Genomic DNA, 144,179 nt, shown 5'->3' on the forward strand with positions numbered 1-144,179 from the left:
GCAATGAGAGATCTGAAAGGGAAACAATTCCATTTGCAATAATATCTAAGAGAATAAAATACCCAGGAATAAAATTATCCAGATACTTGAAGGACTTATACAATGAATATTATAACACACTGCAGAAGGAGATTAAAGAAGACAAATAAGTGGAAAGATGTTTCATGTTCATGAATTGGAAGACTTAATATTGTTGAGATCTCAATACCACCCAAAGTGATCTATAGATACAATGTAATTCCAATCAAAATTCCAACAGCCTTCTTTACAGAAATAGAAAAACCAATCCTCAACTTTATACAGAAAGGCAGAAAAAAAACCCAAAAACCCATTGGCATCAAGTCAATTCCGACACATAGTGACCCTATAGGACAGTGTAGAACTGCCCCATAGGGTTTCCAAGGAGCAGCTGGTGGATTTGAACTTCGAACTTTTTGGTTAGCAGCATTAGCTCTCCACCACTGAGTCACCATGGCTCCTATGGAAAAGCGAGAGACACTGAATATCTAAAACAATGCTGAAAGAGTAGAACAAAATAGGAGGGCTCATACTTCCTGATTTTGAAACATAATATAGAGCTACAGTTATGATAACAGCCTGGTACTGGTATAACAATAGAAACATAGAACAGTGGAATAGAATTGACAGTCCAGAAATAACTCACACATCTATTAATTGTTGTTGTTATGTGCCATCCAATCGATTCTGACACATAGGGTCTCTACACAACAGAACAAAACACTGCCCAGTTCTGAGCCATTCTCACAATTGTTATGCTCGAGCCTACTGTTACAGCCACTGTGTCAATCTGTCTCCTTGAGTGTCTTCCTCTTTTTAGCTGACCTTCTACTTTATCAAGTATGATGTCCTTCTACAGGGACTGGTCCCTCCTGATAACATGTCTGAAGTACTTGAGACAAAGTCTCCCCATCCTTGCTTCTAATGAGCATTCAGGCTGTACTTGTTCCAAGACAATTTTTTTTTTCATTTTGGAAGTCTGTGGTATATTCAATATTCTTTGTCAACACCATAATTCAAAGGTATCAATTCTTCTTCGGTCTTTCTTATTCATTGTCCAGCTTTTGCATGCATATGAGGTGAACGACACCATCATTGCTTGGATCAGGTGCACCTTAGTTCTTAAAGTGATCTCTTTGCTTTTTAATACCTCTAAAGAGGCCTTTTGCAGCAGATCTGCCCAGTGCAATAAAAAAGTTGTTCAATTTCTTGACTGCTGCTTCCATGGGCATTGATTGTGGACCCAAGTAAAATGAAATCTTTCACAACTTCAATCTTTTCTGCATTTATCATGATGTTGCTTATGGGTCCAGTTGTGAGGACTTTTGTTTTCTTTATGTTGAGGTGTAATCCATACGGAAGGCTGTGATCTTTGATCTTCATCAGTAAGTACCTCAATTCCTCTTCACTTTCAGCAAGCAAGGTTGTGTCATCTGCATAACACAGGTTGTTAATGAGTCTTCCTCCAATCCTGATGCCCCATTTTTCTTCATAGAGTCCAGGTTCTTGGATTATTTGTTAAGCATACAGATTGAATAAGTATGGTGAAGGATACGACCCTGATGCACACCTTTCTTGACTTTAAATCACACAATATCCTCTTGTTCTCTTTGAACAACTGCCTCTTGATCCATGTACAGGTCCCTCAAGAGCACAATAAAGTGTTCTGGAACTCCTGTTCTTTGCAATGTTATCCATAATTTGTTATGATCCACACAGTCGAATGTCTTTGAACAGTCAGTAAAAACCAGATAAACATCTTTCTGATATTTTCTTCTTTTAGTCAATATCCATCTGATATCTGCAATGATATTCCTCATTACACATTCTTTTCTGAATCTGGCTGGAATTTCTGGCAGTTCCTTGTCCATGTACTGTTACAAGTGCTTTTGGATAATCTTCACCAAAATTTTATTTGTGTGTGATATTAATGATATTATTCGATAATTTCCACATTCTGTTGAATCATCTTTCTTTGGAATGGGCACAAATATGAACCCCTTCTAGGTGGCTTGCCGGGCAGCCATCCTAAAAATATCTTGGGAGAGATGAGTGAGCACTTTCAGCACTGCTTCTGCTTATTGAAACATCTCAAATGGTATTCTGTCAATTCCTGGAGGCTTGCTTTTCACCAATGTCTTTAGCGCAACTCAGGCTTCTTCCTTCAGTACCAGTGGTCTTGATCATACGCTACCTTCTGAAATGGTTGAACACTGAACAGTTCTTTTTGGTACAGTGACTCTGTGTATTTCTTCCATCTTCTTTTGATGCTTCCCTCATCATTTAATATTTTCTCTGTAGAATTCTTCAATGTTGCATCTCAAGACTTGAATTTTTCCTAAGTTCTTTCAGCTTGAGAAATCCCAATGTCTACCCTTTTGGTTTTCTAACTCCAGGTCTTTGCACATTTCATTATAATACTTTACTTTTTTTTTTTTCTTGGGCCACTGTTTGAAATCTTCTGTCCAGCTCTTTTACTTCATTTCCTCCTTTCTCTTTAGCTACTCTATGTTCAAGAGCAAGTTTCAGACATCCTTTTCTGGCACCTATTTTGGTCTTTTCTTTATTTTCTGTTTTTTTATTGACCTCTTGCTTTCTTTGTGTATGAAGCATGGGTAGTGGGCCATTGGTGTTATTCCACAACTCGTCTGATCTTCTGTCATTAGTGTTCAATGCATCAAATCTATTTTTGAGGTGGTCTCTAAATTCAGGCAGGAGATACTTAAGGTTGTATTTTGGCTCTCGTGGACTTTGTCTAATATTCTTCAGCTTCCCCTTGAACCTGCATATGAACAATTGAGGGTCTGACTGATTTTTGACAAGGGTGCTAAGTCCATTTGATGGGGAAAGAAGAGTGTCTTCAATAAGCTGTACTGTGAAAATTAGATTTCCACATACAGAAAAGTGAAACAGGATCCTTGTGTCATGCAATACACAAAACCCGATTCAAAATGGATTAAGGACTTACATGTGAAAACTAAAACCATACGATTCTTGGAGGAACAAGCAGGGGTATCACTGTCAGGCCTAGCTTTAAACAGTGGATTATCTAATATAACAACAAAAGCACTAAGAGCAAAATACAAAATAAATAAACTGGACCTCATAAAAATTAAAAACTTTTGTTCTTCGAAAGACTTTCCCCCCAAAATGAAAAGAGAAGCTAATAACGTGAAGAATATCTTTGGAAAGTATATATCCAGCAAGAATCTAATAACCAAAATATATATAAAACTTTGATAACTTAACTAGAAAAGGGCAAACAACTCAATCATAAAGTGAGGAAAGTACTTGAATAGACATTTCACCAGAAAGGACATTCAAATGGCCACCAAACGCATGAAAAGATGTTCATATCATTAGCCATCAGAGAGATGCAATCAAAATCTCAATGCGATACCATTACACTTGTACTAGGATGGCTGAGAAAAAAGAAAAAAAAAAAGCAAATACCAATTTTGGTGAGGATACGGGGAAATTGAGAATTTTATCCATTGCTGGTGGGGATGCAAAATGGCATAGCCACTGTGGAAAATAGTATGGCAGTTCCTCAAAAAAATAAATAAATAAATAAAACTACCATATGATCCAGCAATTCCACTTCTAGGTTATATCCAAAATACTAGGAAGCAGAGACTCTGCTTGTACACAGTGTTCATTGCAGCATTGTTCACAGTAACCAAAAGGTGGAAACAACCTAATTGCCTATGAACAGATGAATGGATAAACAAAACATGGTACATACATACAATGGAATACTACTCAGTCAGTAGGAGAAATGAAGTTTTGGTACATGCTACAACCTGGGCGGAGCTTGAAGACAATATGGTGAATGAAATAAATCAATCACAAAAGAACAAATATTTCATGACCTCACTTATATAAAGACAAGAACAGGAAAATGCATGGAGACCAAAGAGTATAAACTTTGATCTCTATACATTAGTGGTTACCAGGAGTGGGAGTGAAGGACAAACGGAGTGTTACTGCTTATAGAGTACTATTGCTTTACACACACACACACAAAAAAACTATTGGTTTACAGGAATGGAAAATTGCATTCTTCAAGGGTAGGGTTGCATAGCCAATTAATGTAATTGCTGTAAATAAGTTGTACACCTTTAAAAAGTTGAATTGACAAAAGTTGTGTGATACATACATTTACAACCATGACAAAAGAGTAGCTGCTTATGTAAAACCAAACTTAAAACTCAACGGTAGTTTAGGTGAACTTGTAAAAAAAAAAAAAGCTCTGCCTTGAGCATTTACATGATCAAATTGATAGCAGCAACTCAAAAGATTAGATGGGAATCTTAGGGGGCAGTGTGTTTATGTTGATGAGAGAGGAAGAACTCAGAAAAGGAGGGTGGGAATGGTAGCAAAACTCGAAGAACGTAATCAAGGTCATGAGATTTTACATGTAGAACCTGACGAATTGGAGTGTGTTTTCCTGTGTATACTCTCAACCAAAAAAAAAGCCACCAGTTGCCATTGAGTTGATTCTGACTCATAGTGACCACATGAGACAGAGTAAAACTGCCCCACAGGGTTTCCAAGGAGTGGCTGCTAGATTCAAGCTTCCAATCTTTTGCTTAGCAGCCAAGCTCTTAGTCACTGGTCCACCAGGGCTGCATATTCTTAACAACAGTAAAACAAATAAAATTGGAAGAAAAAAAACCTGAATACACTAAATGCAGTGCCATTAATTATATTTTACTCCAAGAAGTAATGTGGTAGAGGCTATGGGGAAAAAAAAGGAAGGGGGGAAGAAAGGAAAGTCTCCAGGCTAATTGGTCCCACTGTTCTGCAGGCTTTCCAGTCAGGGTCCCTAGGGGACAGGGTTCCAAATGAACAGTAAAGACTCTTATTCTCTCTTGAGGAGTCGATTGCTGCTCCTTCACTCAGGGGCCAGGAGCACTGCTGGGTCTACATTTTTCTGGCCTGAGTGACGGAGTGAAGCAAAGATGAGTGTTCAACTATGGCCTCAGAGATTGGTCCTCCTGTTCCAGAGCATCGAAGGGCAAAGGAGACAATGAAGGGGTGGAAGTGGGGTACGGCTCTCAGCCTGTGTCAGCCATGTCTCCACTCTGTAAGCAACTTTTCTCTAGAGCACTTTCTTCTTATCTTCCCTTTGTCTTTGGACAGGTTGTATGCACTGGAGGAGAGTGGGAAGAATATGAGAATTAGATCTAATTGAGTTTGGCCTGATGCTATCTTACTTGACTCATGATATTTTCTTAAGATACTTCCTGGTTAATGAAGCCTAACCTCAAAAACCTTAATGATGATTGCGTGTTTTCGGAAACATTGCAGACATAATTGCTATTGAGAAACTGAATTTTGTATTGAAACAACATGGTTGTTTTTAATATTGATACTTGCCTGTCACTTTTTTTCTCCAATGAATATTATTTTTCCATTTTGTTTTATTATATGTTCACTACAGAAATCATAATTACCAGTTTTTCCAGCTGGTAAGGAAGAAAGCAGGTTTGCAGATTATTTGAGTCAATAAGTTACCTCAGACACTATGAAGGCATTCACCTCAGTGAGGTCATTCTTTAATCTTCCAGGACTGATTGGCCATGAAGATGAGGAATTGCACTGCAGTTACTGAGTTCCTCCTGATGGGAATCCCTCATACAGAAGGGATGGAAAATGTGCTCTTTGTCTTTTTCCTGGGCTTGTACCTTCTCACTCTGGTGGGGAACCTGCTCATTCTGCTGGCCATCCTCACTTCCTCTAACCTCCACACCCCCATGTATTTCTTCCTGGGAAACCTGTCAGTGTTTGACATATTTTTTCCTTCAGTGAGTTCTCCCAAAATGATGCTCTGCCTAATGGGGCACAGACACACCATCTCTTACCAGGGCTGTGCAACTCAGCTCTTCTTTTACCATTTCTTGGGCTGTACTGAGTGTTTCCTGTACACTGTGATGGCCTATGACCGCTTTGCAGCCATCTGCCACCCCTTGCGATACACGGTCATCATGAGCCATCGGGTGTGCACCATCTTGACTCTAAGCACCTGGATGGGGAGCTGTGCGCATGCTTCTGTCCTCACATTCCTTGTCTTTAAGTTACCCTACTGTGGCCCCAATGAGGTGGACAACTTCTCCTGTGATATCCCTGTGATGCTGTCCCTGGCCTGTGCTGACACCTCTCTGGCTCAGACGGTGAGTTTCACCAATGTAGGTGTTGTTGCTCTCATGTGTTTCCTTCTTATCCTCACTTCTTATATTCACATTGTTACCTCAATATTGAGAATCAGCTCATCAGAAGGCAGGCACAGAGCCTTCTCAACCTGCAGTGCCCACCTGACCTCCATCCTGCTCTTCTATGGTCCTGTGGTGCTCATTTATCTCCGGCCTGCTTCCAGCCCATGGCTGGATACTGTGGTTCAGGTGTTGAGTAATATTGTTACCCCTTCCCTTAATCCTTTGATTTACACCTTGAGAAACAAGGATGTGAAGCTGGCTCTGAAAAAAGTGCTAATCCCAAGAGGACATACTTGTTGAGAGTAAGCTTTTAGCTTTTATATTATTATCTGGCAGTTCAAATCCGCCAGGCGCTCCTTGGAAACTCTACGGGGCAGTTCTACTCTGTCCTGTAGGGTCGCTATGCGTCAGAATCGACTCGACAGCAGTGGGTTTTGTTTTGTTTTGTTTTGTTTTGTTTTATTTTACCTTTCCAATGCTACCTTGCATTTATCTGGGGCAATTAGACATCCTTTATTTGTGATTGCTAGGTGGGTTTGACACTCAAAATATGAAGCTGAATAAGTTCTGGTGTGAATTTTGTTTTTATATTTACATAATTTTTTATTCAAAAAAAATCTCTCATAGTGCTTGCTACATGCCTGACATTATTCCATGCACTTTACAAATCCTGGCATATAGAATTACCACAACAATCCTAGGAAGTAAATAATACCATTATCCCAATTTTTCTGAGGAAGAAATTAAGGCACTGAAAAGTTAAGAAACTTTCCCATAGTCACAGAGTTAGAAAGTTGCCAGGCTGGGATGTGAACCTTAGGTCTTACCCTTGTACACATGCTGCCTCTGCGTTACAGAAATTGTAACATAAATACTCCTTCCAGGAACTTCTTTTCTATTTATATGGAGTGTTCTTCAACTTGCTTAAAAAAAAAAAGTACTTAACTAAATTTGTTCCATTTATTTCTTTCATTTTGTAGTCTGTACCTTGATAGAGGAAATGTTTTAGAGTCTGATATAAAGAAAATCCCTTACATTTTAAAATCCAGGTGATAATTCCTATATCTACCAACATGTACTTAGTATAGAGGTGATATTCTAGATGACTTGAGTTCTTTCTTTATGACAATGGTATGAATTCTTTAAGAAGGATTGCAAAATTCCATTCATTAAGTCAAGGGCTAAATTTGAATTCCAAAATTCAAGTCCTTTAAAAACCATAATGATGTTTTATAATATAAATAAATAGCTTTGAAGAAATTTAGGAAACTGCAAAAATGTAAAGTGAGTAAAAATCACTCATTAATCCTGTCACCCAAAGATAAACATTATTAATATTTTAATTAATAATTAAATTATTAATATTTAAAATTTATTTTGTTGCCCTTGTTGAGAATATACACATCAAAACATATGCCTTTTCAACCATTTCTGCTTCTTCAATTCAGAGACATTGTTTACATTCTTTGAGTTGTGTAACCATTCTCACCCTCGTTTTCTGAGTTGTGCCTCCATCATTGACATAGACTCACTGTCTTCTAAAGTTCCTATCTAATCTGTCAAGATGCATTATCACTTCTAGCCCATGTGGATAGTTCTTAAATGAGTTTAGTGTTCAAGGTAAACTTTTTATTAGTTAATCTAAATTATTGTTTGGTTTTAAGAAAACTTCAGGGGACATGTTTGGTTTAAGGTTTAAAGGTTATCTCAAGGCAATAGTTTCAGGGGTTCATCCAGCCTCCATGGCTGCAGAAAGTCCAGAGTACATAAGAATGTGAAATTCTGTTCTAAGTTTCTCCCCTTTTGATCAGGATTCTTCTGTAGAATCTTTGATCAAACGTTCAGTCCTGGTAGCAAGGCACCATCTTGTTCTTCTGGTCTCATGGCCAAAGACGCAGTTGTTCATGGAGGCAATTAACTGCACATTCCATTTTCTCCACCTATTCCTGACTATTCTTTCTCTGTTGTTCCAGGTAAATAGAGACCAATTATTGTGACTTCGATGGCTACTTGCAAACTGTTAAGACCCCAAGTACTATGCAAAAAACTAGGACGTAGAACAGAGCACTAAACCTGCTAATAGGCCAGTTAACTGGGATGTCCCATGAAACCATGACCCCAAATCTCCAAACCAAAACCCATGAGGGAGGCCACTGAAAACACCATGGCTTGGGTGAGGCACATGTTAGTCTTCAAAGAGACATCTTTGCTTTTCAACACTTCACGGAGGTCTTTTGCAACAGATTTGCCCAATGCAATGTGTTTTTTGATTTCTTGACTGCTGCTTCCATGGGTGTAGTTTGTGGATCAAAGTAAAATGAAATCTTTGATAACTTCAGTCATTTCCTTGTTTATCATGAAGTTGCTTATTGGTCAAGTTGTGAAGATTTTTGTTTTATGTTGAGGAATAATCCATACTGAAGGCTTTCGTCATTGATCTTTGTCAGTAAGTTCTTCAAGTTCTCTTCATTTTCAGCAAGCAAGGTTGTGTCATCTGCATATCACAGGTTGTTCATGAGTCTTCTTCCAATCGTGATGCCCTGTTCTTCTTCACTTAGTCCAGCTTCTTGGATTATTTGTTAAGCATACAGATTGAATAGGTATGGTGAAAGGGTACAGCCCTGATGCACACCTTTACTGACTTTAAAGTATTCTGTATCCCCTTTTCCTGTTCGAACAACTGCCTCTTGATCTACGGACAGGTTCATCAGGAGCACAATTAAGTCTTCTGGAATTCCCATTCTTTGCAATGTTATGCATGATTTGTTATGATCCACATAGTTGAATGCCTTTGCATAGTCAATAAAACAGAGGAAAACATCTTTCTAGTATTCTCTGCTTTCAGCTAGGATCCATCTAACATCAGCAATGATTTCCCTGGTACTGAGTCCTCTTCTGAATCTGGCTTGAATTTCTGGCATGTTCTGGTTGCAGCTACTTTTGAATGATCTTCAGCAAAATTTTACTTTCCTGTTATATTAGTGATATGGTTCAACAATTTCCCCATTCAGTTGGATCACCTTTCTTGGGAATAGGCATAAATATGGATCTCTTCCAGTACGTTGGCCAGGTAGCTGTCTTCCAAATTTCTTTGCATAGACAAGTACTTCCAGCGCTGCATCCATTTCTCGAAACATCTCAATTGATATTCTGTCAATTTTGGAGCCTTGTTTTTCACCACTGCCTTCAATGTAGCTTGGACCACTTCCTTCAGTACCACTGGTTTCTGATAATATGGTATCTCCTCAAATGTTTGAACATCAACCAATTTTTTTGGTATAGTGACTGTATGTATTCCTTCATCTTCTTTTGATGCTTCCTGAGTCATTTAATATTTTCCCCATAGACTCCTTCAGTATTGCACCTCGAGGCTTGATTTTTTTCTTCACTTCTTTCAGCTTAAGAAATGCAGAGCGTGTTCTTCCCTTTTGGTTTTCCATCCCCAGGTCTTTGCACATGTCATTATAATACTTTGTCTTTTCTAGCCACCCTTTGAAATCTTCTGTTCAAATCTTTTAGTTCATCTTTTCTTCCTTCTGCTTTAGCTACTTCATGTTCAAGAGCAGGTTTCAGAGTCTCTTCTGACATCTGTTCTGGTCTTTTTTTCTTTCCTGTCTTTTTAATGGCGTCTTGCTTTCTTCATGTATGATATCCTTGATGTCATTCCACAACTTATCTGGTCTTCAATCATTAGTGTTCAACCTGTCAAATCCATTCTTGAGACGGTCTCTAAATTCAGGTGGGATATACTCAAGTTTGTGCTTTGGCTCTCGTCGACTTGTTCTAATTTCCTTCAGTTTCAACCTGAACTTACATAGAGCAATTGATGGTCTGTTCCACAGTCGGCCCGTGGCCTTGTTCTCATTGATGGTGTTGAGCTTTCCCATCATCTGTTTTCATAGATGTTGTTAACTTGATTCCTGTGTATTCCACCTGGTGAGGTCCATATGTATAGTCACCATCTATGTTGGTGAAAAAAGGTATTTGTAATGAAGAAGTCATTGACCTTGCAAAATTCTATCATGTGATCTCTGGCATCGTTTCTATCACCAAGGCCATGTTTTCCAATACCAATATTTCTTCATTTCCAACTTTTGCGTTCCAATCTCCAGTAATTATCAATGCATCCTGATTGAATGTTCAATCAATTTCAGACTGCTGAAGTTGGTAAAAATTTTTAATTTCTTCATCTTTTGCCTTAGTGGTTGTTGAGTAAATTTGAATTATAGTCGTATTAACCGGTCTTCCTCGTAGGCGTATGAATCTTTTCCTATCACTGACAGCATTGCACTTCGGGATAGATCTTGAAATATTCCTTTTGACGATGAATGCAACTCCATTCCTATTCAAGTTGTCATTCCTGGAATAGTAGGCTATGTGATTGTCTAATTCAAAATGGCCAATGCCAGTCGATTTCAGTTCACTAATGCCTAGGATATCAATGTTTATGTGTTCCATTTCATTTTTGACAACTTCCAATTTTCCTAGATTCATACTTCCTACACTCCACTTTTTGACTATTAATGGATGTTTCAGCAATTTCTTCTCATTTTGACTTATGCCACGTCAGCAAATGAAGGTTCCAAAAGCTTTACTCCATCTATATCATTAAGGTCAACTCTACTTTGAGGAGGCCGTTCTTCCCCAGTCATCTTTTGAGTGCCTCACAACCTGAGGGTTTCATCTACTGGCACTGTGTCAAACAATGTTCCACTGCTATTCATAAGGTTTTTGCTGGTTAAGTCTTTTCAGAAATAGACTTCCGGGTCCTTCTTCCTAATCTGTCTTAGTCTGGAAGCACAGCTGAAATCTGTTCTCCATGGGTGACACTGCTGGTATTTGAATACCGGTGGCATAGCTTCCAGTATCACAGCAACACGACAAACTGATGGACACGTAGGGACATAAAGCCTTAGGCTTCCTTAATCCCACCATGCATCCCATCCTGGCTTTTATCAATCATAACCATAAATACAAGTCCTCACCTAACTCCATCCCTAAGTTCTCTACTTTCTTACATGTTCAAACTGTCCTGTGCTTCGTTCATAGTGGCCTCCCTCCTTGTCCTTCATATTTGTCTTCTGCAAGATCTCTTGGGGCAGAGACAATGCTACAGGTATACCATATCCATTTTTAATTTTCTTTCCTAGGCACAGAATAAGACAGTGTTTCCCAGATTTCATGTTAATAGTGCCAGAATCATGTCAGTGTGTTGTGACTAACGGAATGTGGGCTGAAGTGATGCAAACTCTCTGAAGGGAGCTACCTCAGGGATAGCTCATAATATCATCCCAAGTGTCCTCGTCTTACTCTCTCTGACATCGAGACTTTGGAAGCCATTGAAACAGCCTGTATTTTCTAATATTCACCTGAAATACGCTGCCCTGAAGAATTTTCCATCTTCTTTAGGACTGTTCATGACTATGAATAAATATTTGTTGTCCTTCCCATTTAAATTTTGTGTTTAGTTGTTATGGCACAGCCTATCATACACTAATTAATGTAACTCTCTTACATTTTTTTGTAAATAAGATGTTTACATACTTACTTTCTTTAGAATGTTACCTACAATTTCTTGTCTTAACTGAAAGGATGCTAATCCTTTTAGAAAATTTGCATTTGCTTCAGCCGAAAGTCCTTTATATAGAAAAAGACCAGGGGTGTGAGTGGCTATATTCTGCCTATGATGTCTCAAATAATGAAGATTTATAGATGTTTGCATAAAGGTTCCCAATTTTTAAATGTTGCAACTAATTGCATAGAAAATGTAAATCTATAATCCAAAGACTACCTACGAAGTGTCAAGTTTGAATCTTCTGCAGAACCGTTTCTTAACTTGGAAGTCCATCAAGCTCATCTATCCTCTTCCTTTAGCATCGGCTATTCCCATACCAAAAAACAAACAAACAAACAAACAAACCCAGTGCCATCGAGTCGATTCTGAATCATAGCAACCCTATAGGACAGAGTAGAACTGGCCCATAGAGTTTCCAAGGAGTGCCTGGCAGATTTGAACTGCCGACCCTTTGGTTAGCAGCCATAGCACTTAACCACTACGCCACCAGGGTTTCCACTATTCCCATAGCCATCCCTAAACATGCACTAAAGTCTTTGGTTGAAAAAGAAAATTCTTCCTCCAAACCAAGCTCCACTCCAATGTTAAGTGATTTAAAGTCTTCAGTGACGACCTATACATCACCCTAGTCTCAAACCTCTATCTTTTTTTTACTGCCACTTAATTTCAAGATCCCAACCCTGGCTACTGCTGTCATGTTTACCATCACTCTATTTGGCCCACTCCTGAAATATCAAACATGAATAACCCCACTCTGAATATAACCTCTTAGTGTTCCACATATCTATTTCCATTTTCCCACTAGACTTTGTCTTCTACCTCAATGGAATCTACTGTCCTTAAGTTTTTCTTTGTCCCTCTGTTTTTTCCTAATTCTACCTTCTTCTCTATTCAACTTTGAATTTATAACTCTTCTGGTTCTGCTTTCCTCTACATTCTGCATAGGCTTATTTGTGCCTATTCCTATCACTTTCAATGCTCTCTAAGACCTGATTCATGTATTGGAATTGTTGAATAGACACCTGGCTAAAGAAATTTAGAAAGACAAAAATGTGGGAAAAGAAGTCCAAGGCAAACCTAAAATATAAATAAATTCTAAGGTCTTTATTTTACAAGTCAGCTGCAACACAGCACTGATTGTGGGAACAAGTTTCATGTCAGGTTTTAAGGGTTAGGTATAGATTGTGCCCGAAGCTCTTTCACCTTTCAATTTTTCCCAAACACCAATTATGTTCAAAAACTCCTTGGAAACGAAAGATTCTAATTTCAAAATTACACTGTAAAAGGCATACTTCTGGAATTAGTACCCGATAGATAAAGTTGAAGAAAATACATACTATTTTTATCTTATCTTTATTCCGACACTTACTGGATGTGGGTCTTGAGTAAGAAATGTAACATTATGTTCCCCACTTTTAGTGTGACATGGTCTCTGGAAAATTGCATTTGTCAGCCAATGACTTTTTTTCATTGTGGTAAATATATGTGTAACAAGGCTTTTGCCATTTCAACATTCTTCATGTGTTCAATTCAGTATTCATCATGTTGTGCAGCCATCACCACTATCAATTTCCAGTTTTCCAGTACCCTTAACAGAAGCTCACTGTCCTAAGAGAGGAATCCCCCTTTCCTCCTCGCTCCTTCCTGTCTCCGATAACCACTAATAAACATAGGCCTGTGAGTCGGAATTGACTCGATGACAGTGGGTTTAGTTTTATACACTTGCCTATTCTAGATATTTCAGATAAACCAAACCCTGTGCCGTTGAGTCGAGTACGACTAAATGGGATCATAAAATATTTGTCCTTTTGTGACTGACTCATTTCCCTCAACATAAGGTTTTCAAGGTTCATTCATGTTGTAGCATGTATCAAGACTTCATTATTCCTTATGGCTGAGTAATGTTTCAATGTATGTATATGCTACATTTTTTTAATCCATTCTCATCTATTGATGGACATGAGGCTGTTTCCACTTTTAGACGACTGTGACTAGTACTGCAATGAGCATTGTTGTAAAAATATCTCTTTGTGTTCCCGCTTTCAAAGCTTTTGAGTGTCAGCCACTGATACTGATTCACATGTTAGCTCTGTAAGTTTTAATAATTAGGAAACATTCTCCAAAACTAGTTGTCACTAGCATATATTAGTGTTCCCAGGTATTGTCTGATTTCTTTTTTCATAAATATTATATGGGAAATCAAAAAAGGCTGTTTTGGAGACTGCTATCCAAATATCATTTTAAATTTCAAAGACATAATTAGCACAAGGAACAATAATCTATAGGATATGTTTTGTAGTCGTGTTAGTAGATCCAGAGAGAAGGTGAGAGGGAAGGAATATTTCCCCAGTGGAACAGGATGACTATACCTCCATGGTTTTGACTAAGAGGAAAAGAGAAACAAATTATTGTTCTGATGAAAATATTGCAGAAATGTCATCAAATATTTCAGGGCATAAAAACAATTCTGGTATTTCCTTCTACCTATTGTTAGCTTCTCATACAGCGCTCTTTCTTCAGCTCCTGCCTTCCCACTTAATGAACTGCTTTAAATCATATCCAAAGTTGAATGTTCACCATACAGCAAAATTGATTAAGATAGTTGGCATTAAAAGGTTATTAAAGGCTGTCTAGAACATACTGCCTCCCAATTGAAAAACCCACTCTACTTCACTCTGCTATCTATTTAACTCCTTCAGAGAAACTGGCATCCTTGAGCACCAGCCAGATTGTGCCAAAGTTTGCATATTCACTAAAAATCTCCATTTATTTTGGAAAAAAATGGAGTTATAAATGAATTGGGGAGAAGGAGGAGAGAAAGGAAAGCCTCCATTCTAATTGGTCCCTCTGTTCTGGAGACTTTCTAGTCATGGCCACTAAAGGAGAGGGTCCCAAAGGAATAGTCAGGATACTCTTTCTCTCTTAAGGAGTCGATTGCTACTCCTTCACTCAGTGGCCAGAGGCACAGCTGGGTCTACATTTTCCAGGCCTGAGTAACTGAATCTAGCAAAGATGAATGTTCAGCTATAAGGGCCCCAGAGACTGGTCTTCCTGTTCCACAACATCTAAAGTCAAAGGAGGCAGCGATGGGGTGGATGCGGGTACTGGCTTTCAGCCTGTGTCAGCCATGCTTCCACTCTGTAAGCACCTTTTCTCTAGACCACTTTCTTCTCATCTTTGGACAGGTTGTATGCACTAGAGGAGAGTGGGAAGAATGTGAGAATTAGATCTATTTGAGTTTGGGCTGGTACTATCTTAGTTGACTTCATGATGTTTTCTTAAGATTTTCCCGGTTAAGGAAGCCTAACCTCAAAAACCATAATGATGATTGCATCTATTTAGAAACATTGCAAGCATAATTGCTGTTGAGAGACTACATTTTGTATTGAAAGAACATGGGCGTTTTAATATTGGTACTTGTCTGTTGCTTTTTCCTACATTGAATAATATTTTTCCATTTTTTTTTTTTAATTATATGCCCACTCCTATAAACCCTGGTGGCATAGTGGTTAAGTGCTACGGTTGCTAACCAAAGGGTCAGCAGTTCAAATCTGCCAGGTGCTCCTTGGAAAATCTATGGGGCAGTTCTACTCAGTCCTATAGGGGTCGCTATGAGTCAGAATCGACTCAACGGCACTGGGTTTGGTTTTTTTTGTTTACTATATACACTTTGTCAGTTGTTCCAGCTAGTGAGTAAGAAAGGTTTGCAGATTACTGGATTCAATAGGTTATCCCGGACACAATGAAACTATACCAACCCAAACTAAGAGAAATATGTGGAATAAAGGCCCATTAAAATCAGAATAATATCTTGGAAGAATTTTTAACAAGTGTAGGTATGAGCAGACATTACATAAGGCATTTTATATGTATTAAAAAATTAATCTTCACAAGAATCATGAGACATGTTATCATTATTTAGACAGGTACAGAGGAGATTTAGAGATTTTGTTAGAATTATCTGAAGCCACAGGGTAAGGGACAGATACTGGATTTAAACTTGGATGTTTCTGATGTATAGTTTATTCTCTGCCTGCTATTCTATATTGCCTAGAGTATTATCTCCTTATTTTACTTATGAAGAAACAAACACAACACAAATATATGGCTTACCTAATGCCACTCGTGAATTAACAGCTGAATTGGATGGACTCTTGTAATTTTCTTCACAGCACAGAGGTATGATCAGTTTCAATGGGTTCTACGAAGGTACTCACCTCAGTGAGGTCATTCTTTGATCTTCCAGGACTAAGTGACCATGATGATGAGGAATCACATTCCAGTAACTGAGTTCCTCCTGATGGGAATCCCTCATACAGAAGAGATGGAAAATGTGCTCTTTGTCTTATTCCTGGGCTTGTACTTTCTCACTCTGGTGGGGAACCAGCTCATTCTTCTGGCCATCCTCACTTCACCTAACCTCCATACCCCCATGTATTTCTTCCTGGGAAACCTGTCAGTGTTTGACATATTTTTCCCTTCAGTGAGTTCTCCCAAAATGATGCTCTGCCTAACGGGGCACAGCCACACCATCTCCTACCAGGACTGTGCAACCCAGCTCTTCTTTTACCATTTCCTGGGCTGCACTGAGTGTTTTCCATACACTGTGACAGCCTATGACCACTTTGCAGCCATCTGCCACCCTTTGCAATACACGATCATCATGAGCCATCAGGTATGCACCATCTTGACTCTGGGCACCTAGATAGGGAGCTGTGTGTATGCCTCTGTCCTCATGTTTCTCATCTTTAAGTTACCCTACTGTGGCCCCAATGAGGTGGACAATTTCTTCTGTGATATCCCTGTGATGCTGTCCTTAGCCTGTGCTGACACCTCTCTGGCTCAGAGGGTGAGTTTCGCCAATGTAGGTGTTGTTGCTCTCAACCTGCAGTGCCCACCTGACCTCAATCCTGTTCTTCTATGACCCTGCGGTACTCATATATCTCTGGCCTCCTTCCAGCCTGTGACTGGATACTGTGGTTCAGGTGTTGAGTAATATCATTACCCCGTCCCTTAATCCTTTGACTTACACTTTCAGAAACAAGGATGTGAAGTTGGCTCTGAGAAAAGTGCTAATCCCAGAAGGACCTACTTGTTGAGAGTAAGCTGTTATATCATTATCTGCCTTTCCAATGTTGTCTTGTATTTCTGTGGGGCAATTAGACATTCTTTTTTTCTGATTACTAAATGGGTTTAACACTCAAAATACGAAGTCAAAGAAGTTCCAGTGTAAATTTTGTTTTTGTATTTACGTAATTTTTTATTCAACAAAATCTCTCACAGTAGTTACTAAATCCCTGGCACTATTCTATGCACTTTGCAAATCCTGACGTATGTAATTACCGCAACAATCCTATGAAGTAGATAATACCATTATCACAATTTTTTCTGAGGAGGAAATTAAGGCACTGAAAAGTTAAGAAACTTTACTAGAGTCACATAGTTAGAAAGTTGCCAGGCTGGGATTCTTTGTGCCTATTCAACCATTTCTGCCTGTACAATTCAGAGACATTGATTACATTCTTTGAGTTGCGTAACCATAATCACCCTCCTTTTCTGAGTTGTTCCTCCATCATTGACATAATCTTGCTGTCTTCTAAAGTTCCTATCTAATCTTTCAATTTGCTGTTGTCGCTTCTGCCCCATATAGATAGTTCTTCAATGAGTCTAATGATCAAGGGAGACAATTTTTCCTAGTTAATCTAAAATACTGTTTGGTTTTCAGAAGCCTTCAGGGGATATTTTTGGTTTAAGGTTTAAAGATCATCTCAAAGCAATAGTTTTAAGGGTTCATCCAGCCTCCATGGCTCCAGGAAGTCTGGAATCCATGAGAATGTGAAATTCTGTTCTACATTTTTCCCCTTTCGATCGGGATTCTTCTGTATGATCTTTGATCAAATGTTCAGTCCTGGTAGCCGGGCACCATCTAGTTCTTCTGGTTTCATGGCCAAGGAGGCAGTTTTTCATGGGGGCAATTAGCCACGCATTCCATTTCCTCCTCCTATTCCTGACTCTTCTTTCTCTGTGGCTCCAGGCAAATAGAGACCAATTGCCCTGCCTTAGGTGGTGACTTGCAAGCTTTCTATGCAACAAACTAGAAGGTAGAACAGAACACTAATCACATTATTAGGCCCGTTAACTGGGATGTCCCATGAAACCATAACCCTAAACCTCTAAACCAAGGAACCAAATCCCATGAGGTGTTTGGTTGTACATAAGCAGCCTCAGCAGCTACTCTTTTTTTGTTGCTGTAAATATATGTATCACACAACTTTTGCCAGTTCAACTTTTTGTGAATGTAGAACTTACTGACAGCAATTACAATAATCAGCTGTGCAACCCTACCCTTAATCAATGTGATGTTTCCATCACTGTTAACCCCTCCTTCCTCCCCCCCACCCCCACCCCTGGTAACCACTGATAAACTTTAGTGTCTATACGTTCTCTTTTTGTGTCTTTTTATATAAGTGAGGTCATACAATATTTGTCATTTTGTGATTGACTTATTTCACTCAGCATAATTTCTTCAAGCTCTGTCCATATGTAGCATGTATCAAGACTTTGTTTCTCCTCCTGGATGAGCAGTATTCCATTGTATGTATGTACCACATTTTGTTTATTCATTCACCTGTTGATGAGCATTTAGGTTATTTCTACCTTTTGGCTCTCTTCTAATGGCTAAATTGGAACTAGACTCCAGGGTCTGCCTGTTTAGAATTTTTTCATCTATGTCTATAACCACATCTTATCTCTATCATATATCTATGAGGTTGTAGATAGATCGATGGATCGATGGATTGATGGATCGATGATAGATCGATAGATCGATGATAGATCAATAGATCGATAGGTTGATGATAGATCGATAGGTCAATGGATTGATAGGTCGATGGATCGATAGATCAAGACATAAATCTCATCTATCTACATGTATATATGTTAAGAAGAATTATATAGTATGATCATATTTTGAATATATGTTATCTTGTTTTAACATTCTTTGAAGTATTTCAGTTGCTGAATTTTTTGAAAACAGCTCTGTAATTCATGTAACATAAAATTGATCTATTTACAATATAAAATTAAATGTTTTTAGTATATTCACAAATACGTGCATATATCACCACGGTCAATTTTTGAATATTTTCATCATTGCAAAGAGAAACCACATGCCCTAAAGCTATCACCCCTCTATGTTCCCATACCCCAGCCCTATAATAACACTAATCTGCTGTCTGTCTCTATAGATTTGCCTACTTTGGACATTTCATGTAAATACATATACATGTACATACATACAAAGATTGTAAGGATGGCGCAGGACCAGTCAGTGTTTCTTTCCGTTGTGCATGGGGTTGCTATGAGTCGGAACTGAATCGAGGACACCTAACAACAATATACATACATGTATATATATGTATGTATATGTATTTAAATGAAATTTATGTATATAGTCTTTAACTCAGCATAATGTTTTCAAGGTTCATTCATTTTATAGCATGCATCAGTACTTTGGAAACCCTGGTGGTGTAGTGGTTAAGTGCTGTGGCTGCTAACCCAAGTGTGGGCGGTTCGAATCCGCCAGGCGCTCCTTGGAAACTCTATGGGGTAGTTCTATTCTGTCGTATAGGGTCGCTATGAGTCGGACTTTACTCGATGGCACTGGGTTTGGTTTTGGTTTTTATCAATACTTTATTCATTGTTTATATCCATATAACATTCTGTTGTATGAGCATACCACATTTTGTTTATCCAATCATCCATTGATAGATGTTTGGGTTGTTTCTACCTTTTGGCTATTGAGAATACCGCTGCACTGAACATTTGTGATACTACTGGGTCAAGGAATATGAGTTTTGTGTTTTTTAACCTTTTTTATACATATTGTCAAAATACTTTACAGTATTGTCTATAATCACTCCTAGTAATATAGTTTATTTTACCCTTTGCAGTGTAAAGCACTGACCTAAAAGTTGTTAAATTAATAACTCCTGTTTGAATGCACATTTTTATTTCAAAAGAGACAGGATATGTTTTACATATTTATTTGAATATCTTCTTTAATATGAATCAGTCATTGCTCTTTGTCCATGTTTAATGGGATCTTAGGTATTTTGTTATTATTTTGTGTTCTTCACAGATTTAGAGTATTAACTTCTCATATGTGTGCATTTTCCTTCAATTTTTAATCTGTCCTTTTGTGTCCTTCATGATGTTTTTACAGAAGTCTTTACTTTTTATGTAGCCAAATTTATCAATCTTTTCTTTCTGTTTTCCCCCCATTGCTTATAAACTTAGAAATCGCTATAATTCCTCTCTGATAAATATTTAATAATTATTCTAGTTTTTTTTTTTTTTTTAATAGACTCATTGATATACCTGAACTTTGTTTGATTCCAAGGTGGGAGCTTAATTTCTGTTTAACTCTGCAGTAGTCAACTTCTCATCTTATTTTAATGCCTTCCTGGTATTAAACTATCTGTGAATTCCTAGGATAAACTAGTCATTGAGATGAGGCTTGTTAATACTTGGCTAGATTGCATTTTCTTGGACTCAATTTAGTGGTTCACATAAAGTTTAATTATGGTTTGGTGGCATATTTTGGATTAATTTTTAGTCTTAAATTTATTCTCTTAAGAAAACGAATAACATAAATACACTGTTTAAACTTAGTATACTTTAGAAAAGAACACAGAACTCTCTGTGTCTTGAAATAGTCTGTAAAGCCATCTGACTCTAAGTGGTTTTTTCTAAGTGTTTCTTGGAAAATGATTTTCAGTTTTTTTCATGACCATTAATCTATTTGGATCTTTTATTTATTTATTTTTTCCTTGAGTTCCTCTTGCTGATTAATACTTTTCTAGTGAAATTTCTATTTTCCCTAAATCAGTAAATCTCACATTTTAGTGTACACAAAATCATCTTAGGTCCTGGGAATTAGAGGTTGCAAATTAAAAATGTGGTTACACATGTATAATCATCCAGAGGTCCTGACTGACAAAGTCTGAAGAAAGAACCAGAAATCCATATTTTTAACAAGCCTATTCGGGAGATTAGGCTTTCAGGTTTATTAGGATAAGTACATTAATTTTTTCTTTGTATCTATGTCATAATCCCGTTCTCACTATACACTTCATTTTGAGTTTTGGCTGTTCTTACATAATTAGATATACTGAATGTGTAACTTTTATTCAGATCTTTCCTGAAAGAAAAACTTCTGAATTTATTTATCAATTTTTTTGATATTTTTCAGTGAAAGTTTTCTGGTTGTATTTTTGCTACTCATTCTTTCCAACAATATCCTTGATATTTATTTGTTTACTTCTTCTTGGGTCTTCTCTCTTGTTTTGAATCAACTAGTAAGTGCATTTATACTTTCTTCATTCAAGCGGTTAATTATAAGGAATTGTACATTTAAAAACACTTTTAAAATTATTACCTTATTCCTTGATTGTTAGAAAATACAGATAATGTGTTTTACATTTTAGAGTTTGAAATTTGTGGGGGGTGTGGGTGGGTATGTGTGTGTCTCCTGATATATGATCAAGTTGTATCATTGTACTTAACAGAATTGAAGAGATTTATAATATATCAAATTTAAACAATCACTTTAGGTTTCTTAATTAGAATTTTTTAGACTTCACCACTTGTTTCTTGGTTACTGTTCCATCATTTATCAGAGAACAACAGTTTTAGCCACCTAAAATTTGATAATATGTAATTTGGAGCATAGAGATTATTGACACATATAAGCTCATTGAGGAGAAAAGAAGTCTTTAAATTTTACTATTGGATTTCTAGATGTGCATTCTTTTTCACCTCAACCAACTCCTTTTTCCTCCACACCTATTCTCTCTAAACCAAAAAACCAAACCCACTGCCATCAAGTCGATTCTGACTCATAGTGACCCTATAGAACAGAGTACAACTGCCCCAAAGAGTATCCAAAGAGTGCCTGGTGGATTCAAAATGCCAATCTCTTGGTTAGCAGCCATAGTATTTAACCATTATGCCACCAGGGTTTCTGCCTAGTCTTTCTAGTGACTCCTTTTTCCTGTTACTAGGGACCCTGGCTTTCTGCTCTTTCTCACCTACGGTACATTATTTACAGATGTTTTCTCTCCTTTCTCCCTTTATCTCCAGCTATCCAGCTGTGTTGCATATTAAGAGCTGTCTCCAAGGAGTTGTAGAAAGGCACATTGATGGAAAAGTGTGTGTACAGGAGGATGCATAGTATTGGAGGGCAATTGGGGATAGACAATAATGGGGAGAGATGACCTTATACTTCCTCACTCTTCCTTCTTCAACCTGAATTTTTGATCACAGATCAATTTATGCTTAGGCCATGCTTTCTTTTTTTCTCTGTCTCTTAAATAATCCTCATCTGCATGCACAATTATTGAAGTTTTTACAAAATTATAACATTTTATTAAAATTTATTTTCAAATTATTGGATTCTGTTGTGATGACAGGTTTTGAATATCCTACGGACATTTTTATTAGGAAAGATTGTATAAAGTATGACTAGTATGACACCAGATCAACTCAATTTTAATATAACCTCCATATATAGAATGGTATTATTAGAAAATTTACTTCCTCCTCATGGAGTCTCAAATGTGGATGTATTTAATCTTAGTTTTGAGCGGTAACTTGCCCATTTTCACTACCAGGGTGTAGGAAGCTTACTATTGGTCATATTTAGAGAGTTCCTTTCTGACATACCACCATATCCCTTATGTACATGTATATGTACATATATATACACATAAAAAAAAAACAAAACCCAGTGCCGTCGAGTCAATTCCAACTCATAGCGATGTATGTATATATACGTATACATTGGGGCCCTGGGGGCCCAGTGGTTAAGAGCTTGGCTGCTCACCAAAAGGTCAGCAGTTTGTATTCACCAACCAGTGATTAGAAACCCTGTGGGGCAATTCTACTCTGTCCTATAGGGTCATTAGAAATTGGAATTAGTTTGATGGTAATGGATTTGGTTTTGGTTATGTGTATACATTATCCATTTAAAGAAAATGAAAAACAATCTATTTTTTTCTGCTTTTTTAATAATTTTTTTTTTACTTTTTTAAAATAAAAGTAAAAAAATTAATAAAATATCTCCATATTTTTCATGTTTAGGTTGAATTTCAACATATTAATGAATTAAGTGCAATAAATGAAATTAAGCTCACTATAAAAGGTCTGTCATTGATTAAAATGACATTGAAAGAGCTGTATAACGTAAGCTAGATTAGTTACCCTCTCTCAATCTGTGAGTCTCGATTTGTAAGATAAGTAAGAATCTCTGCCATTTATCACTTATAAAAAGTTTTCGCTTATTTTCTTCCTTTTTCAATAATAATAAGCAAAAAGTTTCTGCATATAAAAGCAAATATATTTCCTTCACCCAATAGTATTTAAAACCTCGACCGTTTTCAGGACTATACACTTCACTGTAAATAATGTTGGAGTTAAACTGATACGTTTAGCAACATACATACAATTATTCTGCAAGATGTCTATGCATGAAAGGAAAGATTTCTATATTTCAGAATCTCCTAGTCTTTGACACATTCTAAGGAATTCAGCTTCTGTTAACTTTAATATTTCACAGGCCAAGCTGTTTTAGTCTTATTAGACTCTAAAACCATCTGTTTGTGGGCTACATAAAGCCTAAGGTTTCCTTAATCCTACTATGCTTCTCATCCTGGCTATTCTCAATCATGACCATAAACCAAAGCCTTCCCCTTACTCTATCTCTAAGTTCTGTACTACCTCACATATTCATACTGTCCTATGCTTTCTTCAAAATAGCCTCCCTCCTAGTCCTTCTTATTTGTCTCCTGTAAAAACTCTTGGAGCAGAGACAATGTTATATGTATACCATATCCTGTATTATTTTTCTTTCCTAGGCACAGAATAATAGAGCATCTCTCAGATTCATATCAGTTGTGTCAGAACCATGATATTGTGTTATGGCTAATAGAATGTGGGCAGACATGATGCAAACTCTCCTTTGTATTGAAGTGAGTTATCTCGGATATCGCTTATAACACCATCGTGAGTGACCTTCCTCTTCTCACTCCCTCTGACATGGAGATTTTGGAAACCATTTGATGTAGCCTGGATTTCTTAATATCCACCTGTAGTAGAGCTGCCCTGTAGAATTTCCATCCCATTTAGTACTCATCATGACTAAGAATAAGGGTTTGTTGTGTTTAACAATTGAAAGTTTGGATTCAGTTGTTATTGTGACATAGCCTATTTTCTTAGTTATCTAGTGCTGCTGTAACGGAAATACCACAAGTGGATGGTTTAACAAAGAGAAATTTGTTTTCTCACAGTCTAGGAGGCTAGAAGTCAAATTCAGGGTGCCAACTCCAGGGGAAGTCTTTCTCTCTCTATTGGCGCTAGGGGAAAATCCTTGTCTGCAATCTTCTCTTGGTCTAGGAGCTTCTTAGTGCAGGGACCTCGGATCCAAAGGGCATGCTCCCCTCCTCGTTCTTTATTCTTGGTACTAGGAGGTCCCTCTCCTTTCTGATGGATTCTCTCTTTTATATCTCAAAAGAGATTGACTCAAGATAAAATCTAATCCTGTAGATTTTGCCCTGCCTCATTAACATAACTGCTTCTAATCATGTCTCATTAACAACATATAGGTAGAATTTACAACACCTAGGAAAATCACACCAGATAACAAAATGGTGGACAATCGCACAATATTGGGAATCATGGCCTAGCCAAATTGTCACATATTTTGGGGGGACATAATTCAATCTCTGACACCTATCCTATACTAATTAAAATAACTCTTTTTATATTTTATTGTAAATAAGACTTGTACATACTTACTCTCTTAAGAATGTTACCTACCTTTCCTGTCTCAACTGAAGGCATACTATTCCTTTCAGCAGATTTGTATTTGCTTCATCTGAAAGCTCTTTATATAGCAAAAGTCTAGGTCTGTGCATTGTTATTTTGAAAGGCAAATGAATTGTTGATCATGCCTTTGAAATTTCAAATAACCAAGATATGTAGATGTTTATGTAAAGTTTCCCAATTTTTTAATGTTTTAAGGAATTTAATAGAAAAAGTAAATCTATAATTGAAAGGCTACGTACAGAATGTCAAGTTTGAATCTTTTGCAGAACCTTTTCTTGCTTAGAAGTTCATCCAGCTCTTCTATCTTCTTCCCTTATCATCAGCTTTGTTTTTTTTAGTCATGCTTAAATATTCACTAAAGTCTTTGGTAGAAACAGAACATTCTTCCTCCAAACCGAGGTCCATTCCAATGTTAGGTGATATAAAATTCTTCAAAAATGACCTATACATCACCCTAGGCTCAAAGCTCTATCTCAGGTGCCCTTACCTCCACTTAATTTTAAGATCCCAACCAAGGGTTTTTCCCTGTATCCTGCCATCACCTGTACCATCACTCTATTTGGCCACTCCTGAAATATCAGACATGAATAATCCCACTCTGAATATAGACTCCTTGTCTTCCACTTTCGTCATTCTGTTTTCCCACTAGACTTTGTCTTCTACCTCAATGGAATTGACAGTGCATGTTTTTCTTTGTCACTCTATTTTCTCCTGGTTCTACTCAACTCTGAATATTTAATTCTTCCGGTTCTCCTTTCCTCACATTCAGCATAGGCTTATTGATGCCTATTCTCATCACCCTCAATGCCCTCTAAAACCTGATTCACTCATTGGAACTGTTCAAAAGACACCCGGCTAAGGAAGTTTAAAAGACAAGAACATGGGAACAGAGGCAATCCTAAACCATAAATAAATTGTAGGGTCTTTATTTTACAAGTCAGCTATGCCATAATACTGATTGTGGGAACAAGTTTTTATGTAAGCTTTTAGGGACTCAATATAGATTGTGCCCAAGGAGATAGCTCTTGCACCTTTCAAAAATTTTGAAACACTAATTATGTTCAGAAATTCCTTGAAGACCAGACAAAGATCCTCATTTCAAAATTACATTATAAAATGCATTTTTTCTGGGGTTAGTAACAAATAGATAAATTCTAGTCAAAGAAAATACATGCTATTTTCCATTATCTTTATTCCAACACTTAGTGGATGTGGGCCTTGAGTAAGAAATATAACATCATGATTCCCACTTTTGGTGTGATATGATCTCTGGAAAATTGCCTTTGCCATCCAGTGATTTTTTTTTTTTCATTGTGGTAAAGATATATTTAACAAGGCCTTTGCCATTTCAACATTCTTCACATGTACTATTCAGTGATACTGTGTTCACTGATATTAATTATATTCATCATATTGTGTAACTATCACCACTGCTTGTTTTCACATCTGTTGATGAACTTGAAGTTGTTTCCACCTTTTGGCTACTGTGAATAGTACTGCAGGAACATTGTTGTAAATGTAGCTGTTTCTGTTTTCTGCTTTCAGTTCTTTTGAGCATCACCCACTGATGTTGACTCACAGTTTAGCTCCGTAAGTTTTGTAATCAGGGAACACTTTTCCGTACTCTGGCAATAATTGAGATGTCACAAGCATATATATATATATGTGTTCCTAGGTATTGTCTGAATTCTGACTTTTCATAAATATTTTATGGGAAATCAGAAAAGGCTAATTCAGAGACTGCTATACAAATATGATTTTAAATCACAAAGCCATCCTTATAATTAACACAAAGAAGAATAATCTATGGGATGTGTTTTGTAGTCCTGTAAAAAAAAAAAAAATTTTTTTTTATGATAGATCCAGAGAGAAGGAGAGAAGGAAGGGATATTTCCCCAGTGAAACAGATTGACTATACCTCCATGGTTTTGAATAAGAGGAAAAAAAAAAAAAAAGAGGAAAAGAGAAATAAATTATTGTACTGATGAAAATCTTGCAGAAATGTCATCAAATATATCAGGGCATAAAAACAATTATAGCATCATTTTTTTCTACCTATTGTTGATTCTCATATAGCACTCTTTCATCAGCTCCTTCCTCCCCACTTAATGAACTGCTTTAAATCATATCCAAAGATGAGTGTTCACCATACAGGAAAACTGATTAAGATACTTTGCATTAAAAGGTTGTTAAAAGCTGTCTAGTGCATATTGCCTGCCAGTTGAGAAACCCATTCTGCTTCATCTCTGATATGTATTTAACTCCTTCAGAGAAGCAGGCATCCTTGACCACCAGCTAACGTGTGCCACAGTTTGCATATTCACTAAAAAGTTGCATTTATTTTGGAACAAAATGGAGTTACAGATTGCATTGGGAAGAAGGAGGGAAGAAAGGAAAGTCTCCGCTCTAATTGCTCCCTCTGTTCTGCAGACTTTCCAGTCAGGGCCCCTAGGGGAGAGCGTCTCAAAGGAACAGTAAAGATACTTATTCTCTCCTAAGGAGTTCATTGCAACTCCTTCACTCAGGGGCCAGAAGCTCTGCTGGGTCTACATTTTCCAGGCCTGAGTAACTGAGTCTAGCAAAGATGAGTGTTCAGCTATTATGGCCTCAAAGACTGGCTTTCCTGTTCCACAGCATCTGAAGGCAATGCAGTCAGTGATGGGGTGGAAGTGGGGTCTGGATCTCAGCCTCTGTCAGCCATGTTTCCATTCTGTAAACAGCTTTTCTCTAGAGCACTTTCTTCTCATCTTCCCTTCATCTTTGGACAGGTTGCATACACTAGAGGAGAGTGGAAGGAATGTGAGAATTGGATCTATTGGAGTGTAGGCTGATACTATCTTAGTTGACTTCATGATGTTTTCTTAAGATATGCCCTGTTAAGGAAGCCTAACCTCAAAAACCTTAATGATGATTGCATCTATTCTGAAACATTGCAAGCATAATTGCTCTTGAGAGACTAAATTTGGTATTGAAAGAACACGGTTCTTTTCAGTATTGGTACTTGTCTGTTCCTTTTTCCTACACTGAATGTTATTTTTCCATTTTGTTTTATTATGACTGCTATTTTTTTTTCTTTTTTTACAGAAATCTCCATTGTCAGTTGTTTCAGCTGGTGAAGAAGAAAGCAGGTTTGTAGAATATTTGGTTCAGTAGCTCATTCCAGACACAATGAAAATATACCAAGCCAAACTAAGTGAAATATGTGGAATAAAGGCCCTTTAAAATCAGAATGGAAGAAGTACAACCAGAATGCTCCTTAGAAGCAAGGATGGCGAGACTGCATCTTACATACTTTGGACATGTTGTCAGGAGGGATCAGTCTCTGGAGAAGGACATCATGCTTGGCAAAGTACAGGGTCAGTGGAAAACAGGAAGACCCTCAAAGAGGTGGATTGACACAGTGGCTGCAACAATGAGCTCAAGGTTAACAACGATTGTAAGGATGGTGCAGGACCGAGCAGCGTTTGTTCTATTGTGCATGGGGTCGCTATGAGTTGGAACTGACTCAACAGCACCTAATGACAACAACAACAATAGAATTAGAATAATATCTTGAATGAATTTTTAACAAGTGTAGGTAGGTGCAGGTATTACGTTAGGTATTCCTACATATTAAATCATTAACCTTCACAAGAATCGTGAGAGATATTATGAACATTATCTATGCAGGTAGAGGAGATTTAGAGATTTTGTTAAAATTATCTGAAATCACAGAGTCAGGGGGGCAGATACGGCATGTAAACTCAGATATATTTGACTGTGTAGTTTATTCTCTGCCCTCTATTCTATACTGCCTTTAGTGTTTTCCCTTCATTTTACTTATGAGGAAACAAATGAAAAACAACTGTATGGCTTACCTGATGTCACCCATGAAGTGACAACAGAATAGGACTGATTCTTATTTAAATTTCTTCACATTACAGAGGTATCATCAGTTTCAATGGGTCCTATGAAGGCATTCACCTCAGCGAGGCCATTCTTTGATCTTCTAGGACTAAGTGGCCATGACGACGAGGAATCACACTCCAGTTACTGAATTCCTCCTGATGGTAATCCCTCACACAGAAGGGATGGAAAATGTGCTCTTTGTCTTTTTCCTGGGCTTATACCTTCTCACTCTGGTGGAGAACCAGCTCATTCTTCTGGCCATCCTCACTTCTTCTAATCTCCATTAAAAAAAAAAAAAAAAAATCTCCATACCCCCATGTATTTCTTCCTGGGAAACCTGTCAGTGTTTGACATATTTTTCCCTTCAGTGAGTTCTCCCAAAATGATGCTCTGCCTAATGGGGCACAGCCACACCATCTCCTACCAGGACTGTGCAACCCAGCTCTTCTTTTATCACTTCCTGGGCTGCACTGAGTGTTTCCTGTACACTGTGATGGTCTATGACCACTTTGCAGCCATCTGCCACCCTTTGTGATACACGGTCATCATGAGCCACCGGCTATGCACCATCTTGACTCTGGGCACCTAGATAGGGAGCTGTGTGCATGCTTCTGTCCTCACATTCCTTGTCTTTAAGTTACCCTACTGTGACCCCAATGAGGTGGACAATTCCTCCTGTGATATCCCCATGATGCTGTCCCTAGGCTGTGCTGATATCTCTCTGGCTCAGACGGTGAGTTTCACCAACATAGGTGTTCTTGCTCTCCTGTGCTTCCTTCTTGTCCTCACTTCTTATACTCGCATTTTTATCTCAGTATCGAGAATCAGCTCATCAGAAGGCAGGGGCAGAGCCTTCTCAACCTGCAGTGCCCACCTGACCTCCATCCTGCTCTTCTATGGTCCTGTGGTGCTCATTTATCTCCGGCCTGCTTCCAGCCTGTGACTGGATACTGTGGTTCAGGGGTTGAATAATATTGTTACCCCTTCCCTTAATCCTTTGATTTACACCTTGAGAAACAAGGATGTAAAGTTGGCTCTGAGAAAAGTGCAAATCCCAGGAGGACATACTTTTTGGGAGTAAGCTTTTATATCACACTGTTGCCTTTGTTTATCTGGGGCAATTAGGCTTATACTATTTTGTGATTGCTAAGTGGGTATAACACTCAAAATACTAGGGTGAATAAGGTCTAGTGTGAATTTTGTTTTTATATGTATACAATTTTTTTTCAGCAAAACCCCTCACATTGCTTACCACACGTCTGGCACTATTCTGTGCTCTTTACAAATCCTGACATATGTAATTACAACAACAATCCTATGAAATAAATAATACTATTATCCCAATCTTTTTTGATGTGAAAACCAAGGCACTGAAAAGTTAAGAAACTTTCCCGGTGTCACAGAGTTAGAAAGTTGCCTAGCTGGGATGTGAACCTTGGGTCTTACCCTTGTACTAATGCTGCCTGTGTATTACAGGAATTGCAACAAATATTTATCTCAGGAACTTCTTTTGTATTTACATGGAATGTTCTCCAACTTGCTAAAAAGAAAAAAAAATCTGGAGCTATATGACGTAAACTAGATTAGGTCTCTTCTCAATCTGCGAGTCTCAATTTGCAAGATAAGTAAGAATCTCAGTCATTTGTCACTCTTTATCAGCAGTACTAAAAGTTTTCTCTTATTTTCTTCCTTTTTCAATAATCTTAAGCAAATATTTGCAAAAACAAATGTTTTCATAACCTAATAGTATTCAAAACTTCAACAGTTTTCATGACTATATTTTCTATAAATAATGCTAGAGTTAAATTGATACTTTTAGCGACATGCATAAAATTACTCTGCATGATATCAATGCATGAAAGGGAAGGTTTCTATCTTTCAGAGTCACCTAGTCTTTGACACATTCCAGAGATTTCAGCTTCTGTTAACCTCAGCAAAATGGAGTTATAAATAAATTTATTTATACAAAAAATGAGGCTTAGTTACTCTTTGTTTTTAACTCTATTTAGTTTTGAGATATTTATTCACTGAAGGCGATAGAGAGTTCTTGTTAGAATAGAAAAAGTTTGAAGTAAAGATGATAATTATTGTTTAATAATTTTTTTCATAGGTTCTCCAATTTTTAGAGTATTTCATTTGTTTCGGGAAGGTTTCTGATTTAAGAACACTCTTTTGTGACAATGTGCATGTGTGTGTCTGTGTGACTTTACTGCTCCTAAGGCAGAAGGGTGTATCCTATTTTTATGCAAATAAGGCAGGCCTTCTACATTTGTTTGCCAGCCTCTCCCTCTACCCCCAGCAAGTATTTTTGCAAGTGTACTATCCTAATATTTTACAGCAACATATAAAAAAGTTACCATGGCAGCACTTATGCAAATGAGAGGAGGAAGCATTTAGCAAGCAAACATAGAAGACATGTGCTATTTGCATAAAATATGGTAATAGTAACAGTGATCTTTTATAGTGGTCTCAGATGAGAAAGTGAGAAAGAGTAGAAATGTCTTTTCCCATAAATAATTAAGAATCAGTTTTACCTTCTGAGCCAGCAGTAGAATGGGTACTTAATTGATATTATCTAAGCCTATCCACAGGAAACCCTGGTGGTGTAGTGGTTAAGTTCTACCGCTGCTAACCTAAAGGTCGGCAGTTCGAATCCTCCAGGCGCTCCTTGGAAATTCTATGGGGCTGTTCTATTCTGTCCTATAGGGTCGCTATGAGTCAGAATCGACTCGACAGCAACGGGTTTTTTTTTTTTTTAAGCCTGTCCACATCCAGATGAGGGGGTGCTATTACTCAGAACTGAAGAGGAGAAAACTGAGGCCCAGGATGTAATAAGCTCAATTTCCCAAAGCCAGTAAGTAGTGTCTCTGGGAACTAAATGCAGGTCTGTATTTCTCACTATCTTTAGAGTATGCTGCTGAAGGAAGACCGTCAATAACAATGTATACGGGCTAGACAGACTCAGAGGAGAAGTCGCTTCTCCAGTATCAAGATCATGGAAAAAGTGCCATTCAAGAAGAGTCTGAATTGGAGAATTTATGCTGGTTTATCAAACCTTCTGAGACCCAGAGCACACACAGGATGTTCCAGGAAACACAACTCAGCTTCATGCCTTTGAAGTCAAGAGGATGAAGAGTGAAGTAGCAGGGATGTGAATAGTAAGGGTTGCAGGGGTTAGGCCATGAAGGCCTTAAAGGATTTGCTGTCAAGTTTGCACTTCATACTGAAGGCAGTAGAGAGCCATTGTTGAGCAGCATGATCAGATGGTGTTCTAAAAGGTAATATGAATCAGCGTGGACAGAGGCTGGAGTTGGAAGAGAGCGTGGTAGGGATTCCATTCAGGGACCATCGTGTGATGAGGGTGTGATATCTAGGGAAGCAAGTGATAGTTAAGAAAAAATAGTTTAAGAAATAGTTTGTTGTGTTTGTTAGTTGCTCTTGAGCCAGCTCCAACTCATGGGAACTCAGTTTCATGCCTTTGAAGTCAGGAATATGAGGAGAGAAGTGGCAGGGATGTGAATAGAAAGGTCTGCAGGGATTGGGCAATGAAGGGCATTACAGAGTGTGCTATCAAGTTTGCACTTCATACTGAAGGCAGTGGCGAGCCATTGGTGAGCAGCATAATCAGATGGTTTTTGTTCAAAAAGGTAATATGAATCAGTGTGGACAGATGGCTGAGTTGGATGAGACTGTGGTTCCATTTAGGGGACCACTGATGTGTGATAAGGGTGTAAAATCTAGGAAGGGCAAGCGATAATTAAGAACAAATAATTAAAAAATAGAGTTTGTTGTTTTTTTAGTTACCGTTGATCCACCTCCAACCCATGGCAACCATATGTATAACAGAATGAAAAGTTGTCCAGTCCTGCCCCATCTCCATGATTTTTGATATCGAGCCCACTGTTGCATCTATTGTGTCAATACTTCTCAGTGAGGATTTCTTTCATTTTTGCTGATCCTGTACTTTACTAATGATGATTTCTTTTTCTAGCTGTTGGTCTTTCCTGCTAATGTGTCTAGATGGGACTTAATGGATGACCTGCTAAGTGGAAGAGTGAAAAACTTAAGGCAGGTCCTTAGTCCCTATCTGAGCATGTTGTAATGGAATTACTCAAAAGGTGGAAGAGAGGAGGAAAGATGCTCATTTCTCATGGGCAATAGCTTCTATCACTTAAAGAGGCTCTGATGATTGATGGAGAATTACTCTCTGTTGTTAGGTGTTCAGTATACAGCTTAGCTTGATGTGTACTACGGGAGTATTTGTGATGTCTCTTTATACATATTAGGCTGAGGTTAGGAAAAGTTTTAAGTAAAGTTTTTGAATTGTGCTTCATAAATCCTTCCATTTGCTTGTAAATAACTTTGCCTGGTGTGAAATATCATAACAACGTGAGGATAGAATGATATAATAATGTATACTGAGGAAACCTTATCACTTCCTGTCCATTTCCTCATCTCTGAGTACTAACAATTGATAAGCAAATATAAGGATCCTACTGAGGATCAGGAAACTCTGGTAGCGTAGTGGTTAAGTGCTACAGCTGCTAACCAAAGGGTCGGCAGTTCGAATCCACCAGGTGCTCCTTGGAAACTCTACGGGGCAGTTCTACTTTGTCCTATAGGGTCGCTATGGGTCAGAATCGACTCGACGGCACTAGGTTATTGAGGATCAAAATATGATATTAGTTTTATTACTAATAAAACTGGGTTAAGAATGCAAGAGTATATCCTGTTTCTTTCCCTCTAAAATCCTAGAACCAGTAACATCTTGACTTGCCCTCCCCTCTTCTGCTGGGGGAGAGTGAGAAACCAACTGCCGCCAGCTTGTTGCCAAGCAACTCAGAGACAGCTGAGTAGATTTGAGATCATTGAAGAGAAGCAGACAGTCCTGCATGGCTCTTCTTAGAAAAGAATGTGCATTGACTTAATGTAAAGGTCATGCTGCGCCCTCAGTCAAAAATGCGCTCTCTAATCTATTTCTCATCACATTTTGTCTAGCCATGGTATTCAGTATAGCTCAACAGAACAAGCTATAAAATGAGTACTCACAACACTGTTAAAATATGCCAAATATAAGGCTAACAACAGTAGACTGCATATGACTATCAACTCTGAATATGATTTTTATTATTAAATTTTCAGAAAAAATTAAAATGCAAATATGAAATACCCTTTTGTTGTACATTAAAGTATAAAGAAATTAAGAGCCCCAAATCCTGCCCGCATAATCTCATAGTCATCTTTTTCTAAGATAGAGTCACTTTTTTCAGAATCATGGGCACGTTCTTTTTCTGTGGCTAAATTCTGAGCTCTCCATGATGGAATGGGTGAGTCTCCTTTGTTATTGTTGTTAGGTGCCAGCAAGTCTATTTTTGACTCATAGTGACCGCATGTGTCAAAGTAGACTACCTCCTAGGGTTTTCTAAACTGTAATCTTTACGGGAGTAGATTGCCAAGTCTTTCTCCTGTAGAGCTCCGCAGGGGTTTGAACTGTTACCTGGTAGAAACCCTAGGTTCTTGCCCGTCATGGCTCTTATTGACCAATAAATGAGAGACATAGGTGGGAGAACAGGAAAGGCACCTTTATTTATTTGTATAAGGACAAGGATTCAGTGGGAGCTGCTGCTTCCAAGACTGCTCCCCAAGGGTGGGCAGGCAAGTTACTTTTAAAGGGATTACAGGTAGGGAGTTCATAAAGTTATGGCAGAAACATTCTTAATTATACTATGAAGACACAATGGGGTTACATGTAACCTCCAAGGGAAAGCAGGATTCAAATGCAAAGCTATGGGGTGGGGGGCGGCAGGGAGGGAGGGAACCAGTCAGTGAAGGAAATAGGGTTTTTAATATAACACTGTAGGGGTGAAAGCCAAGCAAAGAAAATAGGGTTTTTAATACAGCACTGTGAAGGCTCTGCCTCAGAACAGCCAACCTTTAGGTTAGCAGCCGAGTGCTTAACTCTTGCTCCACCACGTCTCCTTGAGGCTCACAGAGGCTTTTAATTAATTTCCACTTTCCCAAGTGGACGTACGCCAGTTTCAAAATACCAGTTCGGTATCTTAAAAAAAGAAAAAACTCCTTCTTGTTGAATCTATTCCAACTCATAGCAACCCTATAGGACAGAGTAAAACTGCCCCAGAGGGTTTCCAAGGCTGTAATCTTTATGGAAGCAGACTGCCCCATCTTTCTCCCCTGGAGCAGCTGACATTAATTTAGTAGCCAAGTGCTTAACCAGTGTGTTACCAGGGCTCCTTGTTCTGTATCTAAAGCATTAAAAACAAAGGCAAATTCTTAGCCATATAGCAACATCCTAAAGAAAATAGTATTTTCAGGATCCAGTAGGACCCTTTAGGGCAGAGTAGACCTACTCCATACGGTTTCCAAGGGGCAGCTGGTGGATTCAAACACTTAACCACTATGTCATCAGGGGTCTGACCCAGTATATGGCACTATTTCAACCCAGTTGTTGGGGCAACCAAAAACTATGTGAAACACATATATGTTTGAGAAAGGAGAAAATTTTTTATGTCAACCTATAAAGAGTCCAGTCAATCTCTGAAGTTTCCATGGAGCCCATACACTGTGAATTTGAAATTAAAATCCAACTGGGAGAAATATCCACTAAGAGATGTATCATGGTATTAGGCTACCAATACTCTGGGGAAGAATCCACCTATAGGTCTTTCTGTTTTGGGGAGGGGAATGTCAGATTCCTATATATTGCAAAATTTGGGAATTTGCAGTGGTGGCAACCTTCCCTTAGACTAAGAGCTTCTCTGAGGAGGAACCCCGGGTCCAAAGGACATGCTTTGTTGCTAGTTCTGCTTTCTTGGTGATATGAGGCCCCCCTTCTCTCTGCTCGTTTCTCTCTTTTATATCTCAAAAGAATTGGCTACAGACACAATCCATTCTTACAGACAGAGTCCTGCCTCATTAACACAACTGACCTCTATGTAACTGCATTAACATCATAGAGGTAAGGTTTACAACACATGGGAAAATCACATCAGATGACAAAATGGTAGACAATCACACAATATGGGGAATCATGACCTAGCCAAATTGATACATATTTTGGGGGGACACAATTCAATCCATGACACTCCTTCCCTAGTGAAAAATGATGTCCGAGTACGGTCATCTTATTCTATGATTCTAACTGACAGCCTGCCTCAGGGCAGGTATCACATGCTTTATTCAGTTTATTTGTTAGAATACCATTTTAAATGTAGATCAATAAATAAACAAATAAATAAACAGGTGAGGAGGAGAAGCTCCTCCTTAGAGTGAAAGTCAGTTAATAAATACAGAAGGAATGATGAAATTGGAAAACCACCATTTGGCAACTATCATAATAATAATGAATTCAGGTAAGAATCATTCATGGACGCTAAAAACTAAAAAAAAAAAAAAAAACTAGCAGGTAAAAATTCAAGGAGTAACAGAATATTTATTTAATATCAAAATACCTCCCCACGAAAAAGATTATTATTAATTAAAAAAAAAACAAAGGGTAAAATAGTAGCTTTGTGGTTGAGAAACTTGGCAGATCTCACCTTAACTAAAAGAATGAAGTAACCTCACTAGTAAGGGGGCTGATCTACAGAAAGTACCTCCTAATATGATGTACTGAGAAAAACAGCATCATTTCTGAGTTAATCCTGGAAAAAAATAACCATAACCCGAATCTAATCAGGAGGAAACATCAGATGAACTCAAACTGAGGGATTTTCCACAAAAAGAAAAAAAAATCTCATTGCTCTTGAGTTGATTTCAGAGTAAAACTGCCCTACAGAGTTTCCAAGGATCAGCTGGTGGATCAAACTGCTGACCTTTTGGTTAACAGGCATAACTTTTAACCACTGTGCCACCAGGGCTCCATTCTACAAAATACCAGGAGTAAACTCCTCAAAAACGTCAATAACATGGAATATAAAGGATGAAACAGGAATTATTGTACATGAAAGGAAATCAAAGAGAAAGGACAACATTATTGCAATGTATAATCCTTGAATTTCTTTTACCATAAAGGGCACTATAAGGAAAACTGGTAAAATCTGAAGAAAGTCTATAAGTTAGATAAGAGTATGGTATCAGTGTTAATTTTCTATTTTGACATTTGTAAGGGTGCCCTTATTTTTTAGGAAACACACTCTAAGTAAAGTATGTAAGGAAAACCAGCATTATGTTTGCAACTCATCATGTCTACAATTTACTCTAGTTCAGAAAAAAAAAAAAAAAAAATGAGAGGGAATAACCCTATATAATATAATGTTAACATTTTAGGAATCTGAGTAAAGGGTACTGTCATGGATTGAATTCTGCCCCCCACCCCCCAAAAATGTGTGTATCAACTTGGTTAGGCCATGCTTTCCAGTATTGAGTAGTTGTCCTCCATTTTGTGGTTGTAATTTTATGTTAAAAGGATTAAGGTGGGATTGTAACACCACCCTTACTCAGGTCACCTCCCTGATCTAGTGTAAAGAGAGTTTCCCTGGGGTGTGGCCTGCGCCACCTTAGGGAAGTAAGCAGAGAGTTGGGGACCTCATACCACCAAGAATGCAGCACCAGGAGCAGAGCGTGTCCTTTGGATCTGGGGTCCCTGTGCCTGAGGAGCTCCTTGACCAGGGAAAGATTGATGACAAGGAAAATTCCTCTAGAGCTGATGGAGAGAGAAAGCCTTCCCCCTTGAGCTGACACCCTGAATTTGGACTTGTAGCCTACTGGACTGTGAGAGAATAAATTTTCTTTGTTATGGCCATCCACTTGTGGTATTCCTGTTACAGCAGCACTAGATGATTAAGACAGAATTTGGTACCCAGAGAGTGGGGTGCTGCTTAACAGATACAAAACATGGAAGCAGTTTTGAAACTGTGAATGGATAGAATTGCAACAGCAGCAGAGGACCAACACAGCAGAGAACCCACAGTGGCAGAGAAGCAGCAACAGCAGGGAACCAGCAACAGCAGAACCAGGAGACCAGTGCAAGACAGTGCTGGAGCCAACCCACAGAGTGAGAGCTGAGTGCCTGTGCACAGGAGGCTTCCTGGTAGAGTGGGGTGCCTTCAGGCACTTATCAGTGGAGCTACAGAGTTTTGGAACACTTGCCCCAGCAGGGCAGATGTGAGCATGAGGCCTGAGGAGTTTAGAGGCCAAGAAACCAGGAAGCAGAAGCTAAAGAGACAATACAAGAAGCCAAGCTGCCTCAGTTTCAAAAGGTATGGCAATGGCCTCAGAGGTTTCAAAGGGTAGAGCCATGGCCTCTGGTGTTTCTAAGGGTGGAGTTGCCACTCAGATGGACTAGGAGGATGGTGCACCTAAAGTCAAGGGAGCTGAGTAGCTGTCCCAGTGGGCCTGGAAGGCAGAGCTGAAGCCCACGGCCAAGGGGCCTCCACTCAGAATCTGGAGAGTGTGGCCAATACCTAGAGTCTGGAGGGCAGGGCCATTGCATAAATTGACTCAGAGAACAGAGGATTATTTTCAAAGCATTGAGGGCTAATGTAATGTTCTGCTGACTTGCTTGGTGCCTGTTATCCCCTTTCCCTCCAGTTTCTCCTGTTTGTATTGGAAATGTCTAGCTTGTGCCTGTTCTGCCATTGTACCTTTGGAAGCAGGTAACTTGTATTCTAGATTTCACAGATAAAGAGGAATTTTTGGATTCTGGACTTGGAGTTAAGACTTTTGCTATGATATGATGGGATGAATATATTTTGCATATTGCAAGGATGTGATTTTTGTTGGGGCAAAGGGTGAAATGTCATGGATGAATTATGTCCCCCCCAAAATATGTGTATCAATTTGGTTAGGCCATGATTCTCAGTATTGAGTGGTTGTCCTCCATTTTGTGGTTGTAGTTTTATGTTAAAAAGATTAGGATGGGATTGTAACACCATCCTTACTCTGGTCATCTCCCTGATCCAATGTAAAGAGAATTTCCCCAGGGTGTGGCCCGCAACACCTTTTATCTCTCAAGAGATAAAAGAAAAGGGAAGCAAGTAGAGAGTTGGGGACCTCACACCACCAAGAAAGCAGCACCAAGAGCAGAGTGCTTCCTATGGACCTGGGGTCCCTGTGCCTGAGGAGCTCTTTGACCAGGAGATGATTGATGACAAGGAAACTTCTTCTGAAGCTGATGGAGAGAGAAAGCCTTCCTCTTGGAGCTGACACCCTGAATTTGGACTTGTAGCCTATTGGACTGTGAGAGAATAAACTTTTCTTTGTTAAAGCCATCCTCTTGTGGTATTTCTATTATAGCAGCACTAGATGACTTAGATAGGTACACATAGATTTTTTTTAACTACTTTGGAGCTTTTAGGTCTGAATTTATGTCCAAATTAAAAGAAAACACGATTTGATGAATTTTCAAGGATGCTTCATCAGAAAAAAAAAGTAGCCATTATTAATATAATTATTCCTTTGTAGTATGTATATTTTGACATATAAAAGCTTTTGCATATTAAATGTGAGAAGCAATAAAACTGTTTCAATAAACACGACACTTCTGCCACGAAATTATGTTTATTTATTTATTTAATACTTTTATTTTTATGATGACTTGTCTGGAGAATAACCAGTTTGTAGCAGAAAGTTCATCAATAATTTTCTCACTTGGCAATGTAAGTGTGTGGAGAAGAAAGAGAACTAAAATTCAAACCAGAAGACTTGAATTCTAGTTTGGTTTCTGCCATTACTAATTAAATAAATTTCTGGGTCCAAGGTAAACCTAACCCTTGGATGGAAGGTGCAGACTTTGGAAGAGATGAGGAAGTCAGGACCAGATGGAGCTGCATTTTAATACATATCATAGAAAAATTATTAGGGTAAGATTTGGAGCGATTTTTCTAAACCATTGTAATTTTATGAGTATTTATTATTCTTTAGTATCACCATCTGTTTCTTTGTACTGAAAAGTGGCAAAATGCTTAAAGCGAAAAATGTGTGTGTGCGCTATTGAAGAACAGAAAAGTGGAAGTTGTGAAATGTGTCTACTTCAGCATTTGCCTGCCAAAAAGCAGAGTACAGCAAAGAAAGCACGGGTGTTTACATTTAGAAAGATAGAAGGCAATTAACATGAATCCTTGGAGTCTAGAAAAGGAAAGAAAGAGATGACTAGGCACCAAAACAAGGGATAGCATTGGCTGTTGTGTTTCTCATCTAGTGGAACATTTAAAATTATAACCACCATGCTCTAATGATAGCTATTAAATTGTTTGACATGTACATTAAAGAGATAAGGTAAAATTTAACCTTTAGTCACATTTTATCCTTTGATATTTGATGTTTAATTTTTCAAACTAATTATTCTATCTGGAAGGATCTTCAGTGTCACTAAGGTTGCTTGCAATTGGTTTAGTGTCCATCTGATTTCTAGCAGGAGTGACTACCTGTTTTCTTGTGTAGCAATTACAGTATCTCACATTAGAGATTCTTATACAGCAAACCAGAACACACTGATGACTACCATCTCCTGTCATTGGAGCATGTTTAGTATTTTCTAGTAGCTCACTCCACACTGAAGTGTGACATCTCATAGTTTCCACACCATGAACTGATTTTTCAGTCACCTGCATTAATAGACAGAAAATGAAGGTAAGAGAAGAAAGGCAACAAGAATTCCATTATGGAACATTTTGGTTTAAATCTAAAATATAGGTTTTTTTTTTTGTTTTGTTTTAGTGCATTATTTATTCCTTGCTTATTTCCAAATTGGACTTGGTATGGCTCACAAAAAAAGCCATAAGAAACATATTAGTCACATGTAAACAGAAAGAGAAAACAAAGTGAGAAAAGGAAGAATGAGAGTAGGTTAATGTAAAATTTAACACCATTTCTATAAATGTATATATTTTTTTCCACTCAGCATCCTGGAACACAGAGTATAAAGGAATAAAAATTAATTTATGTAGATCTTATTATAAGTAGACAAAATTATTATTGCTATATGAATTTAAATGAAAACTGCAACATGAGCTTTCTATGATAGACTCAGAAGTGTATCAACTTTTCCACTAAAAAAAATGCAATAACATAGTTAAACTCAATTGTTTTTTTCTTGGCCACCTTTTACCAAAGTTAAGCACATGATATTAAACCAAAGCAGATTCTTCTAGGAGTTAATAAGAAGTGACCTCAGTTAATAGCCTTCCAGGGGTCTCGTAATCCAAGGAGTATCTAGATTCCAAATGAATGAAAAGGTAACATGGACACTAGAAAAATCTTACCTTAAACATTAAGTCAGTTTGAGTATGGGTATTGATTGACAGGAAATGGGAAATTATACTCTCCAAAAGAAAGGATCCAGAATTCTAATATTCTGTATTAAGCTAGGGTTTCTTGATTTTTTTTTTTTTTTTTTGCTCTTTCCATTCTCTCTTCCCTCTAGATATACATGAATGTACTTTTAACAGAGATTCAGAGAAAACAAATGCCCTCTCAAGTTTTTCAAAAATTGAAAGAACTAAGGAATATGTTCGGGAAATGGTGGTGCTGGGAGAGAATTTCCATATACAAGAATCAATTCAATGTCTGCTAAGTGATTCTATGGGATATATTTCATGATAAAACACAGGATAATATAAAAACAGGTGTGTTTTTTAAAACTTAGCAAACATAAATGGTAGACTGATTCATGAAACATTTCATTTCAGCATGCCTTGGGATCTCCAGATGGGAATTTGTCCTAAGAAATTTAGAATCAACCTATGTCCAGCAAGGATTGAGGTTTTCTTATGTATTCTCCAAGGTGAAGCTTCTAGTGGAAAATACATTCCTCAGGGCTGATTTTACATCCTTATTTCTCAGGCTGTAGATCAGTGGATTCAACATGGGGGTTACAAGATTATTCAGTATCTGAATTGTAGCACCAAGCACGGGACTGGGGTTGGGCTGTAGATAGATGATGATGACTGGCCCATAAGCACAAAGAATGGCAGTGATGTGGGCACTGCAAGTAGAGAATGCTCGCTGCCTTCCCTCTGCTGAGCGGATTTTTGATATAGAAATCCCAATGCGAATGTAGGAGACAAGGATGAGGAAAAGGCAAATGAGAGACAAAAGACCAATATTTGTAAAACCTACCCTCTGGGCTAGAGACGTATCTTCACAAGCTAGCAGTAAGACTGCAGGGATGTCACAGAAGTAGTAGCCCACCTCATTAGAGCCACAGTAGGGTAACTGGAAAGTGAGGGAGGTTAGGATGATGGCATGGATGCAGCCACTCATCCAGGTCCCTGTGGCCAAGACAGAGCAGACTCTGTGGTTCATGATGACCATATATCTCAAAGGGTAACATATGGCCACAAAGCGGTCATAGGCCATCACAGTGTATAGGAAACCCTCAGTGCACCCCAAGAAGTGGTAGAAGAAGAGTTGGGCCACACAGCCTTGAAAAGAGATAACCTGGCTCTGCCCTGAGAGGTATAACAGCATCTTGGGAGCAGTGGTTGAGGAGAAACCTAGGTCAAACATGGAGAGGTTTCCCAAGAATAAATACATGGGAGTGTGAAGCTGAGAGGAAGAGAGGATAGCTGTAAGGATGAGCACATTTCCCAAGAGGGTACATAAATATAATGATGAGAACAGGAAAAAAAGAACTGTCTCTAGTCCCTTTGTCTCAGGAATTCCCAGCAGGATGAATTCAGTCACCATTGTGTGATTTCTCATTTTTCTGGAAGAATCAAGTCTTATGTGTCTGTGAAAAAAAGTTTGATTAAATTCAGTATGTATTTAAATGATCTATGTTTAGATCAATGAAGTGGGAAAGCAAAAAACGATCTAGATATTTGAATAGCAATATAAAATTTAAAAATTTTTTAATGTAATAATTTGAATCAGAGTAGTGCTTCCTGATACATTTGTCTTGATCTGTCTGTCTCTGCATATTGGCTATCTCTCTGCAGTGTGGTCTCCAATTACAGATGTCTTTCATTAACACTCTCACCCAGAAGCTTTACTTTATCACATTCAAGATATGAGAATATTTAGTCCTAGCCATTTATCTCACATTCTTCACCTATACTATTGAATTACATTATTCCAAATGCTACTTTGTAGTTCTGAAGGAACAAAGAAAATGATTCAATGTCTTTATAAAAAGGTCTCATTCCAGTTCTTGTATTCATCTAAGGCAATTTGGTTACATTCAAAAGCCAAAAACCAAACTCCTTGCCATTGAGTCGTTTCTGACTCATAGCGACCCTATAAGGAAGAGTAGAACTGCTGCAAAGGGTTTCCAAGGAGTGCCTGGTGAATTCCAACTGCCGACCTTTTGGTTAGCAGTTGAGCTCTTGACCACTGTGCCACCAGGGCTCATTGTTTACATTAACCATCCAAAAATCATTTATGATCATATAAGCTACATATGCAAAAATACAGTATCTTTCGGACATTCTCCCCTTAGGTGTGAGGGTGAACAATGAGAAACTAGCCAAAAGAAGAGTCTTAGATAAACCCTTAATCTTAATAAACAGAAAACTAGATAAACAGGGTCCCTGTGCTCCGGAGTAACCTGAATTTAGCACACTTGGGTAACTGGTAGCCTCCCTCTAGGTCTTCGAAGTCAGCAATTGTCTAACCGGATCTAAGTTAAGCAATATCCTCATTTTATGGCACCAGAAGACACAGGGGCAGGGCTAGTAGAAACTCTCCCAATTCTCGTATTTTAAAATAGTCTGGCATCTTTTCTACCTGTTTTAACTGGTCTGAAACAGTGAAATTGTTAAATTATAGATCAACCATGAATCCTACTGTCTAAGACCTCATCTATATCCATATATATATATTTTTTTTCTTGTTATTGTGAGTGGAGGACAGAGTGAGAGCTAAAGTGGAAAGTGAAGAACACAATTTGGGCACTTACATGGCAAACAGGGAGCACAGCTGCTTGGTGCTACTGGGTGGTGTTTTCCTTTCCTTCCCCAGCAGAAGGAAGGAGCCCACATCAGCTTGCACTCTGCAGGTAGATATTCTGAATTTTTTTTTCAATCACTTTGAAATAGAATATCACAAACCCAAGTGTGCTTCAGCTCCCTTATGATAATTTCTTTCTCCAACCCCGGAACAGCAACAATCCCCAAACACAGGAGATTTTAATCAACCAAGGAAGACCTTTGGGTATAAACCCTTCAAGTCAGGGACCTTACTGAGCAAAAGACCAATTAACTCCTTGGTGTCACTGCACCTTAGAAATAAGACAGAAAGACAGAAAAATAAGAGAGAAAGAGAGGAGAGAACAAGATTTCTGATTTCCTTTGTGAAATTTCTTCAGTAAAATAATCATTTTCAAAAAATTCATTTGACCTACATATCACAAGTATTTGATGTGCATTTTCGTGATTACTAACTTTTCAAGTGCATGTACTATCTTTATTAATAAATTATGTTATTTTACTACACTGTGCCACTTAAAAAAAAAAAAAAAAACCCTGTGCCACTTAGTGTTGACTTATTGCAAGCAATAGTAACTGAGGTAGCTCAGAGAATTGAAGAAATTGAAAAATTCAGCCCATAGAAGGGTGGGAGTTGGGCAGCTCCAGGGACCTCAGCAATAAGAGTTTATAAAGTAGTGTCAGGGCAGTGCCATCCGATGATTCAGCCTCAGCTGCCATTTGTTTCTGAGTGCCTCATCTCCAGATTCAAATCTGATTTCCTCACTGAGTCATATGCTTACCCCTGGGGCCAGGGTACAGGGCACAGTGGAATGGAGACGGGCAGTGCCCCAGTGGGTCAAAGAAAGGACTATTGCAGGAGAAAGGGGGAAGAAATAGACTGAGGGGCCAAATAAAATTTTCAGCTATTATTTGAAGTATCTGTCTTATACTTCTTTAAAAAAAAAAATGCTGTAAAGTCCAACCTATAGCCATCTTATAGGACAGAATCGAACTGCCCCATAGGGTTTCCAAGGAGTAGCTGGTGGGTTTGAATGCTGCCCTTTTGGGTAACAGCCAAGCTCTTAAACACTGTGCCATCAGGGCTCCATAGATTTATACTGCTTAGTGTCTGTTAAAGCTTCCATGTTAAATGCCTTGCATACTCAATTTTTTTTTTTTAAATGGTAGTGGTTTACCAATTTTTTCCATGAAGACATTAATTCTTTTATTTATGTATACATGTATCCATTTATTCAAAAAAACGTTGAGTACCAATTATATGCCAGGCACTAGTTACTTGCCAGGAGAGAAAAAATGGTGGAGAGGGGGTGTTTAAACATAGTTCCTCTGCTTAAAAAATCCTAGAGTCCATCAGGGAGAAAAAGGATGTTTTATAATCTTATTTAAACCTCAAAAAACTCTGAAGAAATCTTCTGCAAATGAGAAAAGTAAGAATCATAGAAGCTGAATGACTTGCCCCAGATCATGGGGCATACCTTAGAGGGAGCTGGGATTTGGCTGCCTCTTTAGGACTCAGAAGCCTTTGTTTTTTGCAGTAACACAGGACTGTGACGAGAGTATCAAGTCGTTTGAGGCCCAGTGGTAGCAAAGAGGAAGAATGGATCTGCTTTGCCTGGTATGAGAGAGCTGTAGACACTTTTCATAAATAGGTTATATTACAACAATATCTTGGAGAATGTGTAGGGTTGTTATCAACAGAGAAAAGAGAAGACACAATGAATTTACCAGATTCAGGAACAGAAGGTTAAGGTGCACAGCAATGAGTGGATATTGAAGTTTGTGTGGGGTAAGGTTGGATGGAAAGAGCAGGGTAGGGGAGGGGGTATAGTGAGAGCTAATGATTGAGAGTCCAGAAGGAGAATGGCCTAATTTGCCTTTTACACCTAGAGCGAGATAAGCTGGGGTGTGTGTTTGCAGTGATGGGGGGATCATAGTTTCATGTAAACATTATCACACTAAAAGCCATGTTAAACACACCCTTGAGGAGAAAGACTGAAGGCAGTTCGGAAACTGAGAGGTCCAGTTAAGACACAGTGAAAACTTGAATTAACTGTGAGGCGATCTGAGGAAAACTGAGAAGGGGTTATAGAGATCTTTTGGAGATTATTTAGAAATTGGAATCTTCTTGTTAGATGATTCCTAGATTTCTGACTAGGGTAATAGGTATCATTTCATGAGATTAAGAATGAAGCATGAGTTTATCAGTAAACTCTTAAAGATTAAGCTTCAGGCCCTTCACTGTCAGGCCCCACCAGAGGCTCAGGAATGAGCTGCTCCCAATGTGTTTACACGACTATAAGAATTTATAAATTTTGCAAAATTAAGATGCTTTCATATTCTTCCTCTTTTTTTTTTCCTCAAAAAAGTTCCAAAATTAAACAAGCTTTGGGCTCTATAAAACCTGAATCTACCATTCAGTTACAGAAGAAAGAACAGGCTCAGTTTGTTTTCTCCCTATAAAACAAAATTGCTCAAAAACAAGTGCAAAACGAACAGAAAATACCAAAGGTATCTTTTGGTCAAAGTTTATGATCTTTCTGTTTATCAAGTCCCATTGTTTAAGGAGCGTGTAGGTAGTTATGCTGCTCCAAATTCACCTGGAATTTTTATTTAAAAAGAGAGTTGATGTTTTTGGTACACATCTAACTAACGATAAGAGGATATGAAAGGTTTATAATACCACCATCCTATACATCCTTAACGGAGTCTCTGAGTGGCTCCAACAGTTAAGCACTTGGCTACTAACTGAAAGATTGGTGCTTTGAATACACCCAGGGGCTTCTCAGGAGAAAGATCTGACAATCTACTTTTAAAAGATCACAGCCATTGCAAACCCTATGGAGCAATTCTGTTCTAAAACACATGTGGTTGCCATGAGTCAGAATCGAATTGACAGCAACTGTTTTGCTTTTTGGTTTTATTTATCCTTGATTCTCTTCAATGTTTTGAATCAAACTCACTGGCTTAAAAGATATTATGTGCAAGTAAAAAAGATGATAAATGTTCTTTTTAAGAAATATGTTGTTGTTGTTAAGTGCCGTCGAGTCGGTTCCGACTCATAGCGACCCTATGCACAACAGAAGGAAACACTGCCGGGTCCTGTGCCATCCTTACAATCGTTGTTATGCTTGAGCTCATTGTTGCAGCCACTGTGTCAATCCACCTCATTGAGGGTCTTCCTCTTTTCTGCTGACTCTCTACTCTGTCAAGCATGATGTTATTCTCCAGGGACTGATCCCTCAGGGATCATACATGCCCAAAGTATGTAAGATGCAGTCTTGCCATCCTTGCCTCTAAGAAACATTCTGGCCGCACTTCTCCCAAGACAGATTTTTTCTTTCTTTTGGCAGTCCATGGTATATTCAATATTCTTTGCCAACACCACAATTCAAAAGCGTCAACTCTTCTTCTTCTGTCTTCCTTGTTCATTGTCCAGCTTTCACATGCATATGATGCGATCGAAAATACCATGGCTTGGGTCAGGTGCACCTTAGTCTTCAGGGCGACATCTTTGCTCTTCAACACTTTAAACAGGTCCTTTGCAGCAGATTTACCCAGTGCAATGCATCTTTTGATTTCCCGACAGCTGCTTCCATGGCTGTTGATTGTGGATCCAAGTAAAATGAAATCCTTGACAACTTCAATCCTTTCTCCATTTATCATGATGTTGCTCATTTGTCCAGTTGTGAGGATTTTTGTTTTCTTTATGTTGAGGTGTAATCCATACTGAAGGCTGTGGTCTTTGATCTTCATTAGTAAGTGCTTCAAGTCCTTTTGACTTTCAGCAAGCAAGGTTATGTCATCTACATAACGCAGGTTGTTAATGAGTCTTCCTCCAATCCTGATGGCCCATTCTTCTTTATATAGTCTAGTTTCTCATATTATTTGTTCAGCACACAGATTAAATAGGTATGGTGAAAGAATACAACCCTGACACACACCTTTCCTGGTAAAATATATGGAAACCCTGGTGGTGTAGTGGTTAAGTGCTACAGCTGCTAACCAAAGTGTCGGCAGTTCAAATCTGCCAGGTGCAGTTCTACTCTGTCCTATAGGGTTGCTATGAGTAGAAATCGACTCGATAGCACTGGGTGGGTTTTTGGGCAAAATATATATAAAATAAAATTTGCTATTTTAATTATTTTTAAGCTTATAATTAATTGGCATTAATCACATTCATAATGTTGTGCAACCATTACCATTATCTACCTCCAAAACTTTTTTATCACTCCAAACAGAAACTCTGATAAGTGCACTTTGACAGGCAAGCACAATCTCAATTAATTACCTTGGTCTGGTAAGCTTTTACTCACCAAAGACAAATATCATGGGCTATGTTAGACATACAGGCAGAACTTCTTAGAATGTAGGCAGACATGCTAAGTTAATTTGATGGTCACAGTGAAAACACTAATATTCTACATTCCCAAATCTGAAATGTTTTCAGTGATGATATCAGTTTCAGAACAAATCAGTGATCGTAAGTGCAGACTTTAATAAAACAGCTCAAGAAATTTTCTTATTCTTTATGCTTCCTTTCCTCCATAAAGTATAAATATGTACAGTTTCCAGAATTATAAGAAATGGAAGTATAATTACATTAAGAAGGATTGTGATAATGACCATACAGCATGATAAGTGTAATCAATGTCAGTGTTATATATGTAAAAATGGTGGAACTGTCAAATGTTTTGTTAAATATATTTTTACCACAAAGGAAATAGTGTAATTATAAGTTGTATTTTATCTGCATCTTTTGAAGCAAATACTAAAGACTTATTTTTGATCAGTTATTTGTGTTAAATATAGATTTTATATGTGTTTCAAATATATCAAGTATTTATATTTAATGAAACAACTTTTTAAATTAGTGTTTTATTTACATTTTACTCAGAAAAACTATGTACTCAGGATTTTTATTTTCTTCAAGAGATGAAGAACAAATTAAGGAAATGATCATGGAAAAAAAAATTTACCCTTTAGAAGACTGAATATATTAAACACTACATTTGTTCAAAAAGGCTTAACATACGTATGGCATGGTGCTTGATAGTAAAGTTTGGATACAAAACTAGAGGGTAGAATGGCATATTTGAACTAGGTTCTCAATATGGGATGCAGAAAGGGTAAGGAGCAAAAAGCACTAGTCAGGGAAGAAAGCCATTCCTGCTTTCACTCCTTGTTTCATGTATCAGCTTTTCCTTCTGTGACTGGTAGCTCATTTACTATAGGTCCTACTGTCTCCAATTCCATCAGGAAAGTGGAAGGGTCTTCACAGGGACTCAAGTTTAAGTCACATTCTCCAATCAACCTACCAGAGAAACATGTGAGTGTGGGAGAGAGAGACTATGAAGACATGAAATTCTAGCTGCAGTGGGGAGAGTAGTTGGGGGAAACACTAGTGCATTTAGGGATACAAATAAGGAAGATCATTGTACTACAGAATATTGAAATAATTGGTCAAGGAAAAAGGAGAAATGGTAGCTACTAGGTCAGACAAAAGTTACTGAGAATCTATGTAGATTAAGGCCTGGTTTGACAACATGAGGCTACAATTTATTTTATGCTTTCTAAGATTCTATAACTGAATAGGAGCACTGGTGGTACAGTGGTTAAGATATTAGCTCCTAACAAAAAGTCAGCAGTTTGAATCCACCAGCCACCCATTGGAAACCCTACGGGGCAGTTCTACTCTGTTCTATAGGGTCACCATCAGTTGGAATTGATTGGATGGCTAGTGGCTTGGTTTTAACAAGCTATTCTTGAATATACTCTGAGAACCAGACTTCAATTCTAATAATCAGGTGAGGACCACCACACAGATGCCTTCTGAGAAGACCCAGGGAATTAGATCCTACAGAGAGTAGCAATACGAAGAGAATGAGGGTATTCGAATCTCACTTTGTGGAATTAGATCATTGTATTATAAATTAGTTGAGGCAGGATTTATAAATAATATATATAAATACCACACCATTGGGTTTAAAAATGACTGTCCAGGTTTTCATAATGAATTGCTCTGGATTTTCTTTCTTTTTTCCTTAAACTTCTTGATTCAGATACTGTATTTTCACACAAAAAATGCAGTCATTAATTATTATTATTATTATTTTTGCCAACTGCACGACCCCCTCTCACCTTATTTCCTTAGGAGCACTAGGTGTGTTATATGTGTGGGCACATTATTTACCTGGACACGTTATTTGCCAAAAATATGGTAAACTGCCTCACTATATCCCACAATGAGGTGTTCTTTTTTCCTCTTGAAAATAGCTTTTAAAAATTAAATGTTATGAGATCATTATAAAAGAATGACAGCTATATGGAAAAGTACAATGAAGAAAGTGAAAATCACCCAAAACCAGATTACTCATTTTTAACATTTTGGGTAAACAGTTTTTAATCATCCATTTATATACACGCACACATTTATATGATGACAAAAAAAAAAAAAAGCCTAAGTGTTCACAGTTTTTTTTTTTTTTTTTCCTGCTTCCAGCTGCTGTGGGAATTTTGTCTTTGACTGTCACTTTGCCTGGGCCTTTATTTTGTAAGATACATATTGGGTAAAGACAGAATTGAGTAAGTTAGGAAGCAAAGATTCATGTAAAATGGAAAAGGCCTAGAGTAAGTTGTGGAAAATAAAAAGAGTTACAGAGAGGTGGAGCCAACATGGATCCCTGGACAGACATACCATGCTATCCCTCTGCAGCAAAAACCCCAAAACTAAGTAAAACAGATACAAATGTCAATCCTGGAACCCTAAGCATAAAATGAAGGAATAAGAACTAGATGAAACACTGAATGAAAGAAGAAGCTGAAAGAAAACAGAGAACGAGGGGAGATATGGAGTAGAGGTCCGCTGCCAACTAATACAGCACAGCCTGACCATCTTAAAGCACAGCCGGCAATGAACCTAGACAGGGAGTATGGAAAGGCAACTTCCTGGAGCTCCCATAAGGAAACAAAGAACCCAGTAACCAAAGAAATGTGCTTTCCCACTGTCATGAATTGAATTGTGTCCCGCCAGAATTTGTGTCAAGTTGGCTAGGCCACAATTCCCAGTATTGAGTAATTGTCCACCATTTTGTCATTTGATGTGATTATCCTAAATGTTATAAATCCTACCTCTATAACGTTAATGAAACAGGATTAGAAGCAATTATGTTAATGAGGCAGGATTTAATCTACAAGATTAGGTTGAATTTTAAGCCAATCTCTTTTGAGATATAAAAGAGAGAAATGAGCAGACAAGGGGATCTCATACCACCAAGAAACAAGAGCCAGAATAGTGCATCCTTTGGACCCAGAGTTCCTGCTCTGAGAAGCTCCTCTACTGGGGAAGATTGATGATAAAGGCCTTGCTATAGAACTAACAGAGAAAGAAAGCCTTCCTTTGTACCTGACACCCTGAATTTGGGCTTCTAGCCCACTAGACTGTGAGAGAATAAACTTCTGTTTATTGAAGCCATCCACGTGGTATTTCTGTTATAGCAACACTGGATGACTAAGAAACCCACCCCTCAACCTTCAGCTGACTGGAAGCAAGAACCCCCCCCACCACCCCATCCCGGCAGGCCCCACTGCTGGGGTCCACAGCATGGCTTTTTTTTTCTCTCTCTCTTTTCCATCTAGCCCCATACACCACCTCCTTCCTTTCCCACAGGACCTACTGTGCCAACATGGTTAGAAACCATTGGCCTATAGCTGCCCTGGATCTGCCCTGCCCCCATCTGCTGGCTCTCACTCTGTTGCTATTTTTTTTCTATTTCTGCCTTTTCTTTCTCCACTGCCAAGTCTTGTATACCACATTCCCCCCTTTCTGTGAGCCCTTACTGTGCCACCACAGCTATAGAGCCACTGCACACCTGGCCACTGCTGCCCTGGGTCTGCCCCTCCCCCATCTGCTGGCTCCTGCTCTATGTCATTTTTTTCCTTTTTCTCACTTGTTGTCCTCCCTCTCATCTATCCACACCCCACCCTTCCCACTAGCCTCTGCTGTGCCACTGAGGCAAGGGAGCCACCAGCACACAGGCACATCACTGACCCAGGTCCAACCTTCTCCTGCCCACCAACTGTCATCATGCCATCATTTTTTTTCTTCTTTTTTTAAAATTACTCTTCTCTCTTTTGTTTCTCCCTTCCTCCTAGCACTGTAATGTCACCTTCCCTTTGGCCCCCAGGCCTGCCTTGCCCCCACTCACCAGTTCCCACAGTGCTATTTCTTTTTCTATATGTTTTCTTCTCTTACTTTTCTTTTCCCCTCCAACCTAGCCATGTATTCTACCTCCCTCCCCTTCCTGCCAGACCCTACTGTGACCCACAGATAGACCGTCACTGGTGTTGTTGCCCAACACAGTCCCAGGTTCACCCTGCCCCCACCAGCTAGCCCCCACTGCAAAGATTTTTTTTCTTTTTTCTTTTTCTTTCTTTCTCCCTTTCACCAACCCCACATGCGACCTTCCCACCATTCCCTCCACCCCGCCACAACACTGCAGCTAGAGCATCTCTGATGCTCAGGCCTACTATGACACCAGGTCTGCATTGCCCTTCCCCTCCTGTGACTTCACCAACTGCTGAATGGTGAGAAGTCAGCTCATACCACTCCCTGTCTGAAAATCTGCCTATCTGACGAGGAGCTGTAATGCTCCCACACCACTAGGCCAACATCAGGAGGCAGACAGCATCCACTCAGTCCATCCTCAGCCATCTCACCTAACCAGTGTTCAAGGAAGAGAGCTCACCTTGCCTGTTGCTGCCCTGCCCACCTAGACAAGGTGGTGAGAGCTATCGTGTCCACAGGTGAGCAAGCGGCAAAGCACACCCTGCCTGCCCACAGTGATATATCAACACAAAACAAAAAAAGCAGGACAAAATAAACAAACATGCAATCAATAAACAAAATAATACCTTAATATCCTGGAGACAGCAGACAATATGAAAGCATATAAATTGGCAGGACAGTATGGCTCCAACAAGTGACCAAAATAAAGAACCACATAACCTTCTAGTAAAAAAAAAAAAGGCAATGGAACTACCTGATATGGAATTCTAAAGACTAATATTTAGGGGGTCTCCTAAATTAGGAAAGAGATCAAGGAAAACAGACAAAACCAACAAAAACATAGCCCAAATCAAGAGAAACATGGACAAAACAAATAGAAGAATTCAGGAAAATAATGCAAAAATGAAATATCAAAATAAAAAATCAGAAATTATATAAAAACAGCAACTAGAAATCCAAAAGACAAACAAAATTTCAGAAACGGAAAAAACTCAATAGGTTTTAGAAGCAAATTTGAAACAATGGAAGACAGAATTGGCAAGATTGAAGATGAATCCACTTCATTTAAGAAAAAATCAGAGAAAAGAATGAAGAAAACTTAGGAATTATGTGCGAGAAAATCAAGAGCAAAAATTTGCTTGTGATCAGAGTTCCAGAACAGGAGGAGAAAATGGAAAGCACAGGGAAGATTGTTGAAGATTTGCAGGCAGAAAACTTCCCAAATATCATGAAAGATGAAAAGCTGATTATCCAAAAGCTCAATGAACCCCATATGAGATAGACGCCATAAGAAAGCCTCCATGATGTATCATAATCACACTTGCCAAAATGAAAGACAAAGAAAGAATTCTGAGAGGAGCTTGGGAAAAGGAAAAAGTCATATACAAATGGCAAACAGTAAGACTGAACTCATTACCTGGCAGAAGCTATGCAGGCAAGAAGGCAATGGGAGGACTTAAGAAACCTTGAAAGAAAAAAAAAAAAAAAAAAAAACTGCCAACAAAGAATAACATATGCTGCAAAACTCTATGTCTACTATGATGGCAAAATTAGGACATATGCAGAGAAACAGAAATTAAAGGAACTTGTAAACCAAGCCAAACTTATAAAAAAATATTAAAGGGAGTCTTTTGGTTACAGAACCAACATCAGAAAACAACCTGAGTCTAAAACACACAATGGCATCAGCCAGATACCTATCTAGGTCAAGAACTCTCAATGATAAAACAGAGCTAAAAGACTTAAAACAGGGAACCAAAGATGTCAATCTGTAAATTACAACAACGTCAAAACAATAAAAGGAGGACTATATGTTGTAGGTATAGAACTTTCAAATCAAGAAGTCAAGGTGATATCAAATAATAAAAAACTGATTCAAACTTAGGAAGATAAGAGTAAATTTCAAGGTAATCACAAAGAAAGTTAACAAACCTATTCATCAAAATAAAAATAAAGAAAAACAAAGACTCAGAAAACACAAAATCTATAATAACAAAAGAAGAGACAAGAAAATCCACAAACAAAAGGAACTCAGCACAAGAAAGTAACAGGAACCAAAAAAAAAAAAAAAAAAAAAATCAGCACCACAGAAAAAGCACAATATGACAGCAATAAACTCATACTTATTGCTAATCGCACTGAATGTAAATAGCTTAAATGAATGTGTAAAGAGAAAGAGAGTGGTAGAATGGATTAAAAAAAAAGACCCATAATTTTGCTGTCTGCAGTAGACACACCTTAGACGCAAAGACATAAACATATTAAAAACCAAAGGATGCAAAAATATATCAAGCACGCAGTAAACAAAAAAGAGCAGGAATGGCAATACTAAGCTCAGATAAAATAGACTTTAAGGCAAAAACCACTTCAAAAGATAAGAAAAGACAGTATTTAATGATTAAAAGGACAATTCACCAAGAAGAGATAACCCTAATAAGCATCTATGCACACAACAGTAGGGATTCAAAATACATAAAACAAACTCTAACGCACTGAAAAAAGTAATTAGACAGTTCCACAATAATAGTTGGAGACTTCAACCCAACACTCTTAGTAAAGGACAGAACATCTAGAAAGAAACTCAACAAAGATACAGAAGACCTAACTGAAAAATAAACCAATTTGACTTTATAGACATATGGAACACTCTACCCATCAGCAACAAAGTATACACTCTTTCCTACACACATGGGACGTTCTTTAGAATAGATCACATTTTAGGCCACAAAGCAACCATTTATAAAATCCAAAACATTGAAATAATACAAAGCATTCTGTCTAATCGCTACTCCATAGCAGTAGAAATCAATAACAGGAAGAGCAAGGAAAAAAAAATCAAATACATGGAAAGTGAATAATACCTTGCTTAAAAAGAACTGGGTAATAGAAAAAATCAAAGAGGGAATCAAAAAATTCCTAGAATCAAATGAGAATGAAAACACACCATACTTAAACCTCTGGGAGAAAGCAAAGGCAGTGCTTAGAGGTCAAAGTACAGCAATAGATGCATACATCAAAAAAAAAAAAAAAAAAAAAAACAAGCCAAATCAAAATGTTAGACCTTCAACTTTAACAAATAGAAAAAGAGCTGAAGAAGCCCAAAGTCACCAGAAGAAAGGAAATAAGAAAGGTTACAGCAGAAATAAATGAAAAAGAAAACAGAAATATAATAAAAAGAATCACCAATACCATAAGTGGGTTCTTTGAAAAGATCAACAAAACTGACAAACCGTTGGCCAAACTAACAAAAGAAAAACAGGAAAGGAAGCAAATAATCCAAATAAAGAATGAGATGAGGGACATTACAAGAGACCCAACAGAAATGAAAAGGATCATAACAGGACACTATGAAAAATTGTACTCCACAAATTTGAGAACCTAATGGAAATGGACAAATTTCTAGAAACACACTACCTACCCAAACTAACATAAAAAGAGTTAGAAAATCTGAACAGATGTGTCATAAGAGAAGAGATGGAACAGGTAATAAAAAATCCTTCCCCTCCCCCCCCATACACAAAAAAAATCCTGGCCTGGATAGCTTCACTGGAGAATTGGACCAAACATTCAGAGAAAAGCTCAGACCAGTACTACGCAAACTATTTCAGAGCATAGAGGTCATGGATTGACTTATGTCCCCCAAAAATATGTGTATCATTTTGGCTAGGCAATGATTCCCAGTGTTGTGTGATGGTCCACCATTTTGTCATCTGATGTAATTTTCATATGTTTGCGAATCCTACCTCTATGATGTTAATGAGGTGGGATAGGCAGCAGTTAGGTTAATGAAGCAGGACTCAATCTACAAGATTGGATTGTGCCTTGAGCCAATTTCTTTTGGGATATAAAAGAGAGAAGCAAACAGGGAAACAGAAGGGCCTCATACCACCAAGAAAGTAGTGCCGGGAGCACATCATATCCTTTGGACCCGAGGTTCCTGCATGGAGAAGCTTCTAGTCCAGGGAAAGATTAATAATAAGGACCTTACTCCAGAGCTGACAGAGAGAAAAAGCCTTCCCCTAGAGCTGACACCTTGAATTTGGACTTCTCGCCTACTACGCTGTGAGAAAATAAATTTCTCTTCGTTAAAGCCATCCACTTGTGGTATTTCTGTTATAGCAGCACTAGATAACTCAGGCAATAGATAAGGAAATAATGCTCTCCAATTCACTGTATGAAGCCAGAACAACCCTGATACCAAAGCCAGGCAAAGACACTACAAAAAAGAAAACTACAGACCAATATATTTCATGACTATAGATACAAAAATTCCCAACAAAAGTATAGCCAACAGAATTTGGCATCATATCAAAACAAATAATATACCATAAACAAGTGGGATTCATACCAGGTATGCAAGGATGTTTCAACATTAGAAAACCAATCAATATAATCTACCACATAAATAAAAAGAATCACATGATCATCTCAATCAACACAGAAAAAGCATTTGATAAAGTCCAACACATATTCCTGACAAAACTCTCAATAAAATAGGAATAGAAGGGAAATTTCTCAACATAATAAAGGACGTCTATTCAAAACCAACAACCAACATCATTCTCAATGGTGAAAGGCTGAAAGCATTCTCCATGAGATTAGGAAAAAGACAAGGATGACTTTTATCACCACCACTATTTGACATAGTGCTGGAAGTTCTAGCTAGACCAATAAGGCAAGAAAAATAAATAAAGTGTATCCGAATTGGAAAGGAAAAAGTAAAACTATCCTTATTTACAGATTATATGATGCTACACGTAGAGAATCCCAAAGATTATATAAGAAAGCTACTGGAACTAATAAAAGATTCAGCACAGTAGCAGGATACACTATCGACATACAAAAATCAGTTGGACTCCTATACACCAACAAAAAAAACTTCAAAAAGAAAATCACAAAAATGATACCATTTATAATATCTTCTAAAAAGATAAAATACTAAGGAATACATCTATCTAACCAGGGATGTAAAAGACCTATACAAAGAAAACTACAAAATACTATTGCAAGACACCAAAAAAGATCTACATAAATGGAAAAATCCACCATGCTCATGGATAGGAAGACTCAACATTGTGAAAATGTCAATTCTACCCAGAGTGAACTACAGATGTAGTGAAATCCCAACCCAAATAACAACAGCATTCTTTAATGAGATGGAAATACTAATCACCAACTTTATGGAAAGGAAAGGGGCCCCAGATAAGCAAAGCATTATTGAAGAGAAAGAACAAAATAGGAAATCACACACTACCAGATTTCAGAACCTGCTATACAGTCACAGGAGTCAAAACAGCCTGGTACTGGTACAACAAGGGATACATAGATCAATGGAACAGAATTGAGATCCCAGATGTACATCCATCCACCTGTGGTCAGCTGATCTTTGACAAAGGACAGAAGCCCATTAAATGAGGAAAAGACCATCTTTTTATCAAATGGCATTGGCAAAACTGGTTGTCCTTCTGGAAAAAAAAAAAGAAACAGTACCCATACTTCTCACCACACACAAAAAAACTGAGTCAAAATGGATCAAATGCCTAAATATAAAACCTAAAATGGAAAAAAATAGGGATAACACTAGGGGCCCTAATACCCAAACCCACTGCCATCAAGTCGATTCCAACTCATAGCGACCCTATACAACAGAGTAGAACTGCCAATAGAGTTTCCAAGGATCGCCTGGTGGATTTGAACTGCTGACCTGTTGGTTAGCAGGTGTAGCTCTTAACCACTATGCCACCAGGGTTTCCAAAGGGCCCTCATAGATGGCATAAATACAATACAAACCATAGCAAACACATACAAACACCAGAAGATGAACTAGATAACTGGGAGCTACTAAAAATTAAATACCTATGCTCGTCAAAGGACCTCACCAAAAGAGTAAAAAGACAACCTACAGACTGGGAAAAAATTTTTGGTACAACGTATCCTACAAGGGTCTAATCTCTGACATCTAAAGAATACTTTAGTACCTCAAGAACAAGATAAATAATCCAATAAAAAAAATGGGCAAAAGACATGAACAGACACTTCAGCAAAGCAGACATTCAGAGAGCTAATAGACACATGAGGAAATGCTCCTGATTATTAACCACTAGAGAAATGCAAATTAATGCTATAATGTGATACCATCCCACCCCAATATTACTGCCTCTGATAAAGCAAAAAATAATAAATTTTGGAGAGGTTGTGGGGCATTGGAAATATTATGCACTGCTGGTAGGAATGTAAAGTGGTATAACCACTATGGAAAATGATGCAGCACCTCCCTAAAAAGCTAGAAATAGAAATACCATATGATTCAGCAATCCTACTCCTAGGAATATAACCTAGAGAAATAAGAGCTATTACACGAATAGATATGTGTACACCCATGTCCACTGCAGAATTATTCACAATAGCAAAAGGATAGAAACAACGTAAGTGTCCATCAACAGATAAATGAATAAATAAATGATGGTTAATAGACAAAATAGAATACAATGAAGTGATAAAGAACAAAGATGAGTCTGTGAAACATCTCACAACATGAATGAATCTGTAGGGCATTATGTTGAGTGAAATAAATCAACCATAAGAGGACAAATATTGTATAAGACTACTGTTGTAAAACCTCAAGAAAAGGTTTACACACAGAAAAAAAAAAAAACTTTGATGGTTATCAGTAAGAGGGGTGAGGAGGGGAAATCACTAAGTAGATAGTAAAAAATAAGTGTTAATTTTGGTGAAGGTAAAGACAACAGACAATATAGGAAAAGTCAGCACAACTTGATGAAGGTAAACGCATAGAAGCTTCCGAGACACATCCAAACACCTTGAGGGACCAAGTTACTGGGGCTAAGGGCTGGGGTCTTAGCCTCAGGGAATATCTAGGTCAACTGGCATAACACAGTTCATTAAAAAAAGGTTCTACATCCTACTTTGATGAATAGCATCTGGGGTCTTAAAAGATTGCAAGCAGCCATCTGAGATACATCTATTGGTCCCATCCCATCCAGACAAAGGAGAATGAGCCAAGCCAAAGACACTAAGAAAATATTAGCCCAAAGGACTAATGGACCACATGAACCACAGTCTCCACCAGCCTGAGCCCAGAAGAACCAGATGGTGTCTGGCTACCACCATGCACTGCTCTGACAGGATCGCATAGAGTCCCGGACAGAGCTGGAGAAAAATGAAGAACATCAGTCAAGTTCACAAAAAAAAAGACGAGACTTACTGATCTGACAGAGGCTGGAGAAACCCCCAAAACTATGGCCACCAGATACCGTGCTAACTCAGAACTGAAGTCACTCCTGAAATCCACCTTTAGATTAGACAGGCCTAAAAGCAAACAATAACACATGGAAGAAACATGCTTCCTGGTTCAATCAAGTATTCAAGGCCAAATGGGCAACACCTGTCCAAAAACAAACACAAGAAGGTAGAAGGGACAGGAAAACTGGATGAATGGACACAGGGGACCCAGGGTGTAAAGGGAAAGGGGGAGAGTGATGAAACATTGCAGGGATTGTAACCAACGTCACAAAACAATTTGTGTATAAATTTTTGAATGAGAAACTAATTTGCGCTGTAAACTTTCACCCAAAGTACAACTAAAAAAAAAAAAAAAATCCTGGGGTGGGGGGAAGAGAGTTACAGAAAGAGGGCTAATAAGGAAAATCTAGTCAATGTTGTCTAGGAGGTGGGACTTTTGGAAGACTTGAAGACAAGAATAAGAAATATTATCAGTTGTTCTTGGGTGGCACAAAAAGTCAATATGATTGGCTGCTAACTGAAAGACTGGAGGTTTGAGTTCAACCAGAGACACCTGAGAAGAAAGGCCTGGGAATCTACTTCCAAAAATTCAGCCACCAAAAACCCTATGGAGCGCAGCTCTACTCTGACACACATGGGGTGGGGGTCGCCATGAGTCAGTATCTACTTGGTGGAATTTGTCTTTCTCATGGGAGATACTGAAAGAAAAGTAAGCTGGGGTAAGATTTTTTGAAGTCGGGTTTGGACAGGTGTGTGTGTGTTTGGTCCCTGAGTAGCACAAATAGTTTTATCTACTGATCAAACGTTGGCAATTTGAATCATGCAGGGATTTGCTTCCATAAAGATTACAGCCAAGAAAATCCTATGGAGTAGTTCTACTCCGTAACACATGGGGCTGCCATGAGTCAGAAATGACTTGATGGCAATTTTTTTTTTTTTTTTTTAGTGTGTGTTTTTAATGGAATCTTTTTTTAGGTGCTTTACTAAAGCCTTAGCTATACAAAAGCTTTAAACTATTTTAAAAGCTTGTGTTGTCTTTTGATGCTAGACAGGCATTGCAATACTGATTTAGAAGGGACCCAAAAGTGAGTCGGGTTCACTCAGATTTCGAGTTTCACGTCTTCAAATTTCCTGAAATGTAGATACACAGTTGATTTAGGGTATGCTGTTGTTCTGTACCCTGAATATTTTACTTATGTTTTTGTTTTCATATTAATAAATATGTAGTTACATCATTACTTATTGGCCATTCATTCATTCAACAGTGAATGAAAGAAACACGATCCCAACTCTTAGGAAACTTTTAATCTGCTAGGAAGAAAACCGTTGAACAAATCATTATCAGTGTAATGAATGTCTGCCCATAAACATCATTCAGACTTTGCCAGATGTCATGGCATGTGAGTTCTTCCACAAATATACAGCTTTAATACAGTAGCAAACTAACATTCATTTTCCAAAGTGTGAGAAGATTCTGTATGATGTAGGTTCTGTCATTGGGGTGAGGAGAGGCCATAGAACCCTCATACTATACCTCAAACTACTTGTCTCTGCTTGAGTGTGCTACATTTTGTCCTTTCACCTGTCTTTTGTAAGCATAGCAATTTATTTTACTTGATATTTTCACTTTTCTGCTTTGCTTTCATGGTTTCAAATAGGATAGAAACTGTGGGAAATGGAATACATAAATGACAAATGACTAAAATGCCATAAAAAAAAACTAAGGACTATTGTATCTGTGGGACCCCTGGTAAATAAGAACCCTTCTCCCTTCTTGGATTCTGAGAAAACTGAGAAATAGTTATCAACTCCAGCATTGTTAGAGTCAAGTTGGAAAATGTAACTTAGTGGAAGAAGAAAGGGAGTCTGCTAACTGAACCCCATAATTAGACATCTCTTCAGGCAACACTTGAAGGGCAAACTTTTCTGTTCCTTTCACACTTAGGAGTAATTTGGGATCTTGGCAACATGGCTCAGTAACAACGCCATGGCAGTTAGTAGTAAAAAGGCTATGGATGCAGGTCTGGCTTTATCGTAACCACATGTGTTACATAGGGCAGGAAATGTTTTGCGGTGCGCCATCTACACAATGGGTAGTGTAACAGAATAATGGAGATGATAGCAAAGGAACTGTGTGAACGTGACCTGTGTTTTTCACCAGTTATTTATTGAATATTTTCTGTGCATCATGAACTGTGCTAGGCTCTGGAGAGAGGTAATGATTCCTGGGACATTTAATGCAGCTGTGTGGTAGAGGGATTAAGAAAAGGAGCTTTGGAGTGAGCTGGAGCTGAATTTAAGGCCTGCATTGTTGCATAATATGTGACCTTGGGCCCATTATTTAAAGTCTCTAATCCTCAAAGTTCTCTTCTTCAAAATGGAAACACTACCTTGTGGGTAGTGTTGGTTAATGGTAAATTATACTAGTTAAGGAGCTCTGGTGGCACAGTGGTTAAGAGCTCGGCTGCTAACCGAAACGTCAACAGTTCAAATCCACCAGCTGTTCCTTGGGAACTATGGAGGTCACTATGAGTCAGAATCAACTCAATGGCAACAGGTTTTTTTTTTTTTAAGTATTAGTTAATACAATCCTTGGCAACATAAAGGAAATAAATTTTTTACAGGCAGTAAAAGGGAACAATTGTATTTCTAGCGGAGCAAAAAAAAAAAAGAAATTAAAGAATGGAATGAAGGGTGATTTGGCACAGTGAGGAACTATTGAAGGGTACTTCTTGGACTGCTATGGATCCCTACTATCTCCAATCAGTCAAAATTAGATGCTGATTACAGGGAAAAGAAATCTGTCTCTCGCTGCTTCCTATGACCCTTGGATTCCTTACTCAGGAGTAAGAAAGACACTGAGAATAATGTTAGATACAGAGCTCTTTCTGGGGTAACAAGGGTTACTGAGACACACAAACAAAATCTTACTAGGCAAACAGAGTATAATACTTTCAGGGAAAGCATCTCCATTTTTCACTTATTTATTTAAAGGGGAAAAAATAGAAAGATGATCCCTAGTGGCACATTGGTTAAAAGCTCAGGCAGCTAACAAAAAAATCGGCAGTTTGAATCTACCAGCCACTGCTTGGAAACCCTATGGGGCAGTTCTACTCTGTCCTATAAGGTCACTATGAGTCAAAATTGACTAGGTGACTTTTTTTTTTTTTAATCTGGAGAGACAATATGCTTCTGAAATCCATTGCTAAACCCTTAATTTATTCCAGGACAGTAAATGCTACATTATGAAACACCCTTTTCAGGGACCTTTTCACTTCCTTGTTCCTTAAGGAATAGATAAATGAGTTCAGCATGGGTGACACAAGATTGTTTAATATTTGCACCATAGCACCAAGCAAGGGTTTGGGTGTGGGCTGCAGATAGATGATGATTACAGGTCCATAGGCACAGAGTATTGCAGTGAGGTGGGCACTGCAGGTGGAGAAAGCTTTCTACCTCCCTTCCGCTAAACAGATCCTCAGGATGGCAATGCCAATGCGAGTGTAGGAGACACAAATACTGAGGAAAAGCGTTAGAGCCAGAAGGCCAACATTAGTGAAACCCACCCTCTGGGCCAGGGAGCTATCAACACAAGCCAGGGGTAAGACAGCAGGAATGTCACAGAAGAAGTAGTCCACCTGATTGGCACCACAGTAGGTTAAATGAAAAGTGAAGAAGGTCAGTATGGTGGCATCAAAACAACCCACCAACCAGGACCCCATGGCCAAACCCACACAGACCCTAGGTTTCATGATAAGCATATACCTCAGTGGGTGACAGATGTCCACAAAGCGATCGTATGCCATCACAGAGTAGAGGCAGCCTTCCATACAACCCAGGAAGTGATAAAAGAAGAGCTGTGCAACATACCCCTTATAAGAGATGGCTTGGCTCTGACCATAGAGATAGAAAAGCATCTTGGGACAAGTTACAGAAGGGAAAAATATGTCAAAAATAGATAGGAATCCCAAGAAGAAATACATGGGGGTGTGAAGAGTAGAGGAAGAAACAATGGCCATCAGGATGAGTAAATTGCCAAGCAAAGTGAAGAGGTAGATGAACAAGAAGATGACAAAGAGCACAGCCTCCAGTCCCTTGGTCTGAGGTATTCCCAGCAGAATGAACTCACTCAGCTCTGTGTGATTTCTCATGTCCTTGGGAGAATGGTCTGGGTAGAGACAACCAATGTGAAAACATGAGTGTGGATTGTGATGGACACAACACCAATACATTCATTCTTACCAATCTTTTTTAAACATAAAGATGATTCTGAAATTAAGAATTAGACATTCTGCCAAAGACACTTAAGGGCTAGTAAAGCTAATCTTCATACCTTGAGATATCATATTCCTTCAGGAAACTTTACTAGATACAAAACAAGATAAAACATTACCACATGAAAAAATACTAGATGGACTAAGAGAACAAGATATTGATAATAAACGAGAGCATAAGATTTAATTAATGACAATAATGAACAGCCTAAAACAGACTAACATGAAACAGCCTGATTCTTCTACTTCCTTTTCAGAGCATTCCTACAGTTACTCAAGGATGGGGTCAGATACTCTAAAGATTCATCAAAGGGCATTTTGGGTACCCACACCTCTGATGGAAAAAATGGTTGACCAGATAGTGTGATGAGCATGAGGACTTATGCTGTTGTGCTGATATTATTTGAAGTGGATATATTCTTAGATGGAGTATTTCTTATTTGATGATGTTCGTTTGACTGAAGAGAAACTAACAATGTCAAATTTGATTACTATTGTGGGGTTTTAATTATTAAAAGTCTGCAGTTAAGTAGTAGTATGTAGATTGTAGGTTTTAGTGAAGTCACCTTCATATATAAAGATGCAGAGATAAGATATTTAATTCTTGCTAACCTCTGGAATTTTCCAATCCTTAGTGCAGTAAAACAAAAATAATTATATCCTGCCACTTTGTCTTTCTGTTTTTCGTCTGCTTTTGCTTTATTTTAAAGGGAAAAAAAATAGGTCACTGAATATTCTAAGACTGTGAATCTGCCACAGGGGCGTGCTGTGATCAGCTCTAGTTTAAGGGATCTAGTGAATTTTCCATCTATAAGAGATGATGTTTTCACTTTAAGTTTTTATTTTTATGCGTTTTTTTTTTTTTTTTTTGAGATTCAAAGTATATGAAAATCATCTACTTATAATTGCTCTGCCTTCTAATTGCAATTCCTGGTGAATTTTTCTAATCCTCTTTTATAATTCACTGTGTTACTGATTGAAAATTTCATCTATGAAAAAAGCATGGAGGTGGTAAGGTAGGCTAATTCTATCCAGATACACACAGAAAATTCTGGTGGATTTGATTTCAGGTTCCATTAGCCTTTAAGGTCCCTGAGACCAAAGACTGTGTAATTTGTCACTGAATCTGCAGCACTTATTCCAGTACCTGTGAATGTTGGCATTTAAATATTTGTTGAATGAATTAACTTATAAATAGACTTAGTCTGTAAATTCCATGAAGAAAACATGGCTATTGTTCACCACTATATATTTGGGATTTTGGAAATGGTAACACTCATAAATAGGCTTAATAGAATGGAATTTTTGAATGCCCGGAAATTATTCCTTTTGTCCTTAGACTGTTTTAAGCTGTTTGATTAACCCTGGAAAGCAATGATTATAGTAAGCCTGCTTTTGGCTCCAGATTGCATGCTAGTGAGCAAAATTTAGATATTCATTGAAATGTAGAATACCTAATTCCTGACTGAGGCAAGGTAGGATGAGCCTTGGATATCTCCATAATTATTCATACTGCTAATTGCCTCTTGCTGGGGAAAAAAGTAAATGGGAGCTGGGGTTAGAGGATTAGCAAAAAAGACTGGCTTTCCCTGAGAAGAAGGGTAATGAGAAAGTCATGATTAGTGGAAAGTTCTGTGTCAAAAAGAAAAGGAGAGAAAAGGAATTAGTGGCAAAACACTTGACATAAGGCAAAACTTGTTTACACAACCAGAGGTACTAGATTTAGATAGTGCATCTTAGTTCACGTGAAATTAGACCTAAAGAGAGTTATCACACTACCTTAACACAGCTCATTTCCTTTGCAATTATTGTTTTTGCAGTACTAAGTCTATGAAAATTCTGTTTATTGGGTCTTTTAAGTCTTTGAGTCCTCTAGGGTTTCTTCCTGGAGTAAAGCCAATTATTATTATTTTTTTTTTTACTTTTTTTCAAATTACCTTTTTCTGCTTTTAGTGGGGACCATCTAAACCTGAAGTCTCTGGAGCCAGTTTATACCACTGCTGAAGTTATTGGTGAAAGAGTTTATGGTCACTGGGCAGCCCCTGTACACTGGATGAGCGGTGTTTTAATGCAAGTATCCCATGCATTTCTGATCTAGGTTCAATGATCAGAGAGGACTAAAAGAATGATTGCTGAGAAGGTATTTTGACATATTTCCAGGTGAAGACTTTTAATTATAATGCAGAGAAAAAAGTAGAATTTAATATGTGACTTTGAAACTACAAAAATGTAAATAAATAGAAAATATTAATGTAAGCTATGAAAGTTTCAAACAATGAAAATGTAAATTCATGGAAAAACAAAAGTAAGATGTTGAAAACCAAAATCAAATGATGGGAAGATACTGCTGCAATGCAAATCTGGAAAAGACAGAATTTTATTGCTGTCTGAAGAAGGGAATAAGGTAATGAGTAAATGGTGATAAGAAAAGGGAAGATTTTTGAGCTGGACAGATTCAGTTTTGAACCCAGGCTCTTTTACTTACTAATTTTGTGACTGGCTGAGTCACTTTGCCTTGCTGTGCTTCAGTTAACTTATCTATAAAATAGAGATGGCATTGCCCTCTGAGTCATTTGATGGATTACAGGGGATGAGGCAGTATGTAGAAACTAACGTGGTGCCTGATATATAGAACGTGCTTATTAACTGCTATTTACTCCTGTAATTTAGGCAAGAGTAAAGACACTCTTGCAATATATTGACAATATTGGCATGGACATAAAAAAACCAAAACCAAACCCACTGCCTTCGAGTCTATTCCGACTCATAGAGACCCTATAGAACAGAGTAGATCTGCCCCATAGAGTTTCCAAGGAGCTCCTGGCAGATTCAAACTGCCGACCTCTTGGTTAGCAGCTGTAGCACTTAACTGCTACGCCGCCAGGGAATCCTAAATAATTCACAATTTGGGGGAAGTGTCTGGGACCCACCCCTGGATACCTATGCAGGTTTCCCCTCAATTATACTGAAGTACAAAACTAAATCACATAGCGGAGAATATTGCTAGCCATGGCATAAGTGCCTGCCCCATTCCCCCACCATGCATACACCCTTCCCACCTTTTCAAAACACAGGAAGATATGAATTGTGCTAATACATGACATCAGTGTTAAACTAGGTGAAACTTGTCACATTTCTGTTCATCGCAAAGGAGTATAAATATTATTTTCTTCAAGATTAAAACTGAAAATAGAAACTGTGAGAATTATCTCATAAAAATAATATCATTTCAGATAGCAATTTTTTGGTTAGGATTTTTTTTCTTTTTAATTTTTGTTCTTGTAACCTCAATATATATGTATGTATGTATGCATATAAATACAGTCTTAAACATCCAAGCTCCTCACCATTCCAGAGCTAAAACCAGACAGGTTTGTAGGCATCAAAAAAGTACCTGGAGCTGAGAAGGGGAATTAAAGTAGCAATTTAGTGTTGCCCCCAGAATAGGAATAGATACAACTTTCCTAAAAGATTCAACTCAATTTCAAACATTTGCCTAGGAAAAAGCCAATCACAGCATACGAGAAACAACTTGGATTAGCAGTCTAAAGACCCAAAGTCAAGTTCTAATTTTTGAAAATGTGATTCTGAGCAAGTACCTTCTGAATCTCAGCGGCTTATCTGTGCAGAAACAGAACACATTCCCTGCATCAGCAGCCTCCATCCTAATCATGCAAAATTTATCATTCCAGCTAGGACACTTTTGAGAGTGATCATGGACATTGTTAATAACTAAAACAGGACAAGAGTACATGAAGAAAAGTCCTGGCAAATTGCTGAAGAGTGTCTTTAGTTATATGTTCTTCATTTGTGTTCCACAAACCTGTATTTTGGTGTCCATCACAATAATTACACTCCTTCAAAGTGTGAGATGTTCTTATCATTACGCTTGGTATACAGTGGGTACCCAATGCATGTTTGTGGTTAATTAACTAAGATAACATTTACTTCACAAAATCACTGTGAATGTTAAATATGATAATGTTCATGAGAGATTTTGTTATCTAATAAGATGCTACATAATGTTGCATTATTATGACAGTTGCTATAGAGATCCTGTGTAAAGAATTTGGGAAGTTACCTGTATGGAGATAATAGTTGATGTATTAAGCCCAAAAGAGATCCCTAGAAGAGAGTAGATAAAGCGAGGCCAAAATAGGACTCAAGGCCAAACCTTGAGAAATACTACATTTTAGGCACAAGAAAGGGAGCCATTTAAGAAGCAATATAGGTATTCTTTGGAGAAACAGGAAGAGAACCAATAGAGTGTCTTTTATATATCTTTTCCTTACATAGATTATTATTTTCTTCACATCAGAGAATATATCCAAATAACTTTAGAATCCTAAGCAATTGTGTGGTGCTTGGTACATAATAGATGCTAAACTAAAGATAAATAAACCAAAAATAAATCAATGAACAAATTCCTGCATGCTGCTTTACAGATTGAATTCAGGAAAAAACTCTGGTCATTACATACATAAGAAGGAAGCCCTTAATTGTGATGTTTTCCAACAGTCCTTGCTCCTCAGGTCTCTAAAGTGAGGGTAAAAAGTAAAAATTAAGAAAGATGGGAATAAACTGTGAGCACTTAGGTGGTCAAAGGGTTTTAATGACTTAGGTAAAGAAAATATATGTTGAGTTTTCACTCCTCTTTTTTTTTTCTTTTTTCAGTTTCTTTTTCAGAGCTGTGGGACTCTCCACACTAAACATCTCTCTTCCTTAGTTGCCATGGGATTAGGTTTAGGTTCTCCAACCAAGGACCCCAAATGATTTTCTTTCTCATCCAGAATCGCATAGAAAGAGGATGCTACACAGCTGATGGCAGCCCTGTCACCTGGGGTGATTTCCTCAGAGTTAGAAGAAGTGAAAATATTTCCATTTAAATGGATGGGTTTGGTCATAGTCCCTCTGGAGCCCCACCCATGAAGTATCCTGAGACTCAAAGAGCAGGAGCCCTCTGAGCATAGGGACCAATTAAGTGTCAGATGTTGAAGGAATTTAAGGGTTAGAAATAGAACATAACAGTCAAGTTAATCTTTAAAGAATTGTGAATTAAAGAGTTTGTGACTCTTTCCTGGCCACCCCACATTTCTGTTTTGGGCAAACATTCTCTCTCTCCTTTTGTTCTCTAAAGGCCTCAGGGACTTGGTCTGCTAATCTTTCATTTTTTCAAATATCCCCTATTCTCTTAACTGTATGGTTGTGGAAGAAATTACAGCATAATAAAGAGTACCTACCTTGGAGCCAGAAGATTCTGGATGTGAAGAACTAGTATATTTTTCATTAGGTTTATGTACTCGAGCAGATTGATGATCCTTTCTGAGCTTTAATTTGTAAAGTGGAGTATTAATGGTACTGTCTCATAGGGTGGTTGTGTGTGAGGACTAAATGAGATAATGCTTATGAACTTCATGGCATATACTATGTGCTTCTTTGATTTTTCTTATTTCTTGAGGTTGGGTGGAATTTATATTCCTAATCTCCTTAATTTAATTGGTGTAATCTTTCCCTCTTTCTTTTCCTTTCTTCCTTTTCCAATTTTAAGATGAGTTTTTTTGGTTTGTTTGGTTGAATGTATGGTTGGTTGGTTTAGTTTTGTTTGTTTTTACTGCTTATAATTACAGAGAAACTGATAATGATTACCAAAAATAATTAACATTTCTAGATTTAGAAAAAATATAAGAAATTTCAATCCGTTATAATAATTGCTTTGTTATTGGGTTCCACTGAGTCAGTCCAGTTCATAGAGACCCCATGTGACAGAATATAGCTGCCCATGGGGTTTTCTTGGCTGTAATCTTTACAGGAGCAGATTGCCAGGCATTTCTCCTGTGGAGACAATGAGTGTGTTCAAACCACCAACCTTCCAGTTAGTAGCTGAGTGCATAACAATTTGTGCCACCCGGACTCCTTTTATAATAGACTGTTCTATGTTGCTGTTAGGTGCCATTGAGTTTGTTCTGACTCATAGTGACCCTATGTACAACAGAACGAAACACTGCCCACTCCTGCGCCATCCCACACTCATTATGCTTGAGCCCATCGTTGCAGCCGCTGTGTCAATCCACCTTGTCGAGGGACTTCCTCTTTTTCGATGACCCTCCCTTTACTAAGCATGATGTCTTTCTCCAGGGACTGATACCTCCTGATAACATGTCCAAGTCGCACATGGTTTTCTGGATTCTCAGAATTAGGCCAGACAAACCTACATGTGACAGATGCCTTAAAAAACCTTATTCTGTGTAATTCTCACAACATACCATTTATTCTCACATAAATGGCTTAAACACATTATGATAAACCTGTTGCTGTTGAATTGATTCCAACTCACAGCGACCCTATAGGACAGTTTCCCAAGAATGTAATCTTTATGGAAGCAGACTACCACATCTTCTGCCTGTGGAGCAGCTGCTGGGTTTGAACCTACAACCTTTCAGTTAGCAGATGAACACTTTAACCACTGAGCCATCAGGGCTCCTTGATAAGAACAATAATAGGTCTTAAATGAATTGTTAATAAAACATCAGAGAAGAGAACAAATAGAGTGGGAGTTTGAAAAGAAATTCAATGCTAACAGAAGAAAGAGAGCAACAGCAAATGAAAGGACGAGCAAAACAACTTATTGAAAGCCTGTACCAGTGCTGAGCACTCTACATGGTTGCACAAACAGCTATTGATTCAGATATGGGAATGACTCTCAGAAAAACTGGATAAAAATATGCAGCAAGCTATGATCAACTTATACCAGCACAATTTAGGACGCGTGTTCCATTGGTGAGGGCTGCAATGATTGATATTTTTCCCTTAAGCATAGAGCTCTCTTTCCATTTTATGCAAATACGATTTTCATATTCAAATGTTTACTCTTTTCATTGATCATAATCAAGTCTATTAATTAGAATAGTGGTTTGGGGCACAGAGTCTAAATAACTTATAAACTATAGAGAAGTTCATGACTCTTTCCTGTAAAACTCTAAGCTGATAAAGCTGTTCTGCTCTGTGAATGAATCAGGGACTTCCAATGTTTCTGTTTGGTTGTTTTTCCATTCATATGTGTTATTACCTAGTCCTCATGGTCCAAGATGACTCAAAATATATCTGCATTCCCACCAGTGAGCAGCAACAGGAGAAAGAGAAGGAGACTATACCCCTTCTTTGAAAGGATATGATCATGGTGTGCACACATCATTTCTTGTATCCTATTGGCTAGAACTTAGTTATAAATCCACATCTAACTTTGGGGAAGTATGGGGAATGTCTTTACCCTGAATGGTTATGTCGTCATTATTAGTTGCTGTTGAGTCAGGTCTGTTAACAAACTGAAATGTTGCCTACTCTTGTGCCATTTTCACGATCATTGGTATGTTCGAGTCCATTGTTGTGGCTCTTGTTTCAGTCCACCTCAATGAGGTTTTCACTGACCTTCTACTTTACCAAACATGATGTCCTTTTCTAACGATTGGTCTTTCCTGATAATGTGTCCAAAGTAAGCATGATGAAGTCTTAGCATTCTTGCTTCTAAGGAGGCCTGGATAAATGTGAGGTTGTATTACTATGAAAAAGAAAGTGAGAATGGATATTGAAGGGACACCTAGCAAAACTAAGTCACAAGGACAGACAGGAGACAACTAATCAAAAGAGCCTCATTCACTCTTTATTATACAACATAATTTGTTTTCCTTAAGCACATTCACTACCAAATAGTTTCTTGCTTATTTGTTTATTGACTATTTCATCCCTTTAGAATGTAAGATCCATGTGGGTCAGGATTTTTGTCTGTCTTGTTTGTTGTCATAACCTGATGTCTAGAACAATGCCTTGCATGTAGTAGAAGCTCAATAAATATTTGTGAATGAAAACATGAATTATGTTTCTCTTTTAAAAGCTTGATCGAGTTCATTAAATATTTTCTATGAAAGTGAAATTATTCATTGTGCTTAAACAAAATATAAATAACCACATAAGCAAATTATATTCATATTTTTAATAGCTATAAACCAAAAACCAAAGCTGCTACTGTCGAGTCAATTCCAACTCATAGTGACCCTATAGGTAAGAGTAGAACTGCCCCACAGAGTTTCCAAGGAGCACCTGGCGGATTCGAACTGCTGACCTCTTGGTTAGCAGCAGTAGCACTTAACCACTACACCACCAGGGTTTCCAACAGCTATGAAGATCTGTTTAATTCTGTACGTAGTATCAGGCTCAGGGACTTTTCACATAGTCATTCTTCCAATAACCAGTATCACATGTGTGTTTCCTGATTCCATTGCTTCCAACCACGCTGCCATATCTGATCTGTGGCAGACTTCTAAGTTCCTCAGCCCAGCCTGGATCAGATGATGAACTTGGCCCACTTTTCCAGCTTCTTGCTGTCATTGCCCAGATTCTTGAGTTAATAGAATGGTACAATCAGGAGAAATAATGTCATTGACAGTTGTCTGTCAAGTTGACTCCAGCTTATGGAAACCCATTATACAACAGAACAAAACATTGCCCGGTCCCGCTCCATCTTCATAATTGTTAGTATGCTCGAGTCCATTGTTTTGGTCACTGTGTATTTTGAGTGCCTTCCAATCTAGGGAGTCATTTTCCAGCACTATATTGGAGTATGTTCTGTGGTGATCCATAAGGTTTTCCTTGGCTAATTTTTGAAAGTAGGTCTTCGGGCCATTCTTCCTACTCTATCTTAGTCTGGAAGCTCCATTAAAACCTGTCCATCATGGGTGACCCTGCTAGTCTTTGAAATACTGGTGGCACAGGTTCCAGCATCATAGCAATACACAAGGCACCACGGTACAACAGACTGACAGATAGGATAAACAGTACCAGATGTGATTTTTGTCCAGAGAAAAGGATCATTCCCTTGCACAAATTTTGGTACACTTAGAGGACATGGTCCTAGGACCTAATCCAGGTAAAATATAACTTATTGTATTATGCTTCTCTCTTTCTGTAAATACATGCATACATACATATAGAAAGAAAGAGAGAAATGAGTGAGACAGATGCACAATACTATATATATATATATATATATATATATATATATATATATATATATATATATATATAAAACCCTGGTGGCATAGTGGTTAAAGCTATGGCTGCTAACCAAAATGTCGGCAGTTCAAATCTACCAGGTTCTGCTTGGAAACCCTATGGGGCAGTTCTACCCTGTCCTATAGGGTCATTATGAGTTGGAACTGATTTGATGGTAACAGTTTGGTTTGGTTATATATATATATATATAACCTTCATTAAGATCCTTTGGATCCTTACAAAAACCCTGGAAGGTATGTAAGTTGTTAGCCCCATTTTATAGATAAGAACAAACTCAGAGTAAATGTGTCACAAGAAATATATCAGAGAGACCAAAATGATGCCTGAGGCTTTGATAACACATCATATATTCTTTACCTTACACAGACTTTCAACAGCGACATTACTCTCTCTAAGCCTCAGATTTAATGGGTAGATTTTGAAATAGGGGCCACATAGGAAACTCTGTCATTACTACTGTCTTTTAACCGGGAAAATGAACACAGATATTCTCAGTTACTTTCACTGTTACCCCATAAATTTGATTTTGTGATCCTGATGAAATACCCATAAGTGACAAGTGAAAGAACACTGCCCACAGTGACTTGAGTTTCTCTCATTAAAGTACAAGTGTGTGCATTGCTGGTGGTTCCTTTCCTTCCCCTCATGCTGTGGAGAGGGCAAAACCTTGGGACAAATGACTCAAATTAGAGATGAGAGTTCAATGATACAATGCCTATAAAGTTCTTATTAACACTGCCTGGCACACAGGAAGCCCTTGGCTATTAAGCCAATTATAGAAATATATAGCTTTTGATGTCATTGTTGATGTTACTGTTACTGCATTTTCACTTGGGGAAAAAAATTCTTTCTCTTTGCCCATTCTTAGCAAAGACAAGGTAAAGAAAAAAGCAAACGTTCCAGGGTTTAAGGATTTTCCATTGACAAACAGAACAAAGTCTGAGCATTTGTTAAAGAATTTTATGTCTATCCCTTGGCCGGGTAGTCGCTTCTTTATAACCGGTCCCTAGTAAGGGGCGTGTCTTCCTGGAAATTTTGCGCGCAGTAGATTTCTCCCTGCGGTGGATGACTCAGAGCGATCTCTACGGCTGAAGAAGGTAGGTAACCTGGTCACCCGCTCTGTGGCTGGACCCTACCCACTGTCTTTGAGGACTAAGACATGCCCATTCCAACTCCCTTGCTCTCTGGCTTCATATTTGTTGGGGCTTGTTTTAACTGCAAATCCAAGGGATGGGGAATTTAGTCCTAATCTGTATTCCCCGAGGAGTTTCTGCAGATGTGACAGTTTAGGGAAATCTCGTAGGGGCTGAGGGGGAGATTTAGCCTTCTCATAATAAACTCAAGGCTCCTTTTCCTCCTTTCCTTCACTTTTTTTGTTTGTTCGTTTTTGTTTTTCTTCCTTTGATATGGAGAGTTGACATTTTAATTTCATGTAGTTTTATGTGGTGGAAACGCAGCTTCAAGCATCCCACCCGCCCCCACTCCCTTCACTCACCCCCAGACTGCATCCCCTAAACTCTTATATACAAAAATACAGGAGACCAACTCTGTCCCGCTGGGAATACTTGAAGACTGAAAATTTCAACACTAAATCGCGTTTTATTTTGTTTCTATCTAAGTCCCCTTTCGCCCCCTCGAGTCCTTGGCTGGATCCTGGGTTCTCCACTCCACCCTTGCAACAGGCTGGATGGAGCGGCCCGCTGCGCCACTGCTGCGCTAGCAACTCTCTCCCAGCCCTTGCAGCTGAGTGGCGCAGTGCAGTGCCGGACTCCTGGATGCCTGAGGGTCCATCTATGACGCAGCTGCCTGGCACAGTGAGACACCTCCTCTTCCCCCTAGCTGGCTCAGATTCCTGACTCTGACCTTAGTCAGTTGTTGTGGCCAGTCTTTGCAGACCTGTTGCTAGGCGCATTTCTGAAGTGCCATCCTGAAGGTCAGGAGTAACCCTGAACCGGCATTGTTTATACTGGGAAAGGGGGGTGGGGGGAGGGAAGGCGCTGCGGAATAGCAAATTTCCTTCAATGAGGTTTTGCCTTAAACTAGAATAAGGAACTAAGACAGTTGTTTCTTTGTAGGAGCCACCCCTCTGTTTCTCTAAACTCCTCTGCCAGTCCTCCTTGGTAAGTATTCTGTATCCTAAGAGCCTTGGTTACCTGACACAATTCCTTCAGCTGTTTTACCCCCTTTGCGGATCTCCTGTTTTAAACTCTCTCCTGGTGTTGTTAGAAAATCCTCCCTCCCTCATCCCAGCCTGTTCCCTGAGAACTCACCCTAGTCAGAGTAAATAGAGAAGCCCTGTTCCTAAGCACCTTCTCCTCTCCCCACTCACACTATGGCCCTCTGAGTTTCTGTCAAACTGTGAACCATTTTGCCACACTCAATTCCTATCCAGTTCAAGATAAAAACTGGGATGGAATGAAAAGCCTGATTTAGTGGCACTGGTTTGTGGGGGCAGGTCAGGTATATAAGACACCCTTGATATCAGATGGATGATCAATGTGGACATTGCTCCGGATGGGGGTGGGTGCAATGTTTTAAATGGTAGTTGAGGTAAGCATGGAGATCCTAGAAATAGTCCAGCCAAATGCTTCAGAATCATCGAGGGAGGGGTGGTGTTGTTCTGGGCAGAAAAGTTGGTTTCTCAAGAGCCCTTGTGTTTTCTGGCCAGTAGATTCCTAAGTGAAAGTCGGGGTTCTCATGATTCATCTGCCCCGGGGCAGCTGGACAAACAATTGGTTTCTTTTTTCTTTCTATTTTAGCTCCTTACAGTGCGTTTCCAGTGGAAAGCCCCCTTGTTGGTGCCAGTGATTGCAGCTCAGGCCATCCGTTGACAGAACAGGGAGAGGGAAGCTCAGGAAAGATCCAGTTCAGAATGTCTGAGACCAGCTTCCCATGGTGTTAGAGCTGGTGACTAGGATCAAACCCACCTGTTGACTCACTGGATAAAAGAACCATAATGCAGATCCTGATCTAGATCCCTAAAATGTATCTCTCTGTTACCATATCACATGAAATGGTTGTCTAGATTATAATAAAATTTGGAAGATATGTTTAGGATGGTCTGCTTTAAAATAGAGAACATGTTGTATACATGGCATTTATACACATTAGAATATTTTACACAGAGAAAACAAACAATAGGTTCAGTGATGAGCCCTCGATGAAAAGCCACAAGTAAATGATAGGAAGATGCAGGGGTCCATTTGGAGTCATGGAGCTTCTCATGCAAAGGTCTTTGAGCAGCATGATGCAAAGTGATGAGCAGCAGAAGTTTATTTAACAATAATAACAAATATCATGGTAACCATACTAATGTCTGTTGTCATTGATCAAACGCCAGTGGTTAAGAGCTTAGCTACTAACCAAAAGGTCAGTGGTTGGAATCCACCAGTGGGTCCTTTGAAGCCCTAGGGGACAGTTCTACTCTGTCCTGTAGGATCTCTATGAGCTGGAATCAACCTAATGGCAACAGGTTTTTTTTTTTTTTTTTTTTATATGGACCAAGCACTATACTAGGGAGTTCACATAGGTATTATGGTTCTCATTTTGGAAAAGAATATGGATGTTCAGAGAGGTTAATTGTACCTATTCAATATACCAAAGGAGCGACGTATTAAATATGCCTTTGAAAAATTGGAGCGAGTGTTGAACCAGCCTCAGGGTGCTTCAGAGATTTCCTGTATAGTGGCTACTTAGTGAACCTCCAAAAGGTTGGAGGTTTGAGTCTCCTTTGGGATGCCTTGGAAGAAAGCCCTGATGATCTAATTCTGAAAAATCAGCCATGGAAAACCCAATGGAGTATAGTTCTACTCTGCACACATGGTATTGCCATGAGTCAGAATCCATTGGAAGGCAACCAGTGGCAGTAGTGAACCTCACAGCTTCCCCACTTGGGCTGGTGTTTAGAAGGAACATTACTATCAGAGTCTTTGTCCCAGGCTTTCTTATCCACCAAGCTCCAGTATTAACCTCCTGAATGTATTCTTCTGCCAGAGAGAAGCAAAGTTGGTACCTGTGTTTAAACAGATACCTCCCAAAATGTCACTGTGTTCTTGACGCATCTTTTCCATAGAAACCCTGTGTCGCCATGGTGCCCCCTTGTGGCCTACTCACGCGTCGAGAGGAGCCAAGTAAGCCTGTTTCTGAGTTCTCTTATGTGCCAGTTTATTCTGGGCACCTGGCACAGTGCATGGCTTGCAGGAGACAAGCGTTCCATCAATGTTTGTTGAACTCTTAAACTCTGGTCTGTCCCCAGTGCCACTAAAGAGCATCTCTGTGACCTTGTCCATACAAGAGTTTGTGGCTGATGTGTCTGCAACCTTAAACTATGAGAATAAGGGGAGAGTTCCTGTGGAGGCCTTCTTTGTGTTTCCCATGAATGAAGACTCAGCTGTCTATAGCTTTGAGGCCTTGGTGGATGAGAAGATAATTGTGGCAGAATTACAGGACAAGATGAAGGTACTAGGGATGAGTACCTTATTCTCTTCTTATTTCTTTAACACGTGCCCTTTGGGATTTTCGTCAAATGAAACCATGGGAAATGCTGATATGCTGATGTGGAAAGCTATTTCTTTTATTTTCCTCTTGCTGCTATTTTTTTAAAAAATCATTTGAAAAGAGAAATCAATCAGAGGCAGAGTTTAGCTATAAATTTGACAAGACCAGTCCTAATCCCACCCCACCAGTCTTTTCTGCACACCCTTCTTTTCACTGGCTATCAACTTTGATGTCCCCTTTCCTTCTCACCCCTCACCCTGTTCTCCTTAGGCCCATGCCTCCTATGAGAATGCCATCTCTCAGGGCCACCAGGCCTTCCTACTGGAAGAGGATGTGAGCTCCAGGGATGTCTTCTGTTGCAATGTGGGCAACCTCTATCCTGGGTCAAAGGTGGCACTCACTCTGAAGTATGTGCAAGAGCTGCCTCTGGAACCAGATGGGGCCCTGCGCTTTGTGTTCCCAGCTATCCTGAATCCACGATACCATCTGTCCCGTAAGTGCCCCCACCCCTCTGAATACTAGTGGTGGGTCGCTTATAGCTGGAAAATAGAACTAAGGTAACTTTTTGTAGGATGGCCTGTGAACACATGCCTTCAAATTAAGGCTCCTGTAGTTGCTTTGGATAACCTGCCCTACACGCTCAGCATGACTGCCACTATCAGTTCCCAGCACGGCATCAAGAAGGTCCGGTCCAATTGTCGTTTGACTCCTCTTAAATATCTTGGAAATGATAAAACTACTGCTCAGGTAATTAATAAGAGCACTATTGTTGCCAGTGCCCCTACTGGGTCCTTACCATCCCTTCCATATTCTTCTTTAGTTTTCCCTGTGCATCCAGAGGGAGTCATGCTGTGCTCAGTCCTTATCCCCGTTTCATGTCCAGAGCCATCTCTTTATTTGAACCTCTGCTCCTGGCTGCACTCACTTGCAGAAGAAGTCAGTAGCCCTGGGCTCTGACATCCACCTCAGGCAGCAAGCAATGAGAGTTCTAACGTGTCTTCTTTGCCTGCCCCTCCTCAGATTTCCCTGGATGATGGGCACAAGTTTGATCGAGACATGCAGCTCCTGATTTACTACAGTGAGGTGCACACCGCAAGTGTAGCTGTGGAACTGGGGAAACCAGAAACAAGTCCAGGTATTTTCTTTCTCCCTTTGTAGTCACCTCCCAAGGGGTAATTCCCCTCTTGGGATTAGTCTCAAATTACCCTCACTTCTCTTTTATTCAACAGCGTATTAAGCATATTGATGTGAAATATTGAACTAGCTTACACTTGGGCATGTAAAAATGGAAATGGTTAGGTTTAATGAATATCATGTAATTTATATCTTGTAGACAGATTTAAGTGAATCTGTAAATAATTGACATGAGATCATTGACTTAGGACAACCTACATTTGTTTAAGGATAAGAACAAATAAGATGTTCAAATCTGATAATACCCCATGCTTTAAAACCCAAAAAGATCCATTGCCATTGAGTTGATTCCAACTCATAGCAACCCCACAGGACAGAGGAGAACTGCCCCATAGGATTTCCAAGGAGCAGCAAGTGGATTTGAACTGCCGACTTTTTGGTTAGCAGCCAAGCTCTTAACTGCTACACCTACCTAAGTTCACTATGTTAGGTATACTTGATGAGTTATTATGCAGCTACTAAAATAATACACATTGACAGAGTGAAATAATATGGACCAAAGACTTCTAAAGGATGTTAAATAAAAGAAAAATAAGTTATACAGACTGATTACCACTATCAAATAACCTATGCATCAGAGAAAGCATATAAGGTGAATGAACAAATCTGTCTTGGAAGAATTACAGCCAGAATGCTCATTAGAAGCAAAAATGGCAAGACTTCATCCCATATTTTGGTCGTGTTATGAGAAGGGATCTATTCCTGGAGAAGGATATCATGCGTAGTAAAGTGAAGGTCAGCAAAAAAAGAGGAAGACCCTCAAGGAGATGGATTGACACAGTGGCTGCAACAATGGGCTCAAGCATAATGATTGTGAGCATGGCACAGCACCAGGCAGTGTTTCGTTTTGTTGTACATAGGGTTACTATGAGTTGGAATTGACTCAATGGCACCTAACAAAACAACAAAAGGCCTAAAGAATAATACTAGATAATATCCATAGCATGCTTGCTTATGTACCTGACATTGTTCTGAACAGTTTAGATATACTAGCTTAGAATCCTCACAGCAACCCTTCTTTCTGACTTCTCAATACAGTGCTGGTCCCACTAAAATCAGGCGTATCAAAACGGAAAGGATTCTACCTTTTCCTTTAAAAGAAGGCTACTTTTCATTGCATATCCAGAGACCTGGGTTGTGTGAAAGTTATTTCTGAACCAGTATCTATCAGATATTTGCTGAGCCTCACTCATTTTATTTGGAAGCCGTTTTGGCTGTCTGAATATCCCATCAGGAAGAGATTAAACTGAACCAGGTGCTGTGAACAGACTGAATCACAAGGCTATCCAGAGTTAAACCTATAAGTCTGGGATCACTTTATAAAAATAGGATATGCATATGTAATTCTTTTTCCTTGTATATTTTCTGAACTGTAAAACTAGGGATGATATAACCCAACCATTCTCTTTTTGCTTTATCTCAGTAGTGACATTTAAATTCCTACATCAGCTTTCACTTGCTCACCAAATTAAAAGCACAACTGTGGCCTTGAACAACTTTGCCAAATAGGTCAGACTCCCCACAGTATTGTTTGAATGATGCCATTAGTGTTAGTGTCTAACACTCACTGCAGTGTGTCCCTTTTTTTGTTTTGGGGAGTATCGATGAGTGCTTCATTCCCAAAGCAGATGGGTGTTGTATGACACTTCCTATACTCTCAGCTCTTGTCAGTGTAAGATGATCCACATGAACATCACTTTTTTTCAAAACTGTAACTAAAGACATAAACAAAGATCTGTGTGGTAAATATCCCTTTGAATTCATTTGAAGAAAAGGTTTGTTTTTGCCTGTAAACTTGCTTCATTGTTTTGGCAAATGCTGGAATATTTTAACAACGTAAATCATGCATTTATCTAAAAAAAAAAAAAAAAATCTAGCCGCCAGGAAATGGGCTTGTGCCTTGACCCTCTTTCTTCTCTTTCATATCTGTTCCTGCTTCTATCTCTTTTACGTGTTTATAATTCACCTCAAACCTTTTGCAAGCAGATTTGGTCTAAGGATCTAATGCAGTGTTTTAGGTTTAAGTTCTTTCTCAGCTCCCTATTCAACTTACTACAATTAATTCTTGAGATTTTCAGGATTCTTGAATTATTTTTGCCTTACAGTGTCCTTATCCTTTCTGAATAGATTGCTTTATGGAAAAGCCAACTGCTATGGTGAGTTTCTATCCCAATATCCCACAAGCTCAGCCACCAGTTACCTGTGGAGAATTTATCTTCTTCATGGACCGCTCAGGAAGTATGCAGTGCCCCATGAGTAAACAGGATAAATCCCAGTTGCGCATAGATGCTGCCAAGGTAAACTACTTTCTTTTTTCTTTCTTGAGGGTCACATGCTCAAGTGAGGATGAATCTCAGGGGTTAAGTTAGGGTCTATCTGTAGCTGTCATCCTGTTCCCCATCTGTACTACAAGGAACATGGCCACTCTGAGGCTTGGAATGTAAAGGCCTCAAGAGTGAGGGAGGGTGAAGACCCACATCCCTCAGAGTTAGATTTGGCAGCATAGCTGTGTGTCTGAGAGGGTCCTTTCTCAATCTCTCTCCTTCTACTTTCTTACCTTTAGGAGACACTGATTTTGCTGCTGAAGAGTTTACCTGTCTTTGGATTTGGATCTTCCTATGAGTCATGCTTTCAGTGAGTTTCCAGAAAGACCATGGAGACTCCCAAAGGATATTTAAAGAAAGGGACTACCTTGTTAAAGGGGTGACTGCAGACTTGACTTAGGCATTGGGGATTTTAGATAAAGTTATTCCACTTTGGGGCTATCTCAATTATAAGGACTCAACACTGGACAATGTCAAGTAGCTGACATGTAACTGGGTGTGTTTATTTTTCTCAGAGATAGTGTGAGGTACACTCAGCATACCATGGAAGAGGCACTGAGGAAAATTAATGTTATGAAAGCAGACCTAGGGGGCACTGAAATCTTGACAACATTCAATGCCATATATGGGTCACCCACCATCCCTGGCCACCCTCTGCAGGTAAGAACTGGAACAGAGGTAACAGAAGGGGACAGGGAGAATGGGATCTTTCAAGAATCTCTGGTCCTAGACTACCTTGCAAGATTGTTGAAATATGGTTATTTAATTCAGAGAGTCTTCTTTCACACAGTAAAGATAAAAAGCCAAAAAGTATTTAGTGGAATTCCTTTTCTTTAGCTCCATTCAGTGGTCAATGGATGTTTCCTTGCAGAGACAAAAAAGACTTGGATTAAGCTAATAGCTGAAGGTGCCGAAAATGCCCAGGTTCTGAACAGACCATGTGAGAACATAGCACAGGTGACAGTGGAACATGAGGGATCTGATTCCTGTCTCAAGAGGTAGCAGAGTCTCTGGAATGGAATAGTTGGGTTTTTCAAGGGTGAATTCCTGCTTTTTAAAAATGAACTTCACAGAGACTTCTTTCTTTCTACAGCTTTTTGTCTTCACAGATGGAGAAGTTAGTGACACATTTAGTGTAATGAGCGAAGTTAAGAGCAACAGCAAGAGGCACAGGTATGAAGAAAATGATATTGCTGGGTGACTGGACCCTACAGAGAGATCTAGTGCCACATATGGTCTATATATCAATGTTGATATTCCTTGCAGGGGATAGAATGATTCAAGAATTTTAGATTTTCCCAACTGATAATATTTTTCTATATCATTTTTTCTCTCTACTAAAAGAGACAAGCAATTTTTTAAAATAATATCAACATGACAAAATCATTGTTACCTGTTCTCGCTAAACCACAAAGAAAACAAAACTTGCATAGCAAGATGTTAATTTTTTTTAAACTACAAACATTTTAATTAAAGTAGAAACATACAGAAAACTACACACATCATAAATAGACAGCTCAATGAATTATCACAGAGTGAACATGTCTGACTCCTGCACAGGCCAAGAAATAGAATGTTACCCATACCTCCCATCTACTGCTTGCCATCATGTCCCTTTCCAATCAGTATACACCTCTTCCTCTCCAAAGGAAATGATTTTCTTGATTTGTAGTCCTATGGATTATTTTTGCTTGCTTTTGAATTTTAACTCAGTGAGTTATACAGTGTGTTTTTTCCTATACATCTTGCTTCTTTTGCCCAGAAAAAAAGAAAAACCAAACTGTTGCCATTGAGTCAATTCCAACTCACAGGGACCTATAGTAGCATGTTGATTTTTGTACATATTTTGTATGTAGCCATAGTTAATTTTCATTACTATACAGTATTCCACTGAGTGATTATTCTATAATTTATTTATACATTCTCCTTTGTAAAAAAAAAAAGTTTGGTGTGGCAGTTAAAAACAGTGCTATGAACATTCTTTTATGGGTACTTTTTGCATATACACACACATTCATTTCTTTTGGTTGACATAGTTGACAGTTGTGGAATTTCTGGGGAATATTAAATGGCTTTCCATGATACTGTCCTAATTTAATTCACACCAGCATTGTATGAGGATTACAGTTACCCCATTTCCTATCCAAATTTTGGTATTGTTTGGCTCTTTTTTTAATTTCACCAGTCTGGTGGATATGCAGTGGTATTTCATTATGGTTCTAATTTGCATTTTCCCAGTGATTAATGAAGTTGAGCACCTTTTCATATTTATTGGCCCTTTTGATGTCCCTTTTTGTCACATACCTTCAATTTTTTTTATTAGATATTCTTTTCTTACTGATTTATACTTTATTCTGTGACCTGGATATAAGCACTTTGTGATTAAATGTGTTTGAAGTATATTTCTCTACTCTATGGCTTGCCATTTTACCCTCAAAATGGTATCATTTGATGGGTAGTTCTTAATTTCTAATGTAGTCTCATTTTTTTTAATTTTTTGTTCTATGGTTAGTAATTTTTTTGTATACTGTTAAAAAATATATATTTCTGTACCCAAGGTCATGCAAATAGTTTCCTTTGTTATTTTCTAGAAGTTTAGTTATTTTTTTTTTCACAGCTGGATGTGCAGTGGAGCTGGGATTTATTTTTGTACACTAGAAGTCAGGTTACATTTTTTTTTTTCCATGTGGCTATCACATTGAGCCTGTACCATTCATTGAAGAGTCTGTCCTTTTCTCATGATGTGCAGTACAATCCGTGTCACAGATAAGTATCCACGCACGTGGGTATTGCTTCTGGATCCCCCGTTCCATTCCTTTGGTCTATTTATCTAGACTTGTGCCAGTACTTCATCATCTAAATTAATGTAGCTTTATGAGAAGCTGTTTATTTCTGATACAGTATTTTAGAATTAGCTTGTCAATTTCTACTTAAAAAAAAAACTTGAGGGGCAGAGCCAAGATGGCAGAATAGACAGACGCTTCCATTGAACCCTCTTTACAACAAAGACCTGAAAAAACAAGGGAAACGAGTGTATTTGTGACAAGCTGGGAGGCCTGAGCATCAAAGGCAAGCTTAGACAATGAACTGAGGGGCAGGGGAAGGAAGAGACCGTTCAGAAGCGGAGAGGAGTTACCAGACCTGAATCCCAGGGAGCCCTCAGGCACTATTCCCAGAGCGGCGGTGGAGGCAGCAGCAGGCTGGTCCTAGCATTCGGCCGCAGTTTCCTCAGGGAGAAGCAGCCAGCCACACAGCCCATTCACACCTCCAGAACCTAAGGAGGAGGGCGCTCTTGGCAAAAGCTAAGTGCTTAAGTATATTTTACTGTGTCCCCCCCACCACCACCCCCAAGCCAACTTCAGCGGCTGAATCCCTGGGCCTGAGATAGACCCTGGTGAGCACCTGGAACTGTCCTACCGGCCTTGGGGAAGGAAAAAATTTGCAACTGGGTGGAAAAGATAACGTGCTAGCTCCATTAACTGGGGGAGTTCAGGACAGAAGCAGCTCCTGTCCAGGCATAAACCGTCCGTGGACCTTGAGCACCTTTCCCTTCTGCATGGACCGTGTGGGCCTATTTCAGGAGAATAGGCCCTTGTTGGCAAACTCCAAAGCCATTTCAGCAGTGCGATGGCGAGGTGGGTGTTTGACGTTTGACATTGCTTTGCCTATTAAACAAGGTCCTCACCTACCCACAACAGGGACCTAAGGACTGGTGGCTCCACATGGGTTGCCCAGCCACCTGCAACAGGGGTCCAGGGATAACTGGTACCTCTCAGTTCTTACAACAAAAACTTTGGGTGCCCATGGTCCCTCTGCAGAGCCCACCCATCAGCACGCTCTAGGGAACAGAGACGTGATTTCCTCAGAGACACTTGGGGGTCAGTTCTCAGCCCCCTGCCTTGTTCAGAACATGACCCCCTGCTGCAATCTGATACGGGTATATATGCCAACCACCCCTGCTCTTCTAAGACTGTAGGACAGAGCCTGTACCACACACTTGATATCAGCTACCTGGAAACCTGAGCTGAATTCATGCAAGAAAACTGAATGGACTCCTAGGCTGGTATACCTGATAACAGATCTAGCCAGCTGGGGACAGGACACCAGAGCTCCAAAGGCAAAAATAAACAAGCCAGCTCACTCAAGCAACCCATAGGGGTCTACCAAAACAAAACAAAGCAAGTAGCTATGACACAGTAAGCAAGCATAAACTAATACAATAACTTATAGATGGTTTGGAGACAACAGTCAATATCAAGCCACATAAAGAAACAGGCCATGATCACCTCAACAGGCTTTCAAAACAAAGAATCTAGGGATTTTTTAGATGAAAGTGCATTCCTGGAATTACCAGATGCAGAATACAAAAGTTTAATATACAGAACCCTTCAAGACATCAGGAAGGAAATGAGGTAATACGCAGAACAAGCCAAGGAGCACACAGATAAAGCAACTGAAGAAATCAGAAAGATTTTTCAGGAACATAATGAAAAGTTTAATAAGCTGGAAAAATCCATAGATAGACAGCAATCAGAAATTCAGAAGATTAACAATAAAATTACAGAATTAGACAACTCAATAGAAAGTCAGAGGAGCAGAATTGAGCAAGTAGAAGCTAGAATTTCTGAACTTGAAGATAAATCACTTGGCACTAATATATTTGAAGAAAAATCAGATAAAAGAATTAAAAAAAATGAAGAAGCCTTAAGAATCATGTGGGACTCTATCAAGAGAAATAACCTACAAGTGATTGGAGTACCAGAACAGGAAGGGATAACAGAAAATACAGAGAAAATTGTTGAGGGTTTGTTGGCAGAAAACTTCCCTGATATTGTGAAAGAAGTGAAGATATCTATCCAAGATGCTCATTGAACTCCACATAAGGTAGATCTTAAAAGAAAGTCACCAAGACATTATAATCAAGCTTGTCAAAACCAAAGATAAAGAGAGAATTATAACGGCAGCGAGGGATAAACGAAAAGTCACCTACAAAGGAGAGCCAATAAGAATAAGCTCGGACTACTTGGCAGAAACCATGCAGGCAAGAAGGCAATAGGATGACACGTTTAAAAAACTGAAGGAAAAAAATTGCCTGCCAAGAATCATATATCCATCAAAACTGTCTCTTACATATGAAGGTGAAATTAAGACATTTCCAGATAAACACAAGTTGAGGGAATTCATAAAAACCAAACCAAAACTACAAGAAATACTAAAGGGAGTTCTTTGGTTAGAAAATCAATAATATCAGGTATCAACCCAAGACTAGAACTCCAGGCAGAGCAACCAGAAGTCAACCCAGACAGGGAAATCCAAAAAAAAAGCAAACCAAGATTAAAAAAAAAAAAAGCCCAACACAGGGTAACGGCGCTGTTATTATATAAAAGAAGACAACATTAGAATAATATAGAGAGACTAAGAAATGTAATCATACACCTTCCACATGGAGAAGAAGATACAGCGATACAAATAAATAAAAGTTATAAATTTAGAAAAATAGGGGTAAATAATAAGATAACCACAAAGGAGACAAATTATCCTACTCATCAAAATAATCAAAATAAAATACAAGGGAAAAACACAGACTCAACAGAAACAGACTCAGCAACAACAACAAATATGAGGAAAGGACAATATACAAAGAAAATCTACTCAGCACATAAAATCAAGTGGGAAAAAGAAGCTGTCAACACACACACACACAAAGACATCAAAATGATAGCACTAAATTCATACCTATCCATAATTACCCTGAATGTAAATGGACTAAATGCACCAATAAAGAGACAGAGAGTGGCAGAACGGATTAAACAACAAGATCCGTCCATATGCTGCCTACAAGAGACACACCTTAGACTTAGAGACACAAACTAAAACTCAAAGGATGGAAAAAATATATCAAGCAAACAACAATCAAAAAAGAGCACAAGTGGCAATATTAATTTCTGACAAAATAGACTTTAAAGTTAAATCCATCAGAGAGGATAAAGAAGGACACTATATGATGATTAAAGGGACAATACACCAAGAAGATATAACCATATTAAATACTTATACACCCAATGACAGGGCTCCAAGATACATAAAACAAACTCTATCAGCATTGAAAAGTGAGATAGACAGCTCCACAATAATAGTAGGAGATTTCAACACACCACTTTCTATGAAGGAGAGGACATCCAAAAAGAAACTCAATAAAGACATAGAAGATCTAAATGCCGCAATCAGCCAACTTGACTTTGTAGATATATACAGAACACTCCACCCAACAGCAACCAACTCTACTTTCTTTTCTAGGACGCATGGAACATTCTCTAGAATAGGCCACATATTAGGTCATAAAGCAAGCCTTAGCAGAATCCAAAACACTGAAATATTACAAAGCATCTTCTCTGACCATAAGGCCATAAAAGTGGAAATCAATAACAGGAAAAGCAGAGAAAAGAAATCAAACACTTGGAAACTGAACAATACCCTGCTCAAAAAAGAATGGATTAGAGAAGACATTAAGGATGGAATAAAGAAATTCATAGAATCCAATGAGATTGAAAACACTTCCTATCAGAATCTTTGGGACACAGCAAAAGTGGTGCTCAGAGGCCAATTTATATCAGTAAATGCACACATCCAAAAAGAAGAAAGGGCCAAAATCAAAGAACTATTCCTACAACTTGAACAAATAGAAAGAGAACAACAAAAGAAACCCATAGGCACCAGAAGGAAAAAAAAAAAAAAAAAAACAATTAGAGCTGAACTAAATGAAATAGAAAACAGAAAAACAATTGAAAGAATTACAAGACCAAAAGCTGGTTTACTGAAAAAATCAACAAAATTGATAAACCATTGGCCAAACTGACAAAAGAAAAACAGGAGAGGAAGCAAATAACCTGAATAAGAAATGAGATGGGCGATATTACAACAGACCCAACTGAAATTAAAAGAATCATATCATATTATTACGAAAAACTATACTCAAATTTGAAAACCGAGAAGAAATGGATGAATTCCTAGAAACACACTACCTACCTAAACTAACACAAACAGAGGTAGAACAACTGAATAGACCCATAGCAAAAGGAGAGATTGAAAAGGTAATCAAAAAACTCCCAACAAAAAAAAGCCCTGGTCCGGACAGCTTCACTGCAGAGTTCTAACAAACATTCAGAGAGGAGTTAACACCACTACTACTAAAGGCATTTCAGAGCATAGAAGAGGATGGAATACGACCAAACTCATTCTATGAAGCCACCATATCCCTGATACCAAAACCAGGTAAAGACATCACAAGAAAAGAAGATTATAAACTTATATCCCTCATGAATGTAGATGCAAAAATCCTCAACAAAATTCTAGCGAATAGAATTCAACAATATATCAAAATAAAATTCACCAGACCAACTGGGATTCATACCAGGTATGCAGGGATGGTTCAACATTAGAAAAACAATTAATGTAATCCACCCCATAAATAAAACAAAAGACAAGAATCACATGATTTTATCAATTGATGCAGAAAAGGCATTTGACAAAGTTCAACACTCATTCATGATAAAAACTCAGCAAAATAGGAATAGAAGGAAAATTTCTCAACATAGTAATGGGCATTTATACAAAGCCAACAGCCAACATCACCCTAAATAAAGAGAGCCTGAAAACATTCCCATTGAGATCGGAAACCAGACAAGGATTCCCTTTATCACTGCTCGTATTCAACATTGTGTTGGAAGTCCTAGCCAGAGCAATTAGGCTAGATAAAGAAATAAAGGGCATCCAGATTGGCAAGGAAGAAGTAAAAGTATTTCTATTTGCAGATGACATGATCTTATACACAGAAAATCCTAAGCAATCCTCCAGAAAACTACTGAAACTAATAGAAGAGTTCAGCAGAGTATTGAGATACAAGATAAACATACAAGAATCAGTTGGATTCCTCTACACCAATGAAAAGAACATCAAAGAGAAAATCACCAAATCAATGCCATGTACAGTAGGCCCCAAGAAGATAAAATACTTAGGAATAAATCTTACCAGAGATGTAAAAGACTTATACAAAGAAAACTACAGTACGCTTCTGTAAGAAACCAAAAGAGACTTAGAAAAGTGGAAGAACATACCTTGCTCATGGATAGGAAAATGTAACATTATAAAAATGTCTATTCTACCAAAAGCGATCTACGTATTTAATGCAATTCCGATCCAAATCCCAAGGACATTCTTTAATGAGATGGAGAAACAAATCACCAACTTCATATGGAAGGGAAAGAGGCCCCGGATAAATAAGGCATTACTGAAAAAGAAGAACAAAGTGGGAGGCCTTACTTTACCTGATTTTAGAGCCTATTATACCACCGCAGTAGTCAATACAGCCTGGTACTGGTACAACAACAGATACATGGACCAATGGAACAGAATTGAGGATCCAGACATAAATCCATCCACATATGAGCAGTTGATATTTCACAAAGGCCCCAAAACAGTTAAATGGGGAAAAGGCAGTCTTTTTAACAAATGGTGCTGGCATAACTGGATATCCATCTGCAAAAAAATGAAACAAGACCCATACCTCGCTCCATGCACAAAAACTAACTCAAAATGAATCAAAGACCTAAATATGAAATCTAAAATGATAAAGATCACGGAAGAAAAAATAGGGACAACGTTAGCCCTAATACATGGCATAAACAGTATAGAAAACATAGAAAAACTAGATAACTGGGAGCTCCTAAAAATCCAACACTTATGCTCATCCAAAGACTTCACCAAAAGAGTAAAAAGACTGCCTACAGACTGGGACAAAGTTTTTAGCTATGACATTTCTGATCAGCGCCTGATCTCTAAAATCTACATGATACTGCAAAAACTCAACTGCAAAAAGACAAATAACCCAATTAAAAAATGGGCAAAAGATATGAATAGACACTTCACTAAAGAAGACATTCAGGTAGCTAACAGATGTATGAGGGAATGCTCTCGATCATTAGCCATTGGAGAAATGCAGATCAAAACTACAATGAGATTTCATCTCGCTCCAACAAGGCTGGCATTAATCCAAAAAACACATGATAATAAATGTTGGAGAGGCTGTGGAGAGACTGGAACACTTTTACACTGCTGGTGGGAATGTCAAATGATACAACCACTTTGGAAATCGATTTGGCGCTTCCTTAAAAAGTTGGAAATAGAACTACGATAGGATCCAGCAATCCCACTCCTTGGAATATATCCTAGAGAAATAAGAGCCTATGCACACCCATGTTTATTGCAGCACTGTTTACAATAGTAAAAACATGAAAGCAACCAAGGTGCCCATCAATGGATGAATGGATAAATAAATTATGGTATATTGACACAATGGAATACTGCGCATTGATAAAGAACTGAGGAATCTGTGAAACATTTCATAACATGGAGGAACCTGGCAGGCATGCTGAGTGAAATTAGTTGCAAAAGGACAAATATGGTATAAGACCACTATTATAAGGACTTGAGAAATAGTTTAAACTGAGAAGAAAACATTCTTTTGTGGTTATGAGAGGGGGAAGGGAGGGAGGACGGGAGAGGGGTATTCACTAAATTAGATAGTAGATAAGAATTACTTTAGGTGAAGGGAAAGACAGCACACAATACAGGGGAGATCAGCACAATTGGACTAAACCAAAAGCAAAGAAGTTTCCTGAATAAACTGAATGCTTTCAAGGCCAGCGTAGCAGGGGAAGGAGTCTGGGGACCATGGTTTCAGGGGACATCTAAGTCAATTGGCATAATAAAATCTGTTAAGAATACATTCTGCATCCCACTTCGAAGAGTGGCATCTGGGATCTTAAACGCTAGCAAGCAGCCGTCTAAGATGCATCAATTGGTCTCAACCCACCTGGATCAAAGGAGAATGAAGAACTCCAACGACACAAGGTGATTACGAGCCCAAGAGACAGAAAGGGCCACATGAACCAGAGACTACATCATCCTGAAACCAGAGGAACTAGATGGTGCCCAGCTACAACCGATGACTGCCCTGTCAGTGAACACAACAGAGAACCCCTGAGGGAGCAGGAGAGCAGTGGGATGCAGACCCCAAATTCTCATAAGACCAGACTTAATGGTCTGACTGAGACTAGAAGGACCCTGGTGGTCATGGTCCCCAGACCCTCTGTTGCCCCAGGACAGGAACCATTCCTAAAGCCAACTCTTCAGACATGGGTTAGACTGGACAATGGGTTGGAGAGGGATGCTGGTGAGGAGTGAGCTTCTTGGATCAGGTGGACACTTGAGGCTATGCTGGCATCTCCTGCCTGGAGGGGAGATGAGAGGGTGGAGGGGATTACAAGCTGGCGAAAAGGACAGGAAAAGAGAGAGTGGAGGGAGAGAGCAGGCTGTCTCATTAGGGGGAGAGTAATTGGGAATGCGTAGCAAGGTGTATATGGGTTTTTGTGTGAGAGACTGACTTGATTTGTAAACTTTCACTTAAAGCACAATAAAAATTATTTAAAAATAAAATTTGCGACTTTGATTAGAATTACACTGACTTATAGAGCAGTTATGAGAGAATTCAGTATTTACTATATTGAATAATTCAGTCTATTTACAGGGTTTGTCTTTTCATTTATCTTTTTCTTAATTGCACTGAATAATGTTTGTCCCCGGTATTTTATCTGAAAAGTTTAAACCTTCAGTGGCATTGCAAGAATAGAACAATGGATACTCATGGGTCCATGAGTTGTCGACATTTTACACCTTTGCTTAATCCCTTTTTTGTTTTTTAATTTTATTGTGCTTTAGGTGAAAGTTTACAGTGAAAATTAGTTTCTCATTCAAAAACTAATAATACAAATTGTTTTGTGACATAAGTTGCAATCTCCGTAATGTGTCAGCACTCTCCTCATCCCACCCTGGGTTCCCCGTGTCCATTCATCCAGTTTCCGTATCTCTTCCTGCCTTTTCATCTTTGCTTTCAGACAAGTGTTGCCATTTGGTCTGGTATACTTTATTGAACTAAGAAGGACGTTCTTCATGTGTGCTGTTGTTCATTTTATAGGCCTATCTAATCTTTGGCTGAAAGGCAGATTTCAGGAGTGGCTTCAGTTCTGAGTTAGCAGGGTGTGTGGGGCCATAGGCTTGGGAGTTCTTCCAGTCTCTTTCAGACCAGTAAGTCTGGTCTTTTTTTGTGAATTTGAATTTTGTTCTGCGTTTTTCTACTGGTCTGTCTGGGACCCTCTATTGTGATCCCTGTCAAAGCCTTTGGTAGTTGTAGCTGGGCACCAGTGTAGTTCTTTTAAGGTGCAGGCCAGTGGAAGCTGTGGCTCATGTGATCCATTAGTCTTTTAGATTGATATTTTCTTTGTGTCTTTGATTTTCTTCGTTTACCTTTGCTTTGGAGAAGATGAAACCAATAGATGTATCTTAGAGGACCATTCACAAGCTTTTAAGACCCCAGATGCTACTCACCAAAGTAGAATATAGAACTTTTTTTTGAGCTATGTTATGCCAACTGGCCTAGATGTCCCCTAAGACCATGGTCCCCAGCCCTCAGCCCTAGTAATTCATTTCCTCATGGTATCTGGATGTATCTAGGAAGCTTCTTGGAAACCCTGGTGGTGTAGTGGTTAAGTGCTACAGCTGCTAACCAAAGGGTCGGTAGTTTGAATCCACCAGGCGCTCCGCGCTAGTTTTTTTTTTTTTTTTTTTTTAAGAAGCTTCTATGGCTTTGCCTTGGTCAAGTTGTACTGACTTCCCCTATATTATGTGTTGTCCTTCCCTTTACCAAAGTTAACACTTTTCTACTGTCTAGTTAGCAATTTCCTCTTCCTAACCCTCCCCTCCCTTATAATCATTAAAGATTATTTTTTTTCCATGTGTAAACCTTTTCTTGGGTTTTTATAATAGTAGTCTCTTATAATATTTGTCCTTTTGTGATTGACTTGTTTTACTCGGCATAATGCCCTCCAGATTCATTCATATGGTGAGATGTTTCACAGATTCACCATCGTTCTTTATCATTGTGTAATATTACACTGTGTATATGTATCATAATTTGTTTATCCATTCATCTGTTGATAAACACTTATGTTGTTTCTATCTTTTTGCTATTGTGAATAATGCCGCAGTGAACATGGGAGTGCATACATCTATTTATGTGATGTTTCTTACTTCTCTAGAATATATTCCTAGGAGTAGGATTGCTGGATCATATGGTGTTTCTATTTCTAGTTTTTCAGGAGGCACATGTCATTTTCCATAGTGATTGTAACATTTTACCTTTCCACCAGCAGTGCATAAGAGTCCTAGTCTCCAGCATTTGTTATTTTCTGTTTTTTTGACTTGTGCCAATAATGTTAGGATGCAATGGATATCTCATTGTAGTTTTGATTTGCATTTTTCTAATGGCCAGTGATCTGGTGCATTTCTTCATGTGTCTGTTAGCTGCCTGAATGTCTTCTCTGGTGAAGTATCTGTTCATATCCTTTGCCCATTTTTTAATTGGATTATTTGTCTTTTTGTCGTTGTGGTGTTGAAGAATTCTGTAGATTTTAGAGATTAGACCCTTGTTGGATGTGTCATAGCCAAAAATTTTTTCCCAGTCTGTAGGTTCTCTTTCTACTCTTTTGGTGAAGTCTTTTGATGAGCATAACTAGTTAACTTTTAGAAGGTCCCATTTGTCTAATTTATCTTCTGCTGCATGTGCATTTTTAGTAATGTTTGGTGTTCTATTTATGCCACATATCAGGGGCTTAGCATAGTCCCTGTTGTTTCTTCCATGATCTTTATCATTTTAGGTTTTATATTTAGGTTTTTGATCCATTTTGAGTTAGCTTTGTGTATGGCCTGAGGTATGGGTCCTGTTTTATTTTTTTACAGATAAGCAGTTTTGTCAGCACCATCTTCTAAAAAGACCATCTTTTTCCCATGTAATGGACTTTGGTCCTTTGTCAAAGATGAGCTGACCACAGGTGGATGGATTAAATGTGTTAATTTTATTATTTTTGTCTTTATTTCCTGCCTCTAACCTGTAACCTTTTACAATTGTAGATGTTTCTCATTTGGTATTGGAGAAGGTGTTTCTACTAGCCTGCTAAAAGGCATTGCCCGAGCAACAGGGGGCACTTCAGAGTTTATCAGTGCCCAGGACAGGATGCGGTCCAAGGTGAGGGGCAGGCCATGTGCCCAGTGGCATCAGTCAGAGTTCCCGTGAAGCAGGGTGGTGGACACTACTGCAAGGGCAGCAGCAACTATAGGACTCTAGGATTTATTTTTGTATATCTCCAGGGCCTTGGGCTGTATACTCAGTGGGGTTCTTTTGGACCTTATGTGTGAAAGAGCCCCACCCTAGTTTCTGGAAAAATGGTATATGGTCCTAGTAGCTGGGAGCCCAGAGATGAGATGCTGAAAGAAGTTGGGGGCTTTGAACTCGAGACCAGAGACAGAGAAGCTAAGAGTTTTGATTGTCATGATTGACTCTAGGTCTGTGTTTTAGCACCTCTTTTGGGCCTATATCCTATCCCCGAAGCAAAGGATACAAGGAAAACAGGAAGGAATGATTTTGATATGACCCATAGATTGGAAGAGTGGTAAATTGATGTGCCATTTGATCAGCAGGTATAAGGGGAAGACATTTTCTACTCTGGTTACATTGTGTTTCCAAATTCCCCTTTCCCATTGGGTGCCATGTGTTATCTAATTCCTAGTTCTCCAGGGGTCTCCTTTATCAAACATTTCCTTCATTTACATTTATGTTACTAAATCTCTTAGTCTTAGCTTCTTCATGGTGTAAGCAAGTGTAATATAAGCCCCTCTCCTAGTACAGTATTAAGGATTAGGCATAACATGTATTGTGCCACATAGCACCTGGTACATAATAAATATTCAACTAGTTATAATTATCATTGATGTTATTTTTGGGGGTTATTTTGTCCTTTCTCCCCCTAGGCTCTTTTAGCCCTGAAGCGTTCTCTGCAGCCTGTGGTAGAGGACTTCTCACTAAGCTGGTCTTTGCCTCTTGGCCTGTCTGCTAAAGTGCTTTCCCCAGAGCAGCCAGTCATCTTTAGGGGTCAGAGATTAATCATCTATGCCCAATTAATTGGGCTGATGCCGGTGAGTTCCCATTGTTGCTTGTTCCTCTAGTGAGAGTAGCTGCTTCCTTAATCATGCTCCAGACAATGTCAGTAAAGCTAGTAGGTGGATTTGGATCTCATCAAGAGATCACACTTTCCAGGAAGAGCCAGTCTAGCCACTTCCCCATCATTTCAGGTCTCTGATTTCCTGGGCTACCAGGGTCTTAGTCAGAATTTTTTAACGAATGGGGTTGGGGATCTGCTCCAGTTCTGATTTCTCTCTTGGTGATCTGTTCCTTCTATCACATCTGTTTTTCTCTAATTTGTAGCCAAAAGAGGCAAGAGGAGAAGTATGCCTCACGTACAAACTTCAGGGCAAGAGTTTTGAGAATAAGGTGACATTTTCTCTACATTCCAAGCCTGATGCCAAGTGAGAATTTACAGTTTTCCTTTGCTATTTCCTTTCTTTCTTCCTTTTTAGGGAAGCAACTGCTTCCCTGAAATGACATCTCCCCTGTAACCTACCCAAATTTTATTTCTCCCCTAATCTGGCTTTTCTCACCCTCTGCCATCTATAGCATCTGAGTGCCCTGAGTAACTGGCACATGGGTGTTTTTCCATAAGTCACAGGAAGTTTTTCATTTCAGCTTCACCATTCACCACCTTTCTGCCAAGTCCTTGCTCCAGTTAAAGGACATGGGCTTCAGAGAGACTCCAGCAAATGACAAAAAAGAAGTTTTGAAGATTAGCCTTGAGTGTGGAATCGTGAGCTCTCACACAGCTTTCATTGCCATCAGCAAGGATCTCAATCAACCAGTTCAGGGGCCGCTGGTTTGTAGGGATATTCCAAGGCCAGTTCTGTTGGGTGCTGTCACTGCAATGCCAAGATGCTATGGAGGTGGTAAGTTTTATGCCTCTTAAATGCATGCAGAATGAATAATAGGGTCTGGAGAGCTGAGTATATTATTTAAAGGAAAAGGTTGTAAAAGATCCTTAAATTGCCCTTTTTTCTTTGTCCCTCCATATCTAGGATTTCTGGCTAGTGTTAAGAAAGTATTTTGTCCTAGGTAACTAGAATATATACAACAAAATAATCAAAGGGGAAAACAAAACAAAAACAAGGAAACATTAATACAGAGAGAGGGTATATAAACATTGAGTAGTCAAATTGTCTAAATCAGAAGCTGATTTGTCCTCTTGATGCACATGGTAAATGATCACACAGATGGCTAATGAACAGTCTGAGAGTGGTAGGAAATGGGTGTTGATTTCCACAACTATGTCAGGCATAAACCAAACAGGCTTAATTATAGAGAGAAAGCGCTTGAAAGTTTGGGTCAGGTGAAAAACTCTCTGGACAGTATTCCACAGCTGAAGGGGAATGTATGATGGTAGTTCTGGGGGTGCTCTTCAAGATAAGTCCTATATCATTCATGCAACTTTTATTTCATCAAATGTTGAATTATTTTAGCACTTATTATATATTAATTATTGTGCTTCTCATTACAGATGCATTTGTGAAAAAAAAAATTTATTTCCTGTCCCTAAGATATAGGGCCACTATGAGTCAGAATCAACTTGACAGCAGTGGGTTTTGGCAGAACCTGATAGACTAGGGGATGAGTTGGAGGAAGAGGAAAGGGTGAGGACAGCAAATGGATAAACAGATTTTCAAGGAAGTATAAAAAATACTATACTATGGGTAAACCCAAGATGTGTGAGGGCATGTAGGTTAGGTATCAAACCCAGTAGGGGATGGAGTGAAAATCAAAGATGTCTTCCAAATAGGTTACATTTAAAGGGGACCTACAGGGTTAGGTAGATTGTTTTGGTAAGGAGTAGGAACAAAAGCATTCTGGGCATCAGAATCAGCATCTGAAAAGACTCAGATCAAAGAAAGAATAAGGAGTGATATCAGTGATGTAGATGTTTTGGTTTGGCTGTAACCCCCAAGGCAAAGTGAAGAATGAGGACAGATAAGGAGAACAAAGCAGGGCTACATTATGGATTGAGGAGATCAAGGGACATTGATTTAGGCTGTAGGAGTGCTCATCCATATGGACATTGAACTGACTCAAGATGATAGCAAGACTGAGAAGAGCTTCATAAGCCAAGTTTCAAAATCTTAGGTGAATGTGAGGAGGGAACAAGAGGTTAGTAAATGATAAGCATGATAGCTAACACTTGTAGGGGCTTATTATGTGCAGGGCCATGTTCTACATACTTTACATATATTAAGATAATTAAACCTTGCAACAGCCTTATAAGTCAGTTACTGTTATTATTTTCATTTTATAGTTAACTGTATTTGAGTTTGGACCATATCTTGGGGGATCTTGAATGAATTTCAGGAGGGGATTGATGTTATTAACCTTGTGTTTTATGAACATCATTCCTATACCAGTGTGGAGAATGGTTTGAAAAGAAGCAAGACTTCTAGGAAGACAGGTATCAAATTATTGCTTTAAAGTAGGAGAAAGAAGTGGACTAGACTGAGGTGCTAGCCATGAGTATACAGAGAGGAGAATATGTTTGACAGATTGTAAAGAGCTGACTTAGTGATTGATTGAATGTAGAGATTGTAAGTTATCAATGATGATGCACAGGTTCCTGGTTTGGGCAACTGGGTGAATGATGGCACCACATAAACAGGGAACCAAAAAACAGGAGTAAGTTTGGTGAGGTGAAAAGTTAAATTACTTTTAGAACATTTGGCTTAAGATGCCTATAGAGTATCCTCATGAAGAAGTCCAGTAGAAAGAGAGACAGATGAGTCAGATCCGAACAGAGATTGAAGTTGAAGATAGATATCTGGCTACCAAGATCATCTAGATGATAACTAAAGTCTTAACAGTGGATAAAATTATTCAGAGAAATGAGAAGAAAAGGGGGGTAAAATTGAAATCTTGAAGAATACCCAATATCTAACGGATGGGCAGCACAGGAGTCCACAAACAAGAATGAAAACGAATGAGATAGGAAGAAAAGAAGTGAGTGCATAGTCAAAACTAAAGGAAACCATAGTACAATGAAAGAAGTTATCAAATTATTATACATTGCAAAGAAGTCAAGTAAAATAAAATCTGAAGAGGGACCATTGGGTTACGTATGAAAGAGGTCCTTGCTGATCTTATTAAATGCAATTTTATTAGATTGATCAAGTGAAAATCCACATTATAGGGTGTTAGTAAATGAAAGAGCCCTGCTGGTGCAATGGTTAAGTGCTTGGCTACCAACCAAAAGGTATGAACCCATGCAGCAGCTCTGAGGGAAAAAGACCTGGCAAACCGTTCCTGTAAAGATTACAGTCTAAAAAATCCTGTGGAGCAGTTCTGCTCCGTCACATGGGGTGGCTACGAGTTGAAAATCAACTCGATGGTGCTTGACAACAAAAACAGAGAGTAAATTACAGGCAGGAAATGGTGGACGAGGGGGGCTTGTGTAGACATTTTTTACAACTGTTTTGCTGAAATGGAAGGGATACAGCGTGATAACTATAGAGAATGTTGTGGAGTTGAGGGGGGTTTTGCATGTTATATCTCTTTTGTCTTTTTATCTCTTTTTTATTAATTTTAGAATGGGAGAGCATGCAGTAATGCTAATTTGAAGCTTCCGGTAGAGAGTGTTTATATATATATGTGCATGTGTGTGTGTGCGTGTGTCCTGGTGACATAGTGGTTAAGAGCTACGGCTGCTAACTGAAAGGTCAGCAGTTCAAATCCACCAGCCCCTCCTTGGAAACCCTATTGGGCAGTTCTACTCTGTCCTATAGGTCACTATGAGTTGAGATCAACTTGATAGCAATGGGTTTGGGTTTTGCGTGCTTGTGTGTGTGTGTTTAATTGATTAAGAAGAGTGTTTGGGAAAGGAAGAGGGGATGGAATCTAGAGAAGCAGTGGACAGATTAGCCTTCAACAGGACAAGTGACATTCTCCTACTATTGCTGGAAAGTTGAGGAAAGGTGATGGGGTTAGATTTAAGTTCACAGGCAGAGAAACAAGTTTTTGGAGTTTCTGTCTGATGGTTTTTCTATAGTTTTAATGAAATAGCAGGATATGAATATGAGGTTGGAGGTGGTAGAATAGGAGATTTAAGGGAAGAAGAGTAGGTTTGAAATAGCCACTGTGAGAGAGTGGAATGCCTGAAGAGAAATAGAAGGATTTTTCAAGGAGTTTTGAGGGTCCAGATTAATTTGGACACCTTGACCGTTTCCGTGGCACAAAACTATTAAAGAATATTGTAGTTTATGTGATCCTTTTGGCAGTACTCAACATCTTCAGTATAAGAATGACGGAGGTAGAGAGCTGGGTTAATTTCAAGGTTGGAGTTTTGCCAGGTGAGAGTGATGAAAGAACATTAGGGGCATGGCTTTGAGGATATTGATAAGAGTGTGGTAAAGTACTAGACCTGAGGTTTAGGTTAAGCAGAGGAGACTGAATGGAGAAGAGAGTAAAGATAGAAGGAAGTTGGTAGATAGAATAAAAGTAGAGGGGTCAAGGAATTAGAGATCCAGAAGAGGTCAAAGAAAAGGTAAAATAGTAACCTCTGAGTCAGAAAGCTAGAAAAATATTAAATTTAAAAAGTAGAATCCTTTTTTTTTTTTCCACCTTATTTCTTACAAGTAGAACAATTCTGCATGATAATGAGGAACTGGCGTGGGAGGGAGTAGCTGAAGTAGAATGGAGGCTGAAGTCATTGGAGTTGAGATCTAGGAAGTTTGAATTAGGATGTTAGGTAGGTTATCTACATGGATTCTGAAACCATTCAAGATGATCATAGACCTTGCATTGGTGTGGAAATCTTTGATGTAAATTTCAGCCAGTCCAGTGAATAATGGGCAGTGACAAAGATTTTGGAGGTTGGCAACAGTAATGACATGTGGAAGGTAGCACAGGTTAGGGTGAAGGAGTAATAACCTGGATTTTGTATTAAAGACTGAGGAGTTTGCTAACTCTGCCTCCCAGCTTGATTATTTGGAGTGTGATAAATCAAGCAACAGCAATGTGTGAGGGATAGAGGGAGAGCAGTTCTATTTGGAGGGCAAATTAGATTTATGTAATGAGACTGAAAATACAAAAAAAATTTTTGTTTAGCATGTATCAGGGATTCCAGAGGACACACAGAAGGGGCTCAGAGGGTGAGGATTTCTCTGGGAGATTGGCTTATAGGAGAGGAAAGATGGCATGATGAAGATGGTACCCATGGCTGATGTGGATGTGAGGGCATATACCTCCAATTATCAGGGCCTTTGCCTACTCCAGAGAGTAGCAGGCACTTCAGTGTCAATGTCTGTACTGGTGTTTTTCAGCTTATGCAAAGGCCTCATCCTCCTACTACACACCTGCAGCTGACTCCATGAGGAGAAGTCCTTATTACTCAAACATGCCATTTCAGCCAAGAAGCAATGGAGGCTCAAATATTTTTGGTCACCGTAGGCCAATGAGTTACAGGGAAATGTACACCCTAGGTAAGCATCTTTCCAGAGAATTTTTTCACCAATGTTTCTCTGTCACACCTATAAGACTAGGCAAACCCCAAGCTTTTGGTGTCAAACAACAGAAGAGATACATGTCTCTCAAAGGGACCACCCCTGGGATGGGAAGGACTCATTCTTCCACCAACCCAACCAACTTGGAAACTCACCAGGCAGGTGAAGGTGGGCCCCAGTGTGCACCTATGACCTACGGTGACTAAAGAGTTAATTTTCCATGCTCTGTGCTGTTGTGGCTTTCTCTACCCAGGTGGTAATCCATTTGAAAAGCATCAGTCAGAATGTGACATTTATCCAGTCCCTAGATTCGTCATAGTCAGCCCAGCTTAGTCTACAGTATGTTGTTATTGTATGCTGTCGGGTTGATTCCGACTCATAGTGACCCTACAGGACAGAGTAGAACTGGTCCATAGGGCTTCCAAGGAGTGACTGGTGGATTTGAACTGCCAAACTTTTTGTTAGCAGCCTGAACTCTTCACCAATTCACCACCAGGGCTCCAGTCTACAATACAGGACCCTGAAACCTGCTATCCCAATAGAGTCTGGGGTTAGTCCTAGTTAAGCAAACCACCTTTGCTGTCTAACCTCACACATCTTACCTGCAAACTAGGTTCTTCCTATTGTTTTTCTTTGCCAGTTCCTCTTGATTTGCTCATTTTTCTTTGGCTGCTAGTTAAGGAGGACTTCAAGATTTGAAGTGGATTCAGATCTCTCTGCTGCTGCCATTTATTGTGTGAATTTAGGCCATTTAATCACATTCTCAGAGCCTTAGTTCCTTCAGTTGCATACCGACCCACCTTACAAGGTTGTCATGAGAACCTTCTTACTGTTACCTAGTGTAGGTTCTCAATTTGTGTTGGTTTCCTACCCCCATCCTAACATCCCTGCAGCGCAGATCTCTCCTCTAAGCTTTCTGTCTTACAAGTCCTGTCATGTCTTACCAAAGAAAGAATAATTACCCAGCAGTGTTATGATGCTGGATTTTGTAAATTAATAATAGCAATTACTATTTGTAGAGAGCCTGTTAGGAGCTGGCCTTTGTTCTAGGTACTTTTCGTGTTTTCTCATGGATTCAGCATTATTATCTCCAATGTACAGATGAGGAGACTGAGGTTCACATTGGTTAAACAACTTTTATACTTCAAGTTAGTTAGCAGAGCTGAGATTCAAACTAAGGCTTGGAATTCAGAGCCTTCAGTTTTTTTTCCCCTATTACAGTAGAACAATTTCTTTCTACTAATTTAGAAGTTTCTCTAAGTTCATCATCCCGTATGATAGCCAGATGCAGTATACTTCCTATGAGAATTGTGGGGTCTTTAAGCAATTTTCCCCATGAGGATTAAATGCTAAACTACTCTCTGAGGTAGACTGCTTCTGTTATATCTGCTTCCTTTTGAAATTTTTAATAATTTAAGAATTTTAAAAGCTGTGTTTGCATAGGTTTTTTTTTTATATACTGAAATATTAATACCCTTTTATTATTATTTTTATTTTTTTAAACAAGGCTGGATAAGACTTTTAGAGAGCATAGCCCATGGGTTCTTGAGTATCCCATATTTCCCCTTGTTGATGTGTTTGAAGTACAACTCCTCTTGAATAAGGACATCACCTGGGTGGCCTACGTTGTCACAGAGAAAACATATATCTCTTCAGGGAAGGCCTCAAGTGGGGATCTTGGGAGGATCTACTGGGCTCTGCACTCCTCCTACAGCTTCTCTCTCTGAATTTAGCAGCCTCTCTCAGGTGTGTTCACAGAGCAGTAGTTCCATAATTTCCCATCCTCTTTTTTCCCCCAAAGTCTTTGGAGATAATCACCTCGTGCAGCTAATTTGCCTCCAAAAGGCAGACGGTTCTTGGGATCTGAATGAAGGTCTGGCCTTGGTCCTAGGTACGAGTGTGGAAGACATACTGGCTGCCCTTCCTCACAAGGTGAGATTCCCAGAAGAAAAATGAATGTGTGTATGTGTGTTTGAGGGAATGGGGCAATAATGAGAATTGGGGTGGGTTGGTACCAACCTGAGTAAAGAGAATATAGGTTGCTGTAGACTCGTTTGTACTGTCCATAACATCATTAAAAAAAAAAAAAATGCCTTGCTGAAATTCAGATACGCTAGATCTCTTAAGTGCCTGAATCTATTGGCTGAGTTACCATGTCAGAGAATAAAATGTTAGTCTGACATTTCTTGTTCTCTGTGAACCTGAGCACTTCATGGTTCCTGTATCCTTTTCCAAGTGATCACAAATTACCCTTTAATCATTTCTTCTAGAACAACATCATCTCATAGAAATATAATGCAAGGCACATATGTAATGTTAAATTTTCTCATAGCCATTTTTTACTTTTTAAAAAGGTAAAAATAAAGATGTGAAATTATTTTAATAATATATACTCATAAAAAAAATTAGTAGCCTTTTTTTACACTAAAAAAATAAAAATCAAGAGATGAAATTATTTTAGCAATATTATTAAAATGATTTCACTTCTTTGTTCTTTTTTAAAGCTAAAAAATGTCTACTGGAAAATAATATATTTTAATTATACATTATTAAAATAATTTCATCTCTTTTTTTTTACTTATATATATATTTAAAAATCAATGTGACATTTGCTTTTAGACTAGTGTAGGGACATAAGAGGAAGAATTAAAGAAATTGAGAATTTTGACCTGAAATGAGGCTACTCAGAAAGGACATTATAGCTGTTTTCAAAATTTAAAGGCCATGATATAAAAGAGAAATTTCCTTTGATTCTTTTGACTCTAAAATATGAGCTTGGGTACAGTGGGTGAAAACTCACGGGAGACGTTTTTCTGCTCTGTGGCTGAGACTTTCTGTAAAGCAATGTATTAAAGTACATTTAGAATGAGAGTACTTGGGCTCCAGTCCCAGCACCATCATTTTCTAGAAGGTAAACTTTGTATGAATGAAGTTTTGTCTCTTAGAAATGTGGTTGTTAATAATTCTGTATGGGGTTGGGTTTAATATTGTTTTTGTTTTGTTTTGAACTAATTTATTTATTCATTTATTCTTTTTGTTGTTGAGAATTCAAATAAAAAACATGAAGGCACTTTATAAACTATAAAACAACTATGCATATGTTTCTGTTATGATACCTGGGTAACCTCTTCTGGGGTCTTTCGAGGGGTTTCAAACCAAGGACTGTACTGATGGTTGCAATGGATTTAAAACTTAAGTCCTTTGTATGCTAAGACTCAATGAATCATTGTCCTGAGCTTCAGGGTCTGGCACTATGACTGACTTGCAAGTAGTAGATTGGGTATGGAGAGACCAGGTAACCCCATTTAGCAGCAGTTTGGGAGGTGGTGAGTAAGGAGAGAGTGGAGCTTTTTGCTTCCCCTGAGGAGCTTTCTTCCCCAACTTGGAAGCTTCAGAGAATAGTCTGTCTATTGTACAGGATTTGGATTCCTCAAGCTGGGCCACTGTCCTGGCTGTGCTTTGGCTATATGCCCATGGTAAGGACCTGCAGTCTGAGTGGGACCTGCTGTCAAGGAAAGCAATGATCTGGATTCATGTTAATATAGGTAAGAGCACAACCCTGAGACTCCTTCTCCTTTCCTTTGGGAACCTGCCATCTTCCCAGTAACAGAGCCTCCAGACCTGATAGAGGGTAAGGGACAGATATAGTGCCCATGGTCACATCCCCACCACCATGTTTGGTTTGGAGCTTATTTTGGTTTCCAAACTTGGTCTGTCCTTGGCAGAAATGGATATGTGAAAGTAACACTTAAGATTTAAGGGTGAGAAAAGGTAGAGAGAACCATGGATGGGGGTGTGAGTTATGAAAGGGACATGAGTGGCATTTATTCTTATCACTATCTTGGCACCAAGATGAATATAAGACTGGAATTGAAGCACTTACTCCTTGGGTGTATATCATGCTACTGAGTATTTCTGGGACCAGAGAAAATTAAAGGAGAATCTGGGCAGTAGGAAGACAGAAGTCAGGAGATCTGAGGGAGGACAGTGGGAGATGATCAGGAAGGTTTAAGGGGGACTGGGAGAAGTATCCACCACTCCTCTGCTTGCTCTGCCTTGACTCCCAATTCACTGTTTCCCTCACAGGCTCTGCCGTGCATCAGCTTATTAGTGCTGCTGTTGGTCTCGTGAAGTCTCCTGTGAATCCTAAAACCTTAACCCACTGAGGATACCATCCAAGAACACAAGCTTGGCTACTGCCTTTTCCTTTACCCTCTCTTCTGCTGTGATGCGTTTTTGTCTTTTATACCTTTTCCATCATTTTCTCATCATAAAAGTAAAAGATAGATGCCCCACACTTCCTCCCTGTTCCAGGTTCCCTTAGAATATGATCTTCCTGTCCCCCATCATGTCCACTTAGGCAAGTGCTGAAGGCCCCAGAACTTGTTCCCTTTCTTGGAGGAGTTCAAAGCATTCATAGACAGTAATGTTTCTCCCAACTTTTTCAGAGCAGCAATGGAAAAAACAAATGACATGAACTTCAACTAAAGCTTATAGTATTGATGTTAAAAATGCCTAAATTAGAGATCTTTCTTCCTCGTACTTGTCTATTCACTGGGATCAGACTGGTGAGCCCTGAAGTTTTCCATTCTTGGGAGGAGAGGTTGATAACAAACATTAGTATCAATGTAGCCTCAAGATCACAGAGAGAGAGATTCAAGGGGTCTACTATGACAGTTGGCACTGTTGGGGACCTTCTTGACTGTATCTGCTTGGGCTTTGCTAGCCTGTACTACATGCCTTTCCTCCAACTGCCTAAGAACTTTGAGATATACCAGTAGGACACAGATGTTTCTCCTTAATCCTTAATTAAACGTCTGAGTTAAAGGGCTATAGTGGAATCCTCAGTCCTAGCCTGTGTCCATGAGCCCTCTAACTTAGACTGTGATCTAATGTAATAAAGGAAAGGCCAGGTTGAAGGACAGCATTGCCTGAGACCTGAACCTGGGTCATTCATCCCACGTGGAAGAAAATCCCACATACCCTATTCTAATGGAAAGGACCCTATTTGATGTATTGTCCCCTAAAATAGTGGTGTATCAATGATAAAATGACTTCCTACACTGCACTTTGTTGTATCTGGTCTTTTATAGATTCATTTGTTAGATCTGCATTGGTTTTATTATCCTTCATTTTCTTTCCCAACTTTTCTAATCCCCCCACTTTTCACACTGTATCCTGACCCTATATATTCTGCTGTATGCTTGTTTCATTTTTTTTTTATATGAGGCATGAAAAGAAGACTAGTCAGAAAACCATAGAATACTTATTACAATTCTAAATAGTTACGTGATAATGGGCAAATGACTTAAACTTTCTAGAGCTTAATATCGCTATTAAAAAAAAAAAAAAAACTAAGGCATTGAACTAAGCTCTTTATCCATTTGAGCTTGAATATTTAAAAATTCTTAGCAGGACCTCAGTACCTTTTCACTCAGGCAGAGGATGGCTTAGGCCTGAATTTCTTTAAGCTGCTGAATGAACTGGCATTAAGAGGATTTTCCCCACTTGCATAGTGGAGACTGACCCCCCAGGACTGCAATTTCTTCCTTCTGACTTTGCTTTTGGATGTGACCTGTGGAACAGGGCTATGGCATCACCTGGAAGCTTGTTAGAAATGTAAAATTTTAGACAGCCCAGGAACTGTTATATCAGAATCTACATTTTAACAAGGTCCCCTGATGAGTTGTATGCACATAAAAGTTTGAAAAGTAAGGACTTACTGTTTTTTATGAAATAGACTTGTATCCAAGTTTGTGTCACCTAGATAGACCCTGCCAATTTAAGAACAGGAAGAGACATCTTTCTAAAGGCCCTGAAACTCGTAAAGCTACTCTCTGCCCACAAGAAGATGGCCTTTTGTGTTTATTATGCAGAACATTTATTATTACATTTATTTATTCCCCTTTCTCACTCTTCTGCTTCAGGCTAGGTGAGGGCTTGAGGACTCAGTACAAGATCTCCTGAAGCAAAAGAGCCAACTCGCTTATGTCTTTTCCCTTAGAATGCAGAACAAACTACAGTTTTAAACTAACATGGTTTTATTTTTCCATTTGAGCTCCCACACAATAAAATGTGCCAGCTGCAAATTTCTCATATCTAAACAAACTTTGGTTTTCATAATCAACATTGGAATGTAGAAGTATTTTAGCACATTCGTTGAAACCCCTTTTCAAAGCTGGTGCTCAGTGTTTTAGGAAAATAGAATGTACCATCTGTGCTCCCAAGATCCAGAGAAAGAGCCCAGGACAGAAGCTGTTCTTGACTGCTGTTGATTATTTTCAGCCTGTAGTTGTTTCCTGACTGCTTCACACTTGACCACAGGAAGAATGGCAGATGCCTCCAGATTCTACCTCTCAAACTGAGCCCAGAATATCCACTGAAGGAGGGTACCTTGTTGTAGATAGACTTATTCATGAAACTCATTGACTGTCTTCCTGATTTCCAACAGAATCACACTGACAACCATTTAACATCTGCTGTTCCTCTTCCAACTCACACCCACTGCTCTTAAAACAGTGTATCTGCTTGAAGCACCTGAATGACCAGAAGAAAACAAAACAACAAAAACACGCTTGAGGAGATGGCCCAAGGTAGTGGCTTAGTCACACATACCATGCCATCTCCTACAGCAAAGAACCGAGAAACCAAATGTAACAGATACAGATGGCAGTCTGGGGACCCAGAAAAACAAATGGATGAAGAATTAGATTGAAAACCAAAAGGAAGGAGAAACTGAATGAAAACAATGAATGAGGAGATTTATGGACTGTAGGTGCCCTACCAGCTGGCTCAGTATAGTGTGGCCATCTTGAGAGAAAGCAAGCAGTACTTCCAGGTGAGGATCAGAGGAAGGGAGCTTCATGGAATCCCCAATAAGAGATACTGTGTAGACAAAGCGAAAGTGAAACAAGGTGAGCAGAACATGAACTGGATCTAAGGAGGGAAAGTGCAGGAAGGCAAGCAAGAGCCCTAGGTATTCAGGTGACAATAGAGCATGGAGGGAACCAGAAAATAGGGACAAAACTACTCACCATCAGCAATCTCTAATCATTTGGATAGGTGGTGGTGGCAGAGTGGAGGATCCTTGGAGTGACAGCTACAGATGGCCCACCAGACCAGTTGCACACCTGGCAACTAGCACTGCAAGTTACGTGCTACCCACCTAGTGACCGGTGGCCCATGCTGTCTTGCCTTGACCACCTGGCAATTGGTGGTATGCAGACACAGCTCCCAACCCAGCAACCGATGAGAACCCTCCCTGCACCCATGCCCCAATAACTGGCCAGAGAGACACATCATCTTACCAGCAGCAGCAGTCACATTCTGACAAGCTCCATCTGCACCTCTGCCAAACAATGAACAAAGTATCCTAGTTTCCTTATGCAACATCCACCGGGAGCAATGTCACACATCCCATGCCCAGTTTCTACAGGCCATCTGCACTTGCACTGAAACCCCTTGATACCTCACCACTTACTGAGACACAAATTTGTGCATGCATAGAAGGCCTGCTATGTCCATTTGGGTAGCACTCCTTCACAGCAGATAGGGAGATGTCCTGCCCAGACCTCCAGAGAACACATTAACCACTAGCACCAGCCCAGAAGTACCCAACAGCCCCACAAGTGCTGTGGAAAGACCCTGAACACCCAAAATTTGTCACCCCATATCAGAAAAAGATCCTATTCTCCCATCTCCACTCAAACTGGGAAGGGAAGACATTTGAGTCTAAGTACAGAGGACTCACACATGGGTATAACTGACCATACCCACTAGTGAGAGGAAATCACACCTAGCCACCAGGCACCACAAAAGTCAAACATAGACCATAACCACAAAACAACAATTAAAATAATACAAAGGAAGAAAGACATTCTAAAGAGGAAGAGAAGAAACAAAGCTTTGAATACATCAAAACAAAACAAACAAAAATCAATGCACAAAATAACATACAAATCAATAAAGAAATATATAAATAAATAAGACCTTAATACCTTGGGGTCAACAGACAATAAAAAATCACATGAAAACAGGGTAAGATGGCTCACACAAGTGAGCAAAATAAAGGAACGCAAAAGCTTCTTGTGAAAGAAATGGTAACAGAACTACCAGATAAGGAATTCAAAAGACGTATATAGAAACCTCAAAGAGATCAAGGAAATCACAGAGAAAACCCTAGAAGAATTCAAGAAAACAATACAAGAACAAAATGACAGGAGGGGGCCAAGATGGCTGACTAGGTAGAAGCTACCACGGATCCCTCTTGCAACAAAGACTCAGAAAAGCAAGTGAATCGATCACATACATGACAATCTATGAAGCCTGACCATGAACCACAGAACTATGGAGTTGGCCTGAGTGACAGGGGAGTGAAAAGCCAGGCCCTGAAACAGCGACCGCTTCTGGAACCGGCGTCCCTTGCCACGGCCTTGAGCCCTCGTGGTTCCCTGGTGCCAGAGTGGTGGGGCTGATTGCGGCTTACTGAGACGGGGCAGGCACAGGACGTAACCCTAACCCCAAACCCCCTGGAGTAACCTTGGTAGAGACTCAGCCAGTGGAAGCAGGCTGCACACTGATGTGGCTGACAAGAGAACAAGCAACCACGGGAAGCACTGACTGTTTTTGGAGCCTGGAGCCAGCATCCCAGTCAGAAAACCTTGGCGCCGGGCCTAGGACTAAGCACAGAGGAGATGAGCACGGCTTCCTGAGATGGTGCAAGCATGGGACGCAGCTCTAACCCCCTGAACTAACCTCGGTGGAAACCCAGCCAGTGCATGCAGGCTGCACAATGATGCGGTTGACAGGAGGAGATATCATGGGGAAGCAGCAACTGGTTTTGGAGCCTGGAGTCCAGTGTCCCAGCCAGAAAACCTTGGCGCTGGAGTGGACAAGGAGCTGATCAAGGCTTTCCGAGACTGCGCAAGCATGGGACGCAGGCTTGACCCTCCAGGGCAATCTTGACCCAGCCAGCACACACAGGCTACATGCCCCTCTGGAATCTCAGATAAAACAGTCATCACCAAGCAGGATAAGTAGCTTTGTCTAAATAGCCAGCGCACTACTCTCTCCTATCTATCCCACCCATCCCCTCCCTGCCCCAGGCAGCTTCATTAATATTGGAATGTCCTGGACTGGGGAGTGAAGGGCTCTGCAGGTTTTTTTTTTTTTTTCCTAACCCATTCTTCTGGCCTGAGAGAAGAAGCAGTTAACAACCCAGGGGGAAAGAATCCTTCCCTGACTTCCCTAAACTGGAATAAAAATAGAGAACCAGCTCCAGCCAAGCATAAGAGATCCACACTCTTTGGCCTTCATCCCTACAGGAAACAAGGTGGTTATTATAATGCAAAGGAAATTCTGATAGAGATCTGACTGTAATTGTTTTAGTGGAGCAGTGGAAAGACAAGTTTTGGAAGTCTAATACCTCTCTACCTATTAAACAGGGCCCTCACTGATCCACAGCAGGGAACTGAGGGCTGAAAAAAAAAAAAACAAACCTAAACCACCTAGCCACCTGCTAAAGGGGTCTGAGGATAGTGGTGCCCACCAATCTTTAGAGGTACAAGCATTGGGTGCCTAAGGTACACCTGCAGAGCACACCCACCAAAGTGCTTTAGGAATAGAGACACACCTACCTCACTGGCATGTGGGGGAAGGCTGTCAGCATCCTGCCCTCCTTGGAGTGTGACCCCTTGGTGCTACAAGAACCTGGTGTATACAACTATCACCACTATTCCTCTAAGTTAATAGGTGACAGTCTACACTGCACACTTGGTGACACAAAATCAGGACACCTAAGCTGATTCTATTCAAGAATAGTGAATGGACTCTTAGGTTTATATATCTGGTAACAGCTCAAACCAGCTGGTAATAGGACATAAGTGATTCAAAGGCTACAACAATCAAGACAGCGCAATCTAGTAGCCCATCTGGGTGTATAGAAACAAAATAAGAAGATAAGACTCAGTGAGCAAATATAAAATAAACCATTACAATGTCTTACAGATGGATCAGAGACAGCAGTTGGTATCAAATCACAAAAAGAAGCAGACCATCATGGCTTCTACAAATCTCCAGATTAAAGAATCAAAATCTATCCCAAATGAAGATACAATCCTGGAATTGCCAGATGCAAAATATAAAAAACTAATTTACAGAATGCTTCAAAAAAAAAAAATTTTTTTTTTCAAGACATCAGGGATGACCTCAGAAATGAAATAAGGCAATCTACAGAAAATGTCAAGGAACACATTGATAAAGCAGTTGAAAAAATAAAAAAGATTATTCAAGAATATAGTGGAAAAATTAATAAGCTGCAAGAATCCATAGAAAGACAGCATTCAGAAATTCAAAAGATTAACAGTAAAATTACAGAATTAGGCAACTCAATAGGAAGTCAGAGGAGCAGAATCGAGGAATTGGAATGCGGAGTAGGGGACTTGGAGGAAATTAGTTGAAGAAAAATCAGATAAAAGAATTAAAAAAAAATGAAGAAACCCTAAGAATCATGTGGGACTCTATCAAGAAGAATAACTTGCATGTGATTGGAGTTCCAGAACAGGGAGGGATAACAGAAAATACAGAGAGAGTAGTTGAAGATCTGTTGGCAGAAAACGTCTCTGGCATCGTGAAAGATGAAGGGATATCTGCCAAGATGCTCATCGAACCCCATACAAGATTAATCCAAAAAGAAAATCACCAAGGCATATTGTCATCAAACTTGCCAAAACCGAAGATAAAGAGAAAATTTTAAAAGCAGCCAGGGATAAAAGAAAAGTCACCTACAAAGGAGAATCAATAAAAATAAGTTCAGACTACTAGGTAGAAACCATGCAGGCAAGAAGGCAATGGGGTGACATATATACAGCACTAAAGGAGAAAAACTGCCAGCTAAGAATCATATATCCAGGAAAATTCTCTCACAATCATGCAGGTGAAATTAAAATATTTACAGATAAACACAAAAGTAGGGAATTTTCAAAAACCAAACCAAAGCTACAAGAATTACTAAAGGAAATGGTCAGAAAATCAATAATATCAGATACCGACACAACACAAGGTCACAGAACAGAACATCCTGATATCAGCTCAAATAGGGAAATCACAAAAACAAAATAAGACTAATTTAAAAAAGAAAAAAAAATGCTCAAAACAAGGAATCACTGAAGTTATTATGTAAAAGATTACAATAATCAAAACAGAGAGACTAAATACAGGAGGCATAGATCTCCCATATGGAGAGGAAAACAAGGTCATATAGGACGATACAAGTTAGGTTTTTACATAGAAAAATAGGGGTAAATATTAAGGTAACCACAAAGAGGTCTAACAATTCCATACTTCAAAATAAAAACCAAGAAAAACATAACGACTCAGCAAAAATAAATTCAACTACTATGAAAATGAGGAACACACAATTTAAAAAGGAAAACATCTTAGCACAGAAAAGTAAATGGAAAAATGAAATTGTCAACAACACACAAAAAAAGGCATCAAAATGACAGCACTAAACTCATACTTATCTGTAATTACACTGAATGTAAATGGACTAAACGCACCAATAAAGAGACAAAGAGCCTCAGGCTAGATAAAAAAAAAAAAATCATGATCCGTCTATGTGCTACCTACAAGAGACACACCTTAGACTTAGAGACACAAACTAAAACTCAAATGATGGAAAAAAAAAAATAAAGCAAACAAGCAAAAAAGAGCAAGAGTGGCAATATTAATTTATGACAAAATAGAATTTAAGTTTAAATCCCAAAGAAAGGATAAAGAAGGACACTACATAATGACAATTTACTGGGGAAATATAACCGTATTAAATATTTATGCACCTAATGACAGGGCTGCAAGATACATAAAACAAACTTTAGCAGAATTGAAAAGTGAGATAGACACCTCCACAATTCTAGTAGGAGACTTCAACACGCCACTTTCAGAGAAGGACAGGACTTCCAGTAAGAAGCTCAATAGAGACATGGAAGACCTAATTGCTACAACCGACCAACTTGACCTCATAGACTTATACAGAACACTCCACCCAACAGCTGTAAAGTATACTTTTTTTTTTAGTGCACGTGGAACACTTTCTAGAATAGATCACATATTAAGTCATAAAGCAAACCTTTGCAGAATCCAAAACACTGAAATATTACAAAGCATCTTTTCAGACCACAAGGCCATAAAAGTAAGAATCAATAACAGAAAAATCAGGGAAGAGAAATCAAATACTTGGAAACTGAACAATACCCTGCTCAAAAAAGACTGGGTTATAGAAGACATTAAGGAGGGAATAAAGAAAATCATAGAATGCAACCAGAATGAAAACACTTCCTATCAAAACCTCTGGGACACAGCAAAAGCAATGCTCAGAGGTCAATTTATATCAATAAATTCACACATACAAAAAGAAGAATAAGCCAAAATCAGAGAACTGTCCCTACAACTTGAACAAATAGAAAGTGAGCAACAAAAGAACCCATCAGGCACCAGAAGAAAACAAATAATAAAAATTAGAGCTGAACTAAATGAATTAGAGAAGAGAAAAACAATTGAAAGAATTAACAAAGCCAAAAGCTGGTTCTCTAACAAAATTGATAACCTCTTGGACACACTGACTAAAGGAATACAGGAAAAGAAACAAGTAACCTGAATAAGAAATGAGATGGGACATATCACAACAGAACCAACTGAAATTAAAATAATCATATCAGATTACTACAAAAAATTATACACTAACAAATTTGCAAACCTAGAAGAAATGGATGAATTCCTAGAAACACACTACCTACCTAAAGTAACACAATCAGAAGTAGAACAACTAAATAGACCCATAACAAAAAAAGAGAGAGATTGAGAAGGTAATCTAAAAACTCTCAACAAAAAAAAATCCCTGGCCCTGATGGCTTCGCTACAGAGTTCTACCAAACTTTCAGAAAAGAGTTAACACCACTATTACTAAAGGTATTTCAAAGCATCAAAAAGGATGGAATACTACCTATCTCATTCTATGAAGCCAGGATATCCCTGATACCAAAACCAGGTAAAGACACCACAGAAAAAGAAATTTAGAGGCCTATATCCCTCATGAACATAGATGCAAAAATCTTCAACAAAATTCTAGCCAATCGAATTCTACAACATATCAAAAAAATAATACACAATGACCAAGTGGGATTTATACCAGGTAAAAAAAAAAAAAAAATTTATGCAAGTTTGGTTCAATAGTAGAAAAACAATTAATGTAATCTACCATATAAATAAAACAAAAGACAAAAACCACATGATCTTATCAATTGATGCAGAAAAGGCATTTGACAAAGTCCAACACCCATGCATGATAAAAACCCTCAACAAAATAGGAATAGAGGGAAAATTCCTCAACATAATAAAGGGTATTTATACAAAGCCAACAGCCAACATTACCCTAAATGGAGAGATCCTGAAAGCCTTTCCCTTGAGAACGGGAACCTGACAAGGATGCCCTTTATCACTGCTCTTATTCAACATTGTGTTGGAAGTCCTAGCCAGAGGAATTAGGCTAAACAAAGAAATTAGGCTAGGCATCCGGATTGGCAAGAAAGAAGTAAAATTATCTCTATTTGCAGATGACATTATCTTATACACAGAACACCCTTAGGAATCCTCCAGAAAACTACTGAAACTAATAGAAGAGTTCAGCAGAGTTTCAGGTTACAAGATAAACATACAAAAATCAGTTGGATTTCTCTACATCAACAAAAAGAACATTGAAGAGGAAATCACCAAATCAATACCATTCACAGTAGCCCCCAAGAAGATAAAATACTTAGGAATAAATCTTACCAAAGATGTAAAAGACCTATACAAAGAAAACTACAAAGTACTAGTGCAAGAAGCTAACAGGGACCTACATAAGTGGAAAAACATACCTTGCTCATGGATAGGAAGACTTAACATAGTAAAAATGTCTATTCTACCAAAAGCCATCTATACGTACAATGCACTTGCAATCCAAATTCCAATGACATTTTTTAATGAGATGGAGAAACAAATCACCAACTTCATATGGAAGGGAAAGAAGCCCCGGATAAGTAAAGCATTACTGGAAAAGAAGAAGAAAGTGGGAGGCCTCACTCTACCTGATTTTAGCACATATTATACAGCCACAGTAGTCAAAACACCCTGATACTGGTACAACAACAGATACATAGAGCAATGGAACAGAATTGAGAACCCAGATATAAATCTATCCACATATGAGCAGCTGATATTTGATAAAGTCCCAGTGTCAGTTAATTGGGGAAAAGATAGTCTTTTTAACAAATGGTGCTGGTGTAACTAGATATCCATTTGCAAAAAAAATGAAACAGGACTCATACCTCACACCATGCACAAAAACTAACTCCAAGTGGATCAAAGACTTAAACATAAAATGTAAAACAGTAAAGATCATGGAAGAAAAAATAGGGACAATGGTAGGAGCCCTAATACAAGGCAGAAACAGAATACAAAACATTACTAAAAATGACGAAGAGAAACCAGATAACTGGGAGCTCCTAAAAATCGAACACCTATGCTCATCCAAAAAAAAAAAAAAAAAGACCTCACCAAAAGAGTAAAAAGACCACCTATGGACTGGGAAAAAATTTTCAGGTATGACATCTCCAACCAGCACATGATCTCTATAATCTATAAAAAAAAAAAAAAAATCTATATGATTATGCTAAAACTCAACCACAAATAAACGAACAATCCAATTAAAAATTGGGCAAGGCTTTGAATACGCACTTCACTATAGAAGATATTCAGGCAGCTAACAGATACATGAGAAAATGCTCTCAATCATTAGCCATTAGAGAAATGCAAATTAAAACTACGATTAGATTTCATCTCACTCCAACAAGGCTGGCATTAATCCAAAAAACACATAATATAATAAATGTTGGAGAGGCTGTGGAGAGATTGGAATACTTATACACTGCTGGTGAGAATGTAAAATGGTACAACCACTTTGGAAATCAATCTGGCCTTTCCTTAAAAAGCTAGAAATAGAACTACCATATGATCCAGAAATCCCACTCCTCGAAATATATCCTAGAGAAATAAGAGCCTTTACGCGAACAGATATATGCACACCCATGTTTATTGCAGCACTGTTTACAATAGCAAAAAGCTGGAAGCAACCACGGTTTCCATCAGCGGACAAATGGATAAATAAATTATGGTATAGTCACACAATGGAATGCTATGCATCGATAAAGAACAGTGATGAATCTGTGAAACATTTCATGACATGGAGGAACCTGGAAGGCATTATGCTGAGTGAAATTAGTCAGTTGCAAAAGGACAAATATTATATAAGACAAGTATTATAAGATCTTGAGAAGCGGTTTAAACTTAGAAGAACACATTCTTTTCAGGTTATGAGAGGGGGAGGGAGGGAGGGAGGGTGAAAGTGGGTTATTTACTGATTAGATAGCAGATAAGAACTACTTTAGTTGAAGGAAAGGACAACACTCAATACAGGGGATGTCAGCACAGCTGGACCGGACCAAAAGCAAAGAAGTTTCCTGAATAAACTGAATGCTTCGAAGGTCAGCGGAGCAGGGGCAGGGGTTTGGGGACTATGGCTTCAGGGGACATCTGAGTCAATGGGCAAAATAAATTCTATTAAGAAAACATTCTGCATCCCACTTTGAAGTGTGGTGTCTGGGGTCTTAAATGCTGGCGAGTGGCCATCTAAAATGCATCAATGAGTCTCAACCCACCTGGATCAAATAGAATGAAGAACACCAATGTCACAAGGTAATTATGAGCCCAAGAGACAAAAAGGACCACATGAACTAGAGACTACATCATCCTGAGACTAGAAGAACTAGATGGTGCCTGGCCATGACTGATGACTGCCCTGAAAGTGAGCACAACAGAGAACCCCTGAGAGAGCAGGAGAACAGTGGGATGCAGACCCCAAATTCTCATAAAAAGACCAGACTTAATGGTCTGACTAAGACTAGAAGAATCCCGGTGTTCCCGATCCCCAAACCTTCTGTTGGCCCAGGACAGGAACCATTCCCGAAGCCAAGTCATCAGACATGGATTGGACTGGACAATGGGTTGGAGAGAGATGCTGATGATGAGTGAGCTACTTGCATCAGGTGGATACTTGGGACTATGTTGGCATCTCCTGTCTGGAGGGGAGATGGGAGGGTAGGGGGGTAGAGGGGATTAGAAACTGGTAAAACAGTCACAAAAGGAGAGACTGGAAGGAGGGAGTGGGCTGACTCATTAGGGGGAGAGTAAGTGGGAGTATGTAGTAAGGTGTATATAAGTTTATATGTGAGAGACTGACTTGATTAGTAAACTTTCACTTAAAGCACAATAAAAATTACTTAAAAAAAGAACAAAATGACAAAATAAATAGACAGAAACTATACAAAACCCAGAACTAGAAATTGAGATTATCAATCAAATATCAGAAATAGATAACTCAATGGAAGGACATAGAAGTAGACCTGAATCAATGGAGGAAAGAATCAAGTCCCTTGATACTAATTTGTTTGAGGAACAATCAGAAAAAAAAAAAAAAAGATGAAGAAAGCAGGACACTGTCAAGAGTAATAATTTACTTGTAATTTTAATTATAGAAGAAGAGGAGGAAAAAGAGAAGTACAGAGGGAATTGTACTTTCTGTGTCAAAAAAAAAAAAAAAAACTTTCCTAAGATCATGAAAGACAAAAAGGTTTCTATCCAAGAACCTCAACAAACTCCATGCAGTACAGACCCCAAAGAAAAGTCATCATGACATACCATAATCAAACTTCCCAAAACCAAAGACAAAGAATACTGACAGCAGCTCGTGAAAAACAAAATATCACCTACAAAGGGGCACCAATAAGACTAAGCAATGATTTCTGAATAGAAAGCATGCAGGAAGAAGACAATGGGATGCAATATATAAAAAGCAGAAAGAAAAGAATAGCCAAACAAGAATCATATATCCATTAAAATTTTCTTTCAAATACAATGGCAAAGCTAAGACATTCCCAGATAAACAGAAGTTAAGGGAATTTGTAGAAACCAGATGGCCCTTATAAGAAATATTAAAGGGAGTCCTTCAGACAGAGAACCAATGACATCAGACAACAACCTGAGATAAAAACATGACAGAATCACCCAAATACCAACGCAGAGAAAGCTCAAAAGTAAAATTAAGCTGCAAAACTGAAAAGAGAAAACCAGAGATGTCAATTTGTAAGTGATGATAACTTAAAAGCAAAAGGGAGGAATAATTGGTGTAGCTATAGAACTTCCACATGGACAGGAAGTCAAGGTGATATCAAGATATAACAAGACTGTTTTAAACTTAGGAAGATAAAACTAAATTTCAGAGTAACCACAAAGAAAATTAATAAATCTACTTACCGAAATAATGAAGAAGAAAATATAAAAGACTGAACAAACACAAAATCAACAACAGAGGACACAAAAAGAAAATCCATAAATAAAATGAACTCAGCACAGAAAATCAAGCAGAACAAAGAAACTGTTAACATGGCACGCACACACACAAAAAAAGCATAACAAAATGGCAGCAGTAAATTCATACCTATCAATAATCATACAGAATCTGAATGGTTTAAATGCACCAGTCAAGAGACAGAGAGTGGCAGAATGGGAAAATACATATATATAAATAAAAAATTTTAAAAAGCAACCCACAATTACGTTGCCTATAAAAGATGCACCTCGGACACAAAGACATACATAGGTTAAAAGTTAAAGAATGAAAAAAATAAAATAAAATAAAAAACTGTAACCAAAAGAGGGTAGGAGTGGCAAAAATAATCTTTGATAAAATAGACTTTAAGTCAAAATCCATTGTAAGAGGCAAAGAAGGGCATTATATAATAAAAGATCAATCCACCAATAGGACATAACCATAATAAATATTTTACACACCCAATGACAGAACTCCAAAATACATTTAAAAAAAAAAAAACCACTAATGGAATGAAAAGAGAACTAGACAGTTCTACAATAATAGTAGCTCTTAACCACTAGATCACCAGGTTTTCCACAATAATAGTAGGAGACTTTAACACACCACTTTCTATGATGGACCGAACAACTAGAAAGAAACTCAACAAAGACTCAGAAGGTGTGAATAACACAATCAACCAACTTGACCTCACTGATATATACAAAACACACAACCTAACAGCAGCACTAAACACATTCTTCTCCAATGCATATAGATCATTCTCCAGAATAGACCACACTTGAGGCCACGAAGCAAGCCCTCATAAATTAAAGAACATAGAAATTGTACAAAGCATATTCTTTGGTCATAACACTATAAAACTAGAAGTCAGTAACAATGATAAAAAATGAAAAAACATGGAAACCGAATAACACTTTAATTAAACACTATTGGGTACTAGAAGGAATTAAAAATGAAATAAAAAAATTTCCTAGAATCAAATGAGAATGAAAACACAACATGTCAAAACCTTTGGGACACAGCAAAAGCAGTGCTCAGAGGAGAAGTTATAGCAATTAATACGCACATCAAAAAGGGGCCTAAATCAATAGCTTAACTTTACAACTGTAGCAAATAGAAAAGGAGCAGCAAAAAAAGTCCCTTGTCACCAGAAGAAAGGAAATAATAAAAAACACAGCAGAAATAAATTCAATAGAAAACAGAAAAACAATAGAAAGAATCCACAAGACTAGAAGTTGGTTCTTTGACAAGGTTAATAAACTTGATAACCTCTCAGGACAACACCATGGTGTGGATGAACCTCCTTCAGGTTTAAGCACCTACAGAAGTCCCTGACAACAGCACGTACTAAAAATGTTACAAAAGCTTATCTATAAACCTCAGAGGCAGAAAATGTGAGTGATACTCATGTATACCAGTATACATGAAAGCGTTATAACAGCCAGCATCTCTTCAGAAACCATGGAGGCCTGAAAGCAATGGAATTACATATTCAAAGTGATGAAAGAAAAAACAGCAGCAACAACAAAAAAAACAGTCAACCAAGAATTTATATCTGGCCAAACTATTCCTTAAGAATGAAAGAGAAATTAACACATTCCCAAATATACAAAAGCTGAGGGAGTTTGTAACTGGTACACTTGCCCTTTGAGAATGCTAAAGGGATATTTGTATTGGGCTGAAATAAAAAGACACCAGACAGTAACTCAAAGCTACATGAAAAAATAAAGAACACTGGAAAAGGCAACTGCATAAGTAAATATAAAAGCCAGTATTATTGTACTTTTGGTTTGTAACTTCTTTTTTCCTTATATAACATAAAAGGTAAATGCATAAATAATAATTATAAATCTAATGCATAAACAATAATTATAAATCTATGTTTTTAGGCCACAATGTATAAAGATGGAACCTGTGACAATAACAATGTAAAGGGGGAGAAGCAAAGATGTATAGGAACAGAGTGTTTGCCTATGATTTAAATGAAATTGATATTTTTCAAACCAGGTTGTTATAAGTTTAAGAAGTTAATTGTAATCCCCAATGTAACCACTAAGAAAATAACTAAAAGACACACAGAAATTTAAAAAAGAAGAGAATCAAAATGGTACAAATGAAAAAAAAAAAAAAAAGACAAAATTAAAGCAATGATGAATTGAGGAAAACAAATAGCAAAATGACTGACGTAACTCTCTTTCTTTCATTAATTACTTTAAGTGTAAATGGATTAAACTTTCCAATTAAAAGACAAGAGACTCACTTTAGATATGAAGACACAAACACATTGAAAGTAAAAAGATGAAAATTCATTCCAAGCAAATAGTGCCCAAATGTAGCTGGGGTTGTTATATTATCATCAGGAAAAAAAAAAAAAATGTTTTAAGTCAAAAAAAGTTTACAAGAGACAAAAAAGAACATTTTGTTGATAATAGGTTCAATTCATTGAGGAGTTATAACAATTATATACATACCCAACAACTGAGCCTCAAAATATGTGAAAGCAAAAGTTGACAGAATTTGAGGAAGAAATGGTTCTGCAATGATAGTTGGAGATTTCAATACCCCATTTTCAATAATGTATAAAACAACAAGAAAGATCAAGAAAAAGAGGACTTGAACACCAATATAAACCAATTAGACATGTACCAAACACTCCAATTAACAAGAGAATGCACATTCTTTTCAGACACACATGGAACATTCATTGATCATATCTCTGTTTCATTTATCTAAATAGCCTAGTTTCCTACAGTCATTCCTCTTCTATTATGCTTTTTTGGATGTCTGACATTTCACCAGTCTAGTTTGTCAGTGTTTCACTTAAAATGTGATGCTCAGACTTTGAAGGTGCAATGACACTTAGAATGTGCCTGGTACATAGGAAGGCACAACAACTGTCTGTTGAATGAATGAATGACTTCTTCTTTCCCCAACTCTTGTGTTCCTTTATGTTGGAGTCAGTTTGCTCTTAATATCTGGAATTCTTCCTACCCGTGTGGATACCTTCTCTCATTGAAAAGAAGAAAATGACAGCTCCTATCTTCCTCTCAGTATCTCATATCCTGGAGATTTCTCTTTTTCAGGCCAAATCTTTTTGCTACCATGTTTATATATTAAATTGGTGTTATTTTTCTTTCCCCCAAAGAAGGGGTTTCACACGGATGTTAGTCACTGCTGAGAGGATGATGTCTGACTTCATAAGCCACCGTGTTTTTTACTTTTATGTAGTCTTTCTATTCCTATCTCTTTTGTTTCCCCTATTATCCATTTAATAATATCATTTTCTAAAGTTACAGCCTCTTACAGATCTGCTAAAAGAAATCAAAGAAAAGATGTTTTGCCTAAATCAGGTTCAGAACGCTAATTGGCTGTAGCAACCTGTACAATGGTGGAAGCATTAATCAGTGTGAGAAACACAAGGAGAAAAAGAGACTCATGGGGGCAGATTAAAGACATTTTTGAAAACCACTTCTTCATTGAAGATATTCCTTTTTTGGATGCTTTGAGTTTTGTTTTAATTGGGCACATTGATCTCTTTCAGTCCCATGATTCCAGGGTTTGTTGGATGACATCCTTTCCTCAATACAACCTAGAGTGTGTCCTAGAGGCCCTAGATGGGTAGTGTCTTCTGTTGAGAGGATGAAATGGTCATTGTTAACAGGGAAACTTGCAACTGTACTAAAGTTTTCATACTAATATATTTGAAATGACATAATAAGGTTGTGGGTTAGAAAGAATCAGAGATGGGTGTGGTTAAAATTTCTAGGAAGGAATGTAAGAAAATAGTACCCCATCTACAGAGGATGGTAGATAAAAAGAACTCTAGCAATAAAAAGCTGCAATGAGGTGGGAGCAAATGAAGGAATGAAGCCTGACGGTTGCCTGTGGTCCCTCATATAGGCCATTTTTCTGAGCCATTCTATCACCTTTCTTTTTTTTTCACTTCCCTACCCTGGATCCCAAGATTTCAAACATATAATCCTTTTCAAACCTCTATTGGATAATTGAAGCCCTGATGGTACAGTGGTTAAGAGTTCAGCGCTAACCAAAAAAACAAAGTTACCAGCTACTTCTTGAAAACCTTATGGGGAAGTTCTACTGTGTCCTATAGGATTTCAGTGAGCCAGAATTCACTCGACGGCAACAGGTTTCAGGTTTTTTTATTGGATAATTGAAAAAATAGAAAGCAAGGAGTATGCAAATTGGGCCGATAAAGAAAAAATAACACTAATTTTAAGATAATAGCTATACAAATTTCTATATAAGCCCAAAACAGCCATGATTAATGAGCACCTTTCTAGAAGAGGTCAAAATAAGTAGTTGGGTGTTCTATAACATTTGACTTCTTCCAAAGAACTAGGAATGGCAAAGGAGGGGTTCCAGTATACGGAGTACTTAGAAAATTCTGGGGGTTTGGCATGATGGAGTTTTGTTGTTTGTCTTTACGGAGAACTAGGAGAGGATCAAAGGCCACAGCTTTCAGTATGGATTACACCTCAACATAAAGAAAACAAAAATCCTCATAACTGGACCAATAAGCAACATCATGATAAACAGCAAAAAGATTGAAGTTTCATTTACTCAGATCCAAAATCAACACCCATGAAAGCAACAGTCAAAAGATCAAAAGACCCATTGTATTGGGCAAAACTGCTGCAAAGGACCTCTTTAAAGCGTTGAAAAGCAAAGATGTCCCCTTGAGGACTACGGTGCACCTGACCAAAGCCATGATGTTTTCAATCACATCATATGCATGTGAAAGCTGGACAATGAATAAGGAAGGCTGAAGAAGAAGTGGTGCCTTTGAGTTATGGTATTGGAGAAAAATATTGAATATACCATGGACTGCCAAAAGAATGAACAAACCTGACTTAGAAGAAGTACAAACAGAATGCTCCTTAGAAGCAAGGATGGCAAGACTATGTCTCACATACTTTGGACATGTTGTCAGGAAGGATCAGTCCTTGGAGAATGACATCATGCTTGGTCAGTGAAAAAAAGGGAGACCCTCAATGGGATGGATTGACACAGTGGTTGCAACAATGCACTCAAGCATAAGAACGATTGTGAGCATGGTGCAGAACCAGGCAGTGTTTTGTTCTGTGGAACATAGGGTCACTATGAGTCAGAACTGACTCGATGGCACCTAACGACAACTAACAGAAGAGGAGTTAGCACCATAGAGCTAGAACAAGGGATATCTATCTGTCTGTCTCTCTAGCCACCCATCCATCCTTCTATCTTTCATTTGTCCACCTATCCTGTGAGACCAAGACTAATTTTATTTGCCAGTAGTACTCTAATAGCCCAGTTAACTTCAGAAAATATCAGTACCAGTATAGAAGATATTTGGTTTTATATAAATATTAGGCAGGTCCCCAGCATAGGTAGAGCATGACTAAAATATGCAGGGTGAATTCTTCCTACCAGAGAGTTATCATTGCCTATCAGAGTTTGTTTCTTTGTGAAGATAATGGGGCATAAAACACCATAACTTCTGGCATCATGCTTTTGCCCTCCCAGCCCTGTCAGAGGACCTAATCCCACCACTGAGTAAGCCATAGTAACTCACATCCATACACACACCACACATTACGTCTTTCCTAAGACTGAAGGCAGCGGGAGGAGATTCACTCTGTCTAGGACTCCTCTAAGATGAGATAAAATATAACAAAGTTTGGTAATCTTGACAAAAGGATTTTTGAAGATGCCAACCCCATTCCTCTTGGTATTTTAAGGATGAAATACTCTGATTGATACTGGGGTAGAGAAGCTGAGAAACTTCTGAGGTGGGTGAGATTGTGTTCTGTGACTTCAATTTTCTGCATGCCCAAGAAAATCGGCCAAAATGGATCTCTGGTACAAGGACCTGAGGTGCAGTGCATTACTTAATATGGCTCTTCTAGTCATACTCTTTGTGACTCCCACACAATGATTCAGTGAATCCATGCAAATGAGTTGTATAGAACCCTAAAAAAGTAGAGTGGTTGGTGTTGTGTGTCAGCTTGGCTAGGGCATGGTTCCTAGTATTGTGTGCTTGTCCCCCATTTTGTGACCTGATGTAATTATCCTGATTATTCTTCTTTTTATGTGTTAAAAATCCTAACCTTTACATGTTAATGTGGCAAGATTAATGTTAAGTGTATCTTCAGTCACAGTCTTGCAGGAAGGTATGACTCAAGGCCCACTCTTATTCAAGTCACATCCTTCCCTGGGTTGTGGCCTCCATCCATATATATATATGGCGGGGCTCTCTCTCTTCATCTGGATCCTGGAACAAGCTCTTCATTGTTTGACCTCTGGTTCTTGGGACTTAAGCCAATGGCCTGCCACCTGATCTGCTGATTCTGACCGTCTCCAGCTTCCACAGCCAGTGGGCCATCAGGCCATCACCTGACCTGATTCTCCAGCTTCCACAGCTTTGTGAGCCAGCTGCCTATTGTCTAGCCTGCTGATTTGGGTTCATCAGCCCCTGCTGCCACGTGAGTCAGGAGAAGCTTATGCCTGACCCATGGATTTGGAATTGCCAGTCTCCATGACAACATGAGCCATTTCCTTGATATTGTTCATGAGTTTTGTGAGACACTGCAATAAATTATGGAACCCAAAGACAGAAGAGAGTATGCTGAGGGGAAGAGAAGTTGTTGATGTTAGGGATGGTGGAGTGGTATAGCAATTTGGAAAAGTCGGATACTTGGGAGATCTATAACCTCTGCTTCATAGGAATCAGCTTTGTGCTGATCCTTCTAAAAGACTTAAGAGGTGGAACAGATTGTTTTAACAACAGAAGTAGAAGACATTTACCTTCATGCCAAGAAACGTGGTTAGAAGTGAATCTCTGCTGCAAGGACCAGAGGTGCGAAAACATTTCTATGTATTAGTATGGATCCCATCTAAATGGACCTCCTGCAAGGAGCAGTTGTCACTATGTGTACTTAAGGTGCTACGGTGCACTCCACAGGACGCAATCATTGTGTTCCTTAACGTTCATTCCTTCACTGCCCAGCCCTGATCAGTAATTCAACGTCTGCCCTTGTGGGACTCAGTATATGTCAAAGGTCATTCCTAAACGGTTTTCAATATAGCCTTGTAAAAAGAGTGTTTTCATATTTAGCTAGCCCTGTGACAGAGGTTGACAAACTATGGCCTATGGGACAAATACTACCTCTTACCTGTTTTTGTAAATAAAATTTTATTGGAACATGGCAATATTCTTTTCTTTTAAAAATATTATGTATGGCTGATTTCATGCTACAACAGCAGACCTGAGTATTTCTTTCAAAGGCCATATAGCCACAAAGCCTAAAGTACTCACTGTCTAGAGAAAAATTTGCCAATCCCTGGTCTTTGAGAATGAGGAAGATGTCGCAGGTTTATATCAGTTGGAATTGCTTTCCAGCTGTCTTTATGGTAGGAATATTGTTACAACTTGCATGAATGTAGATTTTAAAAATTATTTTAGTACCCAAATAAGGAGAAAATAAACTTTATCCACAATTTGACTAGTGACTTCCTTCCAAAACAATCTGGCCCCCAGCCAGTTTCTTCAGTGCTCCCTTGGTATCTTTGTTTCTCAGAGCGTAGATTGTGGGGTTCAACATGGGGGTAACTGCATTGCCAAAGATCTGCACTGGGGTTACCAACATCTCGCTCAAGGATGGCTGAGTACAGATGAGAGCACAGGGCCCAAACAGCAGCGTGACCACAGAAAAGTAAGAAACACAGGTAGATGTTGCCTTGCGCCTCCCTTCAGCAGAGTGCATCTTTAGCACTGCAATGACGATTCAGATGTAAGCGGCAAGGGTGAGGAGGAAGTAGGCCATGGGCACAAGGCCGAAGTTGGTGAAGCTCACAGTCTCAATGATAAGGATGTTCCCACAGGCCAATTTGATTACAGGGAAGATGTCATGAAAGAAATAATCTACCTCATTAGACCCACAAATATGGCGGTTGGAAGGTCAGTGTAGTAAGAATTGTGACATGAAAGGAAACAGTAAACCAGGTGCCAGCAGCCAACACTGTACACACCCGGCGGTTCATGATGATGGCCCTAATGCAGTGGGTGGCAGATGGCAGCAAACCAGTCATGGGCCATCTCTGTATAGAGCAGGCACTCAGTGCTGCCTGAAGAGTGGTAGAAAAAGACCTGGGACATACAACCACCCAGGGAGATGACTCGGTTCCACACAAGCAGTTTGGCCAACATCTTTGGTGTGCTCACAGAAGAGAAACCAACATCTAGCACTGAGAGTTTACAGAAAAAGAAACACATGTGGATGTGGTGGCAGGAATCAAACATCACAGCCAAAAGGATGAGCAGCTTTCCTAGCAGAGTGCAAAGGTAGAAGATAAGGAAAGCAAAAAAGAGTACAGTTTCCTGCCCCTCTGCATGTGGGATGCCGAACAGGGTGAACTCTGTTACTAAAATGTGATTCTCTATGGCTATAAAAGTTAGAAATCCAACTGGAGAGGAGGAAAAACACAATATGTTAATAATCCAAGGTACCAGTTTCCACTCCTTGCCAGCTTTCCCATTTATCATGCCAGGATTGGAAAAAAATGTGATATGATCAGTAGATTCACAAGGAGGAAGGAAATCATAGCTCTACTAATGAAAGGATACTTTTTATTATGACTCAGAATGCAGGACAAGCAAGTATACTCAGAAGGAGGTGCAGTATGTTATGGTGAGGTCTGAATGCAGGTAACTTGACTGGCGAATAGATTTTATTTTACTACCATTCGTATAAAAAATATCAAATGATAATAAGAGTAGAAATGTTGAAGACTAAAAAAGGAACGGAAAGACAAAGACAGAAAGGAAAAGGAAATAGAGAAAAAGAAAAAGATGACATGAAATTGTAGTTTGCATAGAATTTTCATAACCTTTTTCTAATTAAGCCTTAAAAGAATCCTGTAAGATAGGTATTCTTATTTGCACCTCTTAGGTAATGAAGAAACTATGAATGAAGGGAGTTAAATAACTTGTCAACATGCTCACATACAGCATGTGATAGGTTCAGGATTCAAACCCAAGGATTCTAAACCCATTATACAATAATTGGGAAAAAAGAGAAAAGAGTTATGGAAATGTGGATAAAATTAAAATCAATGTATTCTCTGTATTTAAAGAACCTTAAAGGCTATTTAGTTCAATCATTCATTCTTTTATTTAGATTACTTTATCCACATCTCCATAAAGTGGCTGGCTAGTCTACACACAATTACTTTAAATGATGGAGAAAGTTATACCCCTCAGACATTACTATTCCATCTTTCTAAAACCTTGATTTTTTCCTTTTATTTTTTGTTATTTTTGCTGTTGGTGGTGTTGGTTGTTTGTTTTAAGGTAAATTCTATTTCACTGTAGCTCTTACCCATTTGGTCTTAGATTTGCTTCTTGGGAAAATAATAAACAAGTTTCTGCCATATGAAAAATCATCAGAAATTTGAAGGCTACCTGTCTTCCTTGCTTTTTCCAATGCTATTTAAATGGCTTGGCTTTGTGTTCCTCAATGACAATTCTTGTATTATCCCTGTTCTTCTTGTCTACTATTGTTCAACACTCCAGTATGAATTATACAGTGTGGGATAGTACTATTGCATCCCTTGCTCTATTTCTGTTAGTGTACTCTAACATCTCATGAGCCTTCAGAGCAAATTTGATAACACCATGGTCTGAAACAGAACATTTTTACATGTAAATTTTTAAGGAGCTTTACTATTCAATGCTGAGACCATTCTTTTTTGTTTGTTTTGTTTTATTTCTTCAAAATACAAGTCCCTACACAAATCATCCATTACTATCCAATTGAATCTTTTTGGTATTTGGCCATCTCTCAAGCCTATTAAAGTATCTTGGTGCACAGTCAAGAAATGAAACAACATAATGCTTTAGGCAAACCCGTTACAAAAGACCTCTTTAAACTGTTAAAAAACAAAGAAGTCACTTTGAGGACTTACGTGTGCCTGATCCAAGCCATGGTATTTTCAACCCTCATATGCATGTGAAAGCTGGACAACGAATAAGGAAGACTGCAGAAGAATTGATGCCTTAGAATTACGGTGTTGGTGAAGAATATTGAATATACGTGGACTGCCAAAAGAACAAACAAAAGTACAGCCAGAACACTCCTTAGAAGGGAGGATGGTGAAATTCTGTCTCACACATTTTGGACATATTATCGGGAGGGACCAGTCCCTGAAGAAGGACATCATGCTTGGTAAAGTACAGGGTAAGCAAAAAGAGGAAAAACCTCAACGAAATGGATTGACACAATTGCTGCAAAAATGGGCTCAAACATAGCAATGATTGTGAGGATGGTGCAGGACCGGGCTGTGTTTCCTTCTGTTGTATATAGGGACCCTGTGAATCAGAACCAACTGAATGGCACCTAGCAACAACACCCAATATAAACTGTCTTCTTTGCTGAGTGATAATCTTTCAATTATGAAGTCCTCTAGTTTCCAACTTTAAGTCCTTGCCCACATAAAAGCATAAATATTTTGTTTTTCAAAGAAAGAGGTAAAAGGAATCTATCCAACATGACAGCAAATTCTTCTTTACTAAAAGAACTGTGGATATTGTACATTCTTTTCCTGCTCTGAATAGAAACGAGATTTAGATTTTTAATGATCCTTTCAACTCGACGGCACTGGGTTGGTTGGGTTCATTTCAACTAATTTTTTTTTTTTTAAACACAGCAGGATATTCTGTTCAGAGCCTATGGATAGACAGAGCAAGTCACTGAAGAGACAGAATATTTCATAAGATTCTAGAGAGTTTTTCTGCTCCAAAAGGGATTAAGAAAGAACAAAGTCCATGATTTTCCTGGGGTAGAATATTACTTGTTTATGAATCTACCACGTGAACTTAGTTGCACTTAGCACATTAACCAGTTTTTCTCACATTTAAAAGGAAAATAAACATCAAGTGCAAAATCTGGATTAACATATAGAATGAAGAAGAAAAACAGATTATCAGCTTTTGCAAAATCTGTCATACACCCTTGTGCTTTTCTTCCTTACTGCATCAGGAGCTAATGAGACATCCAAAATGTTTATGAAAAATAAAAACTGAGAGATCATTTAGACTATGTCTTTTTTGGTGATCCCATTATATTTTTCCTTGAAATTTTGGATAAGTAAACAATCTGTTGATTCCATAGGTTTAAAAGGAGAAAGGGGGAAAGATTATTACAGCAAAATTGAGAGATTATACTCTCAATAAAGCAAATTAGAAAAAGTTTAGCCATTAATCAGAAGAAAAAAGTTAATGCCTTTATTCAACAAACATGCATTGATCATATACTATGGCCAGAAATCAGGTGAGATACTGAGGCACCAACATTAATAATTCATAGACTCTTCTATCAGGAAAAGCACACACTGGTGGGAAAATGAAATACAAATTAAATAAGCATGATCATTTCAGTGTAATAATTAGAGCATTAAAGGTATGTGTATGGTATAGTCAGGAAATTAATATTTCCTGCTGGGGTTTTGAGAGAAGTCTTTACAAAAGAGGAAAATATCTAGGATCTGTAATGTGAAAAACCCTAGATGAGAGGATCTGGCTTTAATCAATGATGCAAAATAATGAGCTTAATATTTTAGATGACTGACTTTAATAGCAATGTATAGGATGTTTTACAGGATGAATAGTATACAGCTAGGGAGACAAGCTAGGAACCTAAAGCAACCACCCAGTCAAGAGAGGGAGAAATGATAAATTAATATGAAGTAGAATTGACCTCTTAGTAAATAATTGGAGTCCCTGGATGGCGCAAACAGTTAAGGCACTCGGCTGGTAACCAAGAGTTTTGAGGTTTAAGTTCTCCCAGAGGTGCTTCACAAGAAAGGCCTGGCAATCTACTTCCAAAAATCAGCCACTGAAAACCTTACATAGCAGTTCTACTCTGATACACATAGGGTTGCCACGAGTCAGAACTGACTCTGAGGCAACTGGAAAAGAACGAAGAAGTAAATAATTGGACGTGAGGGCAGGAGGACAGAATGAAGAAAGGAAGTAATCTAACTTGAAAAACCAGGTGGATAGTACTGCTCTCATATAAGATACAGGAGGAATCCAGTGCATTATAAAACTAATATCTAGTTTTTTTTTTTCAAGGTAAATAATACAATTGTTTTTGTACCTGTTGGCTTTGAAGAGTCCATGGACTAACCAAATAGTGATGTCCAAAAGGCAAGTTGGAAGCATGACTCAGGGCTAGACACTAAAAACACGGACATAAGCCAGATTACTCCAAGAATGTGTGAAGAAGTAGAAAAATACTGAGGAAAGAACATGAGAGAACATTTGTGAGAACTTAAGAAGCCTGGGGAGTTCTGAGACCTCTTTCCCTTCAACTCGTTATCAGTCCTGAGATTAATCAACATCTCAGATGCACTGTTAAAGTCAGTGAATTTTAAAAAATAATTAATTTATATATATACTATTACATACATATACATATATATGTATGTGCACATAGATATATACATATACACAGACACATATTCATTGCCAATGCGTCCCTTCCTACTCATATGTATTAACTGATTTACAACTCACTCTGAGCTAAACTGTATATATGGATCTATTTAATTCTTTCTAAAAACCATCTATAGTAGCTATTATCATTACCCTCAACTTGTGAAAGTGTAAACTGAAGCACAGAAAGATTAAATAACTTGATCAAGGTTATCAGACAGTAATTGATGAAGCCAAATAAAAATAGAGATACTGGTAAGGTGTGGGGTAAGCATAAGTCATAGGATTCCAATTGGTTCATTTTAGGATATGATTATTCCTGAGTGATTTAGAGCACCAATCTAGATCCCAACTATCCCTGAATATTGGGGAAAACAGATGCCTCATACAGCTGTGTGGTTTCATAGGATACATCAAACACTTAGCTGGGTATAGAGAGGAGTATCGGGATGAGTATTTATTTGACGTATGATAATATTGAACTTAATTACAGAAAATGACTCGTCAAGCGACACTAATCATTTGAAATCTGAGACAATGACTCTAAGGGACAAGAACTCTGTTAAGTGTATTAGGATGGTTACATTAAGTCTCTTCTGTTTAGCAAATAGCAAGATTTAGGGGAACAATTATACCAGGGGACATTTAACAGATTAGGAACCGACACCTTAAGGTTCCAGTGGGTAATCCTATGGCAAAACTCCTTGACTTTAAAACCCATTGCTGTCGAGTCTGTTCTGACTCGTAGTGATCTATAGGACGGAGTAGGATTGCTCCAAAGAGTTTCCGAGCAGCACCTGGTGGGGATTTGAACTGCTGACCTTTTGGTTAGCAGCCGTAGCACTTAATCACTAAGCCACCAGAGTTTCCTCAACTTTAGGTGTGCTTTTATCACCATCAGATAAAACAGGGCCATAGAGCAGGTTTATGTGTTGATACTAATACAGAATTAATCTTGGGTGATTAAACCTGGAAGGGACCAAAAATATGATGTGTTTATCTCTCAATTAGACGAAGAGGTCAAGAGAGAAGCAATTTTCCCTCAGGATCAGAATTTAAGTCCAAGATATTTTGTAGTAGAAACTCTGTTATAGTGATTCTGAATCCATTCCACTTAATCTCTTGAATTATATTTAAAATTTTATGGTTATATGTACACATACGTTCACACTTGCTCATGCACACAGACACACACATTTTTCTGGAGAAAAGATCTAATAGTATTCTTGTGTTCTTGAAAGGGTTTAAGACTCTCAAAATAGATAAGAACCCTATGCAACAGCCTAAACTAGAAACATAAAATATAATCTCTATGAATGAACAGGTTAAAGTTAAATGTAAAAAAAGAAAAGAAAAGAAACTTGTATTCGTTTTTCACAAAGGAACAGTGAAAATTTTGTAACTACTTCACTCACAGCAAGTGGTGAAAAAAAAAACAACAGTAAAGAAGAGATGCAGAAAGGGCAGAGAGGAGGAGAGGAAGGGATGGAAAAATACAAAAGGAGAGAGAGGGGCAAAAAAATGGATGTAATAAAAAGTGCTGCTTACACCATTTGTATATACAGTGTTCAGGTCCAAGTCAAATACAGGCTTACTCTCTTCTGTTCTCTGGCATCAGTTGTGGACAATTTTCCTAATCCCCTTGTTAGAAAGGACTCTATAGATCAGCTTGATCCTGGAGCCTTTAGGCTTGTGGTGTTCCTATGTCTCTATCCTTGAGCCATTCAGATTCTGTGCAAATAAATTCCCAAACCAGACTCCTCTGATCAGCTGATCTTTTCTGTAGGCTCAAAAGCCTTGCCCAAGTGTGGGTATCACAAACTTAAACAGAGCTGGCATGACTAAGGGACCATATCCTCTGAAGTCTGCCTTGAGTCCCTAAGGCTTAGAGGCTACGTCATTTTCTGAGTAAGTAGTTTGGAGAAACTAATAATTATTTTATAAGTGGGACATGACCAGTCGGTCCTTGTACACAAAAGATGAAGCTATTGTTCAGAACTGTACCGGAGGAGCTACCAGAATCCTGGAAGAACATTCGACTGATTATCTCAACTAGATCAGTTTTACCTGAAAAGTAGAGATAATACTGCTTATGAAAAAATTTATTCCTGACTCTTTTCAAAAATAGCCATGATTGAGTCCTCCCAAAACCGATCAGAAGGTTCAGGTGCATAAGAGCCATACTATAAGACTTTGAGTCAAAAGATCTGGGTTCAAATCATGGACATATAATTGCTGATACATGAGAGTGAGCAGCTTACTTAGACTGTCTGAAGACCATCAAATTTCTTTAACTAAAAAATTGAAATAATACCTCTCACAAACTGTTTTTATGAATTTCAGATTAAGTGCTGTATATGAAAAGCTTTTTTTGAAATATGAATTTTCTGCAGATATGAAGAATTAACATTATTTTAATGATTTTTTTATTTAATAGTAATTCTTATTTAAAAATGACTGGTATAATATCTTGAAGAAACCTAGTTATAGATATTTAATAACAGATTTCTTGAGATACAATTCACCTATCATAATATTCACCCTTTTAAAGCATACAGTTCAATGATTTTTAGTAAATTTACCAAGCTGTGAAACCATTACCACAATCGAATTTTAGAACATTTCCATCTCTTCAGAAAGATGCCCATTTGCAGTAACTCCCTGTTCCCACAACTAACCTTAGGCAACCACTTACTTACCTACTTTCTTGATAGACTTGTATTTTCTGGACATTTTATATAAAAGGAGTCTTATAATATGTGTCCTTTGTGTCTGGCTGATTTTACCTATTGTAAAGATTTCAGGGTTTATCCATATTGTGCTTCATTCTTTTTTATGGTAAAAAATCTTCCACTAAATGGATATAAGGAGCCTAGGTGGTACAATGGTTAAGAATTTGGCTGCTGATGGAAAGGTCAGCTGTTAGAACACACCAGCTGTCCCCTGGGAAAAAAGACCTGGTGATCTACTCCCATAAAGATTTCAGCCTAGGAAAACTTATGGGGCAGTGCTATTCTGTCTTATGGGGTTGCCATGAGTTAGACCAAATGACATCACAGCGTGTTGTAACATGTGAGGGAAGGTCGGAGGAAGGAGCATTAAAGTGGAGAAGAGGACATTTCTCCCCACTAGTGCTATACAGGTAGTCCCCAGTTAATAAGGGAGTTCCATCTGACAACTTTGTCCTCAGTTGGCTCTGACACAGTGAAGAGATCTTTTTTTTCTTTTTAACTTTTTACTATTGTTGACTTTTATTCTTTTATTATCAGCACCTTTATAATTATAATCTTTATTTGTCTTTGGGGCTTTATAATTTCAATCTTTGTCATTGGAGGATTGGCATGAGAATGGTAACATTAGCAAATTAGGTGCTGCAATATTATATGAAGTACATATTACTAAAAATAGGATGTACCAAGAAAAGGACAGTGGTAATGCAGTTAGTTGTAACTTGAATATATTGAAAATCAGTGTCTACCTGTATTGTTATATGAGCCCCAGAGCTCAGAAAATCAATTCCTTGGAGATGGAGAATGAGAGTAAAAAGCTCAAAATTGACTGGGTTTACTTGAATGTGACTAGATTATTATTTCCCACCATTTGAAAGAAATGGAAGATCAAGATTAAAAGCTGAGCTGTGGAATACTAAGGGAAGTTATATTTTGCACGTCTGAGGTTTGTGAACAATAGTTTACCCACTACATATCCTCTTAGTACATTTGAAATCACCCAAAGTTGTGGCTCCCCAAGAGGTACAACAGAGACATCACTTGTATGCATGTAACTGGTTGGGAATCCAGGATCTGAGAGTCTGAGGGTTGGGAGTAGAGTTACGGGTGCAAGATAACGGGTCTAAGTATATTTAATGGACTTTGAAAATTATTTGACTAGTGTTTTATTTCACTTGCAACATTTTCATGGGCCTCAAAGCTGAGGCCTGATCTCACAGGGCTTATTGAACCAGCTTTTGCCTGTTACTAACTCACAGGGCCTTCTCTAGAACTGTCTCCATGGAAACTCAATAAAGACAAAATGACAGGACAGAGAGAGAGATAGCCTAACAATTAATTTTAAGCCTGTTGTTTCCTTTTCTTTAGGCACTGATAACAAATCTAATGCTATTAAAATTAAAAAAAAATAAAAAAATTAGCACAGTTTATATCAAACAAATACAAATCTATTGCATAAGTACATATTACTAAATTAAAACAGAAAAGAGAAAAAGAGAGAGAAATAACCACTACTGGCATTTTTCTCATTTCTTGCCATTTCTGTGCCTTAACTTTTCCTAGTTCTTTCCTCTAATATCCACTCCTATTCTCGAATTTTCAAATCCTGTCAGCTAATAAGACTCAGTTCGTATATTGCTTGTTCCAGAAGGCAACCTTCATATTCCCAGATCAAGTGAACCTCACTCATTTGAACATACTTCATATTTTGTCTGTATCTTTTTACAACAGGTATTTGAATTATATTTTTGTTTCATATTTACTTACATAGAGATACTTATCTTATTCACCTTTTGATTCTCCATAACATCTTGTTAAATAGCTTATTAATTTCTCAATGAATATTTTCAAATTAATTTATCAGTTAATTAGAATAGGAGGCAAATTACTTAGGACTCAGGCTCCTTGATAGAGAACAGAACTTCCAATACAGTGCATTATCCCCGTGCACTCATTTATATATTTGTGCAGGCCTCTTTTCTCATTGCAAGGGAAGGTGTTTTTGAAAGCTGAGGGCCCTTTTTTGTTTGATAATCATGTTATAAATATAAGATAAAATTATAGTGCATTTAAATTAGTTTTTGTTGTGGGGCCTAGTGCATGATTTTCTAGTCAACATTGGCATCCAAGTGGTTAGGCTTAGCTCTATAAATAAGAAAATTGTCAGGAGATGGAAGGCCAGGTTACATGAGGGTATCATTTACAGGGATAAACCTACTTCAATCTTACAAATAGTTACAGACTTTGGCCTGTGCTCAGGCTCTGTGTGGAATCACTGCAGGATATATAAAAACAAGCAGGACATACAATGCCAATTCTCAGGGAATTTGTAAAAGATGTAAAGATAATTATACAAAGATCATTATAAAGCCTTAACTGAAAGCAGACAAGCTCAATAGAAGTTTTAAATCTTGAATTAGATTCCAACCCATTCTTTTAAGTGAAGTAATGTTGTGTTGTTGTTAGTTGCCATCAAGTCATTTCTGACTCATGATGACCCCATGTGTTACAGAGTGGAAGTGCTCCATAGGGTTTTCTTAACTGGAAGCTTAAGGGAAGGAAATCACTAGCCCTTTTCTTCTGTGGTAACTCTGGATGGATTAGAATATCCAACCTTTAGATTAGCAGTCAAGTGCAGTGTTTGCACCTCCTAGGGACCTAAGTGAAGAAATGTTGGATATCAATTAGTGTCCTTCACTTTGTTCTTTGTGTTATTTTAGGTATCTCATTTCACCACTCTGTGTAATGTTGTTTCTTCATATATAACATGAGGTTATTGGCTGACATGATTTTTAAGGTTCTGTCCATCTCTAACCTATTATATCTAAGAGGATATAAGCACATATCTCTTTATTTTGACCATGATTCTGTGTTCATTGCTGACCTTAAAGGACTTTTATTATATTTAATTCACAACAGATTTTATCCTATTGGTGTTCATCAAAATTATAATTTTTCCCATTTATTATATTGTATATGTGCATGCATGTGTGTGTTCCTTTGTGTGTACTTAAGGTAATTTAAAATTCCTGAGTGCCCTGAAAATAACTAAGAATATTAAGTCCTTCTAAATGTTCGGTTTCAGAAGGTAAGGTTCACGTGAACCACAATGATTCTTCACAGCATGCATTCATGGAAAGAATCAGCAAGTATCTGCCTAATTCAAACCACAAGAACTGTCATGGTTGATAAATTGAGCCTTCTGCATTCCCTCTTGAAATTCACACTGAGTATTAAATTGCTTACCCTGGCCCTGTTGCTCAGTCTAACTGCCTGGCTTTAATTCCACCGTTCACTATGTGCTGGGCAAAGCCAGCTGCGGGCATTGAAATACGATTGACAGATTCCTCCCATGCTTTTTTGACAGGGAGAACAGTCCACACTCAGAATATGTACCCATTTGGAGCTCTGACATCAAGATTTCCATGTTTTCACTGTTTTCTCGTGTTAATTGCAGTCAAGGCTATTTAGGTGCATTGTAACTAGTGAATGGTATTTTTAATACTAACTCCCAGGAGAAAGGTGATGTTATAGGAATCATTTTTTGTTTGTTTGTTTTAGAAGGAATCAGCCTCATCTTAGAAATACTAGGAAAACTGATGTGAATAAAGTGGTGCACGAGCATGTGTGTGTGTGCTCACATTGTGTGTGTGTGTGTGTGTGTGCGCATGTGCATGTGTGTGTATGTTTAGTCTTGCTTTGGAATAGCAATTGCAAAGGGAACCCCCAAGACTAAATGTTTTAACAAGCTTTCTTGCATTGCCTAACCTAACTCCCAGTCTCATCCATCCACTTTGTGCCATGACACAGCTCACAAGTGAGGAAAAAAAATTAAGGAGAAAATAAATCCAAAGTCATAATGAGCATGAGATGCATCTCACAGGAATGAGTACCTTTGAGGTTAATTAACTAAAAAGTTCTCTTCTCAGTGATTCCTTTGGGGACATTTTATAGCCTGATGTAAGTGGTAAGAAAAGTTTCTCTAAATGTGTTTCTTATCTGGAGTTTCCCGATACCTAATTGAAGGAACAAAAAAAAAAATTTCTGACTTTCAACAAACCGTGTGAAAAGGAACGAACATAGAAAACACATGCTGTTATCAACAGACACGTCATACATTGTACATGGAAAGCATCATGGCAGAACTGGGGCTTGGCAGTAAGACAAACTTAGGGCTGAATACTAGCTGGACCACACACTACATGCATGATTTTGATCAAGGTGCCTAAACTCTCAGGCTCATTTTTCCAACCTGTAAAATAAATATAACAATAAATATGTATTTTATAGGGTTGGTATGAGAATTAAAAGAAATACAGATGCAAAGAACTTAGCACAGTGCTTAGCACACAGCAAATGCTCTATACACCATAGCTAACCACAATGACATTTTACATTTTCTTGGTATCTCGATCCTTTCTTGATGGTAGCTTTCATTTAACCTCTTCCAGAAACAGTTATAATTTTAATAAGTCTATCAGCTTGTCCTCTACTAATTTCCGTTCAATCTCATATAATGTTTAATTGTGTATGTTTGCTTCTTTAAATTCCTTTGAGAAATTTTCAATTCCTGGTAGTAATTAGAAGCAGCAGCATCGTCATTTCTGATATTTTCTGAGAACTTTGTGTCTTGTTTACTTTGGGCAAATTGGGAGCACTTTTTTTTTCTGTGTTTACTCTTTACTATATCTCTGTTTACATCCACCTATGATTTGTTAGTTTTAACTAAAGCCCAAACAGATGTTTGAATTGATGTAAACTGTGTAAACCCAATATAATTTCAATATCTACCACTTTGTGGGATCATATGTTCAAGGGGTCAGCCTTTCAGTGATTCCCAGTGAGTATATTCACATGAAGGAAAAGTAACAGTGAAAATTACAACAGGGGACAGAGTCTTACTCAATGCAACACAAGTTAACAGTAAGATTAATATGTTAAAATGCTTTATTATATACAATATGTACTGCATTTATTAAGCTCTTAACTATATGTCAAATCCCACACTAAGCTGTTTACATGGATGACATCATTTGATCTTCACAATGACCCTATGAGTTAGGTACCTTGTTCTTCCCATTAAATATTTAAACAAACTGTACTCAGGAAACTTACCCAAAACCATACAAATTAGAAGTGACCAAGTGGGAACTTAAACCCAGATCACCCTGACTACAGAGCCCAGCATGTTCTTACACACTGTTCTGAGTGTTCTTGAATATTGGTTTCCGAAGAAAAATATTGTAAATTGAACTTTGATTTTCTATTGCGTTTTATTTTTACTTAAAGACAATGTATTTCTTAAGAAAAAGAGAAGAGGGAAGAAAATTTATTAAGCAAATCCCTATTATGTTCAATATAACAGTGTTAGGTGCTATAAACAAACTACCTAAGTCAGTCTTTATAGCAATAATGAAGTAGGTTTAAATATCTCGACCTTACCAATCTAAAATAGCAAATTAAATTAGCCAATTAACTTGTTAAAAGTCATAAAATTCATATATGTTAAGAGCTAATGAAAATCCTGTTTAATTCTTTTACTTCTCCCAGCATAAACTATTACTATTTTTCTCAAAGTACAACACAAGTCTGTTCCTAGGCTATACTTAATGACATATCATAAATGTATAGACTGAGGTCTTGACCTAAAAAAAAAAAAAAAAGTCATCTAGCTTATTCATTCAACAGTGAAGGATTTGACAGTTCTGAGCTATAAGTACCCATGTGTCTCCTTTTCTTCACTTCCCTGCATCTGGTTAACTGGGAAGTTGTTTTGCCAATCTTATTTTGACATAATGGAATGATGCTTTATGACATGGTGAAAAATTGAAACACAGAGAAAAAATAACTTAATTCTACCTGAGACAGGAAAATGTCACACAGACACAAAAATGACTTTTAAGCTTCGGTCTTGAAGGATGAGTAAAAGATGTCCAGTAGAGGAAAAAGGGAAGGAAGAATAAAATTTATAAAGACAGAACTGTGAACGAATCTGTTTTAAATTTTTTGAAAAGTTTTCCACACATCTCTACAGGATTATTCATTTCTGCCTTCATTTTATTACTTTAAATTTTGTGTATGCCCATTAAACATTTATTACACTGTATTTTAGTCATTTTTGTATCTGCTTCCCATGCTTAACTAGAAGCTTCTTAAGAATAACACATATAGTTCTTTATAACTCCAGAGCTTAGCACAAAACTTACACATAGTAAGCCCTCGGTAAATGTTTATGAAAAGAACATGTCAATGAAGGAACGAAAATTGGTAAGTGGTATCTTTAAGGAAGTGTCAGCATGTCAGTGTAGCTTGATAGTAGAGAGTGTGTGAGAAAGACTTGGGTGTTCCCAGTTGAACGTAAGGCTTTGAAGAGACTAAAGAGGTAGGTTGGGTCTAATTGTTAATTCCACAAAGTTACTAAGTTTTTTTTAATTCATCCTTTGGTCCCGAGGTTCCTGTGCTGAGATGTTCCCAGACCAAGGTAAGATTGATGACAAGGACTTTCCTCCAGAGTTAACAGAGAGAAAGCCTTCACCTGGAGCTGACGTCCTGAATTTGGACTTGTAGCCTACTAGACTGTGAAAGAAAAATATTTCTCTGTGTTAAAGCCATCCACCTGTGGTATTTCTGTTACAGAACCAGTAGATGACCAAGACAGGAGCAAGAAACACAAAATTCACGATAATGATATCTTCTAGGGCTGTGAAGGGGATATGATTAGGTGGGGTTTACCGGGAACTTCCAAGGCAAAGCACTACTCTTTTCCTTAAACTGGATGGTGGGACACAGATACTAATTTGTATTATACTTTGTATATTTTACATATCATCCACAAAAGTCACTTTCTAATTATTTAATATGTAATAAAAGCAAAATTTTAAGTAAGACATCCAGCAGAACAATGATGTTGTTGTTTTGTAGAATCTTACTGAAATGAACATTAAAATAATATTTTTAAATGATGAAATGTAAAATAAAATGGTGGTAAATGATAGGCTAGATTTTTTTCTCAAGAATTTAACATTCCAATAATTACTGGCGTTATCACCCTTCTTAAGTGAACTAGCACATCATGTAATAATGTCATTCTCTTAGTTTGAATAATTATTTTCGTAAAGCTAAAGTCGGTATTCCTTACAAAAAAAAACTGCAAGGGAATGAAAACATGAATTTCTTAGTAGTCATTCAATCACTTCAATCAATATGCTTTAGGACACATTAGTAGGGTCCCAGGGAGAGCAGGAAGTAAACAGCACAGGCCTATAACCATGTGAACACTCCTTCATGAATCTCTCTCTACAATCCCCCCAATGCCAGGTCAGGAGCCATCAGCTCAGCTCTACTTTTAGTGTCTATGCAACACATTTCCACTTTGGATGGCCACATCATCGTTTCTGTCTCTAGGAACCATGGATAAAACAAAACACATAGGAGAGATTCAAAACAAACACCTCTTATTCTACAAATTTAGGAAAGAACAAAAAGGAACAGTGACTGACACTACAATGGTGTTGTGCATAAAGTGTGAGAGTACTGTACATTAAGTATGCCTTTCATTAAAGGCAGTGAGGTGGGACTTTAATGAACTAGAATCCAGTTGGGGTCAGGGTTAACGTGCCCTTCCTGGACTATGTGTGACATCATTGTCTCAGGAAATACTGCTGCTTTGGCCCATTCTGCCAAAAACATCTTCTGAACTTCTTCTTCAATATTCTTGTTCTTGTCCTACCTCTCTGGTCTTAGTCCTTGATTCTCTGCTTTTGCCCTGCCCATGTGTTTTAAATATTGTGCTAGATGGTATACCTGGTGTAGGGTTTTTCCCATAGACATGTTTACTCAAATCCTTTTAACACAAAAACCAAAACCTGTGGCTGTCAAGTCTATTCCAACTCACATATGTTGCAATGCAGAACAGCTCCATAGTGTTTTCTTGGCTCGACTCCAGGGCACTGGGTTGGGTTGTTGGTTGTATAAGCATAGAAGCAGATCACCAGCACTTTCTTCCACAGTGCCTCTGGGTGGGTTCAAACCTCCAACCTTTAGGTTATTGGTTAAGTGCAAACCACTTGTGCCACCCAAGGACCCTAATCTCCTTACCAAAAAAAAAAAAAAACCGCATTGCTGAGTGGATTTCAATTCATAGAGACCCTATACATTGCCTCCTAAATTATAAAAAATAAATAAATAAAGCACAGAAAAATCTAATTCCATCATCAAATCCAACCTGGGCTACCACATCCCCAGGTTGGGCCTGGTATTCTGGACCTTCCTAGGTGAAAAGATAGATCAGATGCTACTTAGAGACATGGTAACTTCTGCATCTCTCAGAACAGGTAAGAGGTCAATTTGTTTAAGGAGATAGACATAGACTTCTTTTCTCCATGGCAAAGGGATGAGCTAGAGGAAGAGCCCTAAAAAACATCCGGTCAAGTTAATTTTATATTTTTCTGCAAGGCTGATCACTCATAGATGACAAATAGTTGAGTGATACCTGCCCAAGGAATTTTCTTTTACCTCTAAAACAAAAGATGGAAACATACATTGCTTCTTCTTGGAAAACACTTCTCAGTCATTCTTCACTGGAGAGAGAATATATATATATATATATATATATATATATATATATATATATATATATATATATATAACCAAAAACCCAGTGCTGTCGAGTCGATTCCTACTCATAGCAACCCTACAGGACAGAGTAGAACTGCCCAATAGAATATCCAAGGAGCTCCTGACGGATTCGAACTCCGAACCATTTTGTTCGCAGCTGTATGACTTAACCACTATGCCACCAGGGTTTCCATATGTATATATCAACCTTCAACACCTCTTTTGTGAGGTCTCTCCCCTGCCCAAGCAAGCCCATAAATGGATTATAGTATTTATTGTGGATGGTCTAGTTAAGCACGGATCAGTTTATCTTCTCCAGTGGTCTTTTCCAATCAGGCAGTATGATGAATTGAGTTGTTTCCCCCCAAAATATCTGTCAGTTTTCTCTAGGTCATGGTTTACTTATAATTGCAGGATTGTCTACCATTTTGTCTTCTGATGTGGTTTCTCTATGTGTTGTAAATCCTCTCACTATGATGTAATAAGATGGATGAGTGGCAGTTACACTGATGAGGTTTATAAGATTAGATAGTGCCTTAAGCCAATCTCTTTTGAGATATAAAAGAACCAAGCAGAGAAACATGTGTGACCTCACACAATAAAGAAAGCAGTGCCAGCAGCAAAGCCCGTTCTTTGGACCTGAGCTTCCTGCACTGAGATGCTTCCAGGCCAAGGGAACACTGACGCATCATAAGAACTTTCCTCTAGAGCTGACAGAGAGAGAAAGCCCTTCCCCAGAGCCAGCACCCTGAAGTAGGACTTCTAGCCTACTGGACCGTGAGAGAATAAACTTCTCTTTGTTAAAGCCATCCACTTGTGGTATTTCTGTTATAGCAGCTCTAGGTGACTAAGACAGGCAGGAACATGTCTTCTTCAGCTGTGCTTTCCTCACATCTAAGCCAAACCAAAAACCAAACCCATTGTCATTGTATCAATCCTGACTCATACCAACCCTATAAGACAGAGTAGAACTGCCCCATTGGTTTTCCAAGGAGTAGCTAGTAGATTTGAACTGCCCGCCTTTATGGTTAGCAGCCTGAGCTCTTGACCACTGCACTACCAGGGCCCCCATCTCCACACCTAGTAGAGACTTATTGATCAAATGACATCTGAATGAACAAAAATGAAAATAATTTGACTGCCACCTTTTATTTTCACAAATTGTTCTATTTTGACCATCTGAGCAGCTTGTTGCTGTTTTTAGTTGCTGTCTAGTTAGTTACAACTTGTGGAGACTCCATGTGTGCATAGTAGAACCGCTTCATAGGGTTTTCAAGGCTGTGACCTTTCTGATGCAGATCTCCAGATCTTTCTTCCAAGGTGCCTCAGGGTGTGTTTGAACTGACAACATTTTAACTAGTAGTCTAGTGCTCAACCATTTGCACCACCCAGGGACTCCTACCTGAACAGCTATAACTAGGAAATTGAGTAATGGGAAGGGTTCTTGAGCATGAACTCAAAGAAGCTTGGGAAAGTTTTGAGATACGACAAATTTGATAATGTAGGACATATTTCCAATTTTTCTTTATGAACACGACAAGACAACAAGAAAAAAAACTTGCCTCTGCCTGTCCCCTGCTCTTCCATCACCCTTTTCCTAGGGTCCTTCCCTCCCTACATTACTGTGGGAACAGCCTTCAGAGTGAGTATAATTCCCAAATATGACAGGATTTTCAATGATTTCAGTCATGAGAACAGTAAGTAGCTCACTAGATTGAAATAGCACACTTTCCATTCTTAATATATTTCAAGAAAGTAATTAAGAAATGTAGGAAGAGAGGCCAAATACAAACTCTTAGTAAATGCAGGAGCCAAAGACACAAAAGAATGGCAGGTTGGAGCCAGCATCCCCCCGTGGCTGCACTGAACGGTACAAAGGCAAGTACAGATTTTCTAATATTGAATCACACACAGTACTGTCACCCCTCCATGGATTCCCCCTCTCTACACTCATCATATTCTTTTTTTTTTTTTTTTTTTTTAATTGGTTTAAATCTGACTACCTTTCAGTTATTTATTCAGGTATTTGGTCAGATGAGTTATTAAGTAATAAGTCATATATTTGGAATTTCCACCCAAATCCTGTCAGGTAATTAATTTATTTCATGGTGAGAAAATCGGCCTGGGAAGGGGAAGGAAAGTGTGAACTCTGTTCCCGGTGAATTCCATCAGGACCTGACAGAGCCCTGCATAATCATCTCATCAGGAAACTAGAAAAGTGTGAGAAGGAGAGAGTCATTAAAAACTCAAGCATGATGGGATAATCATTAATGATTTAGTGTCAAGTTGGGGTACCCTCTTCACATTCTTGTTCACACACTGCCTTTTCCATGTCTAAGCCCAACAGATAAGGTTTTTTAGATGATGTAGCATACTGGTACTTCTGGTTCACCTACAAGAGAGCTGCCTCAGTTCCCAACCCAAAATGCTTCTTCTTGCTCAGCATATTTATGGTTCAGAAGTCACAGGGTGCTACTTGAAGCCAAAGAGATGCACCCATTCCATTTTTTCAATAACCTGTAGACCATCAAATGAGGTTTTATCCAATGCAGGCATTTGAGGAGATAAGCACTGCAGAAAAGCTGTAAAAGTTTCAGGGTGAAGGAGAAAAGAAGAGAAGGAGACGATGTAGGAAACTGAAAAAAATTAAAGATTAAGAAACATGAAATATGAGTTTTTTTCTCTACTGAGAAGAGCTCCCTTCTTCCATGAACTGCAATATGATGTCCTCGAGACAGCCCAGGTCCAGAGTCAGAAAACCAGCTCTCAAGTCCTCATTCTGCCATTCCTTCTATATGTGTCCTTGGACAAGTCACTTTAACTCTTAGTCCCCACATTGTAAAGTGGGAATAATAATAAAACTTGTGCTCTCAAATTAAAAAAATTTTGTGAGAACCATATAAAAGTGTGAATTAAGATTGAAATGTTAGCATTGATTTCTCTCTACAG

The 144,179-nt window shown here is 38.4% G+C and overlaps 4 protein-coding genes and 3 pseudogenes across 4 annotated transcripts; 4 read left to right on the forward strand and 3 right to left on the reverse strand.

Annotated features, from left to right (window-relative positions):
• Positions 1–5,412: 5,412 nt before the first annotated feature.
• LOC100676469 (olfactory receptor 10D3-like) lies at positions 5,413–6,548 on the forward strand. The gene has a single exon (XM_003422362.3). It carries the CDS (start codon positions 5,604–5,606, stop codon positions 6,534–6,536), a length of 933 nt encoding a protein of 310 aa, XP_003422410.1. The 5' UTR covers positions 5,413–5,603; the 3' UTR covers positions 6,537–6,548.
• Positions 6,549–15,604: 9,056 nt separating this feature from the next.
• On the forward strand, positions 15,605–17,105 carry LOC100676753 (olfactory receptor 10D3-like; annotated as a pseudogene).
• An 11,595-nt stretch (positions 17,106–28,700) lies between these two features.
• On the forward strand, positions 28,701–29,665 carry LOC135227708 (putative olfactory receptor 10D4; annotated as a pseudogene).
• An 11,630-nt stretch (positions 29,666–41,295) lies between these two features.
• LOC135227743 (putative olfactory receptor 10D4) lies at positions 41,296–42,502 on the reverse strand. Its single transcript, XM_064268352.1, has one exon. The coding sequence runs from the start codon at positions 42,244–42,246 to the stop codon at positions 41,311–41,313; it is 936 nt and encodes a 311-aa protein (XP_064124422.1). The 5' UTR covers positions 42,247–42,502; the 3' UTR covers positions 41,296–41,310.
• Positions 42,503–62,237: 19,735 nt separating this feature from the next.
• Positions 62,238–63,854, reverse strand: LOC100677322 (olfactory receptor 10N1-like). The gene is given in 1 exon segment (XM_010601658.3): positions 62,238–63,854. A coding segment is annotated over 1 exon segment (1,014 nt). The 5' UTR covers positions 63,252–63,854.
• Positions 63,855–76,446: 12,592 nt separating this feature from the next.
• On the forward strand, positions 76,447–101,863 carry LOC100677604 (von Willebrand factor A domain-containing protein 5A-like). Its single transcript, XM_064268322.1, has 15 exons — positions 76,447–76,489; positions 76,615–76,817; positions 77,127–77,349; positions 77,428–77,603; positions 77,877–77,991; positions 80,178–80,347; positions 80,614–80,684; positions 80,890–81,034; positions 81,468–81,547; positions 93,398–93,512; positions 94,295–94,459; positions 94,749–94,849; positions 95,067–95,320; positions 99,728–99,886; positions 101,709–101,863. Exons 1-15 carry the CDS (start codon positions 76,447–76,449, stop codon positions 101,861–101,863), a joined length of 2,175 nt encoding a protein of 724 aa, XP_064124392.1.
• A 23,031-nt stretch (positions 101,864–124,894) lies between these two features.
• LOC100653608 (olfactory receptor 10D3-like) lies at positions 124,895–125,934 on the reverse strand (annotated as a pseudogene).
• Between the last annotated feature and the right edge of the window lie 18,245 nt (positions 125,935–144,179).

Source organism: Loxodonta africana, chromosome 15 (assembly GCF_030014295.1).
Source record: "Loxodonta africana isolate mLoxAfr1 chromosome 15, mLoxAfr1.hap2, whole genome shotgun sequence".
Classification (NCBI taxonomy): Eukaryota; Metazoa; Chordata; class Mammalia; order Proboscidea; family Elephantidae; genus Loxodonta; species Loxodonta africana.

Coding starts and splice junctions, on each gene's coding strand:
- LOC100676469 (XM_003422362.3), top strand. CDS start 5,604: ATGAAGATGAGGAATTGCACTGCAGTTACTGAGTTCCTCCTGATGGGA.
- LOC135227743 (XM_064268352.1), bottom strand. CDS start 42,246: ATGAGAAATCACACAATGGTGACTGAATTCATCCTGCTGGGAATTCCT.
- LOC100677604 (XM_064268322.1), top strand. CDS start 76,447: ATGGTGCCCCCTTGTGGCCTACTCACGCGTCGAGAGGAGCCAA. Junction 80,685..80,889: donor TCCTATGAGTCATGCTTTCA/GTGAGTTTCCAG, acceptor TATTTTTCTCAG/AGATAGTGTGAGGTACACTC. Junction 94,850..95,066: donor CATTCCAAGCCTGATGCCAA/GTGAGAATTTAC, acceptor TTTTCATTTCAG/CTTCACCATTCACCACCTTT.